Source organism: Elgaria multicarinata, chromosome 8, assembly GCF_023053635.1.
Source record: "Elgaria multicarinata webbii isolate HBS135686 ecotype San Diego chromosome 8, rElgMul1.1.pri, whole genome shotgun sequence".
Taxonomy (NCBI): Eukaryota; Metazoa; Chordata; class Lepidosauria; order Squamata; family Anguidae; genus Elgaria; species Elgaria multicarinata.
This window is the reverse complement of record NC_086178.1, coordinates 112,985,168-113,109,575: the sequence shown is the minus strand read 5'-3', so window position 1 is coordinate 113,109,575 and position 124,408 is coordinate 112,985,168. Positions and strand designations below refer to the sequence as shown.

The following is a 124,408-nucleotide window of genomic DNA, read 5'->3' as shown; positions in this document are numbered from 1 at the left end:
GACAAGAACCTGCCATATTTCTAACAATTTCTGGTGCCATGGACTCGGATCCGTCCCTGAGTGGGCTGCGGTAGTCCAAAGCTGCGAAGGCACGGTGGAAGAGAAGTCGCGACCGGCTGAGTTCAGCTGTCTCTCCAACGTGGGACCGCGCTTTGGAGCTCCGTAGAACCCACTGGTCGGAAACGGGCTAGGCTCGAGCCACTGCAGACGCGCCTAAAGGGTCGGCCGAGGGAACGGAAGGAGTGCACCGAGACCCGGTGAGTGTGATCTGTGAAACGCCAGACACATAGAGGGAGGGCAGGGTCTGCTTGTGTGGAGTTGATTGAAGGACACTAAGGAGACCTTCCGAGCAGGGTCCGATGGTCCGAGCGAGTGTGGAGCTCTTAGCCGCGGTTCTCTGATTGCAAGCTGAAAGGCGGATCAGGGCCGGCGAGGAGCAAAGCGATTGGCAAGAGTGTTTGGGAGCAGACCCTAGGACCCCATCACGATGGGTGGTGCACAGTCCCGTTCAGGAGGGGAAACGCCTCTAGGATGTTGTTTGAAGAATTTTAAGGCATTTTGTGGTGATTATGGTGTTAAGATGAAGAGGGATAGGTTGCAGCACTTATGTGAAAAAGAATGGCCTGTTCTCTGTCCTTCTTGGCCAAAAGAGGGTTCTTTCTCCCCAGCACTTGTTAGCGCTGTTCATGTTATAGTGACAGACGCAAGGAGACTAGATCAATTTCCCTATATCGATTCTTTGGCAGACTGTGGTCACCTCTAAGCCACCACCCAAATGGGTGTTTGCCTGCAACCCTGTCATGGTGATCCGTAGAATAAAACCTCAAGAAGAATCATTGAAACATTCTGTAAAAAAAAAAAAAAAAAAAGGAAGTGTTTCAGCAAGAAGATGATGATCTTGTGCCTCCTCCATATACCATGCCCACGGCCCCCATGGCATCCGCGTCAGGAGAGTGAACCTCTCGCTAGTACTCACTGCCCCACATGGCATGACTCCCAAATGCTCCTTAATTCTTGCCTGCCGGAGATTAAGTCCACGATATTGGCAAGAGCAAGAGTGCAGTTTCTGTCCGGGAAGCCTGGGGCCACTAAAAATGAAATTATAGCTGCCCTTCCTACACAAGACCCTGGTTGGAACGTGAATAGTGATGCAAGAAGAGAAAGGCACCAGAGATATTTTTCTCTGCTACTAGAAGGAATGCGAAAGTCAGCCAGGAAAGCCCCGAATCTCAGTAAGGCCCTTGATATCAGGCAGGAGAAGAATGAGACTCCAGCTGCCTTTTTGGAAAGGCTGAAGACAGGGTTTGAAGAAGAATATGGACCTTGATATGAGCCTACCAGAGAATTTGCATTTAATGACTATGCAATTTATCGGGCAGGCTGCCCCAGATATTCAGAAAAGCTCCAAAAGACTCGAGAGCTCCGAGATTGCCCCTGCTGGCCTTACTAGAGATAGCAAGGGGGGTGTTTGAGAAAAGAGAACTGTGAAGATGATAGCAGCATTTTAGAAAGAAGGAGAGGGGCAGAAGAAGGGACCAGGTGAATTGTGAAGCCAGACCTTGAGATGTTTGTGGATGGATCCAGCTTTGTTAAAGATGGACAGAGATATACCAGATGTGCTGTAATCATGATTAAACTGCTCGAAAGTACCTGGAGAAATTGCCCAGTAAATATTCAGCTCAAGCAGATGAGTTAGTGGCATTAATGAGAGCCCTTGAACTTGGAAAGGGGCAAGAAGTGAACATTTATACAGACAGTTTGTATGCATTTGGGGTTTGCCACGCCCATGCTAGACTTTGGTCCACTCGGGGGTCTGTGTCTTCACATGGACAGCCTGTACAACACCAGAGTTTGCTAGAACAACTGCTTTTGGCTGTCAAGCTTCCAGAAAAAGTCTCCATAGTGCATGTGCGGGCACACGAGAAGAGCACTGATCCATACCTTCGAAAAGGAAACCAGCTAGCAGATGAGGCAGCGCAAGAGGCTGCTAGAAAAAGAGCTGACCGTGACGGACCTCCCAGAAAGATGGAAGGGGCTCCCAGATAGAAGAATTTATATCCCAGAGGCCTTAGTACACCCCCTTGCTGTAATGATTCATGCCCAGTTGGGGCACCCAGGAATGACAGCCCTGATTGAATATGTTAAAGAGCAAATGTTTTGCCCAGGGATCACCATGGCAGCGAAGCGGGTCACCCAGAGTTGTCAAGTATGTCAGAAGGCTGGACCTTCTGCAAAATAAGTGCCACCAAGTGGTCGGCCGCTTGCATATTACCCTTTCCAACGAGTGCAAATTGATTTTGCTGAGCTCCCGCCCTCCAAGGGATATAAATATCTTTTGGTTATTGTTTGCCAGCTTACGGGGTGGGTAGAAGCGTTTCCTTGTAGAAACTGTACAGCTTGCATTGTAGTTGTTAAACTGTTACAAGAGATTGTCCCCAGGTATAGAGTATCTGAATGTTTAGAGAGTGACTTAAGGTCTCATTTTACTTCAAAAGTAACACAGGCTTTTGCACAAGCTTTGCAAATTGAGTGGAAGCTGCATGCACCCTGGAGGCCTCAGGCCTCAGGGCAGGTTGAGAGAATGAATAGGACTCTGAAGAGCACGTTGCAAAAATTACAAATAGAACTTCAGATGTCTTGGGTAGAGGCGTTACCAATAGCCCTGACAAAAGCTTGAATCATGCCCAGAAAGGGGTTGGGGGTGTCTCCCTTTGAGATGCTTTTTGGATTTCCACCCCCCCATTCCCTGGCCACATTCATTTGGAGTTACATGGGAGATAGGAGACAGCCGATTACGAGAACATTTAACTGGCCTTCAGTTATGTCTCTTACAGCTTCGAGAATATGCAGTGACGACCCAGACACTTCCCTTGGACGCCCCCTTGCATCAATACAAGCCAGGAGACCGAGTGTGGCTGAACAAGTGGAATAAAGTGACTTTGGGGGAGTCTTGGGAAGGGCCATATGTGGTTGGACTGGTGACGCATGCCTGTATAAAATTGCTAGGATCAACTAAGTGGACACATTGTAATAGGTTAAAGCCATACATCCCTGAGGACACCAACGTAGGTCCCTCTGCCACAGTACCGGAAGCTGACAGAGGTCCCACACAAGAAGCCAGCAAGGAAAAGACATACACGTCAAAGCACCTTGGGAAAGCTAAGCTTAAAATCTGTACCTATGAACAGTAGCACACAAGAAAATCTATTGGGGTTTGCAATTGCGAAATCATGAGAATGTGGGCAATTATTGTGTTGTTCTTTGCCACTCCTTCCCAGGTATATGCTCTTGAGTATAAAGAAAAACATCTATGGGAGAAAAATGCATATTTTCAGGATATTAAGCAATTGTCAAAAACCCTAAATGTATCTGATTGTTAGATGTGTCTGCATGTTCCACCGGGAAGGGGGGGAGTAAAAGATTGGTAGTGCATGCTATCCCCTTTAATTATTCATCATAGGTCACAATCAAAAGAAGGCTTCGTAATCGAAGGGAAGTTAACTCTCCCTTAAGATTTAATTGAGGGACGGAGGTTGCTAGAAGAATAATTCCAAGAGTGGGAGTTGCCTTTAACTATAGAGACTTACACCTATTATCCAATTAGACGGAGAGTTTGTTCAATGATACAATTTCTAGTGTTAAAATGTTGGCCAAAGAACAAAGTGAAATTAAGAATGTGGCCTTACAAAATCGCCAAGCCCTCGATTTTATTTTAGCCGCGAAAAGAGGTGTGTGTGTTTTGATCAAGTCCCATTGTTGTATGTATATTTCTGATTATGCACCAAGTATTGACCGCACTATCCATCATATGGAAACGCTGATTCAAGAAGGCCCTTAGAAGAATGAGGGAAGTGATTCTATCTTTCTTGGTTATGGTCATGGTTGCCTGATATTAGATGGCTTCGCAGTCTAGTTCCCATAGTGCTTATAGTGTCATTACTGTTTCTTTTATTGCCATGCTGTATTCCCTGCCTTACTGTTTTGATTCATAATGTGTCTGAGTCAGTCACTCAAAAGCAAATAAGAGTTACCTACATAGCCCTAAGCCAGCAAGATCGAGACTCGAGAAGAAAATACATCGTGATACCTCGTGAAAGTAAAACAGATAAGTGAGACTTCACATCATTTTAAAGAGGAAGTGAGTCTCAAAGGGGGGATTGTAAGAAATGAAGGGGTTAATTGAACTCTAAGCTGCCCTTTGTGTTTTCTGTAGACCCTGCAGGAGGAAGTGGCTGACTCACACATTCCAGAGAGATGTGGAATGGCAGGGAAGGGAGATGGGATTAGGTAAAGGTATCCTGTTTAGCCCACTCCTCTCACACAGGTTTTATAATTGTATCCCACTTCTCTCACACAGGTTGTGTAAATGTATTCCACTCCCCTTTTTCTTTGTGCATCCCACCCCCTTCATTCCACTCCCCTTTTTCCATTGTCAGCTGACCCTATGTGAATAAAAGTGGTGTGCAAGCTCCGATCAGGGTCCGACCCGGTTCGAGTCGCACCTCAGTATACTGATACGTGGTGTCCTCTGCAGTGCTTTTTCTACGCTCGTCTTTCGTACCTAAGGTCAGGGACAAGAACCTGCCATATTTCTAACATGCTGAAATCAGCTTTGCTCCATCACTGTTACATGGAGGACCCAGCCTTCTCTAGACCCTGGCGTTTAAGTGCTGGAAAAGACATACTTCCAGGTTGGAGAGTGGGGCGGAGTAGAGCCAAGGTCATCCGGAGAGAAGTTTGTTACCTGCCCCTCTCCGGGTTCCCCCTGCCACTACAGTTTAATGAATGGGAATGGGGAGTAACTAACCCACAATTCTGGCTCCCCATGAGAACACCCCACTGGCACAAATAACCCCCACTCCAAAAAGTATCACACCATCCCTAACACATTAGAGAACCCAATCAATGCAACTCCCAACTCTGGAGCTGCGCAGCTCCAGAGCTCACACCACATCACAAAAGTGAATTAACACAGTCCCTTTGCAACTCTGGAGCTGCACAGATCCAGAGCTCACACCACATCACAGAAGAGAATTAACACAGGCCCTTTGTGTAGTAGTAGTAGTAGTAGTAGTAGTAGTAGTAGTAATTTATTAATGCTTAGGCCATAGGCCATTCGCATGCCAAATAAATACAGTATGAAGGGACAGCAATATTAAAATACTGCATATAATCACATATAGGTCTTACATAATAAAAGGATAAAATTCAATCCAATTAAAAACATAGATTACAATTAAAAAAAACTGTAGTTAAATAAGAACATCTCCAGAACAGTCAACTGCGATCTCAGAAATAAGTCTTGGCCGAATTTTCATTGCTGACAGGGCAAAAGGAGATACCTTGTGGGTTACCCTAGAGTCAGTGTCAGACAGGAGATAGAATTTTTTTTATGAAATGGTATTGGGATGTAATTGATATAAGATAGATTCCAAGGATTTGGTTCTTGGTTCAGAATATAAAGAACAAGAAAAACAAATAATGAGGCAAATCTTCCATTTCTGGGCCCCCACAAATACACAAGCGGAGGGCCAACGGGATATGATGATATCTGCCATCAGTCACAGCTGTAGGCATAGTTTGAAATTGGAGGGCAGGCCCTTTGTGAAACAAATTAACAAAGTTCCAAAGTTAATTAATGCAGGAGCTCATTGGGAACACTCAAGGAGTGAATGGGGGAAGGACCAGCCCACGTCACAGCCAGGTCACAGGCACATCCAGGATTTAATGTGAAGGCACCGCGGGGGGGGGGGGGGGCACACTGAGAACAAGCGCCTAGGAGCCACTTTAACTAAAAAGAATGGAGTAAAAGGATTCTTCAATACTGTAGCTTTTCCAGGTGGAAATGGCTGGTTGGGAGCACGCTGGCCACCATGTCATGGACTGCAAAGGTCCTCACAATGCAGCCAAGCCACAGGAAAACACACACCTTGAAAACAGTCCTTAGGAAAGTAGACTGACATCCTCTTCTAATTAAGTCTTTCACATAACCTTAACCAAAGGGCAGGCTAAAACAACTCAGTCTAACAAAACAATTCAGTCGTGCCCCCACCCCCATATAGAATATAGGGCAAATCAAGTCCTTAATTGTTTTAGCATGTAAAGACATATTTGAGATGCTTTTCAGGTACCTGGGAATGTTAGCAAACATGCAACAGTAGCTTTTGGTAGTGGTGAATCATTAACAAGCATCCACAAACTTAATACAGGATATATTTAATTTGGACAACTTAATACAGTATATTTATATGACACCCTCATATTTCATACTGCATATTCCTAACACATATGTGACACAATTCTAAAGCCAATGCTCAGAAATACAGGTATCCTTTGCAGAGATGTGGTGTGCTCACAGAAGATCATGCTCTATACTTTAATAAAATGGGGGAAATGCTCACTGACAAGATTGCAAAAACAAAAAAAAAACAGCTTTATTTTACTCATACATGTCACCAAAAAGAGGGAGGTTTAATTAGTATGCCAACTACCTAGCCCTAGAGCAGCAGGCTATTCTTAATAGCAATAATAAAGGCAGAGAAAGACAGAAGTGGGGAATTAAGAGTTTACCAAGAAAGGGAAATGGTAAATGGTGAGGTAGGGCTTGGGAGTCTATGAGCCCCATCACACCTACACGTTTGCCCTGGTTTGCCCTTGAATTATCCACCTTCGTTTCCATAGCGTATGAAAGCCTGAGCACTTACACCTTTGCACTTTTACGTTTCAATCATCTTTACACCTCTCCTCTCCTGCGCACCAGCGTATCACTGTTGTTCTGTTGAGATGCACTCTCAGAACTCCTTTGTACCTCCCCCTAAAGTTCATTGGTTGGTGGTAGTTGGACACCTCACCCTCCCTAGTAATCGACATGGGGCACTCCTGGTCTTGCACTGCTTTTTCCTAGGAAGTAGCTTCTCTTGTTACTGAACTCACTTCGGGGAAAAGTCTCTCTCTCTCCTTCGTACTTTCGTGGTTATTCCCTGTTGCCTAGGCTAGGCCGGTTTCCCTCACCCTGCCTGGAGGCTTTGGAGCGTGAACTGGAGATGGTTGCAGGGTTGAGTAGATCCCATTGATTTCAACTGCATTTACATCCAAGTCATACTAAAATCACATGCATGCTTACCTTTGAGTAAACCCCATTGAACAGAGACAGACTTACTAAAATGGGGTTTCGAGGCCTTGCTGTCATGAAGATTATTTGTGGCTTGTTTTAGAAAGAGGTGGGACAGGGTGGGAAGGTTCGGAAGGAGTGAGTGAGGAAGAGGAGAGCGAGCACGTGCCAAGCAGGCCAGGCTGAGGCTTCCGAAACAAAGAGCAGCCTCAGTGAGTGGACGCTGCCCATGCCTTTCTTGCTCTCTCCTTTCAACATCCCTGCTGGAGCGAGATCCAACTAAAGAGGAAAAAGCAAGCCAGAGGAGGAAAGGAGGGACAAGGAGGTACCAGGTCGCTGCCTCTGCTTTCTCCGTGGCCACCAACTGCGCCCTCTTTAAATTAAGTATGTTTTAAAAGATTCTCCCATCAACCCACTTTTGCCTTTTTGTGAATTGAATCTGGTTGGTAGAATATTTCTGTGCCGGTTGCTAAAAGCTTTTTGAGGTTTTTAATGTTTAGCACATATATATGTGCATGTCGCTTTTTGGTATCAGCCTCTTTTGCCCAGTGTATAATAGTTCTGCTAAAGTTGTACTGTTTGCTGATTAACTGTAGCCTATCTGGCTAGCTCAGTATGAGCAGGGGCCGGGGGTGGGGTGGGCAGGCAGTTTCAAGAATATCACTATCATCAACATCATCATCCTCGTATGATCTTATTGCTGTTGTTTTTAATGTCTCTTGCTTTTTTTTAATGTTTCTTCCTGCTGGTGGTTGCTGATCTCCTTTGTTCATTTCTGGGCGGGTACAGGATCATTTCCCTCAGCACAAATACTTTTCTTTTAACAAAACCCATTCCCATCAGAGCCCAATAGATTCATGTAAAAATCTTTTCATGGGGTTGTGACTGAATAGGGAATACATTTAAGCCTGTGCTGCCATGTTGTGTAAAAAATTATTTGGGCGTGTGTGTGTGATTTATAGATTGAGAAATTCGTGTGTGTGTGTGTGTGTGTGTGTGTGTGTGTGTGATAGAATCACCTTCCAAAAAAGACGCCAATTATGAACACATGTACAAACCATTCAGTTGCACGGTGCCTAAAAGTCCATCTGCCTTCTTTAAAAGAAAGTAGCTACATCTGTGAGCATACATGCTACTGATAACTACAAACCTGAAATCATTGTTATAATGAGAATATTCTATGAAAGGCCGTACGAATGGCACATCCAGAACCTTATGTCTTAACTTGGAACCATATTGTATTATTCGTCTTCTAATACTACAAGATATTTTTCTAAGGTCTTTAGTGCATCATTCTGCAAGCTGTGGTGTAATGGCTCACCATATGCCCATGTTTGTGTATAATGGTCATGACGGCATAGGACAAATGGGACTATGTTAAAGAACTTATTGTTACACTCCTGCACTCCAGTTTTGAGAGGGGTGAACTTGTAGGGATTTCAGTGCTTACACAAACTCCAGTATCCTAGAAAGGAGGGCAATAGGTACTAGTGATGTTTCTTTGATGAAGGTTTATTTACTCTGGGTTTAGGTTCACGGCCTACAACAACAACCCAACTCAAAGTCAACCCTGCTTCCTCTCTGCTGCCCAGAAGATCTTCTCCTGCAAGACAAAAGTCGCTCTCCTCTTGTCCCAGGTTCAGCCTTCGCTCATATTCATTTCCTCCTAACCCCTCAGGCCTTGTAGAACAAAAGGGTTACCCATTTAGAAATTAATTACAGTGTGTGTGCGCGCGGGGTTGTATGTGAAGGAATCCCCAATATCTTTTACTCAGACACACTGAGTTGTAAGGGTTCCCTGGAGGTCATATTCCCTGGAGCTGAGCAGAAGCAGGGAAGAGCAGCTGGCCCAGCTCAAGTAGGAGCTATAAAAGTAAGCCAGATTCCCAGGGAGTGAGCGAACAGGAGTTTGACAGGGGGAGTGTAGGGGAAGAGGAAAGGGGAAGAAGAGAAGCCTCAAGGAAACCCAGGAGGCTGCCAATTCAAAGAGGCCGTGTGCTTGCCATGTGCTCCTGAGTGCTGAGTGAAGAAGGTGAGTGTGGATAGTTGCTGCAGGAGCTGAAGGGGGAGTGGCCTGATTGTCAGTTGGACTCAGCAATCAGTGCCTAATTGCTGATGATTGTTGTTGGCCTTTCAGTGACCTCATTCTGGTTCCTGACTTGGAGCTGAGCAGAAGCAGGGAAGAGCAGCTGGCCCAGCTCAAGTAGGAGCTATAAAAGTAAGCCAGATTCCCAGGGAGCGAGCAAACAGGAAGAGCAAACAGGAGTTTGACAGGGGGAGTTCAGCAGGGGAGGTCAAGGGGGAGGCCTCTAAAAAAATAAAAAAAGAGGTGGGAAAAACAAAGAAAAACATAAAGAGAAAAAAACCCACAAAACCACCACCACCAAAAAAAAAACCCCAACAACCAAAAGATCTTACTTTCCCTTAAGACATACTCATATAGTTGTGTACCTTCAGAGAGGACACAACAAAGCAAAGGCAATTCCACTATAATCAAAAAGGAAAAAAACCAAAGCAAAAATCGACAATATGGATGGGAAGGAGTCCCTAGAGGTGGTGACCTGCAAAGGGTGTGCAATGTTCGTGTTTCTGCCTGAGCTCAACATGGCGTATACCTGCAACAAGTGCAAGCTGGTAGCACTTTTGGAAGAAAATGTGAGAGGACTTGAGCAGCGAGTGTCCACCCTCCAAGGAATAAGAGAAGTCGAGGAGTTCTTAGACCGAACGGTGGAACTGCAACAGCAACAAGAAGCACATGAGATTGAAGAACAACAGCCAGCTGAAGCCGAAGTGGAGTATGCTGAGGGGAGGAAAGCCAATGAAGAGGGAATTCCCTGGAAAAGAGTGACAGTTAGGAGCAGAAGAACTAGAAGGCATTCTGCACCGGTGGAACCGCTTTCAGCTTCTGGAGAATGAGACTGAAGGACAGTTTGCAGAGGAAGAAGTGCAGGAGGCACCATGCAACAGTGACCAAGAGGCAGAAGGTAGGTGAACCAAGAAGAAGAGAAGAGTAGTCGTTGTGGGAGACTCCCTGCTGCGTGGGATTGAAACCCAAGTATGTCGTGAAGACCCATGGACTTGCCAGGTGTGCTGTCTCCCTGGAGCATTATTATTATTATTATTATTTATTTATATAGCACCATCAATGTACATGGTGCTGTACAGAGTAAAACAGTAAATAGCAAGACTCTGCCGCATAGGCTTACAATCTAATAAAATCATAGTAAAACAATAAGGAGGGGAAGAGAATGCAAACAGGCACAGGGTAGGATAAGCAGGCACAGGGTAGGGTAAAACTAACAGTATAAAGTCTGCACAACATCAAGTTTTAAAAGCTTTAGGAAAAAGAAAAGTTTTTAGTTGAGCTTTAAAAGCTGCGATTGAACTTGTAGTTCTCAAATGTTCTGGTAGAGCGTTCCAGGCGTAAGGGGCAGCGGAAGAGAATGGACGAAGCCGAGCAAGGGAAGTAGAGACCCTTGGGCAGGCGAGAAACATGGCATCAGAGGAGCGAAGAGCACGAGCGGGGCAATAGTGTGAGATGAGAGAGGAGAGATAGGAAGGAGCTAGACCGTGAAAAGCTTTGAAGGTTAACAGGAGAAGTTTATATTGGATTCTGAAGTGAATTGGAAGCCAATGAAGAGATTTCAGAAGTGGAGTAACATGGTCAGAGCGGCGAGCCAAGAAGATGATCTTTGCGGCAGAGTGGTGAACAGAAACCAACGGACTGATGTGAGAAGAAGGAAGGCCAGAGAGAAGAAGGTTGCAGTAGTCCAACCGTGAAATAACCAGTGCATGAACAAGCGTCTTGGCGGAAGAGACAGACAAAAATGATCGAATCCTGGCAATATTATACAGGAAAAATCGACAAGATTTAGCTACTGCCTCAATATGAGGAATAAAGGAGAGCGAGGAGTCAAATATAAAGCCAAGGCTACGAGCTTCCTTGACCGGAGTAAGCGTAACATCATTGACAGTAAGAGAGAATGAGAGATGAGGAGAAGGTTTAGGAGGAAAAACGAGCAATTCAGTCTTTGCCATACTGAGTTTCAAACGACGATGAAGCAGCCAAGCTGAGATATTTGAAAGACATGCCGAGATACGATCGTGAACATCAGGAGAAAGTTCCGGAGATGACAGATATAGTTGTATCATCGGTGTACAGATGGTATTGGAGGCCATGAGGAGCACAGATTAGAGATGTGACTGAAGGGTTACCGAAGCTCATAAAGCCCACGGACACATACCCCTTTCTTATCATCCATGTGGGAACAAATGATGTCACCAAGCAGAGCTACGAAGAAATCATTTCAGACTTTGAAGCTCTGGGAAGGAAACTGAAGAACTTTGGAGCCCAGGTAGTTTTCTCATCCATCCTCCCGGTTCTTGGAAGAGGATTAGAAAGGGAAAGAAAAATACTCCGGATGAACGACTGGCTTCGAAGGTGGTGCCGTCGTGAGAGTTTTGGATTCTGGGACCACGGGCTACGCTACTTGGAACATGGACTGCTGGCAAGGGATGGGTTGCACCTCACAAGGGCTGGAAAGAATGAGTTCGGCCACAGCATGAAGAATTTGATCAGGATGGGCTTTAAACTGAATCTTACGGGGGTGGGAAACGTAAATTTTGAGGCAACAATGGATGAGGGCCAATGCACCACAGTACAGAGAACAGCTCCAACAGTGTCCCAAAATAGTGTCTGCAACAATGTAGGAACAAAGCCAGACTATAAAACACACAGTCTTAGATGTCTATATACTAATGCCCAGAGCATGGGAAACAAACAGAATGAACTTGAACTCTTATTACATGAAGGCAAATACGACTTGATAGGTATAACTGAAACTTGGTGGGATGACTCCCATGACTGGAATATAGCAATTGAAGGATATAACTTGTTCAAAAAGAACAGAAGAAATAGAAAGGGAGGTGGAGTTGCACTATATGTTAAAAATACCTATCCCTGCACAGAAATACAGGCGGATGAGACTGGGAGCCCCATTGAGAGCGTCTGGATTAAAATAAATGGGGCTAGGAATAAAAAGAATATGATAATCGGAGTCTACTACCGACCACCCAATCAAGGAGAAGAAGAGGACGAAACTTTTGAGAAACAAATTGCCAGTGTTTCAAGGAAGTGTGATGTAGTAGTGATGGGGGACTTCAATTACCCTGATATCTGTTGGGAGACCATTACTGCCAAAAGCGGCCCTTCCAAGAAATTCCTGACTTGTATGGGTGATAACTTTCTCCTACAGAAAGTGGTGGAAGGAACTAGAGGATCGGCAATCCTTGACTTGTTATTGACCAATAGGGATGACTTAGTGGATAAAGTGGCAGTTACGGGAACTTTGGGGGAAAGTGACCACGTCATACTTGAATTCTTGATTATGAAGGAGACAAAAGTCGAGCGTAGCCATACACGTACTCTGGATTTTAGGAAAGCTGATTTTAATAAACTCAGAACTATAATAAGTAAGGTCCCGTGGCAAGGGAGCCTAATGAGAAAAGGAGTGCAAGATGGGTGGGAGTATTTAAAAAATGAAATTTTAAAGGCACAGTTACAAACAATTCCAACCAGGAGAAAAGATAGAAGACAACAGAGGAAACCAATGTGGCTCCACAAAAAGCTTAGAGATGACCTGAAAATAAAAAGGGATACATATAGGAAGTGGAAGGAAGGCAAAAGAAGAGTACAGACAAGTGGCGCAGAAGTACTGAAATGGCGTCAGGAAGGCTAAAGCTGTGAATGAGCTGAGATTAGCGAGGGATGCTAAAAGCAATAAAAAGGCTTTCTTCAGATACGTGAGTAGTAAAAGACAGAGGAAAGAAATGGTGGTTCAACTGCTTAATGAGGATGGCAAATTGATAACAGACGACAAAGAAAAGGCTGAAGTGCTCAATTCCTACTTTGCCTCGGTCTTCTCCCAAAAGCGGGTCTATGACCCCCCTGGAAAAAGTGAAGCAGAAGTTGAGGGGGCAGGATTGCAGTTTGAGATTGATAAACAAATGGTCAAAGAACACCTAATTTCCTTGAATGAGTTTAAATCTCCAGGGCCCGATGAACTGCATCCTAGAGTAATGAAGGAGCTAGCAGAAGAACTCTCAGAACCTTTGTCTATTATCTTTGCAAAATCATGGAAGACGGGAGAGGTGCCGGACGACTGGAGGAGGGCTAACGTTGTCCCTATCTTCAAAAAGGGCAAAAAGGAGGAACCTGGGAACTACAGACCAGTCAGTCTGACATCCATCCCTGGGAAAATTCTGGAGCAGATTATAAAGAAGTCAATCTGTAAACACCTTGAAATCAATGCAGTGATTACTAGAAGCCAACATGGATTTGTCAGGAACAAATCCTGTCAGACTAATTTGATCTCATTTTTTGATAGGATAACCTCCCTTGTGGACTGTGGGAATGCTGTGGACGTCATATATCTTGACTTCAGCAAAGCTTTTGACAAAGTACCACATGACATTCTGATTAACAAACTAGCTAAAAGTGGGCTAGATGGAACAACTATTCAGTGGATTCACAGTTGGCTACAGAATCGGACTCAAAGAATACTTATCAATGGAACCTTCTCAAACTGGGGAGAGGCAACGAGTGGGGTGCCGCAGGGCTCAGTCCTGGGCCCAGTGCTCTTCAACATTTTTATTAATGATTTGGACGAGGAGGTGCAGGGAACGCTGATCAAATTTGCAGATGACACAAAATTGGGTGGGATAGCTAATACCCTGGAAGACAGAAACAAACTTCAAAGTGATCTTGATAGGCTGGAGTGCTGGGCTGAAAACAACAGAATGAAATTTAATAGGGATAAATGCCAAGTTCTACATTTAGGGAATAGTAACCAAATGCACGGTTACAAGATGGGGGACACTTGGCTCAGCAATACTACAAAGATCTTAGAATTGTTGTAGATCGCAAGCTGAATATGAGCCAACAGTGCAATATGGCTGCAAGAAAGGCAAATGCTATTTTGGGCTGCATTAATAGAAGTATAGCTTCCAAATCACGTGAGGTACTGGTTCCTCTCTATTTGGCCCTGGTTAGGCCTCATCTAGAGTATTGTGTCCAGTTCTGGGCTCTACAATTCAAGAAGGATGCAGACAAGCTGGAGTGTGTTCAGAAGAGAGAAACCAGGATGATCAGGGGTCTAGAAACAAAGCCCTATGAAGAGAGACTGAAAGAACTGGGCATGTTTAGCCTGGAGAAGAGAAGATTGAGGGGAGACACGATAACACTCTTCAAATACTTAAAAGGTTGTCACACAGAGGAGGGCCAGGATCTCTTCTCGATCCTCCCAGAGTGCAGGACATGGAATAATGGGCTCAAGTTAAAGGAAGCCAGATTCTGGCTGGACATCAGGAAAAACTTCCTGACCATTAGAGCAGTGCGACGGTGGAATCAGTTACCTAGGGAGGTTGTGGGCTCTCCCACACTGGAGGCCTTCAAGAGGCAGCTGGACAACCATCTGCCAGGGATGCTTTAGGGTGGATTCCTGCATTGAGCAGGGGTTTGGACTAGATGGCCTTGTAGGCCCCTTCCAACTCTGCTATTCTATGATTCTATGATATAGACTGACCCCCAAAACATAACAATATGAGTGTCTTCTCAGGCCTCCTAACAGGATCCCCAGGAGTGGTAGCTCGAGGTCTGATGAGGGGGTCAGTGTGATGGTAGGGAGCCTCTTTCAGCCCAAGGCCAAATTCCATTTTGGTAAACTCTTGGGGGGAGAGACACAATCCAGGGGAGGGGGCAAAGCAAAAAGGCTGAGGCCAAAGGGGCAGGGACAAAAATACAAAGAATACCAGCATATTTTAGTTAAGACTCTTACTGCCAGTATCTAACCCTTCGCAGGGTCATTTCAACCTTTTACAATGGTGGTAAAATTGCACAAAAGGCAGGAAAACACCAAAGGATTGGGGTGGAGTGGGGGCTAGGTGAAGGGGGCTTGGCCGTGTGGCAAGAGCCAGAGATTGGCACTCTTGTAAGGCCAGATTTGGCCCTAAGGTCCTGAAATTCCCCAGCCCTAAGCTAATGGGCCCCTTCCTGTTTTGGTGAATTCTCTGTGATGTACCTGTGATATAGTCTCACTCCAGGGCATTTTGGGTATTTTTAAATAGTGGCTCAATGTGACTTGATGTGTGTATGTGTGGTGGGGGTAGATATCAGCACAGCAGTGAGCCCTGGCAACTGGCCAAGGATGCTGTAGGCTTCTGGCCTATTGTGACATCAGTCAATGGGTAAAGAGGCCTTGCTAACTTGTCAACTGCAAGCTTCAGAGGAGGGCAACCCCAGGGCTTCTGAAGTGATGGCATTGAGAGCCAGTGTGTCCTAGTGGTTAGAATGTTGGTCTGGGACCAGGAGACCAGGGTTCAAGACTCCACTCAGTCTTGAAGCTGACTGGATGACTTTGGGGCAGTCGGTGATACTCAGCCTAATCTACCTCACAGGGTTGTTGTGAGGATAAAAATGGAACCACCTTGGGAGCTTGGCAGGGAAAAAGGTGGGATAGAAATATAAAAAATAAAGCTTAATCTTTGATTGAGGTGGGCTCATTGCAGTCAACTTTTGCAGCCCTGGCATGTGAGCCTGTTTGTGACATCACAGTAGTGGCTCAGCCCATGGCTGGGGAGGGTGTGGTCACTTGGTGGCAGCTTCAGAAGAGGGTAGCCTCAGGGTGTCACAGGTCTCATGCAAGCAGCAATAGCCACAAGTTACCTGGGTGCACCTGCCTCTGTCATCGCCATGAGAGAGACATAAGAAGAGTTGAAGAAATGTGTGTGTGCAAGAAGAGAGAGAAGGGGGAGACTTGGACGAACATATCACCCAAGATGAGGTATGAAAGATGGGGTGTATTGCATTTACTCCCAGAAAAAGTGGGTTTATTTTTAATTATTTATGGGGAAAGTTGGTTTATTTGTTTATGGAAAGCTTTTTATTTCAATGGCTCAGGATCAGTCTAACTTAAGGAGCATCTTCTCCCATATGTTCCCGCCTGATTCTTAGGATCATCTTTGGGGGCTCTTTTCTGGATGACGCCACAGTCAAGGGTGGGATGGATAACTCTGCCCCTTAGGCCAGTGGAGGCTGATGGCTCCGATTTCGGTGGGGCTGTGAATCCATTCTGGGAGTCAGTCAGAACTTTGAAGGATCTATCCAAGGTGCTGGTCTAAATTGGGGCTAGTATTCAGCACCTTGGAGAGCTCATTAAGGATTCTGGATGATTCTGACTGAAAACCCAAAATGGATTCACAGCCCCATCAAAATCATAGAGCCACCAGCTTCCACTGCTTTTCTCTTCTGGCTTCAAACTGGTTGGACTGCAAAGCTATGGACTGGTTAGGAAAATCTGCCATCTAGTAGCTGAAGATACCCAACTGGTAGGACGCAATGAAATTAATGAAAATGAACTGATGCATTTTCATACCGTTTCATTATTACAAGTAGGACTGGCATCCCTTTATCTCACTGAAGAGAGAATGCTTTCCTTTTTCTACCTACAGAGGGAATGTCTTTAAAATATTGCCATATATGGTCATGATCAGCACGTTCAAACAAAAGAATTATTATTATTATTATTATTATTATTATTATTATTATTATTATTATTATTATATTTATTTGTATCCCGCCTTTTGCCCAATGCTGGGCCTCAAGGTGGCCTTACAAAGTTTAAAATATACATGGGGGGGGGAGGGAAACAAAACCATAAACAATTAAAAAATACACAACAAAATTATAAAACATTAACATAGATGGAGGGCTGGATTATTCTCCAAAGGCCTGCTTGAACAAAAAAGTTTTAGCCTGCTTCCGAAAGCCCATCAAGGAGGGGGCCAGCCTAGCTTCCCCAGGAAGAGAGTTCCAGAGCACCGGAGCAGCCAACGAGAAGGCCCTCTGCCATGTTCCCACCAAGCGTGCCTGTGAAGAAGGTGGGACTAAAAGAAGGGCCTCTCCAGAAGATCTCAAAGCACGGGCAGGCTCATAAGGGAGAATACGTTCTTTCAAATAACCTGGACCCGAACCATATAGAGCTTTATAGGTCATAACCAGCACTTTGAATTGTGCCCGGAAACAGACTGGAAGCCAGTGGAGCTGTTTTAACAGGGGAGTTGTCTGCTCCCTGTAACCAGCCCCGGTCAACAATCTGGCTGCAGCTCTTTGAACCAGCTGGAGTTTCCGAACACTCTTCAAAGGCAGCCCCACGTAGAGCGCGTTACAGTAATCCAATCGGGATGTAACTAAGGCATGTGTCACCGTGGCCAGGTCCGACATCTCTAGGAACGGGCGCAGCTGGCGCACTAGCTTTAACTGTGCAAATGAACTCCTGGCCACCGCCGAAACCTGGGTATCCAGGCTCAGGGCTGAATCCAGAAGCACACCCAAGCTGCGGACCTGCGTCTTCAGGGGGAGTGTAACCCCATCCAACACAAGCTGAATCCCTATTCCCTGATCTGCCTTTCGACTGACCAGGAGCACCTCTGTCTTATCTGGATTGAGCTTCAATTTGTTCGCCCTCATCCAATCCATTACTGCCAACAAACAGCGGTTTAGCACAGAAACTGCTTCCTTGGAATTGGGTGGAAAGGAGTAGTAGAGTTGGGTGTCATCAGCGTACTGGTGGCACTGCACCCCACAACTCCGGATAACCCCTCCCAACGGTTTCATGTATATGTTAAATAGCATGGGGGACAAAACAGAGCCCTGAGGGACTCCACAGGCCAATGGCCAAGGAGTCAAACAGGAGTCCCCCAGTACCACCTTCTGGGTCCGTCCATCCAGGAAGGAATGGAGCCACTGTAAAACAGTGCCTCCAAGACCCATCCCAGCAAGGCGGCCCAGAAGGATACCATGGTCGATGGTATCGAACGCCGCTGAGAGGTCCAGCAGAACCAGCAGGGACATACTCCCCCTGTCCAGTTCCCGGCGAAGATCATCCACCAAGGCGACCAAAGCTGTTTCTGTCCCATAACCAGGCCTGAAGCCAGATTGAAATGGATCTAGATAATCCGTCTCATCCAGGAATCCCTGGAGTTGGGAGGCCACCACACGCTCTAATACCTTGCCCAAAAATGGGATGTTGGAGACTGGCCGGTAGTTATCCAATACAGTGGGGGCCAAGGAGGGCTTTTTCAGTGTGGGTCTTACCACTGCCTCCTTCAAACAGGCTGGGACCCTACCTTGGCGAAGGGAGGCATTGACCACTCCGCTTACCCACTCAGCCAGTCCCCCTCTGGCAGCTTTTATAAGCCAGGAAGGGCAAGGATCTAGTATACACGTGGTGGCTCTCACCAATCCAAGGACCCTGTCCACATCATCGGACTGTGCAAATTGAAAGGTATCCAATAATACTGGACAAGCAGGTGCCAAAGTTACATCCACTGGGTCTGCATCAACATTAGCATCCAAGTCAGAGCGGATCCGAGCGATTTTGTCTGCAAAGTGCTGGGCAAATTGGTCACAACAGGCTGTTGAAAGGTCTGAAATCACTTTTGGGGGGCCAGAGTGTAGAAGGCCCCTGACCACCCGAAACAGCTTTGCTGGACGGCTCTTTGCAGACGCAATAGTGGCAGAGAAAAAAAGTTTTTTCGCTGCCCGAATTGCCGCAGAGTAGGCCTTCAGATAGGCTCTAGCCTGTGTTCGATCAGATTCACTCCGAGTTTTCCGCCAACGTCGCTCTAGCCTCCGTCTCACTCGTTTCATTGCTGCCAGCTCACTGGAAAACCAGGGGGCTGGTGTGGCTCCACAACGTGAGAGAGGGCGCTCAGGAGCAATCGTGTCCACCGCCCTGGCCATCTCTGCATTCCAAGAAGGCAGTAATGTGAATGATCTAATGTATATAGAGTGCTCAAAGCACACAACTACACAACATACATGCAGTTGTATGGGCAAGTATGGTTTCTCTATGGACAATTCTGTCCTATAGGTCCCTAGGGGCAAGTGCTTTCCAATGGATCCCTATGGGCAAGTATGGTTTCCCTATGGGCAAGTCCAGTCCTTTAAAACTGCCATACTTATGCACAAATGTTGGGGTGTTTAGTAACTGGTGGCCCCCCAAACTGCTTTTCAGAGCCAAAAATTACTTCATAAGGTACACGGATGAAACCACCATCTGTTGGGGAATAGTGTACTGTATTTCTCCGATTCTAAGATATACTTTTTCCCCATATAAACATCACTAAAAATGGGGTGCGTCTTAGAATCGCAGGTGTGTTTATTATTTCTTAGAATCAAAGCTTTTTTTTCTGTTGGTGGTACTGAAATTAATGTGCGTCTTACAATCGATGGCATCTTAGAATCGAAGAAATGCGGTAATTCCAGACTGTGCAACCTGCCCAATATATCTTACAACCTAAATTATATGTCCCCTTTTCTGGTGGGCTCAGAAAGCCTGTATACCCCCAACAGTCAGTCAGACTGGACAGTCTGGAATTATGCACACTATTCTGCAAACAGAGGCTGCTTGTTTCATCCATGTATCTTAAGTCATAATTATTGGCCCCAAAAAGAGGATGCGGGGGGGCTATCACCCCCTAAACACCCCAACATTTGTGCATAAGTGTGGCAGTTTTAGAGACACCGCGATTTTTGTGAGATCGCCATAGTCAAACCTTTTGACCTCGGTGCTTTGGGGACTCTTCTGCCAGCATATCTAACAGCATCTTTCATGGCAGGAGTTTGTCTCACAGTCTATGGTTCATCCACACCTCAACCAGCATATTCTGAGCATAGGACTTAAGTAAGCACAACGGTTGCCTGCATTCAATTAAGTGGCTACTTAGGAGGCGGTTTATTATTTGACAAGACTTACCTTTGTTCCATCTTGAAATACTGTATTTCTTCAATTCTAAGACGCACTTTTTCCCCATATAAACATCGCTAAAAATGGGGTGCGTCTTAGAATCGTAGATGTGTTTATTATTTCTTAGAATCAAAGCATTTTTTCTGTTGGTGGTACTGAAATTCGTGTGCGTCTTACAATTGATGGCGCCTTAGAATCTAAGAAATACGGCATGTTTTGTATGTATTTTTTTTTTTTGCTATATAGCGCATTTTTGACATGACTGTGTGATTTCAAAACATGGACACTATTAACTAAATTGGTTTCTCCCCCTTGAAAATTGGCGGGTGTTGTTTTGTTTTTAAACAAAATTAAAAAGCTAAATAATAACATTTTTCACACAGTACAAGCCCAGTTTGAAAATCATTTGCTTCTACTTTGGGGTTAGTGGGGACACAATATTGCCCTATGAAGTCTTCTATTTCACACACACACAAACACACACACACCGTCTCCTAGAAGTAGCTGACACTTTTAATTCGCTGATAAGGGGCTGGGGGTGGGAAGAGCTCTCCAGCTTCCTTTTCTTTTTTATCTTATCTGTGTTTGTTTTGCTGTAAACTTGTATTTAGTGTATTTTTGAATATTATTGTGATGTTCTTGATTAGTATATTCTGGCAGGCCTATCCAGATCAATGTAAAATTAAGAACTTTTAAGATGTATTGATTCTGTACTAATGTACAGAATGCCTCAACCCAAAGGGAGAGGCGGGTAAGAAATAAATTATTATTATTATTATTATTATTATTATTATTATTATTATTATTATTATTATCAGGTCCTCTGGGGTGAACTTACTTCAGTCAGCCAAAACTAGGCTGACATCAGTTTCTCAGAGGGCCTTTTCTTCTGTCGCCCTGGATTATGTAACGGCCTGCAGGAGGAGAGTCATAATATTAACTCCCTCTGTGATTTTAAATCAGCTTTGAAGACTAGCCTTTCTGGCAGGCCTACCCAGATTAATGTAAAATCAAGATTTTTTTAAAAAATGTGTTGATTCCTGCACTAATGTTGTTCCCCGCCTCGATCCAAAGGGAGAGGCGGGTAATAAATAAATAAATAAATTTATTATTATTATTATTATTATTATTATTATTATTATTATTATTATTATTAAATATTGTTGTAGTTTTCATTTTTGTAAACCGCCCAGAGAGCTTCGGCTATTGGGCGGTATAAAAATGCAATGAATGAATACATGAATCCGAAGGCGAAGAAACCGCCCACCTGAGAGCGCCGCCCGCAAGGGAAGCCGCCCGGGACAAGGAGGCGGCCTAGTTATCAGCCCGCCCACTTCCGACATGCGCAGTAGGCGCCGGAGGCGTCCCGGAAGTGGCCGGTGTCTTCCTGCTCGAAGGGCGCGAGGGGGGGCCGGTTGCCATGGCCACCCCCGCCCCGGAGGAGCCCCTGGAGGCTCAGCTGCCACCCGCCAAGCGTAAGATGAAGGGGGGGCTGAGGGTTCTTCTCCTCTTGGGGGGTGGGGGGGCTGCTGCTGCTCTCCTTGGTCCGGCTCGAGCAGGCGGAGGGTGGGGGGTCCCGTGGGGCTTCCTCAGAAAGCCCCCCCCCCCCGCCACTCCCGGGACCGCGGCTGCCGCTTCCTCCCGAGGCAGGGAACTGGGGAGGCAGGATTTGGGGACCCTCCACGCAAGAGGCGTTTCCTACACAGCCTGACCTTTGCAACGTGACCAAAAAGCAAGTAGGCACGCTGCCTTATGAATTTAGTTGTGTCTGGGTTTTTAAAAAAGTTTTTTGACAGTATTGATTTGTCATTTTTGGAAGAAAAGAAAAAAAACACGATTAATGAACGTTTCTCCGAGAGGCAGTAACAACCACACGCAATAACAGCGAACTCGTGGGCTGAGCCGCCTCCTCTTTTCCCTTCTCAGGGCAAACGTTTCTTTAATCAGCCTCTTGAAAGGCGGAAGGAAGGATTGCCCCGGGTGGAAGCTCCCCGCTTGTGGGTCGTTTCAGGAGCTGACAGCATAAAGCCTATATGTGTTTGGAGCAGGAAGGGCTTGATGTACTGTAACTTTCATCAACGCTAAAACATGCGTTTTTTTCTATTTCATGATGGTGCTAAATGGTGTTCTTATAGTAGAACACCATTTTAAACACTCTTTTAATCCATAGGTAGATATCCTGACCTTTGGGTGAAGCATGTAAGATTAGTTTTTAAAAGTAAATGGCTACCTGTTTTTAAAAAATCAAGTTATTCTTAAAATGAGGTGCTTAGTGTTCGTTCAGACTTATTGGACTCCCAGTGTCTGATACATTCTCTGAATCCTGTGATGGAAACAGTTGTTGGAGATCCACAGGTGGTTCAGCAACAGTACTCAAGGAGTGCTTAGCCATGGCTCTGCATCAAACTGGAGGGAGGTCTTGAGTTCAGTGTCACAAAGCTCTACACTAGGCCCTGTGCTGTTCAACACTGTTGTGCATACTTGGATGACGGCACAGAGAGGTGGCTTACCAAATCTACAGATGACACAAAGCTGGAAGAGACAGGTAACACCATAGAAGACAATCAAGAGTCAAAATAATCTTGAGAAGTTGTAATGAATCCAGTAATCCAGTTCTGGGCTCCACAATTCAAGAAGGATGCAGACAAGCTGGAGCGTGTTCAGAAGAGGGCAGCCAGGATGGTCAGGGGTCTGGAAACAAAGCCCTATGAAGAGAGACTGAAAGAACTAGGCATGTTTAGCCTTGAGAAGAGAAGATTGAGGGGAGACATGATAGCACTCTTCAAATACTTCAAAGGTTGTCACACAGAGGAGGGCCAGGATCTCTTCTCGATCCTCCCAGAGTGCAGGACACGGAATAACGGGCTCAAGTTAAAGGAAGCCAGATTCCGGCTGGACATCAGGAAAAACTTCCTGACCGTTAGAGCAGTACGACAATGGAATCAGTTACCTAGGGAGATTGTGGGCTCTCCCACACTGGAGGCCTTCAAGAGGCAACTGGACAACCATCTGTCAGGGATGCTTTAGGGTGGATTCCTGCATTGAGCAGGGAGTTGGACTCGATGGCCTTGTAGGTCCCTTCCAATTCTGCTATTCTATGATTCTATGCTGAACCCAACAAGATGAAATTCAGAGGTCAATGTAAAGTCCTGCATCTAGGTCAAAAAGAATTAAAGGCACAAGTACTGAATGAGAGGAGATTTGGCTTGGCAGCAGTACATGTGCACTCCGAGAAACAGTACATGTTTCTCGGAGTGCAATCCTATCGGATTTGCACTGGGCACTCCTAGGCTTACAAGTATCCAAAGCAATGAGGGAGCTGCACTCTGTCTCTAGATCTGCAGTTTAGCTAGACTGGCCCATCTAGCTTAGGCATGAAAGAGGGAAGGAGACTGGGAAAGGCTGGAGATAGGGCATAAGCCATACTCTCCCTGCCCACTGGCACACACACACCCTCTCCCTTCCCTTTGAGTTCACCGGTATGGTTCAGTCTGCCAGCAGGGAGGGGAGTTCAGATTCCTGGGTTTGAGTGCTATCTCCAGCCTCAGATCCAGGAATCTGAAAGAATCCTATAGCCACCCCCACCAGCCTGATAAGCCAGCAATGAACTATCAAAAAAGCTAATTCAATCTTAGAAGTGTAGTGTCCAGTTCATGGAGAGTAATAGTTGTGTTCCATACTGTGTTGGACATGCCCCAACTGAACTATGTCCAGAGAAGGATAACCAAGGGTGTTGAGTGGTCTGGAACCAAGGCCAATGAGGAATGCTTGAAAGAGCTAGGTATGTTTCACCTGGAGAAGAGAAGATTAAGGATGCCATCTGGAAAATGGCAAAGACATTATCTGTTGCTTCAGAGAGCACAGGTAGAACCAATGGATGGATATTGCAGGGAAGCAGATTTCAGCTAGATATTAGGACTAGCTTCTTAATGGAAGAGAATGAAATATTAAGCAGAGGTTGGATGGCCATCTGTCAGGGATGCCATAGTTGTATCCTGCATTGCAGACACTGCATGAGCAGATCAATTTTCAGTGATCTGGTTCGGAAAACATGCAAGGCCATCGTGGGTTAATTAACCTTTTTGGAGCTGTGGCACATGCCAGCCACCATTATGATTATGCATCCCCCAACTGGGGGTTGTTGTGTCATGTGAACCTGGCCAGCAGGAGTTATTTGTGGGCTAAACAATTCTTGCATAGCCCTACTGTGGATTATCCAAGCATTGTTGAGCACTCAACCCCAACTGGCTGGGTTTTCCTGACATGACCACCAGTTGGTGGCTGTATATTCATACTCCTTCACAAGCAAGGCTGGGTTTGCTCCTCTGCTTTTCTTCTGCTGGCAAACAAGGACCGTTTCATTCAAGAAGGCCTGTAAGTTGGTCTGTTGGTTTAGATGTAGTTTATATTCTGTAATTGTAGTTTTTGTTGTATTTTAATGTATTTTATTGATTTCAAATTATTTTTGCAAGCCTCTTTGAGTGCCATTTTTTGGTAGAAATGCAGTGTATAAATCAGATAAAAGAGGCCAGCCATATATGTCTCAGCTCTTCAGGGGTTAGGGTTAACTTTCGTAAACGGCCCAGAGAGCTTCGGCTATGGGGCGATATATAAATGTAATCAATCAATCCATCAAAAATTAACCAACCATGGGCTGTTGTGTCGTGCAAACTGGCCGATTGTCTTTCATTCTATATCTTGGCTGTGATGTTTTTCCCAAGGGAGTTGATTTTCCCTAATTGTTTAGAAATGAAATTGTGGTGAGTGGTGTTAATGTGAGCCAAAAGTCTGAAAAAAATATGTGTACTGGTATATGATTTTGCATGATACATTTCTGTAGTCTTTGGCGTTGAGCAAGCGTTGAGATTATCTTTGTAGGCGCTTCTCCAAGTGTCCCCACTAAATGAGATAGAAATGGCATTTTTGGCGCTGGCACCCCATCTATGCAGTGCCCTTCCCAAAGAAAGTCATCCACATCTAGATTTGACAATGACTTTAATCAGTAGAAGCAGTATGTAATATGTTCTTTTATTAATTGCATATTCACATTGTTTTCCTTATACAAATGTATTACTACTGTTCTCACAACACTTAAAAAAGTAAAAGATCTCCTAATCCTCAATACACCACTTTATCCCATTCCTGTATAAGTACTGAATTTTTAAAGATAAATATTGGATAGCTTCATTCATTTCCGTGAATGTGGATGCAACTAAAACTGCTACTGTTTTCCTTTTCCATTTTCTGTTGTTCTTCTAAATCTGAATAGACGATCCTGCTGTTGAAACAGCAGAAGAAGCTACAGAACCAGCAGAGGAAGATATCAATGAACTTTGTAAGGATATGTTCCAAAAAATGGCCATTTACCTAACAGGCGAATTGACAGGTAAGCTTGCATTAAACAAAATCCAATGCATATTTTCTCAGAAGTAAATACTATTGAGTTCAGTGGTACTTAATTCCAAGTAAATGTGTATAAGAGTGCTGCCAAAATCTTTTATCTTCTACCTTCCCTGAGTGGCATCAGGCAGGGAGTTCTCAAACCAAACCACGCCAGAGGGCCCGGAGACGACACCGCACAGCTTTGGATGCCAGGCGAAGGGCAGGAGAGGACATGGTTCGATGTCCGACCGAAGATCGCATTCCAGGCAGGGATGATGGACGGAGGTGGCCCAGGCATGCAGGTCCCGCAACCCCAAGAGATTCCTCTCCCTCAGGAGAGGGCGGACGGAAATGGCCCAGGCGTGAGGACAGAAGGAGAAAGTGATATGGGGAAGATGCAGCGCATGTATACTGAATGCTTGGAGCTGATGACCCGCCACTTGAGGGTGGTTGAGATGGAGAGAGAGGGAGCCGGCAGGAACGTCGAGACAACGGTTCGACCGACGGGCGTTCCCGGTGTACCAGGAGGGAGACGATGTGGGGGCTTTCCTGGCGCTCTTTGAGGACACCTGTGAGGAGTTGGGAGTCCCGGCTTCCCAGAAGATGAGCCTGTTGCGGCCGCAGGTCTCCGGGACATTGAGGGAGATGATAGCCACCATTCCCCGGGAGTTGCGCCATGACTATGGGCACTTCAAGACCGTGGCGAAGGAGCAGTATGCCCTCACGGCAGAACATTGCCGTCAAAAGTTCCGGCAGCTGACTAAGAGCCCAAAGGAAACTTTTGCAGCGTTCACTACATGAATGATGACGGCTATGGAGGCTTGGCTGGATGCGGAGGGAGTCCGTGATCTGAAGGGGGCCAAAGATCTGATGGCCAAGGAGCAGCTTTACAGGCAGTTCCCTGAAAAATATGATGCCTGGGTGGGAGAGATCCCAGTCCTGGGGATCCGTGCTAGATCCAGTCGAGAAGCCAGCTATTGTTGGGGCGTGCTTCCTTTACACACTGTAGCCCCACCTCACCGCTATCTGGTTGCTTCATGTGTACTGCCCAGCTAGAAAACAGTCAGTGACACTCTTATTTTCTCCTTGCTGTTTATGAGAAGTAAGTATTTAAGGAGTGGTTACAGTGAAATGGAAGATGATTGCTTCCAGTGATAATTTTCATGACCAGAGATTGAAATTCCATGTTTAAAATATCCAGCTTGAGCGAGCTATCCGAATATTCTGCTACCTCATTGAAACTTAATTGTCATTCAAATTATGTCCTATAATAATAGAAGATAAAGCAGGCCTTTTCCCTTTCTTCCTTCTCCTATTTTTAGCCACTAGTGAAGACTATAAACTCTTGGAAAATATGAACAAGCTGACGAGTTTGAAGTACCTGGAAATGAAAGATATTGCTATAAATATAAGTCGAAACCTGAAAGACTTGAATCAAAAATGTAAGTAGAAAGAGAGAAGGGCTTTCAATCACAGGATATGTTATGGGCCAAAATCCAAAGAAGCTGCAAGTTCAGTTGTGAGAAATGTGTGTACAAGAGGAATTTTTGAAGGTTTTCTTTAGCACTGTTTTCCCCAACTCAGTGCCTCCAGATGTGCTGGACTACAACTCCCATCATGCCAGATAATATGGCCAAAGATGGGGGTTGTAGTTCAATACATTTGGAGAGCACCAGGATGGAGTAGGCTGCTTTAGCTTCTCCAACAGGTAAAAAGGCCAAAAGTATTTTAGAGTAAAAAGGGGAAATTTTAATGGGGAAATTTTTAATTTTAATTTTTAATTTGTTAATGGGAAAGGTGGTGGGCTTCTAGACGAAATCTCTTGCTATGTGTATACAGTTCTTCTTTGTGTGTGAATATAATTTATTTGAATTGTAGCCACTGCCTTTGACAATTGACTACTCCCAAATATGTATCTAAGATATTTTCCAATTCAGTCTGAACTGAAAAAGCAAACCCTTTCTATGTCTTCACCATCTCCCCTCTTATCTCTTAAAAATCCAACAGTGAGTGTATTAATGATGTAGTGTATTAACGATGTAGAATCAAATCCATGTATTATGAAAATTATTCATGGATTCTCATGTGAAAAGATTCCTGTAAACCTGAACATAGATTGATTGTGAATGGAACGTAGTAGTTTCATTTATTTTTGTAATGTGATTATGGTTTTAAGAAAAGCATTATAGGGTAGTAATATCCATGAACCATCCACATGGGTTCCTGATGGAATTATGGAGGATATGTAGGAGCAGAATGTAATTCATTATTTTTTATTAATTACATTTTCATATTGTTTTCTACATGTGGTCCCTTCAAATGAGGGAGAAATATGCTGGCAGAGCAGTCTTAGTGAAGATCTCTGTGCTAGCATTTGAATGGAGTCGTTGATCAGTTGGAACCTGATATCAGTGTGAAGGATGAGATGAAGGGACCACATTATGCTTATTAACTTGGCTTTATTAGTTGTTTAATTCAGGGTTAATGGCTAATCTTTGTCTCTGAGTTATGGCTTGTTCCTAATTGATTCTGGCTTAGTTTATAAGTGGTATTGCAGCATACTCTTCTTTATGACTGAAGCTAGTATTTTAATGCCAAAAAAATTCACATTTTAAAATCTGTTTGTTTATCTTTTTCTTTTTATAAACAAATATTGGATGCGCAATTGCTGGTTGTTGTTCCATATGCATTGCCTTTATATCTGTTTATTCAGTGATTTTGATATACAAATGTTTACAGTTCTTATGATGCTTATAAAACTAAAATAATAATCCTTAACACCACTTTATCCCATTGCTGAATAGATAATGATAACTTTAAGATATAAAAAGATATAACAGGAATAGTTTCATTCTCTATGCGGAAATGAACGTCTGTATTCTGGCCACTTTGTTTTGAATCTATTATTATTATTATTATTATTATTTATTTATATAGCACCATCAATGTACATGGTGCTGTACAGAGTAAAACAGTAAATAGCAAGACCGTGCCACATAGGCTTACAATCTAATAAAATCATAGTAAAACAATAAGGAGGGGAAGAGAATGCAAACAGGTACAGGGTAGGGTAAGCAGGCACAGGGTAGGGAAAAACTAACAGTAGAAAGTAACAGTAGAAGTCTGCACAACATCAAGTTTTAAAAGCTTTAGGAAAAAGAAAAGTTTTTAGTTGAGCTTTAAAAGCTGTGGTTGAACTTGTAGTTCTCAAATGTTCTGGAAGAGTGTTCCAGGCGTAAGGGGCAGCAGAAGAGAATGGACGAAGCCGAGCAAGGGAAGTAGAGGCCCTTGGGCAGGCGAGAAACATGGCATCAGAGGAGCGAAGAGCACGAGCGGGGCAATAGTGTGAGATGAGAGAGGAGAGATAGGAAGGAGCTAGACCGTGAAAAGTCTAAAGAGCCAAGAGGTGATGAAAGTTGTTCACCCTTAATGAGTCAATAACTGATCGTTATTTATTTTCTCCACACGGCTCCACTTTTTCCAAGATGCTGGACTTCAGCCATATCTGGAACAAATCAGTCTAATTGAAGAGCAGGTGGCATCTTTGGAACAGGCGGCCTACAAACTGGATGCTTATTCAAAGAAACTTGGTAGCTACTTATGATATCACTTGTCACATTGGATCCAAAGAACTATGTAACTCTGTATGCTCAAGGGAACTTCAAATGAAGGTTGCTTAAACAGCAACATTCCATGTTGTTTGTAACGGAGGGGATGTTTCAAAGCAAAGTTGGTAATCTGGCATAAGGGCCTGCCATTTAAAAGACCATTCCACTGAGTAAAGTAGTTCTTTGGATCCTGGTGTTAGTGTTTTCTTTTTCCTGCAGAAAGTCTATTTTTGTTACTGTATGTATGTTGGGTTAGACAGAAAGTAGAATGACTTAAACGTCTGACCACAATGTATAATGACGATGGGAATTCTGTAATTTCCACAGAATATTGAATTCCTCCCAAGGGTGGTGGAGAACTGTGGCTAGACATACATCCTGGATTCATCCTTAAATCTGTTGGAGCCCTTCTCCGCATCCCACCAATGCAACATATATGCTATGTTGGGACAAGGGAGAGGGCCTTCTCTGTTGTGGCACCCCGACTGTGGAATGCCCTCCCCTTGGAGGCCCGATTGGCGCCAACATTGATTGCATTTCGACGCCAAGTAAAAACATGGCTTTTTAACAAAGCCTTTGATGGTTAAACTCACTGGCACATTGTTTTAACTGCTTTTACTGCTTTTAAATTATATATTGTTTTAACTCGGATCATGGTTTAATTTGTTTTTAATTGTGCATATTTATTGTTTTATACTGTGTTTTTATCTGTACGCCACTCTGAGATCGTAATACTATAGGGCGGGATATAAATGTTTTAAATAAATAAATTCATAATTGAAAGGGAACTTGTTACTTGTTTTGCTTGCACTGATTGTATGTTTTGTCTTCTGCAGAAGCGAAGTACAAAAAACTGGAGAAACGATGAAAGGAGGATATTGTGTAATAAAACTTTTCTTCTAGATCACGTGATATTTCTCGTAAGAAATTCGATCACATCACTGACTTGATGAATTTTACAAAATTTGTGCTTCAAAAATACTTTTGACTAGAGTTGTGTGGGACTTCTTAAAAGTAGCTGTGGCTGCCCTTGACTAAGGCTAAAATCTTTATCTTTTAGAATCTGTTCCTTTTCATTCTTTTTGTTACTCCTTTTACAGAAAACGTAACCAGAAGCCACTGTTAACTGTTTCAGCAGTCTGCCACAATAACTTTTTCCATAATAGATCTGCACCTGCTTTCCTATTGGGCAAGAGCATGGTCATTTTTGTGCTCAGTAAAGCCTTGATTTGTAAATATGGAAGCTCCCAGTGTAGCATGATTGTCTCTAAAATGGTATGGAAATTGCTCTAAAGCATCTTCGCCATCATGCTTTTCTGAGAAATAAAAACCTTGAAATTAAGTTGGCCTCATCTTGTTCTTTCTTTGTGGGAAAAAAGATGTCCAGCTTCAGAGTGATATTTATTTTTTTATTTATCTTTATTACCTTTATATACTGCCCCACAGCCAAAGATCTCTGTGCTTTTTACACCCCTGACTCTCACCGGCACTCATGAGGCTTGTTTTATCAGTCCAGGCTACTTTCACTTTTGGGACCTGGTTAGCTTGAGTGTGTAATTAAATGCAGCTGTTTGTCATGGGGTGGCAAGTGGTTGCAATCCTACATAGAATCCTAGAATAGCAGAGTTGGAAGGGGGCCTACAAGGCCATCGAGTCCAACCCCCTGCTCAATGCAGGAATCCACCCTAAAGCTTCCCTGACAGAGGGTTGTCCAGCTGCCTCTTGAAGGCCTCTAGTATGGGAGAGCCCACAACCTCCCTAGGTAACTGATTCCATTGTCGTACTGCTCTAACAGCCAGGAAGTTTTTCCTGATGTCCAGCTGGAATCCAGCTTCCTTTAACTTGAGCCCGTTATTCCGTGTCCTGCACTCTGGGAGAATGGAGAAGAGATCCTGGCCCTTCTCTGTGTGACAACCTTTTAATTATTTGAAGAGTGCTATCATGTCTTATAAGCTCTATTAATTCCAGTGAGACTTAGGTGGACCCAACCAAGTAAGGACATCTGTAAAGACTCAAAAAATGAAGAGAAGAAACTCCGAAGACTTGACAGAAACAAAAGTGGGAAATAGCACCAAGGGCCAAATTCCAGCCAAAGCTACAAAAAATACCAGCTCAAAGCACTTCCTGCAGTGACTAAGCCATAGGAGATGCAGTTCAACCTTTTATAATGGGGGAAAACAGGGAAAATGCTAAATGATTGGAGGTTGGGGGAAAGAAGTGGGGTCAGGGAAGGGGCCTGACCATCTGGGGAACCCCAGGAGGGGCAGATTTGGCCCTTGAGTTGGAGGGATACTCTTGGCACTGTTCCCATCAAAACTTCCACTTTAAATTAAAGTGCTGCACTAGCAGCCAATTTTTTTTCCAGATTCTTGCTGGCTGGACTAGGGACTGGAATTCTTAATTTTTCCCTGTGCACCTGAAAGAAATGGAAGATGTTTTTGTGGTTTCCAGCAATCTCGCACATGATTTCTTACTATTTATTTTTCCAGCAAACTGCTTCCTGTGTTCATTAAGCATGAACCTGGTTGGAACACTTTAGTTTAAAGTGGCAGCAGGGGTGAGCAGCCTGCCGAAAGCACTTCCAGACACTGTGCAGCCAGCTAGTTGTAGATGTTTATGGCTGATTCCTATTCAAAGACCATGCTGCAATCTGAAGTTGGCTTCAACATCTAGTTCATAGGATTGTCTGAGAAACAACTGTATTGTTAGCCTCTTTTAACAAAAATGTGTTGTTGTCTTATGTAAATATATCAAGGGGACAATTGCCAAAGTCATCCTGGTGCTGTAGAACATGAAATTGGAATTGCTTCCAAGGGGCTCCTGCAATATTCCCTGCTTTGTGGAGAGAGTAGTGAGTACGTAATTGAGGAATGAAATTTGCTTCTCATTATGGTTGTCCAAACACCTAAGATAGTTTGTGTAGGAGGGACTCTGTCTGAGATGCTTTTGTAAATATATAGTTACACAATTTCTCCCAAAACACAGTTCTATATCTCTGTTCTATGCTGACTGGCAGTAGCTCCCCAGTGTTTCAGGAAGGCATTTTCCCAGCCTGGGACTGACCCTAGGACCTTTTGCATGCAAAGCATGGCATCTATTACAGAGCTTTTTGCCCCCTCCTGAATTTGCAGACCTGAGGTCATTTCTCTACTAATCTGCCTTATTCTGCCATGGGAGATTATACTTTTGCATTAATTTTGCTCAATTTAATATAAGACAGAGGCCTTAGCTAGACCTAAGGTTTATCCTGGGATTGTCCCGGGGTCATCCTTGTTCATGGAAATGACACACAGGATATCCCGGGAGCAGGCAGGGACGACCCCGGGATAAACCTTAGGTCTAGCTAAGGCCTAACAGCTTGCTATTATGTGTAATTTACCATATTTAAATGAAATAATACAGAAGAATCTTTAACAAAAACTTTTATTTACATTACAAGCCAAAAATTTCCATGTTTAGTATCTGTCACTGTTGCACAAGGGTAGAATTACAAAATGTTAGATGAGGAAAAATCTAAAACAGTTTTTAAAATTCATTTTTACATTGCAGTGTCCCTCTCCAACACCAGTCAAAATCTCTGGCTGCTTTTGAACAGAGAAAAAGATGCCAGGTGCCACCATCATAGATCTTACGTAGTTACAAGATTTAGATATCATTATATATCCACTAAAATTCCTGAGTAGTGAACAATAAAAAAAGAAGAATCAAACTACAGAATTAAAATTCTTAAAATCAAATGTATACCAATAAAACCGTGGCTGGTCAGTCAAGGAAAGCTTGTTTAAATAAAAATGCCTTCAGCAGGGACAGAAAATGCAACAAGGTTTGTGCCTGCCTAACACGAACAGGTAGGGAGTTCCATAGAGAGGGAGCATGATACACTGAAAGCTCTACTCTGAGTGGACTTCAAATATATATATATATATATATATATATATATATATATATATATATATATATATATATATAATTTAAAAAATGAATTTACATTGGATTTTTAATTTTTTAAAAAACAACGTACTAAATTTCTCTCATTTAAATTTTTTTACATGAAATCTCAAATATGCTAACCCTACACTGGTAGTCTCATAAAAATGATGTTGTTTATTCGTTCAGTCGCTTCCGACTGTTTATTCGTTCAGTTACCTACCCTGTGCCTCCTTACCCTACCCTGTACCTGTTTGCATTCTCTTCCCCTCCTTATTGTTTTACTATGATTTTATTAGATTGTAAGCCTATGTGGCACGGTCTTGCTATTTACTGTTTTACTCTGTACAGCACCATGTACATTGATGGTGCTATATAAATAAATAAATAATAATAATAATAACTAGAGGCCTTCAAGAGGCAGCTGGACAACCCTCTGTCAGGGATGCTTTAGCGTGGATTCCTGCATTGAACAGGGGGTTGGACTCGATGGCCTTGTAGGCCCCTTCCAACTCTGCTATTCTATGATTCTATGACTCTTCATGACTTCATGGACCAGCCCAAGCCAGAGCTCTCTGTTGGCTATCGCCACCCCTAGCTCCCCCAAGGTCAAGTCTGTCACCTCCAGAATATCATCCCTCCATCGTGCCCTTGGTCGGCCCCTCTTCCTTTTGCCTTCCACTTTCCCTAGCATCAGCATCTTCTCCAGGGTATCCTGTCTTCTCATTATGTGGCTAAAGCACTTCAGTTTTGCCTTTAATATCATTCCCTCAAGTGAGCAGTCTGGCTTTATTTACCTACCAATCAAACATGGGGCATGAATTTCAATTTTTTTGCATCTCATGAAAATGGCTTTGTCCAGCCTAACTACACCAGTACTTGCTTCTTGAAAGTTCTGGACTTTCAGTTTCTTTAACTAAAGTTATGTGTCCAAAGACACAAGCTAGACACTATTGTTGTATTTCTATTTATTGATTTATTACATTTTTATACCGCCCAATAGCCAAAGCTCTCTGGGCGGTTCACAAAAACTGTACTGTGCTTATGTGGTTCTGGAGTTGGTCCAAGCTTTCTTTCTGGACAGGACGACGCCTTTCTGAAGATGCAGCAGGCACTTTGCGTGGGAACAAAAAATCCAGGGAGCCCATACTCCAGAAAGCTTTGGCTGCCAGGAGCCAAGATGGCAGCCACAGAGCATGGGAGGGGAGGGGACGAGGTGTTGGCATCGCCGTACGTCCCAGAAAACCGGGAATGTCACGGTTTCCAAGCATTTCCAAAATGTCCCGGCCAGTCAGTCAAGAATCCCGGATTCCTGTTCCAGCCAGCCAGAGAAATTCCAACCTCCGAAATGGTGCCTTGAGCCTGCTCAGTGGAGTGTAAGTCTCCATAGTGAAGTCTCCTCTAGCTTTTGAGAACTAGTAGAAAAATGTAATTTAGTGACTTTTTTGTGTTTGTTTGCTTACACTGTTCTTTGCCTTTTATTTATTTGCAGGTGCTTAAGTGCTTTAGGCTGCAATCCTATGCATACTTACCTGGGAATAAGCCCTATTTAACTTAATAGGATTTGTTTTTGAGTAGACACACATAGGATTGCAGTATTAGATAACTAAAGCTTAGATAGCTTTCTTTCCCTAGACCTTTACATATTGCTCAGTTGTTCAGCCAAATCCTATATATTTACTGTTCTCCTCAGATGGCCTTGCGGCCTATCTGAGCTCCCTTACATATTATAAATACAGGTGGGCGTTTACTAGGGCTCGCTGTAATGCTCTCCCTTCCAAGTTCACAGAAGGCAGATATCAAGGAATTCCAGTCCCCCAAAGGTTATGCCCATGTGATTCAGGTGAGATAGAGACATCCTCTCATGTGCTTTTACACTGCTCGTTATACTCAGAGGCCCGGTCAGGCTTAATCCATCCTCTACTACAGGACTTTCAGGTAACACCGAAGAATTTTATACCAAGTTTATCCTTGCCGATAGAAACCCCTCATTTACTATAAGGTTGCTAAATTCTGCCACTTGGCTATGAGGACACATCATAACCTATTAACCTCAGAGGACTGTTAAATCCCTGGGAGAAGGGAACTAAGGATCTGCACTACTTCGTATGGTTGCTGTTTCTAGATTAATGTTGTGCTGGTCTCAGACCATAATAAAGTGATTGATTGCTCAGTTGTTTTTTAAAAAATCCTAGACCCCACCCCAAAAAATTGTCCCAGTTTTGTGGATTCAGAATATGGCAATCCTACATTGCTTATTTATTTATTTATTTATTTATTTATTACATTTTTATACCGCCCAATAGCCGAAGCTCTCTGGGCGGTTCACAAAAATTAAAACCACAGTAAAACACCCAACAGTTTAAAACACAATTACGAAATACAGTATAAAAAGCGCAACCAGGATAAAACCACACAGCAAAGTTGATATAGGATTAAAATACAGAGTTAAAACAGTAAAATTTAAATTTAAGTTAAAATTAAGTGTTAAAATACTGAGTGAATAAAAAGGTCTTCAGCTGGCGACGAAAGCAGTACAGTGTAGGCGCCAAGCGGACCTCTCTGGGGAGCTCGTTCCACAACCGGGGTGCCACAGCGGAGAAAGCCCTCCTCCTAGTAGCCACCTGCCTCACTTCCTTTGGCAGGGGCTCACGGAGAAGGCCCCCTGTAGATGATCTTTTTTTTTTTTTTTTTTTAATTTTTATTCATTTTCAACACTATATAAACATAGATAAACATTTCCAAAATATAACTGAAACTAACACAATAAGAAAAAAAAATACATCAAATATCTGCTGCATACATATTGAATAATTGTTGAGTACAAATATCAAAAACTATTACATATGCCTTATCACACTACAACATCTTCATTCTTAACATAAATGTGCACCCCCCACCTCGGGATCATTCTTGAGTCCAAAATCTAATCATTTCTTCTGCTGGTGGTTTCCCACTTCCCTTAGTAAACACGAACACTTGGAACTGTTTCCAGATTCCTTCGAACTCATTTATTTTAGTTACGCCTTTTCTCCACTTAATATTACATGTCAGTTTATCATTAATGGCTATGTCCCATACTACTTTATACCATTCCTCAATAGAATATTCCCCTTGGATCTTCCAGTTCCTAGCTATCATCAATCGTGCTGCAACCAACAAACTCGATATCAGCTCTATAGTTCCTTTTCCACACTTTATATCTTCAAATAGTGACAGCAATGCTATTTTTGGTGTTTGTTCTATTTTCATTCCCACTATTTCTTCAATTTCTGAAAACACCATCTTCCATAATCTTTGTACATATTTGCATTGCCACCACATATGTAAATACGTTCCTTTTTCCCCACATCCTCTCCAACAATTTGCTGAATGTTGATCACTTATCTTATTCAATCTAACCGGGGTTAGGTACCACCTCCATAAAATTTTAAAATAATTCTCCTTTATTCTTACTGATAAACTTCTCAACACTCTTTGTTTCCATAGTCCCTCCCAGCTCTGTCGCCCTATTTGTATCTTCAAATCTGATTCCCAAACCATTTTCTCTGTATTCTCTCTAAACTCCTTCTCTAACAATATTTTATATATTTCACTCATTAATCCTTTTGAAACTATACTCCCTCCTTTCCCTTCCTCCTTACTTACTACTAATTCTTCAAACCTCGTCATCTTTCTGCACATTCTATTATCTTTAATCCACTTTTTATTCCATTGCTCTAATTGACCATATTCTAACCAAGATAGCTTCTTCTCCTTTAACAAATTTTCCATATCCTCTCTTGTTTTAATATCTCTTACCCAATCCTTTAATCTTATTTTATTTTTCTCTTTTAATATTTTACATAATCTACCCTTTAGATCCTCTGGGAAATTCTTTAACATTATTATCGGTGCTAAGGGAGAGTTGCTCGGAAGCAGCTTCCCTTTAAATTTACTCCAAATTTCCCATTGAGTCCTCAGGAGTGGATTATCTATACTTCCAACCCACTTTCTTCCTCCGTCTTTAAAAAAAACATTCTCCAAATTCATCTCTACCTTATTTATGGTTTTTTCTTCCATCCAATATAAATCTCCTACTCCCATAATTGCTTCTACAACATGTCTTAATCTATTTGCTACGTAGTATAATTTTATGTTTGGGAGACCCATTCCCCCCTTTTTTTGGCTTAGGTACCAATTATTTTTATTCACTCTTGCTCTCTTTTCTCCATTACAATATTTATTAATAATATTTTGCCAACTTTTTATCTCGGTTTCTGATATTTTTATAGGTAACATTCTAAATACAAAATTAATTTTAGCTAATATCTTCATTTTTATTAAAGCTATTCTTCCGAACCAAGATAAATTTAATCTTTTATATTTCTCCAATTTCTCTAATACCTCTTTCTTTAACCTCGTTAAATTTTCCTTTTCAAGATTCTCTAAATTTTTTGTAATTTTAATTCCCAAATATTTAATCTCATTCTTAACTTTCAATTCCATTCCCTTAAATTCCCAATCCTTTTCTTCCTTCTTGGTATAGTTAAACAACATCATCTCTGATTTAGACCAATTTATTTTTAACCCTGTAATTTCCTCAAATTCCCTCAACTGATATTTAATTCTTTCTAACTTTCTTAATGGATTCTTAATGGTCAATAAAGTGTCATCCGCAAACATGTTTAACTTTATTTCCCTTACCTCTCCAATTCCTTCTAACTCTTCATCCTCCCTTAGTGCCTTCGCCAAAACTTCCATAACCATTACAAACAGGACCGGCGAGAGCGGACATCCTTGTCTTGTTCCTCTGGCTAGTCGTATCTTTTCAGTAAGTCCGTCATTTACCACCACTACCGCCGTATTTTGGGAATATAGCTGTTCTATTACATTTTTAAATTTATTTCCAAATCCCAATTTATCTATAATACTCTTTAGTGCCTGCCAGCTCACACAATCAAAAGCTTTAAAAATATCTAATGCCATAATACCTGCCTTAATATTTGCTTTTTTTATTACATTTATTACATTTAAAACTCTACCCACTAAATTATGCATATGTCTTCCTACCACAAACCCACATTGATCTGCTCCTATATATTCTGCCAAGAATTTATTTAATCGTTTGGCCATAATAGATGTAAAAATTTTAGCATCCTGATTTATTAAAGAAATAGGTCTATAAGAATCGGGATTAGTCAAATCTTTATCTGGTTTTGGGATCAGAATTATCACTGAATGTTCCCATGATTCAGGTATCTTCTCTCCTGATAATCCCTGTAGATGATCTTAAGGTCCGGGTAGGTACATATGGGAGGAGGCGTTCCTTCAGATAACCTGGCCCCAAACCGTTTAGGGCTTTAAATGTCAATACCAGCACTTTGAATTGGGCCCGGACCTGGACTGGCAGCCAATGAAGTTGTAAAAGGACTGGCGTAATGTGATCTCGCCGGCCAGTCCCTGTTAATAACCTTGCTGCCCTGTTTTGCACCAGTTGAAGTTTCCGGACCGTTTTCAAAGGCAGCCCCACGTATAACGCATTGCAGTAATCCAAACGAGAGGTTATCAGAGCATGGATAACTGTAGCTAAGCTTTAGGTAGGGCTGCCTTAGGTAGGGGTGGGGGATACTGCTCAACATCAGCCGCATTATCATAGAATCATAGAATAGCAGAGTTGGAAGGGGCCTACAAGGCCATCGAGTCCAACCCCCTGCTCAATGCAGGAATCCACCCTAAAGCATCCCTGACAGATGGTTGTCCAGCTGCCTCTTGAAGGTCTCTAGTGTGGGAGAGCTCACAACCTCCCTAGGTAACTGGTTCCATTGTTGTACTGCTCTAACAGTCAGGAAGTTTTTCCTGATGTCCAGCTGGAATCTGGCTTCCTTTAATTTGAGCCCATTATTCCATGTCCTGCACTCTGGGAGGATCGAGAAGAGATCCTGGCCCTCCTCTGTGTGACAACCTTTTAAGTATTTGAAGAGTGCTCTCATATCTCCCCTCAATCTTCTCTTCTCCAGGCTAAACATGACCAGTTCCTTCAGTCTCTCTTCATAGGGCTTTGTTTCTAGACCCCTGATCATCCTGGTTGCCCTCCTCTGAACACGCTCCAGCTTGTCTGCGTCCTTCTTGAATTGTGGAGCCCAGAACTGGACGCAATACTCTAGATGAGGCCTAACCAGGGCCGAATAGAGAGGAACCAGTACCTCACGTGATTTGGAAGCTATACTTCTATTAATGCAGCCCAAAATAGCATTTGCCTTTCTTGCAGCCACATCTCACTATTGGCTCATATTCAGCTTGTGATCTACAACAATTCCAAGTTCCTTCTCTTTTGTAGTATTGCTGATCCAAGTATCCCCCATCTTGTAACTGTGCATTTGGTTTCTATTTCCTAAATGTAGAGCTTGGCATTAAAATAGTGGGTTTCTCTGTTGTTGTTTTACGGGGTGGGTCTCGCTTCCGTCGCGGGGGGGAGAGGGGACAGGAACTCGGAAGTTTCGCCTCCCGCAAACTGGCATGTCGCTTCTTTCGCTTTTCCATCTATGTTCCCAATGCAATGCTTCTACCTTCCCAATAGCGGGCGGGTTAGTGACGCGGCTTGCCTGAGCCAGGTTTACCCTGAAGTCTAGAGCGTGTCATTCTGCTTTTCTATCTCTATGACTGGTAGGCAGGCGAGCCGTTTTCGCGCGAAGGTGGGAGGAGGAGGAGGAGGAGGAGCTTGTCTCATCTCATCTCATCTCGCGAGACTTGGAAAGTGCGCGGTTTTCGCTCCTGCTGAAGGCAGAGGCTGCTCCCGTCGCTGCCGCTGGAACAAGACGCGGGGAAGAAGGCGAAGGAGAAGGCGCCCATCGGCGGAGGAAGCGGCGGCCATCGGCGGAGCAATGCCAGTGGAAAACAAGAGCAGCTCCTCGGCTGGGAAAGGCGCAGGTGAGGGCAGAAATAACCAAACGTGAGGCAAGGTAACTCCTGAGCACGTGTGGAGTACTTCCTCGGAAACGTTGTCCTCAGAAGGAGCTTCGCTCTGTTTTTTAGTCCAAGACGTGCAGCATACAAACGAGTGGAAGCCCCACCCCCACCCCAAATCCAGAGACCCATGTTGCTCCCCTGGGGTGGGAGAGGGGAACCCCCAAACTGCAGTATCGTCTGAATGTCGCTAGCATTGTTTTTTGGGGGGGCGGGGTTAGGGTTATAAAGTATGAGCCCTGCGGGAACAAGGAGAGGGAAATGGAGGCAGAAGGAAACGAGGGGAATTATTTATTTATTACATTTCTATGCCGCCCAATAGCCGGAGCTCTCTGGGCGGTTCACAAAAATTAAAACCAAAGTGTAAAACAACAGTATAAAACCATAATATAAAATACAATATAAAAGGCCTTTGTTATAAGGCCTTTGTTTAGAACAACCTGAAAATCACAAAGTAGGGGAGCAAGTTCCTAAAGTGGAATGCGCTGCCCTTCACAGAAGAGGGGGGTTGTGAGGGGGTGTGCAGGTGGGAAAGGACACGGTGCAGGTATTTTAAGGTGTTTCAGGAAGTTCTTTGCAGAACTCACAAGTATCACTTTGTATAGTATAAGACATTTACATTTCTCTACCCCAGCCTTTTTTCATTTTGCCCAGGCCAAGATGTGCCCCAGGTCAAGGTGTGATTTCCTAAACATGTTTATCTGTGTTTTATTTTAGGGCTTTTGCAGGCAGAGATGGGTGAGGAGATCGGAGCCACTGTGATCACTCCAGCTATGCTGCAGGAGGAGGAGGCGCTTGAGGCAGAAGGAAGAGAGAAGGAGAGGCAGATAATGGAGAAGGTGATGGGTTTGTGTGAATAGCACTTACTTTTAATCTTGTGTAATCCTGCAATTCCATTGCTATATAAACCAGTGGTTTTTAATATATCCGTTTCAGGTTGCAGCTTGGAAGATTTGCTACAGGCACTGAAGTGAGACTCTCACAACTTATTGTCACTTAAAAACTCATATAATTTGTCAGGTTGTTTAAGAATGTAAAAAGAGCCCTGCCGGATCAATTCAAAAGCCTATTTAGCCCATGGCATCTGCAGTTACTAATGTATTTCAGCAAAACATAGATCTGGTTTGCATATAACATCAACCAAGATGTTGATGTTGATCAAGATGTTGATCTAGACAGTATCTGGTGGGGGACATAGTTTTGTTCAGCTTCCTGGCTCCGAGCTTGTAGACAGGGCTCCATACTAGGAATCCAGGAAACTGCAGTCCCTTCCCTCTCGTAGCTGACATTCAGCTGCACTGGCTACCTCTCCACACTCTCTCAAAACAGCGTGGAGGTATTCCTGGAGGAGGGGAGGAGGCAAGACTGGGGCGCTGTGTTTCTATGTGTTTCTGTTTCCTAGGGCCGCCGCAGCCTCCCTCCCTCCGGCACAGCTGCTAGACAGGCGAAATCACCTCTAGCAAAAATGCAGGGCAGGGGTGGGGTTCTGAGGCTAATGGCAATAGCGATAGAACTGTGCCCTTAAATTTTATGGTGGGCTGCAATACTATACTCAGTTTCTGCTGGAACCAATAAGTGGTTGCTTCTTTTTTGTCTCATAGGCCCGAATGTCCGGTGATAGAGACTCAAATGAAATTCGCTACAAGAGACTTCAACACTTGCTTGAAAAAAGCAATATCTACTCAAAGTTCCTGCTAACTAAAATGGAACAGCAGCAACTAGAGGTAACTGAACACTAAAGTTAAAACATAGAAATTGCACTTTACATAGAAACCCTCCACAAAGTCGTTATATTATTTTTTTAAAAATGAAGTTTGATGTTCTTTTTATCTGATGTGAGCTATAATGTCCCACTTTTATTCTTTGAATTAATAAATAGCTTTAGCCTAAACACAAAACTTGTTCCTCTTGTATAGAGCCCATGGCAGCTTACACAGTCCTCTTCTCCATTTTATCCTCGCAACAACCCTGTGAGATAGGTTAGGTTGAGAGTCAGTGATTTGCCCAAAGTCACACAGTGACTCCTGAATCATAATCCAACACTCTAACTACTATACCACACTGCCATTATTAGGTCCTGTAATAGTGTTGCCAGAGTACACGGGACAGAATTAGTAATTTTCACAGAGTCTGGTTCCTGTGTCTGTATCTCTGTTACGGGGTCCGCTGTTATCAGTGAACCAGGTTCCATCCTGGACAATGACATTTGCCTTTTCACAGGCCTTTGGTGGTAGACCTGTTCTCACTTACCGACAGCGGCACAACAAAACAGTTACTCATCAGCAATATATAAACCTGCCATTTTTAGGTTAATACTGTATCTTATGAAGATTGCAAAATTGATGTTCCACATCCATTGGCTGGCCAGTGAAATATATAAACTTTGCTGACAGGTTTCAGTTCTGGACACAAATAAACATGTCTGCAAAAAACGTTCAGGATTTTTTTTTTTACTTACTACTAAAAAAAAATCAAATTATTGCGTGTTTTCAGTCTGGTTAATAGGTTGTATTATACATTTGGACAGCTGTATGCAGTACTCTTTCTTCAAACCTTACGTGATTAACAACTATTGTTGGATGCAAGCAATTTTTTTCCTTTTTTTTAAAGGAGCAACGAAAGAAAGAAAAGGTAGAAAAAAAGAAAGAACCATTAAACACTGCAAAGGTAAAATAAATGTTGAAAATGAGATAAATGTAGAGAGTGGCAAAAATATTCATCTTCAGGGGCACAGTTTTGTATGCTCTTTGGTTGGGAGCCAAATGCCCCTGTAAGAACAGCAGCACTTTTGCACATTCACATTTGTGTGTGCTATTTTCCTCCTAGTGGCAGCACCATGTGCTTATGAGATGCTAGTCCAGAGGGTGCCCCCTCTGACCTTGGCTTTTTGGTTTGCTGCTGGAAAACGTCTATGTAAGAGTGGATCCAGATTCTTCCACACAGTTTGGACTTTTTTGTGGGGGAGTTTCAAAAGCTGCTGCTTCTTTGGCGGAAAATGTGTTGGTTTCAGGCCCAGATTTGGACAGCATGGTTTGGTCACATTGGTGAGGAAACTTTGCCAGAAAAGAGATGGGTGGTGGTGGTGGGTAAGAAACCCTATTGATTCTCTTCAATCTCTCAGCAGCTTTAAATACTATTGACCATAGTAGCCTTCTGGAATGACTTAATGGGGATTATGGATACTCCTGGGCCTAGCTTTGCTTCTGGATTCTCAGATTGTTGCTGTGGCTTTGATTGCTTTTTCTCAGCTTTAGACAATATGCTAAGTACACCTGCTACCCCAAGACAGAGACATTGCTTTTGTCATTCACGCTTTGGTGATTTCTAGACCAAATTATCATCACTTGCTCTATGTGAGGCTGCCTTTTGAAGGCAATCTGGAAACTCCAACCAGTGTAATTATAGTTATGGCCTGATACTCCCATGTGTCACCAGTTCTGATACATCTAGTTGCCAAGTTGTTTCTGGTACTTTGTGTTCTGATTCAGATCTGAGTTCTGGTTCTGCCAGGTCCAAGTCATCAGTCAGTTTCTTTACCAAGATGAAACAAGCCACTTGTGCAAAAAGTCAACAGCTTATTGATAAAAAATGGACGCTGAATGTATACATGCAGAGGAAGTTAACATCTCCTTCCAGCTAATCAAGGTCTAATAGCTGGTTGTCTACTGAGGCCCCCATGATAGATGGCAGCCATCCCTTTGAGCCACAGCAGGTTCTCCAGGCCGGTTGAGCAATACCTGCTGAAGCGAGACCGAAGCACAAAGCCTATGGATTGGATCTTATAGTCTCCTCTGTTAGATGCCTGCCTACCCCCCTCTCAGGAGCTGACAGGCTACATCCTTCCCCCCTCTCAGAAGAAGCAGGTTCCCAAAGCATCTCAGCTTGGGAAACTAATTGACTTTCTAGTGACTTTCTAGTTGGGAATGAAAACCTCTCAGCTCATCTTAAGATAAGACTCTATGAGAAAAGGGTGACAGAACTATGAGAGGCCCATCCAGAGAATGAGGCCTACTCCTGTCAGCTAAAGCCTGCTAACATTTATTCACTGTTTTAGTCTACAGAGGTCTCTTAGCAGCATTTTGGAACTGTGTGAGGTCCATATTTCTGCTCACTAACAAACTCACTACGCACTTGTCTTCTAAAACCCTAAATGGCTTGGGGTCTGATTATCTCAAAGAAGGTTTAATCCCGTATAAGTCACTACCCCAACCTCAGCACTTTTCTAACGACACCCTGCTCTGAATTCTGTCTTATGTGGAAGTCAAATTGAATCCCACTAGGAGTAGGCCATTCTTGGTAGCAGCCAAGAACTCTTTTCCATGAAATAGGCACATTACTTCCTTTCTGCTATATTTCCGAAGATTTAAAAAAAAGTTTTTTTATTTTAGAAAGTCTTCATAAATTTTTTTATTGAAATGTGTAGACTAGTTTTGGAAAAGCAAAGCAGTAATGTTGTTTTGGAGATTTTGCTGCTGCTTCAGTTGTTTGTTTATCATTTTCTTTGTGTATTGTAGATATTTTTTGTTTGTTGGATTTAAGTGCTATGAACTGTGGGTAAATAGCTGTATTTATTTTAAAGTGTTTATATGAAAAAGAAATCCCTGCGGGCATATACAGTTTTGATATTAGTTTATTATCTAGTTTCTAACTTGTACAGTAAGGTGTCTTGAAAAAATATTTGGAAATAGTTTAATTGTTTATGGCAGCAATTTTAATCCTCATTATATGCAAAAATAAAAGTAAGTGGTTTTGTTCTAAATGCTTTGCTTTTTAGAATGAAAACCTAACTTCTGAGAGAGAAGGCAAATTCGGTAAGTCCTATAAACTCTAAAAGCTAAGTTACTTTACTGTTTATCTGAATAGTTCACCTGCTGAAAACTATTATATTTTGTTGCAGCTGGAAAAAAGAAGAGAGTCAGAGAAGACACAACATACAATATTTCTGATGTCATGTCAAAAGAGGTAATTTGGAAGTGTGTGAATCTACCAAGCATTTCTCCTGAGTAGTAACTGGCCCAAGGATATCTAGTGAGCTTCATGACAAGGTAGAGATTTAATCCCAGATGTACTGGGTGCAAGTTTGACTCTCCATTGGTCGATGTTCAGGTTAGGTGATATATTTACAATATTTGTTTTAAAGACTGTATGAGTCAAAAGGGGGAGTGCATATTATCAAAGACAACAGAAGATGTTAAGTAAGTGGGTATTAAACTTATTTTAATAGAAAGTAACACACTTGGGTGCATTCCAAGCTGTGATGCTCCTCATTAGTGGATATCTTTTACCCTTAAAATACAGTAATCACTAAGGATGTGATCCACTTATATGATGAGGTTGTATATATTCCTGGAAGGTTGTATAAAAGCCCTGTTTCCTTTCCTCTCACACACAGACACTTGCAAGTATGTGCACAGGTAGTGCAACTGCATATTGGAGGAATGGGAGATCTGGGCGTATCTCTGTATCTTCTCCATGCAGACCTCTCTCTTTGTCTTGTGACTTGCTGAGAGCTTGGGCAACTTGAATTAAGCAGAGAGGGAATGCTGAATGGGGGTCTGGGAGGTATTTACAGACTTCTTTTGTAAAGGAGGGCCTCCTTAAGGTAACTTCTCTCAGTGGGTTTTGGGTGGCAGGGCTTGTTTCTAAGCTTCCTGTCTGCCCTGGTGGCGGGGTGGGGGAGAGGTTGTTTTTTCCCCTTAAAATCTGGAGATGTATCTGGGAGAACGGATATGGGTGTCATGTATGCCCCTACTGCTCCTGTGTTGGGAGCAGGTGACGCAGGTAATCAATCAGAAACAGGTTCTGATTCAGAAGATGCCAAGCCAGTGGGGGAGGAAGTTCACACGGGAGAGCCTCTACCTGCGAATGCCCCCCTCCCAGAGTCTGTCTCCTCAAGGCCAGATCCTATGCTCTCAGGAGACAGGGAGTCAACAGGGTGAACATTCCAAAACATTACTAGATGCTAGGAATTGCAGGAATTAGCAAAGAGACAGTTGGAGAGATTACGAGAGAAGGCCTCTACACATCCTCCCCCTTGAAGCTTGGGACATTTGAAAAGCCTTTTCTTTCCTTTGAATGGTCAATTGTTTTGCTTAGTTTGTATAGCATTGCCTAGGGGGGATTTTCCCATAAAGGTGCCTAGTTTGTGTCACAAAAGCATTGTTTGCAATAAAGCTTTGAGGATTGGCCCAGGAACTTTTGACCACTTGAGCAGCTACAGCACACCACAATGGGGACAAATGGGGGGACCTGACATGGGCCTAGTTAAAGTGATTACAGGTTAAAGGAGATATATCAGCCTGCCCTTGGGTTTTTAAATGCCAGGAAGAGAAACGATTACGTCACCCTGGCCCCTTACTGGAAAAAAAATATTCCAGCAGAGCCATTTGTGGAAATGCAGTGGCAGTATACAAGACAAAAAGAGTAGTTTGTGGGGGGACATTCTGAGTGTGTGCAGCTTATCACCTGGCTAGTATTCCCCTTAGCCAGCAACAGAAAGGAAACAGAGGAGGAAAGAGCAAGAGTGGAAAGTGGGCCTCTGCGTTCTGCCCCACCAGCAGACCTCCCCCTTCTTATCCCTGATGGTGGGTCATCCATGTTTAGACTGTCTATGGAGTTCATAGCAGTTCTCCTCCTAGTTGCAGTGATGTTAGCTTGGAGGTGGGTTGTCTCCCAGGTAGGAACTTCTTTCTTGGTCTGGGTCTCTGTGCATTCCATATGGATGTTTAGTCCCTCAGTCAATACTGTTTTTCATGTCATTTCACAGGAGGCAAAGGCTTTTCCTACATACTTTTTCCCCCAGAGGAAAAAGGGCTGAGCCTTAATGAAATCTTGCTTTTGTGATATGGGGTAGGGACACATTCCTTTAGGAAGACAACCAACGTGACAAAAGAATTTTGTCCTGCATCCTTTCTGCTTCTGCTATAAGAGTGCTCCCATGCCTAAAATGTTCTAGACTTACATGCTCAACACTGTTCAATATATATGGTTTTAATATCTGAATTGTATTCTTCATGTTGTGTAGACATGTCCATAAATATAAACACTTGTCTGTCCCTTACAGGTCAGCCTTTAATATATATTTTTTGTTGACAGTACTGTGGAATTTAATGTTGCTAAGTTCATTTTAAGTTGTTGAGAAAACATATTTTTGCACGTTCTTTTTGGTAGGAAATCTTGTCAGCAAGCAAAAAAAGCAAACTGGAAAAGAATCAGGTATATCAGCTTTTGTTTAAGTTCTGTTTGTAACTTTTGATTTCCTTGGAAATACTTATTTCAGATCAGGGCCTGCTATTCTTGTGCTTACATTTCTGCGGGACAAACATTTATTTCTATTGCTAAAATTTTCTTCAACAATTGTGAAAATTGATTTTAAATAACTTTTGATGCCAAATCCTTTAGAGATAGAGCATTTGGAATTAAATAAGGCTACTGAATGTAGTGGTAAGGAGCTTGGAGCTTCACCTCTAATCAAATCAAATAACTTATTGGTTATGGAATATGATTCTACTTATCCACTCAGTAAAAGCCTAGGAATGAGAGGAGAGAATTTGCTTTAATAAGGAATGTCTTACTAGTCCAGGACCTGCCATAGACCCCTGTTTTGCTTTGTTTTGTTTTTAAAAAAGCACTTTGGTGAGTCACCATCTCTTAACATACCCTAACTGAATTGTTGTGAAGATAAGACAAGTGCGGGGGCGGGGGACTTGTATACCACTATAGGTTCCTTATAGGAAGGGTGAAATATATCTGAAGTCAGTAAACATTTTTTTTTCTAATAACATTGAATCAGAAACTACATTCAAACGACATACTTTTTTTTACTGGTAAGTGCAAGTAAATTTTTGAACTTGGGTTTGATATATAGGATTATTGTTAGAGATTTTCACGCTTGCATTCACACATTCTTGTGTGGCATATTTTGCACCTGCACATGGTCACCGATTCTTCTCATAAAGGCACTTGGGTGGTTGCAAAACACCAAAATAAAACAAGGAGAAAAATAAATTAGTGCAAAAATCTAAAAGCATCGACAGTCTTTAAAATGACTGGGAGAATAAAAGATGTCTTCACCTAGTGCTGTAAAAAACATAACCTAGGCACCAGACGATTCTCTGGGCATTTCACATGCAGGATACCACCACTGTAAAGGCTTGCTCTCTTACAGTTACCTGCCTTGTCTCATTTGGCAGGGGCCCCTTGGAGGAAGCCATTGGATCATGACTTTTTTTTTTAAATGAAGTCTCTGATTCAATGTTATTAAATAAATATTTACTTACTTCATTTTTATTCCACCCTTCAAAGAAATCAAATGGCTGCACATACTTCCTCCGCTCCTCATCCTCAAAACAAACCTGTTGAGGTAGGTCAGGCAAAGAGATTATGATTATTTGAAAGGCACCCAGCAAGCTTCATAGCTGAACAGAGATTTAAACCTAGGTCTTCCTTGCTAATATTGCATTATTTCAAATTTTCCAAAAAAATAATAATCTGTTTTTTTCCGAAACCCCCGGAAAAAAATGGGTTTCTTCCATGGCATCAAAATTTCCAGAAACTTTACATCTCTATGCACAGGTGATAATAGTGACTAGCAGTAGTCCTTCTCATGTTGAGTAAAAACCCTAAATTTTGCAACTAAAAATGAGATTTCTACATGCGAGATTTCTACAGACTCTGAGATTCTTTGCACATCTATTTTTATGGGGGCTTATGGCTTTCATATGTTGTATTTCTTAACAACTTATTACAGTGAATGCTGCTGCCTTGAAATGGTACAAAGTTTCATTACTTGAGTAGTAGTATAAAACGGTTGACTATGTATAGTATAATTGTAGGAAGTGCCTTTAATAGTAGTTTTTTAAAAAAAAGTTTCTTGAGCTCAGAATAGTTTTCATTAGAGGCTGCTTTTTGTTTACAAACAACATTGGGTTTGTCAGACTTAACCATCATCACTAAAGTAGCTTACCTAAATGAGATCTATTTTGAGCCTTGCCAAGTGTGTTTATCAAATAATCAGTTGTCTGTGAACTTCGTCCTATAGATTGAAAGCTCTCCTCCAAAACTCTGTGCAGAAGAAATCCAGAATAATGGGGACTCAAATATAATTATTAAGGACAGGTTGGCCGAGGCAATGCGCCACAATGCCAAGCATTTCATTGACCCAATACGAAAATTTAACGGACAGCCAATACCTTTTCAGCAACCAAAGCTTTTCATTGGAGGAATAATGAGGTGGTACCAAGTTGAAGGCATGGAATGGCTTAGGGTATGAATTTACACTTTACCTTATCATCTTATTAGTCATGTTAAAGAAGAGTAAAAGACAATCGTGTACATGTTTCCAATTGGTTTGCCATTAATGCCATCTCCTGTTGTTGACACTGATCTCAAACTTGAACATATGGTGCAATATGATATAGCTGTTTCTGCACCATAAAACTCTTAATTTGCCTGCCTGCTTGCCTCTGGCATAACGTTGTAGCAGAGTTCAGAATTAGTACCAAACCATAGCAAAGGAAGCTTAACTAAGTTTTGGTGTGATGCCTGAATTGACAAACTATGATTACAGTGCTTCCATTTCCAGTGACCACTGCATCTAGAGATTTGAATATTGGAGATTAACGAGCAGGTATTCCTTTCCTCTGTAATCATCCCACTGCTATACTTAGGGGTAATTAAGGGGGTGATAACTAGATTTCGAAAAACTCTTTGGTGTTATTTGGAAATTGGACAAAAAATGCTTCATTTTCATCAACATGAGAGGAATTGTTTACCATAACTCTCTTGTATGCTGGTACACTAGGAAGCTATTCTACAGCTGTCATATCAATACTATGGATTTGAATATTGAGTAAATGGAAAATGAAAGCCAATAAACATCCCTAATCCATGGTTTGCCTGTACACTTCGAAGCTAAAACTATTAATATTAATTAAACACTAGTCGTAATATTAATCAAGTAATAGTCTTGAAAATAACATAACTCGGTATTCACATAAACATTGTGGAAGTACTAAATGATGACTTGTATTATACGTATAAGGGGTTTCAACTTTCAGTGGGTACCCATTATGCACACACAAAGCATATTTTCCCTCCGTGTGCAGATGCTGTGGGAGAATGGCATCAATGGTATTCTGGCTGATGAAATGGGCTTAGGAAAGACAATCCAATGTATTGCAACAATAGCCTTAATGGTGGAGAGAGGCGTTGCTGGGCCGTTCCTTGTCTGCGGGCCCCTGTCTACGCTTCCTAACTGGGTGGCAGAATTCAGAAGATTTACTCCTGAGGTAAGATACCTTTTAAAAAATAAAATAAACAGACTCTTTTCAATGGAAGGATGGCATATCGTGATGATTGGTATCCTGCTTTAAGAGGTACAGAACTTACAGAGGCTTCTGGAACCATCTCCTGGGAGAAGAATCCTTCTCAGTTTCTATTCTACCAGAGAGGTTCCTGGGCTCCCACTACAGTCATGAGACACAAGTATTCTCAGACACACACACCCACACACCCGTAGTAACATAAATAAGGGAAGGTGTTTTGCTTTAAAAACAAAATAAAGCTCATAATGCCAAGCTTTTAAGTGAGGCAGGAAAGAAAAGGTGTTTCTTTTAAGCAGCAACCATATTTAAATGGCAGTGCCTCACAGCCATTCCTTTTAAGGTTCTGGTGCCTGCAGATGTAGAGTACTCCTAAGCAGAAGCAACATTTGGCTGATTCAGGAGGGAAAACCAGCAACACACAGGGCGATGGAGTTCAGGTCACCTCAAGGCATGCATCCTCTTGCTAGTTTTATATGGAGCTACGGAGGGAGCAGAGATCACACCTTCCTCCACTATCCAACATACGGGTTGAAGACTCCCTATGGCAGCTTCCCCAGGCTGGTGCCCTCAAGATGTGATGAACTACAAATTCCATTATCAGCCAACATGGCCAACGGCTGTGCTGGCTATTGCACTATTTTGTCCACGTTGTGTCAAGCAAGGTACTGTGATCAGACTAAATTTATTGGTTTACATAAAACTCACAAGCTCTAATGCTATTCTAGCTAATACTCCTTTCCTGGTATTTTTTGGGGACAACCAGGAAACATAGTCTTCCCCTTCTGTTACTGGATAAGAGAAACAGCCTTTGAAACCATCTGAATAATTCCTTATGACTATTTTTAAACGGCAATTTAAGCCTAAGGATTAGAGAGTTCCAACATGATGGTTTCCCCAAGTTGGGGAAACTTCTTCTTAAGAGAGTTGGGAGATTCAAACTATTCAAGAAGGTTATTGTGTAAACCTCATTTCTGTTTCTTCAGATGTTTGTTCTTCCTCCAAAGTGCAAGTTCAAGACAATATATTTTGAGTTCTCTGAGCAACCTAGCACTTCCTTGCTAGAAAAATCGCCAAAGAAAATTTCTCAGGTGTTTACTCCACTGTGTGTGTGATAAAGCAAGTTCTGATGGAATCTTTCTAGCCTCTGTTGATCTCATGGAAACAAATCTACATATTCATATACGCTAAAAACTCCACAAGTTCTTTAATGTGCTTATAGGAATAATCAATATTGATACAAAGCCCTTTTATTCCAATTCTTTTTCCTACACTGAAAACATTTTCAAAACTGATTATTTCTCTAGTGGCTCACCTGAGTCTACATGGGAGTCTTATTTAATTGACCTTTTCATCCAAAGGTAATGGTTAATCACAATTAGCACTAATAGTTATTTGTCACTTTAACCCTGGTTAGGAACCCAAACATATAGTGAAAGCACGATTTAGGCTGCCTAGCTAAACTCTGCTCCTGAAGTAAATATACAGGGAGCATTATGAGTCTTTCTTGTCCTATTGCAGGTATGGGTGGGAAGAACTGGTTTCAGTATTATTTGTGTGGTACAGATGCAAACCACGGCTAATGCAAATCCACCTTAAACCATAATATACCATCTTGATTTGGCCAGTTCTTAACCATGGCGAAACATGAATGGTTGGTTAATGATTCAGAATTAGTGATTAATGGGATAATTACCTTAATGCTAGATCATAGTTTTGTGTTATGTATGCATGTGATTTGTATGACATTTTAAAATTGTTTTTACAAATTATTTTAGATACCTATAATGCTGTATCATGGGACCCAGCAAGAACGGCGTGCATTGATTCATAAAATTCGAAAGAGAGGAGGTTCTCTGAATGTCCATCCTGTAGTCATTACATCTTTTGAAATAGCCATGAGAGACAGAAATTACCTTCAGGTGTGTAAGGAAATGCTGTTCTATCAATATGGCCGCTCATGGTCCCTGATAAAATACTTTGTGCAAACTCATAGTGTTGATTCAGGGATGAAAAGTGCTGACGTCAAATGTATCAGTTTACAGGGTAAAGGAACAGAAGGTATTGCCCCTGGTCAAAGAGACGTTTAGTTTCCAGATTTGATCTCTGGTTTAATCAGGCTACATTAGTCCTTGCCACTGAGGAAGAAACTGTACAGGGCTGATTCTGCATCCTGATTTCCTGGTGGCTGAGCAGGAACGGCTGAACACATCTGGATAGATCCTTACCACCTTTCTGGCTTCTAGGTGCTGTTTCACCAATATGGTGGATGGTAATACTTGGAAGTTCTTATTTGGCTTGGAACAGGTGATTGAGGCAGAAAGCCATTTTGGAAATTCTGCAAGAGAGGCTTGTCAGGGGTCTTCGCTTTGATGCACAGGCCTTAATTATATTTTGGAATGTTCAGCGAAGGTTTACACATCTTCTCACTCCCCAGGCCATGCTATTATTTGATAGATATCTCCATAGTGATCATTTGAAATGCAAGTAACTGCTTGAAAGGTGATTTGGCCTATACCAGTCCCAGTCTAGTCCTCTAGAGGGGTTTTGAACCACATCTCCCATCACCACCAGTCAACATGACCAATGACAAGGGATGATGGGGGTTGTTGTCTAAAACATTTAGACAGTACTGAGATGGGTACGGCTGGACAACTTGCCAGTGTAAAAACAATCAGTGGCATTGTTTACGCTGCATGCAAGGAAGCATTTCTTGCTACAAGTTCCATTACAATGTGTTCAGTTTTTCATTCAGCTGAATAGAGACACTTGGTAGAACTGAAGCCCATATGGGTTTCTGTTTTTGATTTTTTAAATAACAGATGATTTCTTTTCTCTAGAACTTCTGCTGGAAATACTTGATCGTGGATGAAGGACACAGGATTAAGAATATGAATTGTCGTCTTGTTCAGGAGTTAAAACGGTTTAGCACTGACAATAAACTTCTATTAACTGGAACTCCATTGCAAAACAACTTATCTGAGCTTTGGTCTCTGCTTAATTTCCTGCTTCCTGATGTGTTTGATGATTTGAAAAGGTAAGCAGTGATCAACTGTTGTTTTGTACCAGGTTCTGTCTGAAAATATATGTTATAGTCCAACATTCCCACATAAGTGTCAATCTCAAACTTTAAACATGTGAAAATAAAACATACAGTCTCCTTTAGAGGAGTGGAGTATTCTTACATGGGTTGCTCCTCCCTTTCATTCCAACAGGGAGGGCTATTGCTAATAAGCTTTTGCCTCTTTTCGTGTGTGGGAAGCCCCCTCCCCAATTCTGCTCCTGCCTAACTCCAAAGCTTGGGGGCTTGATGGAGCTTTGTCACACAGGGCAAAGTAGCCTGACGGTTGTTTCCCACCCTTATTTCTTAATGATTTCCTTACAATATTTATATGCTGCTGTATATCTAAAATAGATTTTGGAGCGGTGTACATAGGTATAAAACAGTAAAAAGATTAAAGGGGGGAAAAAGATTAAAACAGCAAATTAAAAGGAAGAACCAATAAACAACGGTGGCTGGTCAGTTGAGGAATGCTTCCGTGAGATGTCCTCCCTCAGATGGGCAGTGACCAGACCCTTCTCTGGAAAGAGGTGCCTCATGGCGCAAAGTCCTTGCCACAGAGGGAGGCCATCCTGGGGCAGTGCTTTACCAGCACCAAGTCGTGGCATGGACCCAGTCACACTCTTTCTGCCCTATCGTAAAAGGAGACTGCCTCCAACTGGAATTCTAATAACCAATCTGCCAGTGTACTAGGTGCAGGATCTCAGTGAGAATTTCATCAGAAATAGGGATGATGATGATGATGATGATGATGATGATGATGATGAACATTTCTATACCGCCCCATAGCTGAAGCTCTCTTGGTGGTTTACAAAGATTAAAGACCGTGAACATTAAAAACAAATATACAAAATTTAAAATAAAAAACAAAAACAGACAATATCCATTTAAAAACAACTATTCTGGGGTCAGTTCAAAAAAATTTTTTACTGTGAAATGCCTGGGAGAAGAGAAAAGTCTTGACCTGGCACTGAAAATATAACACCAGGTGACACCAGATGGCACCAGGTGAGCCTTGTCGGGGAGATCGGTCCATAATGGGGGGAGGGGCCACCACTGAGAAGGCCCCCTCCCTTGTTGCCATCCTCCGAGCTTCTCTCGGAGTAGGCACCCGGAGGAGAACCTTAGATGTTGAGCGTAGTGTACGGGTAGGTTCATCTTGGGAGAGGCGTTCTGTCAGCTATTGCGGTCCCAACTCATGTAAGGCTTTATAGGTTAAAACCAGGATAGACCAACCCAGATGGAATAATCAAACTTCTCTAACACTCAAGTTCTTTTGGCCATACCTAGATACGAGAGAGAGTGCTTCTAGAGGCGGAGACAAATTCCTTCCTACCTATTAAGAAAAACAGCCTAATATTCATTCCTTTCACAGTTTCAGCTGTGAGTCTTCAGATGCTTTAGTTCAGGGGTGGGGAATATGTGGCTCTTCCAGATACTGTTGGACTACAGCTTTCATTATTCCTTGACCATTGGCCATGCTGGCTGGGGCTAATGGAAGGTGGAGACAAAAAACACCTGGAGGACCACACCTGCTTTAGGTATAAAGCCTCTGGCGATCAGTCTGATTCTCACAGGTGTTCTTCTCCCTCCCAAGGGATCCTTAGGGGTACATACACTTAACCCAGAGCTTTCACTGCTCACCTGAGGCTACAGGGGATGCATATTTATTCCTATATAGATATTCTTGCATCCAGCTCCCAGGGGTCCACCTGTCTCAATTCCAGTCCTCAGAAAAGGAGGGAGAATATAACCAAAGCCATCAGACCAATGATTTCTAGACCTGTAACAGGCATAATGCACTTAAATCACCTAGAACTGCTAGCAGTGGAGAATGCAATAAAAACTTTTTCACAAATGATCGAGGGCCGAAACGTCCTGATCGCGACGGACAACACCACGGTAGTGGCGTACATCAATAGACAAGGTGGGACAAGGTCTCATCCTCTGAATCGATCGGCACTCAGGATTTGGAACTGGTGCATAAAGAGAAATACTCACCTGACGGCGATCCATGTAGCGGGCAAGGAAAACATCATCGCGGACGCCCTCAGCAGGTCTTTCCACGTCGACCACGAATGGGAGCTCGATACCGAAGTAAGAGACGTTCTCTTTCGGTACTGGAGCCTCCCTGCTGTCGATGTCTTCGCTACCGAAGAAAACGCAGCTTGTTCCAGGTTCTGCAGCAGAGCAGGAAGAGGAAAGCACTCGCTAGGAGATACTTTCACCAGAACCTGGAAAGGAAATCTTCTTTACATCTTTCCTCTGTTTCCACTGTTGACGAAGGTGCTGGCCAAAATCCAGTCGGACAGGTCGGACTGCATCCTTATCACACCGTGGTGGCCTCGACAGACGTGGTTCTCCCACGCCCTTCGACTGTCGGACGGGAATTACATCAGACTCCCGCCGATACCGACACTGTTGTCTCGACACCAGGGCAGGGTTCGACACGCAAACCTGTCGACCCTCAAGATGACGGCATGGAGGATATCATCCACTCCTCCCCTCGTATCAAAGATTTAACTGTAGACCATATATTGTTGGCATCACTAAAGCCTTCAACGAGAAAATCTTACGCGGCAAAGTAGCAGAGATTTCAAACTTTTGCCTTGGAAAACGATCAAGCTCCTGAATCTTGCCCTTTGTCATTGATTCTCAAATACCTATGGCACTTTATCAACAGGGACTCAAACTCACTTCCATCAGAGTTCACTTAGCGGCTATTACATCTTTTCATCGAGGCATGGATGGTTTTACAGCTTTTGTACATCCAACATCAAGGAAATTTTTAAAGGCGCTTAAAAATATGATACCGACAGTAAAGAGTATCGTTCCACCATGGAGCCTATCAGTGGTGTTACAGGCATTGACAAAGAAGCCCTTCGAGCCCATGGCCTTATCTGACCTTAGGCTTCTAACATTCAAGACTGTCTTTTTAGTAGCCATCACTTCTGCTAGACGTGCAAGTGAGCTTAGAGCTCTCAGGATAGATGCTCCTTACACTATCTTTCACAAAGATAAGGTTGTGTTACGCACAGACCCTGCCTTCTTGCCTAAGGTAGTGTCAACCTTTCATCTGTCCCAATATATCACTCTACCAGCTTTCTTTCCGAATCCAACAACACCTGTTGAGTTTTCTTTACATACACTTGATGTAAGGAGAGCTCTTGCCTCTTACAAGGCTAGGACAGAGAGTTTTAGGAAAACAAAGCAATTGTTTATTTGTTATGGTGAGCCTTATAAGGGACTCCCTGTTTCATGCCAGCAACTGTCACGCTGGATTGTAGAGACAATTGAACTTGCTTACTCTATCTCTAAACGAGAGCTTGTGAAACCTGTGACAGCTCATTCTACCAGAGCTGTCGCAACATCTGTTGCCTTCAGCAGAGGTGTTCCCTTGACAGAAGTCTGTAGAGCTGCAACGTGGTCCACTCCGTCCACATTTGTTAGGCACTACAGTTTGGACACCCGTGCTAGGCACGACTACTCGTTTGGAAGGACAGTGCTCTCGGAGATCTTCAGATGATGCACCAACCCACCTCCAAAGATATGTCAGCTTGCTACTCGCCCATATGTGTGATGCATAGAGACCACGAAGAAGAAATGCAGGTTGCTTACCTGTAACTGTAGTTCTTCGAGTGGTCATCTATGCATTCACACAACCCACCCACCATCCCCACTTGGTGGTGTGAGACTTACAAATGACACAGTTATATGTGGAATGTACTTTATTGAAATTACACTCATGTTTATGGGGGCACAATGTCGGACTCCTGTAAACTGAGGTAAGGGCGGGAACCCCATGGACGTGCGCGGTAGCGTGGGGGAGGGGTTCCTGCCAAAAACGTTCCACTCAGCTATAGAAGGTTCCGGTCTGGTCTCTGCACAGGCGCAAAGCCCATATGTGTGAATGCATAGATGACCACTCGAAGAACTACAGTTACAGGTAAGCAACCTGTATTTACATGAAGCGCATGACTCCCTCTTAGAACAGCTTCACTGGGTGTCAGTCTATTTCCGGGCACTTCAAAGTGCTGGTTATGTATAGGGCTTGGGACCAGGCTACCTGAAAGACCACCTTCTCCCATACAAACCAGCCCAGGTCTTAAAATCTTTAGCGGTTAGCCTTCTTCCAGTACCGCCACCTTCAGAGGCATGTTTCGTGGTGATACTAGAGAGGGCCTTCTCAATGGCTGCTGTTTTCAGGGGGCTGTGGAATTCTGTGCTGAGGGAGGCTAGGTTGGCTCCCTTTTTGGTCTCCTTATGCCGGCAGGCAGACATTTTTTTATTTAAGTAGACCTTTGTGGCATGTAAACAGGGTTATTGGGCTGCACACTTTTTATTGTGTGTTTAATTGTTTCATTGTATTTGTTTCATTGTTGTTTTAATCAAATTTTATTTATCTATGATTATAAGCTGCCTTGAGTGCCAATTTCTTGGTAGAAAGGCGAGGGTCCAAATCAAATAAATAAACTCTGCTTTCTTAGGAGAGAACTGAATTTAATCTCATGAATTCTTACGTTTGTTATCCTATTCTGATTTTTTCCCTCCAGCTTTGAGTCCTGGTTTGACATTACTAGTATTTCTGAAATTGCCGAAGATATTGTTGCTAACGAAAGAGAACAGAACATCTTGCACATGCTGCACCAGGTCTTGGTTTTCATTCCTTAAAATGTAGTAGTAATCGAAGTCCTTTACAAATTCTTTTCCTTAAAAGTATTTTAGTACATTGTTTTATTATAATCCCATGTATATGCACTTGGACAGAAATTCACATGTACCCTGTATATTTCTTGTCCCTGATGAGTAGCATATTTACTCAAAATGTTGGGTGGTTCTACTTCGTTATTACATCTCTTTTGCACTCAGTACCTGAACGTTCATTTGTTGCTTAAGTTAGCAATCAATCCTATCTGTCTGCAGTATAGGCAGTGTTGTTTGCATCCAAAGACAGAATAATTCTCAGAGGGGTAGCCATAAAAGTCTCTTGCAGCAAAAACAACAGAGACTTGCGCTATCTCAAAGACTAGCAAATTTATTATGGCATCAGCTTTCATGGACACCCTCTCCTGAGTGAATTGAGAAGGTCTTGTTTTGTAAGGTACTATTAGTTTTTAGCTTCCTCTGCTGTGGGTAGTTACAATAGAAGAGGGCTATTGTGTCATGATAGTGAATGCACAGAAGCTTTTGGCTTTAGTATGACTTGGAAAATGCTTTTTTAATTTATTTATTGCATTTTTATCCCGCCTTTTTTCTTCCAAAAAACCCAAGGCAGTGTATGTAATCCTCCTCTTCATTTTATCCTCACAACAACAACCCTGTGAGGTAGGTTAGGCTGAGAGTCTGTGGCCTTAGCTAGACTTAAGGTTTATCCCGGGATTGTCCCGGGGGCATCCCTGTTCATCTAAGTGACACACACAGGATCCCGGGAGCAGGCAGGGACGAAACTGGGATAAACCTTATGTCTAGTTAAGGCCTGTGACTGGACCAAAGTCACCCAGGGAGCTTCTATGGCTGGGTGGGAAGTAGAACCTGAATCTCCCGACTCCCTGCCCAACACTCTACACTACACTGAATATGCTTCAACTAATATTCTGAACCATTGTTGCAAAACCTTTTCAAAACTGGAAATACTTTTCTTTTGAGGAAGTTTTTTGAGTAGAGTGGGCTGTATTCAATGTTAGTTCCTTCTTAGAGTAGACATGAGTCCCATGTCTCATGTGGGTCTACTCTAAGTAGGACTAACATGGGCTATAAGGGATCTACCAAAATATATTCTTGCTATCAAAATGTCTAATAAAAATAACTGGACACCTAGGGGGGGAAATATATGCCCATGTCCTTGGTTTACTAATGTAGTTCCTTTGAGCTGAGCGGTATTTCTGTCATTTGAGCTTGAGCTGTTAGGAATGTATGATTTTTAAAAATATATATTTAAACTCTAGATTTTGACTCCCTTCTTACTGCGAAGACTGAAATCAGATGTTGCTCTAGAGGTTCCTCCCAAGCGTGAAGTTGTGGTCTATGCGCCTCTTGTAAAGAAACAAGAAACCTTCTACAGTGCCATTGTAAACAAGACAATTCAAAAGATGCTGGGAAATGAACAGGTATTTGCTTTGGAAGCCTGACACAGGATCTGTTAATCCTAAACTGCCATTTTTGTGGCTTTGAATTCGTGTGTTGTTATCTATTCAGCTACAAATGGGGTACCCTTTTGTTTCTGGCTGTATCTATAAAAATGTATCTATAAAAATAGCGTGTGTGTGTATGCACTCTTCAAGTACGTGAAGGGTTGTCACACAGAGGAGGGCCAGGATCTCTCCTTAACCATCCCAGAGTGCAGGACACATCATAATGGGCTCAAGTTACAGGAAGCCAGATTCCAGCTGGACATCAGGAAGAACTTCCTGACTGTTAGAGCAGCACAACAATTACCTAGGTTGGCCATGGACTCTCCCATACTACTTTGGCAGGACTTGTTCTTGGGCTGGATGGAACAACTATTATGTGGATCCACAGTTGGCTACAGAATCGGACTCAGAGTGCTTATCAATGGTACCTACTCAAACAGAGGGGAGGTAATGAGCGGGGGCTGTATCATATTGTACCTGTGTGCCTGCAGTAACGACCATTTGCAGTCCTACAAGCAAACCCTCATTGCTCCCTGACCAACGAGGGTTTGCTGTAGACCTTCCCCGAACGCTCAGAACCATTCTCTTCTGCAAGAGCCTCAAAGAGCTTTCTTAGCTCCCGTGGTGCATCATGCCTTCTGAGTTTCTTCTTCCTGTATGCCAGTGTCATCCATGCAGGTTGCTCCTCCTTTTGTCCACCCTGCGGCTCTTTCTGAGTGGTCCACCGCAGTGCCTCCTGTGTTCTGCCCCAAGAACTCTTCATCCTCCCTTAAACATTCTAGTGGCCACTCACTGTTCCTTTTCTTCTAGTAACGCAACTAGTTTGCACTTGCTGCAAATGTACACCATGTTGTCTCCAGTCAGGAGAGCAAATGTACTTCATACCTTGCAGGTCACCGTCACTGAATCACATCTGTCTGTATTATAATGTGGTGCTTCAATGAGCAAAACACTATAGCTGTGTTTCTCAAAAGTATAAGATAATCTTCCTTGTGGTGCTATCATTTTGATATGGGAGCCCCATTTTGTGCACATTGTTATTCAAGAAAGGTCAGAGTGATGTATGTTCCATTTATTGTGTGGAGTATACGAAAGTCCTAGCATGCTTTTTGGTAATTGAACAGAGCTAGAAACAAGTCTGCTGGTTTCACTAGACTACCTGTAGAGAGCTTACACTTTTTTCATGGCTGTTTTGTTTTGGATGGGTCATGAGAAAGGGTAGCAGTCAGAGTCACTGTTCTATTTTATAGGAGGAACCTATTGAGCTGAGCTCTTCAGGCCGACCAAAGCGACGCAGTCGGAAAGTGGTTAGTTATCGTGAACTCAATGAAAGTGACTTCCCTGATAAACTCGAAGAACTGGTCAATAAAATGCAAGGCGAAGTTGAAAAAGAAAGGTACTTATGTAAAGATGGAAATAGCTTCATAGCAGAAGCTTTCAAGATATTTTTCCCCCCTGTAAAGTCTGATCTTGTACAAATAAGACACTCTACAGTATATCAGCAATGCTAGTGCTAAAACAGTAATTTTGGAGAGTGTGTCTTGAGATGCAACATTTAATTACATTAGCTGGATTCTGTCTATACTAGAATTCGTAGTTTTATTCTGTCATGCTTACAAACTTACCTATCGTTTGCAAGGTCAGTGATAGAAATGAATGCACCTTTGGATTCAGAAGTCAACCTGAAGTTGCAAAACATTATGATGTTGCTAAGGAAGTGTTGCAATCACCCATACCTTATTGAATATCCACTGGACTCAACCACACAACAGTTTAAGGTAATTGCTTTAAATTGCAACCCTATACCCACTTATGTTGGATTAAGCCCCACTGAATTCAGTGAAACATCTGCCTAGACATAGGATTCTACTTTTAATCACTTAGAAGGGTTTTGTTAATTTCAGTGTTGTTTGAAGAGCTGCTTGTGTTTGATTGCTTTGGGTGATCAAATAAAATCAGCTCTTCACAAGAGTGTGTACGTGTGTGTGAATGGAACTTTTTCAGTACAGTTGAATTTATTTATTTATTTATTGCATTTTTATACCGCCCAATAGCCGAAGCTCTCTGGGCGGTTCACAAAAATTTAAACCATAATAAAACAACCAACAGGTTAAAACACAAATACAAAATACAGTATAAAAAGCACAACCAGGATAAAACCACGCAGCAAAATTGATATAAGATACAAAGATAGATAGATAGTTAGTTAGATAGGAATGATACAATGTTAGAACAGTAAAATGTAAATTTAAGTTAAAATTAAGTGTTAAAATACTGAGAGAATAAAAAGGTCTTCAGCTGGCGACGAAAAGAGTACAGTGTAAGTGCCAGGCGGACCTCTCTGGGGAGCTCATTCCACAGCCGGGGTGCCACAGCGGAGAAAGCCCTCCTCCTAGTAGCCACCTGCCTCACTTCCTTTGGCAGGGGCTGAATTGCTCAATTGAAGAGCAATTGAAGACATTAGAACAGAATTTTATGTGTATTGATCTGTAGGCCTCATTTGGTTAGGTCCCAGTCAGAGTAGATTCTTTAAATTACCAAGATGAAACAAAACCACTTGTTCAAAAAGATGACAGTTTATTGATAGAAAATGGATACAGAAAATACATGCGAAGAAAGCTCACACCTCTCTTCAAGCAGGTCTCTGTCAAACTCTAGCACCCCCCAACAGAGTACAAAAGATAGTTGCTCAGGCCCACAAAAATTTTCCCAAGTCAACAGCAGGTGACTTGGGAGAATACACCTTGCTGTATTGCCCATTGGAATGAAACCAATTTGGCATGTTTTAAACGATGCTTATATACCTTTTCATATATGCTCTAGTGGCTGCATAAAACACCACAGTCAGAGCAATAAATTACCTTCCTCAAGAGAAAGAAGCCCCATCTGGGCTGAAAATCATCGTGGCTCTTTATGATTACTAGAAGGGCAGAAAAAGGTAGTGTGTAAAACCAGTCATTTCTAATGCAAATTTGATATAAATTGTGTGTTTTCTCACATCAAGGTTGATGAGGAACTAGTGAAGAGTTCAGGCAAATTTCTACTCTTGGATCGCATGCTTCCAGAACTAAAAAAGCGAGGACACAAGGTATTTGTTTGTGGTGTAAAAAACAGTTACTTGAACACTTGGCTTAAGGTTACTGAGAAGTCTTTACTCTATATAGGTGCTGCTCTTCTCACAAATGACACAAATGTTGGATATTTTGATGGACTACTGCTATCTGAGGAATTACCAATTCAGTCGCCTGGATGGAACCATGTCCTATGCAGAGAGAGAGAGAAATGTAGGTGACTCTTTCCTGGGAGGCGTATGCGCTTAGCTTACTTGGTTCTTTGTGTCACATATGAAAGCTATATATAAACAAAAAAAAATAGTAATATGGGAAAAGGAAGAGAAGCTTAGCTGGAGATACATGAGTGCTGCTGTAGGATAGGGCCCTGGATCGAGCTCTTAATCAGAGAGTCCCTGTCTTCAGTATTTCTTTTGCCATGGACTCACCAAGAGGCAGCCTCAGCGTCTTCCCCCTCCCTCTTCAGCATAGAGATCATATTGCTCTACTTTAAAGATCTGCTGTAAGGATTTCAATACAATGTATGTGAAGCGCTATTTAAATGCTGCATGATATTATGTCTTAATATGTGTTGATGACAAATTTAGGCAGAGGCTCTCGTGACAAATTGAGGATGTGAGGAGAGCTGTGGTTGCAACAGCTCTCCTCACATCTTGAACTCTTTCCCTTTTTAGCTTCATCTGATGGATTTTCGTTTGGGCAGGGTTCTAAATGTACCATATAGGTGTGGGGGGTGTGTGTGTGTGTTTCAGCTTGCTATTTGCTAGGAAGAGAAGGCACTGTCAAAATTTCCACTGTTTCCAAGATTCCAGTTTTCTGAATCTTCTCAGCCCTACATTTTGGCTAAAGGTGCTTGTTCAATGAGGGTGTTCTCACAACACCTACTTTCAGTGGTTGCGTGAGGGTTGTTTGTTGAACTGTGGGTTTTCATGTTGTCTAAACACAGCCCCAGTATGCCCCTCCAACAAACACATAAGGGGGTGATCTATGGAGAAAATGTACTAAGGAACAGTAGCAGAATTCTTGTGGAAATGTTCAAATAACAAATTGCCAGTGCTGGAAGAGCGTTCTCCAATTACAGTTAAAAAGAGAGTTTAGACTCTGTAATGACTCTGCACAGTAGCATACCAGAGTATGAATGATACATCACACACACACACACACACACACACACACACGCCTATAGCTTTCCCTGGAAGGTTGTATGTTGAAAGACAAACCAGCTATTTTGTGTTTGTTACTGTTTGCTTGGGGAAATCATCTCCTTATTCTACATATTGTTTCTGTCTTTTACAGATGAATAACTTTAACACAGATGCTGAGGTTTTTATGTTTCTGCTGAGCACGCGGGCTGGAGGTCTTGGCATTAATTTGACTGCAGCAGATACTGTAATAATTTATGATAGTGACTGGGTATGTTTTGCAAACTGATACATTTACATTGAGATATAGGCCCTGATCTCAAACGGCTTTGTGTTGAACTCCACACTCAGAGAAGGACTGTAGTCCTCTTGTGATGGAAGACACCAGCGGTGCCCCATCAAATTATTCCTGAAATCTGGTGCAAGTTTAGAAACAGTTCTTCAATGCTGCTTGATGAGCACTTGCCTGATGGGGAAAATAATAGCCATAATCCTCTTCCCTACCCCTTAAATTCAGGTTGTGGTTTACCATAAAAAGCTTGCCTGGTTTTGCTTAGCTGTGCCAGCTTCTCATGCCACATAGGGCAGTCAAGATCTAAAAATTGTTTTTAAAACATGAACAAATTAAGTGATTTGTGCTTTAGAACAACCTGTTGGTGCTGATGATGAGTTCTTGTTGTTTTCTATCCTGCATGCCAAATAAATATGACTTGCCGAGTATGGCTGAACGGCAGTCCTTGCAATTGCAGCATTTGTTAGTGTTTACATTTGGCCCAGCCATTTTTACAGCATCAGAGTCTCAGTCGTTATTGGAAGCGCTGACTGAGGCTGGTCAACCAAAGCGACCCAAGGTCCAGGTCCATCAATAATTGCTAATGGAGAATGAATAAGATATACACGGTTTCAAGCAGGAATGGGTTAGGTAATTGGATGGTCTCATTCTGCTTAGATGGTGGATTGCCACATTGGCACCTGTACCTGTTGCATCTATGAATCTTAGGCTCCATGTTGTTCAGCAAAAAATTTGGATTCATGTCTGTTTGACACCACAACGTCTCTTTAATAAGGGACTGTCTAATTCAGCTAATTGCTGACCGTACAATACAGCTAATGCTTCTTTTAAACATATGTTTTGTCAGTGACCAGTAGTTGTGCCCTTTTCGAAAGAGGTTATTACACTGTAACAGTCTTTAAAATATAAAATAATTTTAAATTATTTACCGGCTTCATAGAAATGAATGAATGTCAGTGTTAAATCGGTTCTCTTCGTCCTCTTGACAGCTAAAAGAATAATATTGCAACATTTGAAAGATAAAAGCTCACCACTTATAATGCAGTGGATTGAGGACCTGTTGAATGGGTGGCATGGAGAATCCACCTTCAGATGGATTTTATTTGGATAACTGGTCCGCTAAAATGTTGCTAGAATGTTGTATTTTTCTATATATGCATTTTATATTCAGGAATTGGTATGGATAGATACAAATCCATGTATGTATATTTTAAAAAACTCAAGAAGGGGTGGTGGTAGTGGAAAGCATGCCAGTTTCTACGGCTCTTAAAAACAGTGTGACGCTCACAAGATTTTATTTCAGAAATTCATATTTCATTTAAAGAATTTTATTTTTCTTATCCCTATCCAAACTAAAAGCCTCAAATCAAGTTACATTTTAAAAATTACATGGAAATAACTTGGGAAAAGAAAATTTAATAAAAGCCCAGCTCATTAGTACACGTGCAAAACTCTTCTGTTGGCCAGATAGGATGGGAGAGCCCGTTGCTCAGTAGCAAAGTACATATACTTTGCATGTAGTGCATTCCCTGCATTACCACAACAGGTAATAGCTACAAAGTATTATGGAGAAGATAATACTTCAGTGATGGGGTATGTCTGGGCCCGTAGCTCAGTGCTGGAATGCAGACTGTCCCAGGTCCCCTCCCCTGGACCAAGAAGGCAGCTTCTAGTGCTCATCGGGTGCTTTTCCTAAACACCAGGCACCAAATAATTAATGCAGGGGAGAGAAAACTTGAGTCTTCTGCATAATAATAGCGATAAAAGGTCACCAACTTCATTATTTTTTCTGTATAGCTGGGTTTCTTTGTAATCCCCCCACCCCCAAGCATTACTTCGGAAACAGTTCTTCGACAAGAGGCCAGAACTCTTAACTTGGGGGAAACTTGTACTGCCTGGAAAAAAATAAAAACATTAATCTGATACATTAGTTATTGAATAGTACAACTTTAGTTACTGAATTCCTTTTCACATATTTTCTTTCCTTAGAACCCTCAGTCTGACCTTCAGGCCCAAGACCGATGTCATAGAATTGGCCAAACAAAGCCAGTGGTTGTATATCGCTTTGTAACTGCAAATACCATCGACCAAAAGATTGTAGAGAGAGCTGCAGCCAAAAGGAAATTGGAGAAGCTGGTTATCCACAAAAGTTAGTAATAATTTCATTTCCCTTATAAATCCATATTGAGTTTTTCCTTGTTGCACCAGTAACTGTGATTGTCACTTTTCTAAAATCTGTATATGTTGCTGGTATAAATTGGTGATACTGTCTCTGTTATAGATTTCCATAGGACTATCGCATTATTGATGCGAATTTCCACCTGGGTGACATAGAAGACATGTTTTAGATTGGGAGGGGGGGAGGAAATTAGGTACACATCATGAACAGCTTGGCATCAGTCTGTGGAAATCATTTTCAAAAAATGGCTGCCAGCCCCTATATCATTAATATCCATAAAATGTATGTCAAATTATAAGGGGTTTTGGTTTAACAAAGATTGTAGTTACAACCTCAATGCTATATCAGTTAACCTGTTGAATTTATACAGAAAGAGAAAGCATGTAATATATTGCCTTTTCTCTTCCTGGGTTGAAGGTAGGGCTGTACACGGACCCCCCAATCCGATTCGCCCCACATCGATTCGCCTATGATTCGCTGCGGAGCTCCGGTTCCAAATCGGATCTCCGCAGCGGCGGGGGCGACGCCAAGTAAGGCCCTCCCCCCCCTTGCCTGCGTCCGTTGCATTCTGGCGGCGGTTTCAACTCAGCCCAAGGACTCAAACAGGAAGACCAGACGGCCTGGTCTTCCAGTTTGAATCCTTGGGCTCAGTTGAAGCCGCCGCCGGAACGCAACAGACACAGGTAAGACCCTTCCCCCCCCCGTCCCCTTACCTGGCTCCGTCGCTGCACAGACTGCAGCAGCGGCACAAGGTAAGCCCCCCCCTCCCCCTTATCTGCATCCGTTGCGGCCTGTCAACCACTTCACTTCAGCCCGCGGCTCAACCCGTGGCTTGGGGCTTTCACTTCCGGGTTGAGCCATGAGCTCAAGTGAAGCCGGCAACGGGCCGTGACGGACCAGGTAAGACTGCTCTGCCGCTGTTGCTGCACGGGCGGCGGCAGCGCCAGGTAAAGCACCCTTACCTTTTTTTTGGAGCTCCAGATCGAGGCGAAGGATCCGCCTTCATCTTGATCCGCTCCATGACGCTCTGCTGCCCCCCCCCCCCCGATCCTCTTCGCCTCCGCCTTAAGGGGAAGCGAAGCACCCCGATCTGCTTCTCCAACCCGAAGAGAAGCAGAGCACAGCCCTAGTTGAAGGGACTGCTGCTGAATGCCAGGTCAGTGAATAGGAAGCTGACCTGGCCTCTATCATGGAGTCTTGGTTGGATGAGACTGAGGGATTAAATCTCTTGCAGATTTGCCCATGTGGTGTCTTCCATAACGCAGCAGGCAAGGATTTGGAGATGGGAGGGCGGGGACGACATAATGATCTATTGTGATTCTCTTCTGTACAGGGGGCCCATCTCACAAGCCTCCAATTTTAAGTCTGTATCAGAAGGCGGATCTACTCTCTGCCCTGCTGTCCAACTGTCTCCCTTCCTTAGCTAGTCAGGATGGTCTCAGGGGTAGTGCTCGAGTCTCCCTGACTTAATGTACTAGGAAATTTCAACACACATGCTGAGGCCGCCTCGTGGCTCAGGACTTCATGGCCTGAATGGCAACAATGGGGGCTGTGTCAACTGGTATCAGGCCCCACTCATTCGGCAAGGCACAGTCTTGATCTGGTTATCTGCATTGGGTGAGATGATGGTGATCTGAGGTGGAATTTTTTCCAAAGTTCCATTGTCATGAACAGAACACTACTGGGTGGGGTGTAGACTTACTAGGACTTTGAGCCTCTGCAAGTATGGGATGCCAATTAAGAGTCCTGCCCAGGAGACTGACGGATCCGGATTATTATTATTATTATTATTATTATTATTATTATTATTATTTATTTATTTATTTATTTATTTATTTATATAGCACCATCAATGTGCATGGTGCTGTACAGAGTAAAACAGTAAATAGCAAGACCCTGCCGCATAGGCTTACATTCTAATAAAGTCATAGTAAAGCAATAAGGAGGGGGAGAGAATGCAAACAGGCACTGGGTAGGGTAAACAGGCACAGGGTAGGGAAAAACTAACAGTATAACTAACAGTCTAAAGTCCGAGTAACATCAAGTTTTAAAAGCTTTAGGGAAAAGAAAAGTTTTTAGCTGAGCTTTAAAAGCTGAGATTGATTCTGTTGAACCTTGGAATGGGGAAGTGTTGACGTGATAGTTCTTGAGCATCTTCTCCCACAGAGTGGAACTAAACTAGGTCCCTGGTTTTCCAGGGAGCCGGGGGCATTGAAATAAGTGGGACAGCACCTAGAGTGATGTTGGCAGAAAACCTGGGATGAATCTGACTGAACATGGGATGCAGTTTGAAAACCTATTTATTTGAAAGCCAACTCATTGTCACTGAGGGTAGCGAAGAAATCGTACTTTGCCACCATTGCGTCTGCGCAGTGTCGATCAACAGAGCTTTTATGGGTGGTCAAAGGCCTATTATGCTCTGGCCCATGTGACCAATTTGCACAACACTTTGCAAATAAAGTAGATCACATCTCTGTTGACTTGGATACTGGGTGTAACTTTGGCCTTGTGCTTGTCCAGCTATAATGGATATATTCAATTTGTACAGCCTGAGCATGTGGACAGGGTCCTTGGAGAGTTGAGGCCTGCCCCTTGTGTGCTGGACCCCTTGCCCTTCCTGGCTTAGAAAAGCAGCAAGGCAGGGTCAAGCCAAGTGTGCAAAGATAGTGGTGAATGTTTCTTTATTGCAAGGTGTGTTTCTGTATTGCCTAAAGGAGGGAGTGATAAGTCCTCTGTTTAAAAATAATAATTAATAATAATAATAATAATAATAATAATAATAATAATGGGTGACTTCAATTATCCTCACATTGACTGGATAAATTCATATTCCAGTCATAACAAAGAGGTTAAATTTCTCGATGTCCTGAATGACTGTGGCCTGGAACAGTTGGTCATGGAACTGACCAGAGGGGAGGCAACCCTGGACTTAATCCTAAGTGGTGCTGCCCAGGACCTAATACGAGATCTACTAGAATTCTTTTGAGAGTGTCAACAAACATGTAGACGGGTGATCTGGTGAAAGTTGTTTACTTGGACTTCAAAAGGCTTTTGATAAAGTCCCCCACCAAAGATTTCTGAACAAACTTCGCAGTCATGGAATAAGAGGAGAGGTCCTCTTTTGGATGAACTGCATACAGAGTTTTTGATATTAAACAATTTTCATCTATATTTTTTTTACAACTTAGAATTATTAAAAATATTTTGATACCTTTCTGTATAATTTCAAAAGGTTCACTGTCACAGCTTTAGGGGTGTTGCCATTGCGTTCTTACACCAAAAAATCTATAGTTTGACATAAATGTTATAGATGTTTGTGCCATGGTTCATAAGAGATGGCTGACAGCCATTTTGGAAAATGAAACATATGCCAAACTGTATATGATGTCTACCTATTTTTTTTAAATTAATCAATACACATCTTATATGTTACCTAAGTGGAAATTGCCATCTGTAATGGACAGGACTGCATAATATAATTCACAAACCTGAATTGTCTGAGATAGAGCTAGACATATGAATCCTTTTCTGCACGCTTAAATGTTTTTGCTAGCTAGTTTGCTGGAACGTGTGGTATTTACATTCCCTTGAAAGTGTGGTATTTACAGCTTCTGGAAAATAGAAGAAAAAGAAAGTTTAATTTTGGGATGAGGAGATAAAAAGGTAGTGACTAAACTGACTAGACCTTTGTTCACAAAAATATGTAAATAGATGGAAATATCTGGATTAAAATGCATGCTCTTTGTTGTTTGTTAATTTGATTTTGTTTCAGAACATATCCTAATCGGTTTTGAGACACCCTGCTGCGTAACCAAGCAAAGTGCAAACAGGCAAACAACAGTAGAGACACAAAAATCATTTAAAAAATAACATTACAAAAATATAACTATCTAATGAAAATTAAGTAGTTACTTTAAAAAAGGAAATTCGTTATAATAAATTCACATGTCCAGGGTCTTCTTGCAGATGCATCTAAGGTCAGGAACGTAAGTTTGGGGGCTTCTTAAATAGAAGTTTTCCCTGATGTCCAGCTGGAATCTGGCTTCCTGTCACTTGAGCCCATTATTCTGTGGTCCTGCACTCTGGGAGGATCGAGAAGAGATCCTGGCCCTCCTCTGGGTGACAGCCTTTCAAGTCTTTGAAGAGTGCTGTCTGATCCTTAATTGTGTGTGTGTGTGTCTGCATTGAGGTGTCGGTACGGCAGTGTGTTGATGAGCTAACACTGTGGAACTGTGATGCGGTTATTCATGTTTTAAGAGAATGACTGACAAAATGGTGATGCTATAACTAAGGTGTCTTTTTCTTGTTTGTCTTCAAGATCAGTTCAAAGGTGGCAAATTTGGAGTAAACCAGTCAAAGAGCTGCTTGGATCCCAAGGAGTTAATGGAGTTGCTACAATCCAGGGACTATGACAGGTATGTTCTGCTCATAAGGACAGGCAAGTAGTTAATATAAGAAGAACATAAGGCACAGAAAAATAAACCCTTGGATAGCAGAAATGTTTTCATGATGTTTTTATGGCAATTCACAACACATTTACAGTGGAATAAGGCCCATTGACGGACTCGACCTTGGGGGAGGCTAGGGGTGGCGACAGCCGACAGAAAGCTCTGGCGTGGGCTGGTCCATGAAGTCACGAAGAGTCGGAAGCGACTGAACGAATAAACAACAAAGACTTTCTGAGGAACCATGCATAGTATTGAGCTGTAATTTGCTTGTCTTTTTGAAAATAATTTTTCTTTCCTCTTACAGAGAGATTAAAGGATCAAAAGAGAAAGTAATAACTGACAAGGATTTAGAGTTACTACTGGACAGAGGTGACCTTATCAGTAAGTACAGATGCTATTGATGTGTCTTATTTACTTGGTTGAATCACATTCACCAGCAGCTAATTTGAGGTAACAACTCTGAGACATTGTAACCCACAATACAGTTTCTAGAGGAAGAGTGGGCTCCCCTCTCGTTTGGTTTTTATGTGTCTTGATTGGACAAGGAGGTGCAAACCAAGGCCCAATTAAAGACCAATGTGGTAAGAATGGACAATACTTCAGCTTACAGCTATTGAATTGGGATGCAAGTAAAAGATGTAAGCTTAAGATGTTTAAAACAATATTTTACACACAATATAGAACAATAATAATTGCACTAGAAACATAGAATAGTTGAGCTGGAAGGAGCCTACAAGGCCAAAAAAAACCCACCCGTTCAGTGCAGGAATCCACCTTAAAGCATGCGTAATAGATGACTGTCCAACTGCCGCTTGAATTCCTCTAGTGTGACAGAGCCCACAACCTCCCTGGGTAATTGGTTCCATTGTCGTACTGCTCTAACAGTCAGGAAGTTTTTATAATCTGCTCCAAAAATTTCCCAGGGATGGATGTCAGACTGATTGGTCTGCAGTTCCCAGACACCTCCTTTTGCCCTTTTTGAAGATACCCTTCTCCAGTTGTCCGGCACTTCACCCGTCTTCCTTGATTTTGCAAAGATAATAGACAGTGGTTCTGAGAGTTCTTCTGCTAGTTCCTTCATTACTCTAGGATGCAGTTCATCGGGCCCTGGAGATTGGAACTTGTTCAAAGAAATTAGGTGTTCCTTGACCATTTGTTTATCAATCTCAAACTGCAATCCTGCTCCCTCAACTTCTGCTTCACTTTTTCCAGGGGGGTCATAGACCTGCTTTTGGGAGAAGATTGAGCCAAAGTAGGAATTGAGCACTTTGGCCTTTTCTTTGTCATCTGTGATCACTTTGCCACCCTCATTAAGCAGTTGAACCACCATTTTTGCACTTCTGTGCTCCCTGTCTGTGCTCTTCTTTTGTAGCCTGGCCTTCCTTTTTCTTTGTTTTCAGGTCATCTCTAAGTTTTTTGTGGAGCCATATTGATTTCTTCTGCTGTCTTCTATCTTTATTCCTTCTTGGAATTGTTTGTAATTGTGCCTTTAAAATTTCCTTTTTTAAAAAAAACTCCCACCTATCTTGGACTCCTTTTCTCATTAGGCTCCCTTGCCACGGGACCTTACTTATCATAGTTCTGAGTTTATTAAAATCAGCTTTCCTAAAATCCAGAGTATGTGTATGGCTACACTCAGCTTTTGCTTCCTTTAAAATCAAGAATTCAAGTATGACGTGGTCACTTCTCCCCAGAGTTCCCCTAACTGCCACTTTATCCACTAAGTCATCCCTATAAGTCAGTATCAAGTCAAGGATAGCTTGTATTTGCCTTCATGTATTAAGAGTTCAAGTTTATTCTGTTTGTTTCCAATACTCTGGGCATTATAAGTAGACATTGAAGACCATGTGCTTTGTAGTCTGGCTTTATTCTACATTGTTGTGAACACCATTTTGGGGTGCTATTGGAGCTGTTCTCTGTGTTATGATGCATGAACCTTCATCCATTGTTGCCTCAAAGTTTACGTCCCTCCCAATAGGATTCAGTTTAAAGCCCTCCTGATGAGGTTCTTCATGTTGTGACCAAACACATTCTTTCCAGCCCTTGTGAGGTGCAATCTATCCCTTGCCAACAGTCCATCTTCCAAGTAGCGTAGCCCGTGGTCCCAGAATCCAAAACTCTTGCGTCAGCACCACCTCCGTAGCCAGTCGTTCACTCGGATTCTTCTTCTTTCCCTTTCTAATCCTCTTCCAAGAACTGGGAGGATGAATGAGAAAACTGGGCCCCAAAGTACTTGAGTTTCCTTCCTTCAAAGTCTTCTTTGAGGCTCTGCTCGGTGACATCATTTGTTCCCACATGGATGAGAAGAAAAGGATATGTGTCTCTGGGCTTTATGAGCTTTGGCAACCCTACAGTTACATCTCTAATCTGTGCTCCAGGGAGACAGCATACCTGCCGAGTCCATGGGTCTTCACGACATACTTGGGTTTTAATCTCACGTAGCAGGGAATCTTCCACAACGACTACTCTTCTCATTTTCTTGGTATCCTAGAAGGTAGCAGGAAAAAATTAAAATGCTTAATCTAAATCAGGAAGTTATTCCGGTCAAATGAGGAAAGGAGAAGGTTGCCCCAAAATCCTGATCTGACAGCTTAAGGAAAGGAGCAGATGGGCAACTTCATTATTATTAATAATAATAATAATAATAATAATAATAATAATAATAATAATAATAAATTATTCTTACCCACCTCTTCGTTTGGATCGAGGCGGAGAGCAACAATAAGTATAAATTACATAAAAATGAATTTAAAAACATAGTATACATTATTAAAACATCCTAAAAATATCCTAAAATTCCACTAGATAGCCCTGCCGGAATAGACCAGTCTTTATAGATGCTTAAATGCTAAATCAAGGTGTGGACTAAAGCAGTGCTGGCTGGCAGTTCTGGGAATTGCAGGATTTTGTTCTGTCTAAATGTGCACAGGATTGCACCCTTAATTGTTCTTAGTGCCCCTTTAATTGTATCAGATCTTGCTCCAAATCTTACCAAGATTATGATAACTACATGAAGGGGGCAGAATCCTTAATGGCATGGAGGTGGGAGGCGTACTGATAATAATGTCAGGGAATCCTCACTGTGCCAAACACTTCTGTGCCACATAGAGAAGTGGTCACAAACATAAGAAGAGCCCTGATGCTGGATCAGACCAAGGGTCCATCTATTTATTTATTTATTTATTTATGTGAACCGCCCAGAGAGCTCCGGCTATTGGGCGGTATAGAAATGTAATAAATGAAATAAATAAATAAAATAAAATTTATTACATTTCTATACCGCCCAATAGCCGGAGCAATCTGGGCGGTTCACAAAAATTAAAAACATTCAAAGTATAAAACAACAGTATAAAGCCATAATATAAAATACAATATAAAAGCTCAACCAGATAAAAACAGCAATGCAAAATTACAAATTTAAAACACCAAGTTAAAATTTATTTATGGACTGTTAAAATGCTGGGAGAATAAAAAAGTCTTCACCTGGCGTCTAAAAGCATATAATGTAGGTGCCAAGCGAACCTCCTTAGGGAGCTCATTCCTCAGCCGGGGTGCCACAGCAGAGAAGGCCCTGCTCCTCCTGGTAGCCACCTGCCTCACTTCCTTTGGCAGGGGCTCGCGGAGAAGGACCCCTGAGGATGACCTTAGGGTCCGGGCAGGTACATATGGGAGGAGGCGTTCCTTCAGATAGCCTGGCCCCAAGCTGTTTAGGGTTTTAAATGTTAATACCAGCACTTTGAATCGGTCTCGGACCTGGACTGGCAGCCAGTGAAGCTGGAAAGGACTGGCGTAATATGATCTCGCCAGCCAGTCCCTGTTAGTAAACGTGCTGCCCTGTTTTGTACCAGCTGAAGCTTCCGGACCATTTTCAAAGGCAGCCCCACGTATAACGCATTGCAGTAATCCAAACGAGAGGTTATCAGAGCATGGATAACTGTAGCTAAGCTATCTCTGTCCAGATAAGGGCGCAGTTGGTATATCAGCCTAAGCTGATAAAAGGTGCTCTTTGCCACTGAGTTCACCTGTGCCTGAAGTGACAGTACTCTAGTACTCTAGTCCAGCACTCTATTCACACAATGGCCAACCAGCTGTCGATCAGCAACCTACCAGCAGGATAGGAGTGCAACAGCACCCTCCTGCCCATGTTCCCCAACAACTTGCATATATAAGCTTATTGCTGGTGATACTGGAGGTAGCACATGGCCATCAGAACCAGTAGCCATTGATAGCCTTCTCCAACACCAATCAGGTTTAGGACTAGTTGAACAGCTACTTGCTGACATAACCCTCCTGCCTCAGTGGACAGTGCTAAAGAGCAATTATGATGACAGTATTGGGCTGCCAAAGCTTAGAGGGATGCTTTAGGGTGGAGTCCTGCATTGAGCAGGGGGTCGAACTCGGTGGTCTTTCAGGCTCCTTCCATCTCTACTATTCTATGATTCTATGAGCTATGACAGGTGAACAGGAAGCTGTTCACCTGTCCCTGGAGTTCAGCAGTCTCACACTATTGGATGGGGATTTCCAAGTTGTTCATCTTTCCCTCGTTTTGTTGTTCATCTTTCCCCCAATTTTTGTGAGGCCTACGTGCCCTTGCTGCTGTCCTCTGGCACTATGATGTCTGCTGTGAGGTCAATTAGTGAGTGTAGCTTCCACAACTCCATGCCTATTGCTGCACTCTTTTGGGAGTCCCCACTCTTGCCTTATCTGACTCACACCCCTTGGCCTTTCCCAGGACTTCCAAGTGGGCCATGGAAGTGGACATTACTGCTTCCTCCTCCTCCAAAAATGAGGATCTCGTGGTGGGGAGGTATCATAGGCTGGGTACTTTTCCTATTATTTTTCCTGCCTCTGCCTTGACTCTGTGTGTGTGTGTGTGTGTGTGTGTGTGTGTGTGAGTGAGTGAGTGAGAGAGAGAGAGAGAGAGCGCAGCTGGTTTGCCTTCTCCAGAACAACTACTTCCCACCTCTTGTCGACATTCTTGCTCCACAGTCATCTCCACCACCAAAACTTGGCCAGAGGTGCACATAAGCCACAGCTACCAAACCACAGATGAACATAGACAGTTTTAACAGCTTCTATGTCAATTTCAGTTTTGACTAGCTGTGCAAATGCAAGGGGCATATTGAGGTCATCCCTCCCTTGGCCAGGTGGCCCCTATGTGGCTGCGTGCCGCTGAGCTGTTGGCCCCCAACATCCCACTTCCCCCTCCAGTTGGTGACAGTAGACGGGGGCGAGGGGGGAGCAGCAGTATTTCTGTTTAAAGTATGGTTTATGTACATTTAAATTCCTGTTTGATGTACAAAACAAAAAAGTGGAGGGAGATGAGCATCTAAAGTAGTAGGTACACCAAGAGGAGAAATAAGTTCTTAGGATGCAAGAATAAATTTATTAGCAAAACGCCTGTTTCATTTCAGCCTGTCCCTTATTTTGAGGCCTTATTCAGCAGACTGTAACAATAAAGTTCACAAGGAAGCATAAAAAGTTATTCACACATAATACAACACATCCCAGGTTGCCAAGAAAAACCATTGGTCTTTTTTAAAAGGATGAGAAATATTAGAAAATTTCTGATAATTTCAGGAACACAACTGAAGTTTGCCTAATGTTTGACCAGGAGCATCCATGTCTATGGGCCATCACCCACATGGACACTGCAGTTACTGCAGATTCACTTCCAAAGTCACAAAATTTGAGAATCCTTCCAACCATCAGACATGTATTTTGAAATATTTTACTCCTTGCAATAGTGTCTCTGCAGTATATGCTATCCAGTGCGGATGGCCTCTACTTTGTGGGGGGGGGGACTAAGACCTCTAAAACATGGACTGTATTCCTCTTATAGAATCATAGAATAGCAGAGTTGGAAGGGGCCTACAAGGCCATCGAGTCCAACCCCCTGCTCAATGCAGGAATCCACCCTAAAGCATCCCTGACAGATGCTTGTCCAGCTGCCTCTAGTGTGGGAGAGCCCACAACCTCCCTAAGTAACTGGTTCCATTGTTGTACTGCTCTAACAGTCAGGAAGTTTTTCCTGATGCCCAGCTGGAATCTGGCTTCCTTTAACTTGAGCCCGTTATTCCATGTCCTGCACTCTGGGAGGACCGAGAAGAGATCCTGGCCATTTCTTCATCAGATGAAATGTTATCCAGAGTTTCATGCTGTTTATTAAGGCTGCTTAGTCTTCCGATTTGTGTGTTTTCCTTTTTTCTTCTAGACCAAATGAAAATCTCTGAGGGACTTAAAGAAAAAAAGGGAATGTTCAAGATCGTAGAGAACACTGAAGATGCCAGCACAGAAGTTATCCTTTGAAATGCAACCAGCTTGCCCTTGTAACGTGAATACAAATATGCTTACAGTAGTTACCATATTGTTGATCTCTATTCTCAGAGTTCAAAAGTTTGTTTCAAATCATAATATTTTCAAGAAAGGCTCTAAATGTAGCATTACTAAGTGTGCCGATGTGAAAAGAAAGCTTTTGGAACTTTTTGATACCATATGGATGTTAGATAATTTTTCAGACTTACTATATCAGCTAGCTATCTGATTTGTACAGTGTTCTGTAGACATTATGCTAAATAACTTCTTGAAATAATATTTTGACTTCTTGCCTCCATTGTGATTTTATTTGGACAGAGAGGAAAGGTTCGGTGTACTTGTTTACAAAACTAAATTGTATTACTTTAATGCCAACTTTACTAAATAAACTCAGATTGAAAATATGAGTGTTTTGTATAGCAGCTACATCTGACAGGTATTGCTTGTGATCAGTAGAGTTGTTGCAATCCCAGATTCCGCTGCTTCCCAAAACCACTAGAGGATTGTATTCCCCCACCTTGAAAGCTGTGAACCAGTAGGTGTCATGTTTTGATTACCTCCTTGCCATGAGCCTTGTTACCATCACCATTATAGAATCATAGAAGAGTAGAGTTGGAAGGGGCCTGTTCAGCCATTGAATCCAACCTCCTGCTCAATGCAGGAATTCACCTTAAAGCATCCCTGGCAGATGATTCTCCAGCTGCATCTTGAAGGCCTCTAGTGTGGGAGAGCCCACAACCTCCCTAGGTAACTGGTTCCATTATCATACTGCTTTAACAGTCAGGAAGTTTTTCTTGATATCCAGCCGGAATCTGGCTTCCTGTAACTTAAGTCCATTAGTCTGTGTTCTGTACTCCGAGATGATCGAGAAGAGATCCTGGCCCTCCTCTGTGTGACAACCTTTCAGGTATTTGAAGAGTGCTATCATGTCTCTTCTCTTTTCCAGGCTAATAAACATGCCCAGTTCTTTCAGTCTCTCCTCATACAACTTTGTTTCCTGACCCCTGACCCTTGTTGCCCTTCTCTGAACCCCCTCCAGCTTGTCTGCATCTTTGAAGTGTGGTGCTCAGAAATGGATGCAATACTCAAGATGAGGCCTAACCAGTGCCAAATATAGGGGAACCCGTACCTTGCGTGATTTGGAAGCTATACTTCTATTAATGCAACCCAAAATAGCATTTGCTTTTTTTGCAGCCACATCACACTGTTGGCTCATATTCAGGTTGTGATTTACAACAATTCCAAGATCATTCTTGATTGTAGTATTGCTGAGCCAAGTATCCCCCATCTTGTAATTGTGCATTTGGTTTCCTTTTCCTAGATGTAGAACTTGGCATTTATCCCTATTAAATGTCATTCTGTTTTCAGCCCAGAGCTCCAGCCTAGCACGATCACGTTGAAGTGTGTTTCTGTCTTCCAAGGTATTAGCTATCCTGGAAGACAGAAGTGACCATAAGAGCAGCTGGGGGATCCCTGCTTAAGACTACATACAGCACAGAATCTTGTGTAGCACACAATTAATGGTATCAAAGGGGAAACCAGCAGTGCAAACATTGATACTGCATGTGGAGGTGTCTTACATTAGCTCTCTGTGTGATTTTAAGGCAGCTTTAAAGACTAGCCTTTTCTGGCAGGCCTATCCAGATCAATGTAAAATCAAGCATTTTAAGATGTATTGATTCTGTACTAATGTTCCCTGCCTCAATCCAAAGGGCGAGGCGGGTATGAAATATTATTATTATTATTATTATTATTATTATTAAAGATGCAGTATTTTTGCTGGACAATATGGCCATGCTCACCAGCTCTTCCTTTGTAATTAAATCCAGCCTTGAGTCAGGAATACCTCAACACACCTAATGAGATAATTCAAACACAAATAGAAAATGTTCAGAACATGTTTTCAGTCAACCACTTTATTAACTAGGAACAGAAGAAAGGTATTGTGATTTGGCTTTAGTATCTGATTTTGGTTGGCAGTTCATTTTGAAGAGAGAGGCAGAAAGAAGAGTTGTATCAGCAAGCGGAGGAGCATTCCCTCACATCTATATATAAAAAAGCAAGTGTTTCACTATTAGCGATGTTTAGTAGCAGTTAACAAAAAGGTCCACTGCAAAAGCCTTCTGAACCTTCATGACTGCAATAAGAATTCAGAAGCGGAAGACAATGGCTCTCTGCAGAACTTCCACACTGAAACATTCGTTCACTTTGGAAACACAGTGACCACTTCATAGCCCTCAGGTGGGGTGACGCGTTCCCGGGCGTGCGTCTCGCAGTAGATACAATCCTCCACAAAGAAATGCCCTTTTTGTTTGAGGTTCGCTCCACAGTCACTGCACACGTAGCACTCTGGGTGGAGATGCTTGTCCCGGAGCCTCACAAATACACCTCTGGGGAGAAAACAGCATGAGGGTCAGAGTTCAGGAAAGCTTGGCTACATACGCTACAGACTGCTACATGCACACCTACGTAAATAGTAAAGGTGTTCACCATTCCTGGCTAGTCACAATGTGGAGGCTGCAGCTCAGTCTTAAATATTTAAACAAGCAGCACTATAAAGGCTAAAGGCTTCTAACAATTTAGCAGATGCAGCCCTCCTAATCACTTAAGCACATGAAGGGAAAATGAAACTGCTGAATGTTTTGCTTCCATGCAGATATCTTAAGGACCCTGGAAAAGAAGCTGGCCACTCTAGTTCAGAAGTGTTCATTAAAGCTGAAGATTACGAAAAAGCTACATTATTTCATTTCACACAACAATTCAACGCCCCCCCCCCCAAAAAAGCAAGAAACATAACGACTGCCACAAATTAAATGGGTATCGATACTTTAGGACTCCGTACAGTTCTGGTCATTGCACCTAAAAAGTGATGTAGAATTGGAAAAAGTGCACAAAAGGGCAACAAAAATGATCAGTGGGCTGGAACAACTCTCATGAGGAAAAGTTACAACATCTGGGACTGTAGCTCAGGGAAAAAAGGCAATTAAGGAGAGACATGGCAAGAGATGTACAAAATTATGCATGGTCCATTTTAGTGGGAGATTCTAGACAGATAAAAGGAAGTAATTCTTAACACAGTACATAATTAAACTATGGAATTCGCTACCACACAATGTAGTGATGGCCACCAATTTGAACGGCTTTAAAGGGGGATTAGATAAATTCATGGAGGATAAGGCTATTAATGGCTACTAGCCATAGTGGCTCTATGCTACCTCCAGTATCAGAGGCAGTATACTGGGAAAAACAACCGAGAGGGTGCTATTACAGTCATGGCCTACTTAGTTGGCTACTGTGTGAACAGAATCCTAGACTAGATAGACCTTGATCTGATCCAGCGCAGCACTTCTAACGTACAGTAAAATCAGCTTGTTTACATCTTAATATAGAATACATGGCTTTCCTGGTGTAATTTCAAACAAGTATCCCTATCATAACCATACTTCAATGGCATCACAGGGAACCTTGAGGACAGAATGACTGCCAACCGGCTCAGATCGATTGTTTGTTTTGGAACCTGCTGCATCTTAATGTCTTTGGGTGCTCTTTAGTTCAAATAGTATGTGAATGTGTAATCATAGATGATATTATACTTCAATCACATCCTCTTCTTTACCATGTCTTTTCTAAGCTCAGGTTTCAGAGAGCTTTGGCTATTGGGCAGTATAAAAATGTAATAAATAAATAAACACACATAGCTTGTCCCCAAAATAAGTGATGTTCAGTACCACTAACAAAGTTATAATTAATGGACATACTAGTACTTACACAATGCCAGACCCACACTTATCACACATGGGCAGCTTCTGGGAATTTCCAATTGAAGCTACAACTTTGGTCATTGGAGCTTTTACACTTCTAAATCCAGAAGGCTTATTGGGGTCTCCTGTAAATATTTAAAAACCAATTCTATGGATTAGAAGAGATGCCTGAAGTATACAATCAAGACAATAACTCAAGTCACAGCTTTGCTGCCTGAAAAATATTGCAGTTATCACCTGAGGTCATTGGTATTTTATCAGTGCTGCTGTCCAAAATGCATACCAAATATTCAGTTTGAAAGATATGAATGTTCAATATCCCCTTTAAAATGTTCTGAAGGAAAAGAAAGGAAAGGAACCTCTGGTGCAGGCACTGAGTCATTACTGACTCTTGGAGGGATGCCAGCTTTCGCTGACGTTTTCTTGGCAGGCCTTATAGCGGGGTGGTTTGCTGTTGCCTTCCCCAGCCGTGATTACCTTTCCCCCAGCTAGCTGGGTACTCATTTTACCGACCTAGGGAGGATGGAAGGTTGAGTCGACCCGAGCCGGCTGCCTGAAACCAGCTTCTGCTGGGATCGAACTCAGGCCGTGGGGAATTTCAGCTGCAGAAACTGCTGCTTTACCGCTCTGCGCCACATGAGGAAGGAAAGGTCCCATTATTTTTTAAATATTTCAAAACAGACCCACATTGAATTTTTCAGTTCATATGCATACCTTCCAATATGACAAGAGGCCAGTGTGTTTTATAATTGGGTATCCACGCCCCTGTACAAAATTTATAGTGAGAACCAGCCCTAAAATTTGTTTTAGTCTGGAATGGTACAGCAACTACTTCTGTGGTGTTAATGTGAGATAGAAAGTGGATATTCTAGTCAAAGAGCTTTCTCAGTTGATGTACAGACAAGTGCAATACGAGAACAAGTTTAAGCATTGTGTGTGGTAATGGCATACCATTCACCCTTGAAAGCATTCTGAGGGCTTTTTAATTTCATTGCTTTTAAAAACAACAACACCTATTCCTCAGGGTGAAGAAGTGTTTGGTTGATCTGACTCCATGATTCAAAATAATCATAACCTTTGCCTTAGACAGGGCTTCCAGTGATCAAGGGTTTGGCTGATTGTGACCAGTCAACGTTTCTCCATATTGTTCCTCCCCATATGACCTACTTCTTCACCTGCTGCCTTCACCTTCTCCTCTTCCCAACCTTTATATAAAACTCCTTAAAAAGCAGTTAAAAAGTTTATGCAAATATGAAACCTATGTAAGCAATGAGCCTGCCTGCAATTCAATGTACCTGAGCTCGCCTTCCCAAGGAAGAAGGAGAGAGTTCTGAGTCAGTTGAAGGGGCAAGTGGAAAAAAAATTGTGAACCGCCCAGAGAGCTTCGGCTATTGGGCGGTATAAAAATGTAATAAATAAATAAATAAACTAAAAAGGACTGTTAAGCTAATCAGGGATTAACATCGCATGTGCTTGTCAATTATTCTTTTTCTCTCTACAATAATTATTTATACATATTTGGTGTGTTTTTTTTTATTAACACCTGACTGCTTCTTCTATGCCTTGAATATAATTAATAACTGTTTGGCTCTTGAAACGAAGAAAAAGAACCCAGGCAACTGATCTCTATTGATAAGGAAGAATTGGTTAGGGTGCCTTAGGCAATATCAACCCTTGCATTATGGAGGCAGTGCTAGGATACCAAGTTGCCTCGCCTCATTTTTAGACACCATGGAGGCAGAGCAAATGCTAGAATGGAATGAGGGGGAGGCAGTGGATCGAGGCCAACCTGATTGTGGGAGGCTTTGATAAAAGCACTTCCTGGACCCAAATTATCCAGGCTCTAAACAATAGATATTTTAGGCCGTTTTATTTACAACATCTCAATCCTCCCAGAGTGCAGGACATAGAATAACGGGCTCAAGTTAAAGGAAGCCAGATTCCAGCTGGGCATCAGGAAAAACTTCCTGACTGTTAGAGCAGTACGACAATGGAACCAGTTACCTAGGGACGTTGTGGGCTCTCCCACACTAGAGGCATTCAAGAGGCAGCTGGACAGCCATCTGTCAGGGATGCTTTAGGGTGGATTCCTGCATTAAGCAGGGGGTTGGACTCGATGGCCTTGTAGGCCCCTTCCAACTCTGCTATTCTATGATTCTAAGCACAGGTGGTGGCGGTGGCTAAAAGTGCCCTTTCTCAAGTGTAGGTTGATACTGTGAGACAGCAGTTTAGAGGACTTGGACACATTTAGCATCATATACAGTTTGGCCCACAGAGAAGTTCCTTTCATGTTATGCTTCTAGTTAGAGCAACACACACACTTCTTACCTTTTTCTTCAGATTCTAAAATTTCTTGTAGCACCAAGAATGAGGTGGATTGACGAGGTGGTTCATTTGAATCTTGGTTCTCCAGCAGCATCTTGTAAACCTCGGAGCTCTTGTCAATTGCTAGGTTACTGGAAGGCTGGTTAAGATGGTCCAAGCTGAAGGAATTTAAATCAAACACAGTTGTACTACATTTTTAAATAAGAAAAAGTACACACAGCTAAAACAACTGGAGATGCAAAGTGTATTAGCAAAAAATCAAGCTGCAGTGAGATTAAATCTACCCTCAAATGCAGCAAAAATAAACAACTGTCTCCTAACAGGATTTTCTTGGTATTTTCTGTTTCCACTTACTTTAAAGAAATAAATTAATAATAATAATAATTTCTTACCCGCCTCTCCATTTTGATCGAGGCGGGGAACAACAGTAAATATAAAATACATAAAACTGAATTAAGAACATAATATACATTGTTAAGACAACCTAAAAACATTCTAAAATTCCACTGGATAGGCCTGCCAGAAGAGATCAGTCTTAGATTGTAAGCCTATGCGGCAGGGTCTTGCTATTTACTGTTTTACTCTGTACAGCACCATGTACACTGATGGTGCTATATAAATAAATAAATAATAATAATAATAATAATAATAATAATAATAATAATAATAATAATAATTGATAGCTTTCTTGAATGCTAATGGACTGTCAAGCTGACTAGCTTTTTAGTTGATTGATTGATTTGATTTATTACATTTATATACTGCCCCATAGCTGAAGCTCTCTGGGCGGTTTACAAAAATGCTGAGAGCATTAATGTATTAATCAGTGCTTCCAAAATGTAGCCCGAAAAGACACACACCCTGCCTACCACTCAGTGTGCAATATAAGCTTGGGTCCAGAATTGATTGGTCCGTTTGGGATCGGGTGGTCATTGGTAAAGGTTTTAATATACCTCCTAAACGTTTAATACTTTTTCATCCTTTTAGGTTAATTCACAAAAGGCGAATTCACTGATAGGCTTAGATTCTCTCTCTTGGCTACACCCTGCATGAGACTGGTGAAGCTTGCTAAGTAGATGTTCTGTGACAGCAAATGTTATTCACCCCAAGAGAGCAGGCAAATAACATTTATACCTTCACCAATCAAAATATTTTGGAGCTCCTTCCAAACCTAACACAGTTCCCAAGATTAGGGACTTTTGCTCAGTCATGGAATGAGGAGCAAAATGGCAGGTGCGGTGTGTGTGTGGCTTGGCTGGAAGAAGAAGGGGAATCCCAGCTCCTTCCCCCATCAACCTAGTTAACACAATCAATGTATCTTTCATTTCCTTTACCTCCTCTACCCCTCCAGTAACCTTGGCAGCCACCTGGAGGAACCTTGGCAGGAGGAGCATCCAGATATGTTCACTATGCAAAACACTTTGTACCCTTTTTTTTTGCATAAAACAAAAACCATGCCAGCCAATGCTAGTTTGGAGAAGACCAACAGGGTCTGACAGAAACAGCCATGGCGCTGCTTGGACACCTGAGGAAACGATGTAGCTGGTGTGCTTTTGCAGGAAAGGGCAGGAAAAGAAGGATAGGGGAGGGGCAGTAGATGGTGCCACTTAGGCCAATGAGGAGCAGTGTATGGCCGAAGGAAAAAGCTAGGAGGCATGTTTAGCCTGGAGAAGAGAAGATTGAGGGGACATGATAGCACTCTTCAAATACTTAAAAGGTTGTCACGAAGAGGAGGGCCAGGATCTCTTCTTGATCATCACAGAATGCAGGACATGGAATAACAGGCTCAAGTTACAGGAAGCCAGGTTCCGGCTGGACATCAAGAAAAACTTCCTGACTGTTAGAGCAGTATGATAAGGAACCACTTACCTGGGGAGGTTGAATCCCACACTAGAGGCCTGCAAGAGGCAGCTGGACAACCATCTGTCAGGGATACTTTAGGGTGGATTCCTGCATTGAGCAGGGGGTTGGACTCGATGGCCTTATAGGCCCCTTCCAACTCTACTATTCTATGATTCTATGATTTTTTTATAGCTGAAACACCCTGGGCATTTCACAGAATGAAAATTGCAATAGTAAATCAATTAAAACATTAAACCAATTCTATTTTTCCACATGTATGCAGAAATTCTGCTCAATATCCACATTATGGAACACAGAATAAGTAAGATTACTACATTGTGCCTATGGTATTACAGACAATCACTGTGGACTCCACTCAACCCGTCACTCAGTACAGGGATAGTCTGTGCTACCTCCATCAATCCCCTACCTCACCTGGAAGAGGCTCAGTGTTCTCTGCAAAACAGAACCATTTTCACTGGAAGGAGAACAAAAGTCATAAAGGCACAACAGTCTCATAATAAAGGAAGGAAGTGAGGCATGTGGCTACCAGGAGGCGGGCCTTCTCTGCTGTGGCACCCTGGCTGTGGAATGAGCTCCCTAAGGAGGTTCGCTTGGCACTTACAAAATCAGCTGGGACCTGCATGAGTGGGAAGACAATTTTAAAGGCTGAACAAAGGCAGAGGCAGTTGGTGAACAAAGAAACAACCATTAGTTTTACTTTGTCATCTTGAGGAACACCTGATTTGCAGGAACATACTGGCCGAGTAACCACTCGGAAAGAAAGAGTTTGAGATACATTATAACACACTCACTTCATGCATAGTGCTGGATGGATTCCTGCATTGAGCAGGGGGTTGGATCCGATGGCCTTGTAGGCCCCTTCCAACTCTGCTATTCTATGATTCTATGATAGTTAGACCAAGGCCACAGGTAGACCTAAGGTTTATCCTGGGATCATCCAGGGTTCGCCCCTGCCTGAGCACTGGATCCCCTGTGTGTCACCTAGATGAACAGGTTTGACCTCTGGACGATCCAGGGATAAACCTTAGGTCTACCTATGGCCCAAGACTCTCTTAGTGCTTGTCCTGCAGTGCTGTTAAGCAAAACCACTTACTTCTTACTGGGCTCCTGGTCACACACAGATGACTTGGACTCCACTGCGTTGTTGAAGGTCTGTATGTTTTCTGGGGAGTACAAGCTTGCTGGATTGTTGTACTGAGCAGTGATGAGTTTAGGTGAAGTGTTGGCAGTGAATGGCATAGCACTCCGGTTGTGTGCACTTCCTATATGCCTTATATCCTGCATGGAAGGGAGCAGAGACAAAAATCAGAAGCATCTGGAATGCAGGTAGAATCATAGAACAGCAGAGTTGGAAGGGGCCTACAAGGCCGAGTCCAACCCCCTGCTCAATGCAGGAATCCACCCTAAAGCATCCCTGACTGATGGTTGTCCAGCTGCATCTTGAAGGCCTCTAGTTGGGAGAGCCCACAACCTCCCTAGGTAACTGATTCCATTGTCATACTGCTCTAACAGTCAGGAAGTTTTGCCTGATGTCCAGCTGGAATCTGGCTTCCTTTAACTATTTAGTTAAAGGTAACTGGCAGGCAACTGTTTAAAGAATATGTAAAGAACAAGGACGGCATCTACACGGCTCCACTTTTACTGCTGATCCCTCCCAAAATCCGCAGCATCACAGTTACAAAACGGCAACCACAGTGATACATGGGCAAGACTGAAGATGGAATTTCCTACCCTGAAACTTCGCAGGATTGGCTACAAGGTCGTAATGTGCAGCAAATAGCGACTAACGATGGGGCTTTCTTCTGTTCAACTCTATAGCAGTGAAAGGATGCCCTCGTGTATCTACAAAGCTATGCAGCTTAACAGGTGCCCACACCCTCTCAGCTGTGCTCCGTCGTAGCTGCGAAGCTCTGAATCAACCGGCTTCCCCACCCTCACTCGCTCGCATGCTCGTAAAGTGAAATGGAGGAGTTACTTCTGAACAGACATGCAAGAATCCACCCTCGGGCACTCCCCCTCCCTGCAGTGGGAGGGGCGCCTCTTAAGCCCAATATTGTGAATGAAGGAACAGCAGCAGCAATAATAATAATGATAATGATGATGATGTCAGACCCAAAGCTGCTCTTACATCCCCTTGTCTCCTGTAGCTGTCTGAGGAAGAGGGAGCAGGAAAGGAAGAGCAGAGAGAGAGAGAGATGTTTACAAAGCACAGATCCTTCCTAATAATAATAATAATAATAATTATTATTAATAATAATAATAATAATAATAATAGCAGCAGATGCTGCCATGGCCCTGAATTATTAGCAGCATAAATAATAACAATAATAAAAGAAGCCGGTGCCATTCTTGCCAAATCAAGCTGGTGCTAAATCTAGATCGTCAGAGATCCTGAAGCAGTTAGATTTTTGTTCTGAGCCCCACCAGCACCATAACACACATGTATCTTCTGAACTGAAGTGAAATCCAATTGCTAACCTAAATTTAAAATGTGACTCTTAAGCCACTCCCTTATTTTCGTTTACTTCTGCGCATATGTGAAGCAACACTGGATTTTTATGACTGTGATTTGCAAATGTTCTATTTTGCAAGTAACCTGAGTGAGGTTCATGAAGTAGGCCCGAAGCCTGGCTTTATTACTGTGTGTTGGGCATAAGATAGTTCTTGCAGTCATGGTTGCTATGGGAGGGAAGCTTCAAGCTGACAGTTTGAAAATGACTAAGGGGAGAAGCTGATTTTTGTTATATTGGTACTAAGCAGATACTAAAATACAATTTTGACTGCTGGTTAGAAAGAACCACTGAAATTCCATAAATAACCTGATTGATCACTAAATAGGTTATGGCCCTGACAGAGGATAACAACATGCTTGCTCAGAAGTTCAGGCTAAGAATTTATTTTTTTAAAGGTCAGTTAGAGGGCAATCCTATGACCCATAAACAGTATCTGGGGGACATAGGATATTTCAGATTCCTGGATCTGAGGTCAGAGACAGCCCTCCGATCTTGGAGCCAGGAAACCGAGCCCCCTGCCCCTGCCCCTGCCCCCACCCCCACCCCCTGCAGCCGGCCTGGAAAGAACCACACTGGCTGCTTCTACAAGCTCACAAACAAGGTTGTAGAGGGGTGAAAGTTACCCTCAGACCCAAGCTCTCCCCAGCCATCTCAGCCTTCTCTCGCCCTCCCCAAAACCTCTGCTAGTTGGGCGAAAACTCCCATCTAGCTAAAATGCAGTATCCAGGACTGAACCATTAGGGTTGCGCTCTTAGTTAGAAGTTAGTGGTTGACAGCCACCACACCAGAGCTGGTGCCTGAAGAGAGCAGAGCTCAGAAAGGAGCAGGCCTTCTAATCTGCAAGAATCTGAATGGAAACCTAAAGACTGGAGGTGGTGGCTGAGAAGAGCAAGAACTTGTGCTTGGGAGGTTGTATGAAGCTTCAAGCAGGCAGCCGAGCCTAGTAGCAGAAGGCTTTAAGCAGAGCTCTGACCTGAACTAGTGTTTGAAATACCTAAATTATTCTCGAAGCCAGAAGTAGCAGGAAGAGCTGGAGACAGAGGAAGACTGCTGTGAAGCTTCTGTTCCTCACTGTGAGTGATTCGCTGGGTAGAAGGTTAGGAAAATATAGACTGAGAGGGAAGCTATTGAGAGTTTGTTTAGCAGGGAAGAATCTTATGTATTAGAAATTGTAACTAAGCATATTTAGCTGAAAGAACTATACATTTAAGCAATCTCATTACACCATTTGAAAAGCAATATTTTGTTCCCTTAATAAATACCTTAATATTGTTCATCTTCTAAATGGAATCTATTCTGTGCATAGGACATAGGCACCAAGCCACTGAGTTACAATGTGGTATTTATTTATTTATTTATTACATTTCTATACCACCCAATAGCCGTTCACAAAGTGTACAGAGTGTATATTTTGGTGGCAGTGGTTACAGGTTTTATAGTTAATGCCGCATTCCCCAACTGAGGTCTATCTACCCCAATCTGGATTCAAGCATGGCTTTGGGACAGAAACAGATGACTTATGCCAGGGAATAGACAAGGGGAGTATAACCCTGTTGGGTTCTCCTAGTTCTCTCAGTAACTTTCAATACCTCGAACCATGGTATTTTTCTGGATCGTTTATGTGAGTTGGGCATAGAAGACAGAGTGTTATGCTGCTTCCAGTTCTTTTTGAATGATCTCAGAGGGTGGTGCTAGGGGATTGCTGCTCCAACCCATGACCACTGGCTATGAGGTGCTGTAAGGTTTAATCTTGTCCCCTATGCTTTTCAACATGAGATTGTCGGGTGAAGTCATTCTGAAGTTTGGGTTGAAGTGCCATTAATACATGGATGACACTCATTTCTACCTTGTTTCCATCGAATGATCCTAGGGAGGCTGTTGAATGCCTGAACCATGTCTTGAACCAGCTTTGGGATGGTTGAGGACAAACAAGCTGAGACTTAATCCAGACAAGTTAGAGATAATATTGATGACGGAATCTAAATTCACAGAAACCTGTTCCCAAGAGAAAATGCATAAACAGGACAATCACAATACTCTGACATTCTTGACCTATGCACACAGGCAGGAAAAGCATCATTTTCCTGCTTGTCTGAAAACATTCGGTTCCCTGCACAGGGCATGTTGCAGTTTTGAACTAGCTTTGTGAAGCTCAGCACCTTGATAGCTCTTATCAAGGGACGCAGAGATCTCGGCACCAGTTTTTGCTGAAGTTTCTAAGAGTGAATTGTTCCTGGAAGATAGTCTAGCTTGTAACTGTATGGGAATGAAATCTGCCAAAGGGGGAAGGATGGGACAATGGGATGTTTTTGAGAGGATTTCTGAAATGTATAAAACATTGCCAAATATTCAAAGATGGCAGAGAGAGCCTGGTTTTCGGTTTGCTGGAATCTTTCTCTCTCTCCTACACCTGTAGTCTGAATAAAAGCTTTTGTATCGGGACCTGCCTGCCTGGCTCCCTTTCAGCGCTGGTCATTTCCGTGACACTATGGGTTGGGAAACCAACCAATCCGAATAGAGCATCTGGACTTAGATGGGGTTGCACTCCCCACGAAAGCCCAGGTGTGCAGTTTGGGAGAGTTTCTAGACTTGATACTAACTGGGGAAACTCAGCTGGTGATGGTAGCCAGGAGTACCTTTTACCAGCTTAGAATGGTACATCAACTGTGACTCTATCTGAAGAGGGAGGATCTTGCCTCAGTTAATCATGCTCTAGTAACATCCAGGTTGGATTACTGTAATGTGCAGTATATGGGGTTGCCTTGGAAGACAATTCAAAAACTTCAACTGGTGTAGAATATGGCTGTCCAGATATTGATGGGACCTGAGCAGTTTGCTTATGTGTTACTGATAGAGTGGCAGTGCATTTCTGAAACCAATTTGAAGTGCTGATTTGAACCTTTAAAGCTTTAAATAGTTTGGGCCTATGGATGGATCCCCTTCTCCCATACCAGCCTGCCCACACTCTGAGGTCAACAGTAAAGGCCCATCTCACCTACCTACCACCAAGGGTGAATAGTACAAGGGGGAGGGCCTTGGCAATGGTGGTCCTGCAAGTTTGGAATCAACTTTCATCAGGGATTCACTAGGCCTCTTCTTTTCAGGTCTTTAGAAAGGCTCTGAAGACTCACCTGGCCTCCATAGTCTGTGAGCTTCAGGTTTATTGGTGTTATCTGTTTTTATAGCATTTTTATTGAATATTTTTTGACTGATTTTCTATTGTATTTGTTTTGCATAGTTTTGTAAATATCTGAAAACTTTGTTAAGTGCTGTGGTAGGGAGTTCCATAGACCCAAGCCTCAAAGCTTTAGAAAGGTGGATTAGCTACATTGTTTCATCACAGCATCCATGCAGCTTCCAAAAACTTGCTGCTACAAAGACACTCCCCTGCTGCTCAAGCCAATACAAACCCTGTGTAAACAAGCCAAAGAAGCAGAAACTAAGTATCAGCAGGTAGCCAACCTCAGATGGTAGGGAAGTTAAGAGGGTCAGAATGGATAACATCCCATTTACAAAATGCTGCATCTCATGAAATATATAAGGTGTATGTAGCCACTATTTTCATATTTGGCCTCATTCTCATATTTGAACATTTTGATGTAGCTACTAACTCAGCATTGTGTATGCAGGGGCGTGATACCTCCAGCCTGTGAGCCAAATGTGGACCTCCAGGCCTCTGGACTCTCCCAGGCCATACCCATTTCTCCAAACCATGTCCCCTTACCTCTAAGCCACTTTGGGTTATTGATATTATTTACTCCAGCCTGCTCTACCCCTCGACTACAGGGCAGATAGAGACCATTGTACAAGTTGGGGAAGACGAATGCCAGGATGCAAATGCCTTTTTCCCTGCAGCCCCCAATGCCACTTACGCCTCTGCAATATTGGTGGGGGGGGGGTATGCAGTGTTGTAAGGATTACAAGACAAAGTAAGCAAAGTGCTATGAACCAGTACAAGTACTATACAAATGCTGAGTATCATTTATCAGCATATCATCAGTATAATTTACATTAACATGCTAAGTGCCTGATCAGTAGTGACTGCTGTTCCAATGGACGTACCAGGCTTTCCTGACACTTGTGGTGACCAGCCAGGCCTCCTAAAAGTCCCAAATGTTCAGAATCATGAATAGCTCCTTAAAACTAACAAAGAAATTGTAAAAATCATGATATCATTACATAATAATTCTTCCAATTCCATTTGGCCAACAAACATTTTAAAGTAACTGGGAAGGTTACCCTTTCCTGGGCGGGGTATAAAACCAGTCCAAATAGCTTCCCACATCTTCCCTCTCTCTGTTTATTAAGCATTTCATATCCATGCAAAAAAGGTAGGAACAATGTGAAGTTCACCAGGCGTCTCAGAACGGAGGCTATTATCCTATTTACTTCTTGCCTCAGAGGTCTTGCCAACTTCTCACTGCCTTATCAAATGTCAAACCACACACCCAGTTTCTATAACTTTCTACTCTCATGTTTCCATGGGAATAAATACACAGAACAGCAACAATGACCTCATCCCTAGAGGATGTGACACAGCAAGCTTTAAAGAAAAGCCTCAGGAAAGACAATTCATGCAGTGGCCTGTTTCAAAGAAACCATGACATCAGTTTGGCTGGGAGGAAGGGATTTGGGTACATTCCCTGGGTGAGCATAAAAGAGGCTAGCTGCATTCCTGCATTATAATTCCAGGGCAGACACACACAGAGACACACACACACGCACACCCCGCCCCAAACCCCAAGCAAACCAAGTTAGGCCACGTCAGCACCTGCGGCAGTAAGTACTGATGAGGGATGGAATCAGGGGCAGCCCGAGGATAAATAGCATGCTGAGTGAGGGGTGCCTTTGGTGCCCCCGCTGCCCATGGTTCAGCTTTGCAGGCCGACCCAAAGGGTTTATGGGGCCCAGTGGAGGTGTGATGTTGGGGCCCTGCTGCTGCCCCCTGCAAGGACCCCATGCATAGTGTACAAAGCTGGGGGGCACATGCGGGAATTATTGCATGCATGGACTACATCTGAGAATCCTTGCCTACACCTCCTTCTTGCCCCGGGATCAAGAAGATTGATAGATGTGCTTCATTTTTTTTCTTACATGGGGATAAGGAAATAGGGATCGGATTGTGCTTCTCTTGAGTAACTCCTCCAAATTTTAAACCCCTCCTGGCAGAATTTCTTTCTGCTTCCTGTGGCTCAGTCTCACAATTCTTCCAAAAGCAGCCTGCAGCTGACCCGTCTCCAGTACTCACTCATTATTCCTTCCTCAAGGCCTGGCCTCACACCACTCCTATACCTTTTGTCTGTGGTAACTGCCACAGAAAATCACTCTCCAATGGCATCATGCCTGGCAACCGTGGCATTCACTCACTGATAAACTACTTGAAACCCTGTCCCTGGGCTAATCTACACCTACAGCCCTTTTGTTACAGCCAAAAATAATGAACAGGGCCTGATGTACCCTAAATAGTAGAGTGGTTTAATGACAATTTCTGGCCAAATCATGCACAAAGTGTGAAATTTGGTATGGTGGCATTTATGACCACGTAGATTAAAATGAGATTTAGGGGCATCTCAGGAAATCATTGTAATGGCTGCCATCTTGGAAAATGGCAGCCAAAACCTAGTTTTCACACAATAACTCTATTATTTGTAATCTCACAGAAAAGATGTCTCAGTACAAAATTAAAGAGCATAACATTTGCTACAAAAAAGTCATTAACAATATTTTCATAGGAGCAACCCTCGTCGAGATATAAAGGTCTTATTTCAATCAGATACAGATTCAGACTCAGAAGACGCCAAGCCAGACACCAAGCAGTTAGAGCCAGTGGGGGAGGAGGTTCACACGGGAGAGGCTTCAGCTGGAAATCTGCCCCCTCCAGAGTCTATCTCTTCAAGGCCAAATTCTATGCTTTCAGTGGACAGGGAGTCAACTTCCAGGGGTGAGCATTCAGAAAACTTACTTGATGCTAGGAATTACCGGAAACTAAAAAGTTCAGCGAGGTTATCAGCAAAGAGACAGTCAGACAGATTGCATGAGAAATCGTCCACGCATCAACCACCTTGAAGTTATGGACATTTGAAAAGCCTTTTCTTTTCTTTGAATGGACAATTGTCTTGCTTAGTTTGCATAGTTTTTGCTGAAGGGAGAGTTTCACAGAAGGTGCCTAGTTTGTGTTACAGAAGTGTTTATTGCTTGCAATAAAGCTTTATAAATTGCCTAGCACTTTGCTTCATTAGTCTCCCAGAGAAAGCTGGAGCAGCTACAGTACACAACAGGTATGATGGTGTTGGCTGTAAAGAGGTTCCCCACACATGACCTGCGTGAAAGACAGCACATTTTACATGCTGTAACAGAGCACTTGAAGTTGGTGGGATCTGTTCCATGTGTCTCCCTTTTTTTTGCAAATAGTTCTTTCCTGGCACTGTTTACATCTTCTTTGCTGCTAGTGCAATCATACATTACTATAACAAACTTTTCTATTGTTTTCAATTGCTGCTGTGTCACATCAGAGGCTGGCTGGGATAACTCTGCAAATATGGCAGTTGCTTCAGGGAAAGACTTCCATGTCTCCCAAGCGATAGCTTTACCATGCCACCCTAGAAGCCTTCAAGAGGCAGCTGGACAACCATCTGTCAGGGATGCTTTAGGGTGGATTCCTGCATTGAGCAGGGGGTTGGACTCGATGGCCTTGTAGGCCCCTTCCAACTCTGCTATTCTATGATTCTATGAAGAAAGACACATTGTCACAACCTGTGAAGCTGTGGAAGAATGGGAGAGCTTGAGTCTTACTACCTAGTGATGTTGCTATCACATGTATTGGGATGTATATGAACTTCCTTCCTGTGCTGAAACCTACCCACAGTTCTTCCGCTTTCATTTCCTTGAAAAAATTGCTAATACAACTACATTTGAGTATGTTTAATGTCCTTTTTGAACAGCTTCAGCAACATGGAGAATCAACCTTGTATCAGCCTCCTCATAGGAGCACTGAATTAGTAGCGAATGATCGCTTTTGTTCTCTATGACAATATGGGAACTATTGGTTGCGATAACTTCTTTTTCCTGCAGTGGCACCTAGCAGGCGCACTGATCTGTGAACCAGCATACTGAATAGCTGCTGCTTGTCATTGTCATTTTTCAGAAAAGTGTTCCAGTTGGGGTTGAAGGAAGAACTGGATGATGAAAAATTCCTGAACCTCTGCAATCTCCAGTAGCTTTTCAAACTATTAAGTAGATTGTAAGCCTATGCGGCAGGGTCTTGCTATTTACTGTTTTACTCTGTACAGCACCATGTACATTGATGGTGCTATATAAATAAATAATAATAATAATAATAATAATATGTGTCAAATACTAAGGGCTCCATCACACTAGCAATTTAATGCACTCTTGCCATGCCTGGTGTGTGGTTTTGCAGCATGATACTCACATGTCACCGTGCCTGTCCTGCAGACACCCTGCCTCTTTCCCAGCCTTTTCTGTCTTTTCCTAGAATGGGGAAAGTCTGGATTATTTTCCCCAAGTGAATTTAATGCACCCTAAAGCCTCCATGTAGAGCTGCCTCTTACTTTTTCCTTTGTTGGGACATGTGCTGTGAAGGTAAAGCTTGCTAATGAAAGGGGAGGGTGGGGCAGTTCTCCTCCACACCTTTCAAACCAAGGGGCTGAGCCAGTCTGACATACTTTTGCTGCTCCAACCCCACCCCCTTCTTGCCCACAGCTCCCTTATTTTTAAAGATAAACAGATGAAACTTGGGACCCTGAGAACTTTTAAGTAGGGCTTTGGGTCTGCCAAGCTTCAAACAGATTGGTTCATCCCTTGATTTTTTAAGTTTTTTTTAAAAAAATCCCCCTTAAGCCATTGTCCTGATAGTCCACCAATGTGAAATTCTACCTGTTTGCATCTGTGGAGGATTGGTTTTCCTTTACTTTGATAATGTTGAAAAATGTGACCTCTGGAAGTTCCAGGCTTGCAACACAAAGTGCAAGATTGGAATGAGGGTGAGATAGTGCATCTTGTTGACTTCTCAGACAAATGGGTAGGAATAACCCTAACCCTATAATATTGCTCAATCAAGATCAGAAATTGTTCTCCTTTATATTAGTATCTAGACTACATTGTATTATAAGAGATTTAGTGCATCAGGATCAAGCAGGATTTATTCCAGGATGTCATATTGCAGATCTTATTCGAAGACGTCTGAATATAATTTGGGATGCCTCATTTAAAAAACAACCCTTAGCCTTATTATCTTTGGATGTCTTTAAGGCGTTTGATTGTTCTGAATGGCCATATTTGTTAAAAGTTCTTCAAGCAAATCAATTGGGAGATCAATTTAATGCAGCAATTTGAAGTCTATACACTGTAAACGGGGCCATAGTTGGAACAAATCTGATGGATTTGTTACCAATCCCGATTGAAAGAAGATCAAAACAAAGCAGTCCATTATCTCCTCTGCTCTTTCCCCCTCCCTGCAACCATCAGCTAATGTCCTGCATACTAATACTCTTATAACTGGCTACCATGGAGGGACAAAGAACACTTATTGAATAGGTATGCAGATGATATGATATCAGAATGATCAGCATTAATATTGAAACAAAAACTGATATCTTTTGCACAAGCAGTGGGCCTACGAGTAAACTTTGAGAAATCAGTTAGTATGTTTTTCAATATGCTTCCCCAGCAGCAATTAAACGTGTGTAGGATCCTTCAGGTCCCAATGTGTCGTACTTCATTAAAATATTTAGGGATACAAGTACCACGTAAAATAGCCAAGATATTTAACTTAAATTATAAACCATTAATTAAAGAGATGAAACTAAATTTAAAATCATGGTCAAAACTACTTATTTTGAACTTCCATAATTTTGCTCCGCTGGAGGGGCAGGCGTGGACAACAAAATGGTGTACCCCCACCCCGTGCACATTCTTAGGGAGGGACATAGAACTAGGCAATGAAAAGGAGAAGGGTCAATAAAGTTGCACCCAGCGACAACCAGCCTTCTTCCACCCACCTGTGCAAATAGAACATAGCAGCACGTAAAAAACAACAACCCAGCAATAGTGGGGACAGCCAAGAGCAATTCCACATGAAGCTTCCACCGCAAAAGTTATGAATGGTGAGTGCTGGAGGCCACTGTCTGGAAGTACCTTTGATCTAAATTGCAGACGTCACAGCCACAACATCAGGCCTAATTTTTGGACTTCTTTTTTCTTTTAAGCACCTAGCCTGATGAAGAGTTTTCTAGAACTCTTGAAAGCATGTACATTCATAGAATCATAGAATAGCAGAGTTGGAAGAGGCCTACAAGGCCATCGAGTCCAACCCCCTGCTCAATGCAGGAATCCACCCTAAAGCATCCCTGACAGATGCTTGTCCAGCTGCCTCTTGAAGGCCTCTAGTGTGGGAGAGCCCACAACCTCCCTAGGTAACTGATTCCTTTGTTGTACTGCTCTAACAGTCAGGAAGTTTTTCCTGATGTCCAGCTGGAATCCAGCTTCCTTTAACTTGAGCCCGTTATTCCATGTCCTGCCCTCTGGGAGGATCGAGAAGAGATCCTGGCCCTCCTCTGTGTGACCACCTTTCAAGTATTTGAAGAGTGCTATCATGTCTCCCCTCAATCTTCTCTTCTCCAGGCTAAATATGCCCAGTTCTTTCAGTCTCTCTTCATAGGACTTTGTTTCCAGACCCCTGATCATCCTGGTTGCCCTCCTCTGAACACGCTCTAGCTTGTCTGCATCCTTCTTGAGGCATTTTGGTTGATCCTAATAAGTATTGCCCAACTTTGGATTTTGCATCCCCCCCCCGACCATCATGGGCCACTATGGCTATCTTTGTTTAGTTACGCGAGAGTGATATATGGTGCTTCAGGACAGTAAATCCAATCCTGCACAGGCTGGTGAAAAGGAACAGGGCGTTCGCAGCACTAACCTGCGGTTCGGAAGCCAGATTCATCTTGTACGGGTTGGTTTTCCCTTCTTCAGTAATCAGTGGTGACCAGATTTTTGATTCAGTTCTGTGAAGTGGAAGATCTGGTGGTTAACTCTAGTATTCAAAAACACACACAAGGGCAGCAGTTGATAACGATCAAATAACAAGAATGCCAGAGGAGCAGTTGTGTGCCCTCTGGCACGCTTATTTGATTTTAACTCTAGTATTCGCCGCGCTTACTATAATATTTAGCATTATTAATAAATACAATACTTCCTTCTGACAATTCCATAAACTGTTATCTCCCAGAATCCAGGTTTTGCTTATGTAATTTGTTGAGTGTGCTCAAAGCATATTGCACTTGTGCCCTGTCATAGCAGGCCTTCTGCATTTTGGAAATGTTATGCTGAAATTAGGCCCCAGAAAGGTTTCCTGATTCAATATTTTGGCTCATTACTTTCAGGGCTAACTAATTTCAAAGGTGCGGGGGGAAATTACCTTAAGCGTAAACAAATATCTATAACTGCTAGAGTTGCTCTTGCTTTATATACCCACTAGCTGATATGCCCGGCGTCTCTTGGGTCTATGTTTATAACATTTTTTTGATATATAATAAATTTCTATGCAAGTTATTAATCTTTAGGTTGGCTGGGTTTTTTTAGTTTGGTTGAGTTAGTAAATTGTTTTGTAGGAATAAATGGAAAATTGCGTTAATAAGAACTGTGTTTTAAATCAGAGCTTCGTGATAAACCACATTTTTTGTTTCACCTGAAAAGCCTACACCTCCCATCATGGCTTGGCCAGCGCAACCGTGTAAACTTCAAAAACAATCAGGACACACAACACCCTTTCTACCAGCTAAAAAAGATGCAAACCTAAAAATATGTTTTCAAAATATACCCAGCATTGCCCAGATATCTCAATAACATATAGTAGGGAAATGGATCCACCATCTTAAAGGAGCTGGCCAGTGCTAGGCCTGTGAGTTAACCTTTAAACATATTAAATTCATCCCCCCCCCCTTACCCTCATCACAACCCTGCAAGGTAGGCCTGTCCTAGGACTGTGAGGTAACTTTAAAACAAATTAGTTTCTTTTCTCTCTCTCTCTCTCTCTCTCCCTCAAGACGGCCAGGGCCGTCTTGAAGTTGTCGTAATGATTTTCCTTGCCCCCACAGAAAACAAAAACTACAACTCCCAGCATGCCTTTTGCCCAGAGCTGCGACCTCCTTCCCTTCTGCTCCCGATGGGGCCTAGTAACTGAGGCAGCCAACCCAGGCGCTCTCCCTTCAGGCCCAGGATGGCGAGCCACTTTCGGATGAAGGCTGCCACAGCCTGATAAATCTCCCCTCCCACCCAAGGCTATTGAAACAGAAGAGTGAATGGAGGAATGACTGACAGCTGAGGCTAGAATGGAATAGTGGGCAGAGTTAGTGGCAGTTGGGGAAAGTCAGTTAATGGGGGCCAAGTAAGGACTGAGAAATAGTGATGCCAGTACTACACCTCCCAGTATGCCTTTGGTGGCCCTCAGGTGCCCATGTCCTCTGACAGGTGCTTTCCTCCTCTCCTGGCTGATACTGCTCCTTGACGGAGCATCGAGGAGTAGCATCGCCAAGGAGGGGAGGTAAGCGGCTTTCAGTGGACACGCACAACTCTGGCGAAGTCCTGCTGGGGCTGCCTCAGCCCACACTTCTCACCCACAAAGTGCTCCATCAGGACCCTGAACTGAAGGGCCAGGACTGGCCTGGGCACTTGCCCCCCTTCGTCAAGCCTGTTTCTGGGCAAGCACAGAGTGCTTCCCTTTTCTCCTTCTCTCTCTCCCTCTTAAAGGTGAAGACTGTGCATGTGCTTCCCTCAGTTTCTGAGAAACCAATATCAGGATGGGGTGCCTTTGAGCATGTCCAGAGTTTGGCTTCTCAAAGACAATTCAGGTAAAACTACTCCTTAGCAAACAGAATGCAGAAACAAGCAAGCAATGCATATACCCTTATCCATGAAAACATAGATAGTCCTGAAGAGCATCTACACAGCTGATTTAATGTGGAGTGGGAGCAGTTATGATTCATTTGCAACACAGGATGTTGCCGTCAATCCACAGCAGCCCCGCAGACACCCTCGGAGGGGTGAAAAGGTGAATTTTTTCAAAGTACTTTTAGTCCATTTTTTCACCTTAATGTAGCTCCCATGCAGTTCAGCTGTTGTGTGTCTCATTCCTCTGGATTAAATTAGGCATGATGGCCATGTCCGGAGGGGGAGGGTGTGTGTCTTTCACCTGGCTGTTCAAGGGCTTTTCCCCATTGTTCTCTCAACCCAGAGATACTGAAACCTTTCACAATGTTACGCCAGATTTAACACTGACAAAGGAAGGAAAAGAGGAAATTGTGCAGAAGTTAAGATATTGGAACGTTACTCAGTAATGTCTTTGGGGAGCTGGGTCAGTTGTCCCAACTGTTCACATGTTTATTTTTCGGGAATGCAAAGCTGAAATAACAAGAAAGGCGTTCCACTGAAGTAGGAATTAAGGGTCCCAAACTCTTGATAATGGCATGGAAATGAACAAGAGATTGTGAGCTCTTACCTTCCAATTAAACACCAGCATTCCAAGCGTGCAAGTTAAAGTTAGCTTCCTAAAATATAAAACAGCTGCCTTTCAGAAAGCGCAAAACAGCTGTAGCCTTCAGTTACTTCATTGGCATTAGTGAAAACTCAATTCTTGCAGAAGTCAAGTGCCTGACATGCTCCAAACCGAAGTGGAGAATGGATGATTTAGCAGGTGTTTTAGGGTAGTAACACCTAACTCATGTCTAAATACCCCTACTAAAATCATTCTTCTTGGTGGGAGTCAATGGTGTAACATTTTATTGGAATTTTTTTTTTTTTACTCAAAGCATGTTCAAGAATCCATTTTTTAAATTATTTCTTGTCCTCATAATGACTGTATGGCAGAAATGAGGAACCTGTGGGTGGTCCTCTTGTAACAGGGTCTTAAAAGGAATATTGCCTTGAGGGGTTCTGGTACTCCAAAGTCCAACAGGAGAGGGAGAAGAAAAACAGACCACCTTGCCATGGAGAACATGAGTGCACTTTACCATCTGCTTCCTGCCTGCTTACCTGTGACTTCTCTAAAAACAGCTGTTGGGGACTGAGGTTTTGCCTCTCAGACCTAACCCAGAATTTTCCAGCAGCCTCCTACCTGCTTCCATCAGCTGGCATCAGCTTCCTTTAAGGGTCTTAATAGGAATACTGCAAGCTATGACTGCCTGGGTATTTAGTGCAACATCTGCATAGGATGGGCAACTTGAGGCCTTCCAGATGTTTTGCCTACAACCCCTATCAGCGCTAACCTGCCTATCCAAAGGTGAGGGATGATGGGAATTGTAGGCCAAAACATCTGGAGAGTTAAGGGAAATGACATAAGTAGTTACAACTTGACTGCTATGTTGACAAATATGAGAACAAAAATATTTATTACATTAAAAGAAACAAAAACAAATCACAAGGAGGCCAAACATGTTTCGACAATTTTGTCTTCCTCAGCGGCCCTTTTTGTTCATAGAGAATGACGAAGAAAAAAAAACTACAATACAATACAAAAAAAAAATACAATAAATCAAGGCTTAAACAAAAAGGGCCACTGAGGAAGACAAAATTGTCAAAACATGTCTGGCCTCTTTGTTACTTGTTTTTAATTATTTTAATGTAATAAATATTTTTGTTCACATATTTGTCGACACAGCAATCAAGTTGTTATGGCTGGTGCTATTTATGTCATTTTCCTTAGCTCTGTTGCAGACATTCAGTGTTTTTTGTTAAGGACAAGTGTGGTTTTTCACTTGTGGTTCAAAACATCTGGAGAGCCACAAGTTATTCACCTCTGCGCTAGGAGGTTGGGGAGGGGGAATCACTGTCATCTACAGGAGTTCCATCTCCTTCTCCAGACTTCAGGCCAATCTGGAGTGATTGTAGCTTGTGTTGGGCATTCAGGACAGATTGGAGTTGCTGCTAGTGCATTGTCCACCTTGTAGCTCAGGAGTAGGGTGACCATATGAAAAGGAGGACAGGGCTCCTGTATCTTTAACAGTTGTATTGAAAAGGAAATTTCAGCAGGTGTCATTTGTATATCTGGGGAACCTGGTGAAATTTCCTCTTCATCAGAGCAGTTAAAGCTACAGGTGCCCTGCCCTCTTTTAAATCTGGTCACTCCAGTATAGCTCCTGCACCTTTAACAGTTGTGATGCAGAGGGAATTTCACCAGGTTCTCCATATATACAAATGACACCTGCTGAAATTCCCTTTTCTATGTAACTGTTAAAGATACAGGAGCTCTGTCCTCCTTTTCATATGGTCACCCTACTCAGGAGCCTTCCTGCATAAGGTGATAGAGGTAGTCTCCAGTCTGGTATTGAGGAACCCTAGAATGATTGGGGATAGGGCAGAGTGTCCTGACACTAACATTGCAACTCTGTCAATCCCCCCCACTCCCCCCCAGCACCCATGGCAACCCAGTGATGCACACCAATCATGGTGTGATGCACTGAAAATATCACCACATCAGCCATGTATAGAAGGAGATAATCCATGCATGGCAACACAGAAACACCTCCATAACATAACATAGAATCATAGAACAGCAGAGTTGGAAGGGGCCTACAAGGCCATTGAGTCCAACCCCCTGCTCAATGCAGGAATCCACCCTAAAGCATCCCTGACAGATGGTTTTCCAGCTGCCTCTTGAAGGCCTCTAGTGTGGGAGAGCCCACAACCTCCCTAGGTAACTGGTTCCATTGTCGTACTGCTCTAACAGTCAGGAAGTTTTTCCTGATGTCCAGCTGGAATCTGGCTTCCTTTAACTTGAGCCCCTTATACCGTGTCCTGCACTCTGGGAGGATCAAGAAGAGATCCTGGCCCTCCTCTGTGTGACAACCTTTTAAGTATTTGAAGAGTGCTCTCATGTCTCCCCTCATGTCTCCCCTCAAACATAACATAACATAACCCCAATCAACACACAAACCATGATACAACTCTACAAACACAAGGACATCATGACACCCTAACTTTAAAAAGCTGAGGCAAAAAGGCAACTTCAGGAAGTAGTTAGAAGGATGAAATGTAGAGGAAGTTTGGAAGGAAAGAAGAATCAGAAAGTGAAAAAAAATCAGAGACCAGAAAATCAGAGATCAGAAGCTAAATGCTTCTTCACATGATAAGAATAAACCATGGTGGCTTATTTAAGCCACTGTGGCTTATTTAAATTGCTGTGTGTGCAGGGTGTGATTTCCACAATCAACACCCAGATGCATAATCAACATTTGGGTTCAGACAACATGACAAGTTTACCTATGTTAACATACATATGCCACATTTTTGGAGTGGAGGCAGGGCGCTTACTTTATAGGACAAGGTGGTTGAGGGGTTTATTTTCTTTCTTTAACACAAAAAAATCCTCCTAGGCTGCTCCTTGAAGCCTGTTCCTAACACAGTTATGCCTGCACCCATGATTGTGTTACCTCTGGGTAAGCATCCATGGCCTCGATTCGGGACCATGCCAATTCAGGAGGGGGAATTTAAGCTTCCCTAACCAAGACAGGAGAGTCCTCCCAGCCCCTTAGCAATATAGCAACAAAACTCTTAGTTTGACTGTAGTGATGATAGTAAATATAACTATGTAGTTAAATCATATACATAAAAGAAATAAGCAAGAATACACTGTTATTGTCCTGTAAAAAAATATACATCAAACCAATGAGAGAGAATACAGTGTTATGTTAGGCTTTTCGTCACTCTTGCCAGGCAGCTCTGTAGCCCTTTCCAACAAAATATGCAGAAGCCACTCTGCCAGGTTCAGATGTCACAACAGGCCACCCTGAAAACCCAACAAGCCATGGATTTTCAGGGTAGCTTGTGTGTGGTTTATGTACCACACTGAGGACATCGCAACAAGCCACCCAGAAACAATGAAGGGTGTAAGTCTTTCAAACCCAATCAGTGGCTTATTCCACCACTAACCCCCATGCCTGAGTGCTGGTCACATGCCAGGGGGATTTCCATAATGACTTGGCAGCATGGCTTATTGAGTCATATGAAGCTGGCCAGGGCAGCTTGTTGCTGAGGACTGTTGTTGCCAAGGGTAACAAGCCACTCAGAATGCTACATGCCATTCTAGCCAGGTTTGCACACCCAACAAGCTTTGTGTCCAAGGTTAATTATGCAAATCCCGCACCCGGCAAATGACTAGCACATGCAGAGTGTATGTGTGGAAATAAGCCACCATGGCTTATTTCCCCTCCATGATCACTTGAACTGGGCCACTGTGAGCTGCTTTTCTCTGAATGGAGAAGCCTGTGGTATTTGAATGAAGTCAAATTTAATATTAGAACAACAACACAGCTCAGGCAGAGTTATATTTCAAAGGCCGACTTAACCATGCTGATTTATCTGTGAGTAAAAATGGAAAGGGCAAGGTCACTCTTGGCTCTACTTTCCATTCATGCTAGAAGCTATTTGAAGGAGGAGACAATATATCCAGCGTTTTTATTCCTGTGGCCTCCAAGGGTAAGATTTCCTTTTCTTTTGCAAACAGGTGCACCAAAATGCTTCACCTAATGAAACAAGAAGCCATTTATGGCAAGACCTTTAATATAATAAATGCCACTGCACCTTTAATATAATTGCCACTGCAGAAGCCTAGCAAACAAGAGGGCACTGATTTTGTATGCTGTCCAAAATACAAGCATGCTTAATATATCAATGCAATTAAAGGACTGTCTTCATGTCATGCAAGAGACTTGCGCTTGCCGTGTGCGCCTGTGTGCTTGCCGTGTGCACCTGAGACCTGAGTCAAGAGGTGTGTACTGAGAGCTGCTGCTGTGCCTGAGGGGCCTGAAGGGTGTGTGGCCTGATTGCTATCAGCCACTCAGTGGGCCCATTCTGCTTCTCATTCTGATTCCTGACTCCAAGCAAAGCAGAAGGAGAGAACAGGAGCGGGCCCAGCTGAACTAGGAGCTATAAAAGGAAGCCAGCTCCCAGGGAGCGAGGGATCAGAGCGAGCGAATAGAGCGGGCAAACAGCAGTTTGTCAGGGGGAGTTCGACAGGGGAGGTCAACAAACAAATAAACAAAAAACCATTTATGAAGGTAGAAGGCCAGCAGGGCTGTGGGGGCTTCCCAGTGTATTGCACTGAGTGCCACATGTATGATTATCTACCTGCTGGACAGAAGTCATGGGTGTGTGCTAAGTGTAATGAGCTCCTGGCTCTCAGGGAACAGGTTCGTTCCCTTGAGGCCAAGGTTGCTGACCTGGAGAAGAAGAGACAGGCAGAGAGGTTGACAGATGAGACCTTCAGGGACCTAACAGCGACGTCCCACTCCTTTGGAGACAGCTCCTCTGCAGCCACGGAGAATGAGGGTCTCGAGGAAGGAGAGCGTCGCTCTGAGGAAGAGGGAAATGATCCCTTAGAAGGGACCCATTCCTCAGGAGATGTGCAAATTGTTGAGTGGGAATGGAATGGGCTCTGTTTTTATCTTTTCCTTATTTCTGTAATATTCTGCAAATCCTGGAAGAAGTGAGGAGTCAGCAGAAGACAATCACTTAAAGGTCAACTTTGCAGGTGGGCTTTATTGAATAATTGGACTATTGCATAGTGGTATTTTTCTATGATTGCCAATTAGTGGTTGCATCATTTGTACAGAAAAATGTATATAAGGAGAGTGTTTTGAACCATTGTTAATCAGATCAGATTAAATCATCACTCTCATTGCTGTGAACCCTAATGTAAGCTGTATTTCTGTGACTATGTGTGAGTATTGAATTGTACATTGTTTTGCCATAACTAAATTATATCTGTCAGTAAAGTATTTATTTTTGTACACCACAAACAAATCTCTGCCTTATATTTATTGGTCTTTGCTGTGTCCATAGTTAAGAGCCGTTGTATACTCTGCTATCACTGTACGGTCTGTAATTTACAGCACGCATAAGCACAGTGATTACCCGACACAAATATCCTCTCGCATTGAGGATGTGTCTCCAGGGTGAGGGGGGCTTGTAGTAGTAGGAGATCATTAGACACATAGACAGCTGGGTTTGTGATGGGCGTATAGACCGCATGGTAAATTGCCTGCCTGGTGCGAAGGTTGCAGATATCACGCGCCATCTAGATAACATAGTAGACAGTGCTGGGGTGGAGTCAGTTGTCATGGTCCATGTTGGTACCAATGATGTGGGGAAATGTAATCGTGAGGTCCTGGAAGCCAAATTTAGATTGCTAGGCAGGAGGTTGAAATCCAGGACCAACAAGGTGGCTTTCTCCGATATGCTACCAGTTCCTCGTGCAGGGCCAGCTAGATAGGCGCAGCTGAGAAGTCTCAATGCGTGGATGAGACGATGGTGCACAGAGGAGGGGTTCAGATTTGTTAGTTACTGGGGAACATTTTGGGAACAAACCGAATCTTACAATTCCTTATTCTTGTAAAACCATATTATCTTAGAGTGCCCTGATGTAGGACTCTACACAGTCCAAAATGCGTAGGCTATAATAAATCTTTTTGAACTACTCCAGGTTCCATCCCTTGCCCCCTGTCAGGACAGCCTCAGCATGGATGTTGATGTCCCCCAAAACCACAGTCCTAGGGGTCTCCAACACTACCTCCGAGACAACCCCAGCTAGCTTAGGGAGGAGGTTGCTGGCCAGCAGGGTGGGCAGTACACCAGCAGCCTACCTGGTCTGTCTCTTTGGCCCAGCACAAGTTATAAGCCCTCAAAACCAGTACTAGGATGGATGGGTTTCGTTGTGAGGGAGATGGAATCCTTATGGATGATGGCAACTCCTTCCCCCTGGCCCTCAAATCAAGGCTGGAGCTGCACCAAGTACCAGGTGGACAGAGCTGAGACAGATCCACTCCGCCCAGCTCATCCACCCACATCTTAGTAATGCACACCAGGTCAACCCTTTCATCCACCGTCAAGTCATGGATGGTGATTGTCTTATTGCAGACTGACCTGGCATTCAGAAGGAGCAGCAAAATAGGAGGCAAACTACAGTGCTCAAAAGAAGAGAAAAGAATTTTATTGTGGTCTACACGTTTCAGAGATGTCTCCTTCTTCAGGAGCTATAAAATCAAACCAATAAATTGAAATAAGAATAGTATCTTATAGACAACACCCTCATCCTTTTTACAAAGTTCAATGGCCTTTTCTACATTAGAATTCACGTGTTTTTTTAAAAAAACACCACAACTTTCAAAGTAAATTCCCACTTTAATGTAGATCTACTTACAGGGGGAAAAACGAGGGGGAAATGGTTTCCCCCCCCCCCCCAAAGCCTCCCCTCCCCTCATCCTCGAAAAATTGGAAAAAAATGGAAAAAATGAGAAAAAATGGATTATGGAATGTTTTATTTTAGCATGCTGAATAAAATGTTTAAGACAAGGTATTCGTATATTTACTTCTCCAAATGATTTCTAAAAACTATCAGATTATTACAATTTCTGTGCACCAAGGATAAAGACAGGTTGCTTACCTGTAACTGTAGTTCTTCGAGTGGTCATCTGTGCAGTCACACATATGGGCTCTGCACCTGCGCAGGGCCAGCTTCGGAAACTTCTCTAGCTGAAAGTCTTTTAGGCGGGAACCCCTCCCCCACCATCCACTGAGCATGCTCAGGGGTTCCCGCCTAATCCCCTCAGTTCTTGAAACCGCCTAAACAGTCTCACTGAGGAGAACCACCAGGTGATCAAAAAATAATGACACCATAGTGGGGACGGTGGGAGGGTTGTGTGACTGCACAGATGAACACTCGAAGAACTACAGTTACAGGTAAGCAACCTGTCTTTCTTCTTCGTGGTCTCTGTGCATCACACATATGGGCGAATAACAAGCTGACTATCCGGAGGTGGGTGGTGTCACGTGATGGATGAAAATTCAACGGATTGCCGATAAGACGGCACTCCCAAAAGCACAGTCTCTACGCGCTCTGATGTCCAGACGGTAGTGACTGGCAAAAGTCAGAGGTGTCGACCAGGTATCCGCTTTGCAGAGGTCCGGTATGGCAATACCTCTTTCAAAAGCTGTAGCAGTGGCCCCTCCTCTGGTGGAGTGGGAGCGCACTTTCCCCTTCAGCGGGGGGCCAGCAAGTTCATAGGCTAATTTGATAGACTGAAAAAACCCCAGCAGATATTCTCTGCAGAGATGCTTGGAGTCCCTTTTGTTTGACCCATAACAAACAAAAAATCTTAGGGAATCTCCGGAGAGTCACTGTTCTGTCCAGTGTATGTAGTGTCGACTCAAGAAGAGTTGTCGGCGCAAGGAAAAAGCTTGGCAGAGTAAAATCCTGCCCAAGGTGAAAGGAGAAACAACCTTTGGAAGAAAGCTGGGTCCGGTCTAAGGACCACTTTGTCGGCATGAAAAACCGTATAAGGTGAGTCCATACGGAGTGCCGCTAACTCTGATGCACGTCTAGCAGACGTTATGGCAACAAGGAATACCACCTTAATGTTTGCCAGCGGTTCGAAAGGCTTGGCAGACAGTGCTTTGAGCACCACAGAAAGGATCCATTGCGGAACAAAGGAACGAAGGGGTGGAACTGTATCTTTCATCCCTTTCATAAAGCGCTTAACCAGTGGATGAGTGAAGACCGAACAGCCCTGAATCCATAAATGTGAGGCAGAAATCGCTGCCAGATAAATTCTAAGCGAGGAAATTTAAGGCCTCTTTTAACAAGGAAAAAGGAAAGTGAGGATGGTGGAAATAGGCTCTGAAAGGGGTTTCTCATTCCTGCTTAGTGCAAAGGAGGAGTGAGCTTCCCATTTGGTAGCATATGACTTTCTAGTCGCTTGTTTCTTAGCTGCTAGAATTATGTCCCATATATCAGGGGGTAAGGATTGACAGTCTAACATTGTGGTTTCTACTATGAGGTCCAGAGAGCTCAATAAATTGAGGATTACTCCTACTGCCTTCGATAGCATCCTCTTCTAAGATGCTACTAGAAGCCAGTTGTCTAAATATAGGTAGACTTTCACCCTGTGTAGGCAAATGAACTGCCATATATTTTGCAAACATTCGGTGGGCTGTGCTTAGGTCCATAGACGCACCCAAACAGGGACATATCGGTACCTATGATAAACCCAAGGTACCTCTGGCGAGTGTTCTGAATGGCTATATGGAAGTATGCATACTTTATGTGTATGGGGCAAAACCTACTCCCTTCTGAGAAGCAGCATTAAGAAGGACAGTGTGTCATCTGTAATTTGCTGGTTCTGATGCAGGAAACGAGATGAGCAATGAGATTGAACAATCCTTCACCATCGAATGGGAGGTCCTCAATCTAGTTCACAGAGCGAGACCTGCTAATCATAGGTATGCATGCGAAGCGCCAGAGCGCGCACCATCGCTCTCAACTCACAGTGAAGTGACGCGTCAAGTAAAGTTGCTGACAAGAGGAAAAGTTGTATCTGGACATCATAACTAGATAGTGTATGACTCTGGGGCCCAAAGCAGATGAATATGTTCTGAAAACTCCCTTTGGGGCTAACTGAACTAATATAGAATTGGAACACGGGTGCATAAAGAAAAAACCCCATGTCCATTACTGCACTTTAAAGATTCTGCACTTTCCAATGTCAGAGCCATCAAAGAAGGGCCCTTCCAGGAATTTTTAACTGTCAGAAACAGTGTAGGGAGGAAAAATATCGACACTGGAGTTGGCTTCTCAGTACATACAGCATGAGATACAAAATCCTGCACTTTATTTTCCTAGTTATGTGTCTCAATACCAAGCCTGGTCATCCTCAATGAAGTGGTATAAGTCCTCCAAAGGAGGTTCTACCCTGTGTAGGTGATGCAGAAGAGAGCAATGTTGAGACCGACTGATAGTCCTTAAAGGATTGAAGGGAATCAGGTCTATTCTTATGCTCTAACTCATCTTCCCCAAGTTGATCTCCTGATGTCCCATGGAATGGGGATGGAATGGGGAAGAGCTAAGTAATTGTGCTGACGCATTGTGGCTGTAACAGCTGAGCCCTGTGTATCGGTCGCATTGACAGTGATCTCGGTTGTACGTATCTCCATCACGGTACTGAAGCCAGTATCCATGCTTGTATGGTATTCTCAAGAGACGTGGCCCATTTAACATTGTGTTCCCTCCTCTTCCAAAGGGGGGGGGGAATGATGACATCAGACACCATGGTAATAAAACGCTCTCCATTGAAAGCAAAGCATCAGAGCGTAGAGACTCTGGAATGGGGACCTTGAAATTGGTGGTTAGCCTGCAAGGTATACACTGCCTGATGTGGTGGGCAGATGTCCATTGGCTTTGGAGCGGAGAGATATTACATCTCACCCTCTGACATTGAAGCTGCATGCGAGATGCCCTCTTGGTATCAAGAGTCTCAGCGTTTGTACCAAAGAAGCTATTAATGTTATTGCCAATCTCGGTATCAAGGGTTCCAGCCTTGGTACCGAAGAAACCAGTTATGTTATTGTCATTTTCAGTACCAAAAATTCCAGTCTTGGTACCGAAGAAGCCAGTTATGTTATTGTAAGTCTCAGTACCAAAAGTTCCAACCTTAGTACCAAAAAAGCCAGTTATGTTATTGCCAGTCTCAGCATTAAGAATTCCAGCGTCTGTATTTAAGATGCTAGTTATGTAATTGCCACTCTTGGTATCGAGGGTTCCAGTCTGTACCGAAGAAGCTAAATTGTTGCCAGTCTCGGCATTGAGAGATTCATTCTTGGTATCGAAGAAGCTAGTTATATTGTTGCCAGTCTCGGTATTGAGAGCAGTCTCGGTACCGAGAGGTTTCAGGCTCGGCACTGAAGAAGCTAGTTATATTGTTACCAGTCTCGGTATTGAGAGCAGTCTCGGTACCGAGAGGTTTCAGGCTCGGTACTGAAGAAGCTAGTTATGTTGTTGCAAGTCTCGGTATCGAGAGTTTCAGTGTACTGAAGAAGCTAGTTATTATTGCTACCGAGGAGGCCAGCCATGGGGACTCTTAACAGTAGTGGTTAGATCTGGCTTCCATCGAACGGCAGGTCCTCTATGCGAGTGCGTGCCTGCTGGGACAGCCCTGCGGACCTTAGCTACGCATGCCTTCATAGCGCAATGGAAACTACCATGGCTTTGAGGAGCAGTCCGTAGCGTGGTGTGCTGTATTAAGCTATTGTCGAGAAAGTCTCATAGCCTCAGTACAAAAACATCTGCCAGTTCCCTTTGGTCATCTGGCAAGAATCCGGAGAGAGATGTCATCTCCTCCCATAAAAAGAGCTTATGTTTTGCCATTGTGGCTTGGTAATTATGCACACGAAGGGATAAAGCTGTAGAAGAGTATACTCTTCTCCCCAGGCCGTGCAACCTACGGCCTTCTTTGTCCACTGGTGCATTATTTGAGTATTATTGAGTTAGGTTTTGGGTGTGTAAATAGGAAAGGAAAAATTTAGTCCTGCATCTTATAAATATATGTTGACTAGCCTCCTCGACGTTGTGGCATAGAGGAGGGCAGCTTCCATGATTGTTGCGCTGTGCGCAGCAGCACAGGCAAATATGGAATAGCCACTGGGGTTGATGACCCACAGTATACATCATCGTAAACTGGGTCATTAAATTTCTCTACAGGTTGGGATATTTGATTCCCTAGGGACGTTGCCATTCTTTGTACCTGATCAGTAAAGTTTGCTAAGTCCTCTGAAGGGGACACCACGTCTGCAGTGACCACGAGGTCATCTGGTGGTGATGTATCTTGTGAGGAGTCTGATTGGTAATCCTCCTCCGATGGAACATCCAGTCCCATGTCTGATGTAGGCAACGTCTGCAATGCTTGTGGCGGTACCAAGCGGTTGGTACTGCGGTTTGCGTCGGTTGCGGAGCGTGCCTCGGTACCGATGGTAGAGGCGGCGGTGGCATGGCCATGACGTCCTCTGGGAGAGGTGGACGGGAGATCGTCGGAGGGTGGTTGTGGGTACTGATAATAGTAATCTAGGTGCCTTCTGTGTCTCCAATCCTCGTAATAATATGGAGGATACTGGGGAGGTTGCCAACCAGCGTAATAGTCCCGCATTCTTGGAGGGGACATAGGTCGTTCGCCATGGGTGGTATACTGGCGACCTGAATGAGTTAAAGCCGGTGAATGGTCCCGGGCTTAACCATAAGGCGACGCGTGTCGGTATCGATAACCTTCAGTATCGACTGACGGTTGCTGTGGAATTTATCAGTACCGACATCCGTCGGTATCGATGGGTTGTGGCTCTTCTTGGTATCGAGGGGAAAAAGGGCCCCGATCAGCCGAGGTATTATCCATGGACGAACCTCTAATTTCGCCTTCCGAGACCGATGCCCTTATGGTAGTGTCGTCAGCCGGTACCGTGATGATCCGTAATGGAGACGGTGCCGGCGAGTCAGCAATACGCTCTGTTTGCTGCAGAGGGTTCAGTACCGGTGGCGAAGATGGAGTCGCCCGTCTCGGTATCGAGTATGGTCTCGGAAGCAATAGCCTCGGTATCAGCTTATTGGTAGTGAAAGCGATAGCCTTGGTATCGGGCTTATCGGTAGCGGCGGAGACCTTTGCAGTGAAAGGCTTGACATAGGGCTCCTATGCCCTGCCGCATGCCTCGGTACCGATGTGTTCGGTACTGGGGTCCTCGGTATCGACGAATCAGTATCGACGACTTTTTCCTCGCATTTATATTCTTGAGTTTTGCTCTTATTCCTCTGAGGGTCGTGTGTCTCAGAACACTCTCTCACTCTCTTAGAAATCTTCTGCCGCCCTTGCAGATGCGGACTGAGAGGAGGAGGAGGGGGGAACCGGTAAGGCTCACTACGTGCTGGAGGAAGTTGGGGCATAGACTCCATTACGATAGGAGATTTGGAGCATCGAGATGGTCTCGGTTTCTCCACTGCCTCCAGCGCCTTATCCCAGAGTATCGCCCGAAGGCGGTCTGAGCGGTTCTTTCTCGTTTGCCTCGAGAACTTAAACAAACACACAAGATTCCACAATATGTGTTTCCCCCAAGCAGAGCAAACAAAGTGAGTGTCCGTCGGTTTGTGTGATCTTCAGCCCACAAACGGGGCACTTCTTGAAGAGGCCTTGATGTGCCATAAGCCACAAGGCTAAGTAACAACAAACTTTTTTTTTAAAAAAATAACTAAATAGAAAAGGTTAAAAAACTGGAGAGAAAAGACAAGAAGGAAAATAGAATATTTTCAGCTGAGGTAAAGTATACCACACACGAGAAGTCTCCACAAGCTGTTGACCCACAGGCGGTTGAAGAGAACTGAGGGGATTAGGCGGGAACCTCTGAGCATGCTCAGTGGATGGTGGGGGAGGGGTTCACGCCTAAAAGACTTTCAGCTAGAGAAGTTTCTGAAGCTGGCCCTGCGCAGGCGCAGAGCCCATATGTGTGATGCACAGAGACCACGAAGAAGAAGTAAGTCCTAGGTTGCAAAGCTTGCTCCATTTCCCTCTCCTCTTTTCTCATTCCTGAACCACCCAGCATATTTTGTTAACGGGACAAATATGGACAATACAGGGCATGGGAAGATAGAGGACTTTATAGACTGAGGGATCTTGTTAACAAAGGACAACCCATTTCAACTGCAAAACTGAATGATCTATTAGTTGGGAAATGAGCTGGGTGGATGCAGAAACTCCAAATTAAAGTATTTGCTCAAAAGGTGGCCAAAAACATGGCATTAACCAGGTCATTAACAAACTTTGAATCTCTGTGTCTTCAAACCACAGAGAACATGAAAGGACTCTTACCTATCATTTATAACATACTTTTGGAAGCCACAACGGGTGACACACAAAGTTTAAAGACAGTTTGGGAAAGTGATCTGCAGTGCCGAATAGACAATGACAGTTGGAACAAACTTTGGAACAAACTACCTTTTAAGACTATCTCCGCTAATTTGGATGAGTTGACAATTAAAACAATTTACAGATGGTACTTCACTCCAGCCATACTTCACTGGGTGAACTCTTCCCTTTTGTCACTTTGCTGGAGAGGATGTGGGAATGTTGGGACACTGATCCATACGTGGTAGGACTGTCCCCAGATTCAACATTTCTGGCCTGGACTATTTGGGGTGATTTCAGATACTGTTAGTTGCATCATTGTGCCAGAACCCCTCTTAGCACTGTTATCTCTAATGAATGAATACCTTTATTGAATGAGTCTTCCGACCATTTAAAAAATCACATAATCATTAAGGATAATGTAAGAGGCAATTTGCCACACTGTGAGGTAATCCTGTTTTTGTTGCTAGCAGTATGCTAGAAATAGTACAACATTGGAAAACAGTATCTGGAAAATTGCACTTTCAGAGAGACCGACCCTCCATAGCAGAGTTCTGAGAGAGGTGGCAAAACACAACCACTTCATGGAAACCTGGTTTCCCTTCCTTGCGTTTATCAACAAAGGGATGGTGGCCTATAAGCCCAAACATCATTCTGGAATTAAATGAGTGGTGCTGTAAGGACATTCTACTGTTCATGTAATTAAAATAAGAATGGGAACAGTTTCTTTTTATAATTTTTGTTTGGATAGTTGAGTGTCATTGTATTTGTTGACTATAAGCTCATTGTACAATACACAATAATTGTACTATGCACAATAATTGAATAAAAAAAGTGAGAGCAAAATACTATAAGCCACTGGCTTTTATTAAATAGCACATTTCTTAGGCCCCAGTAGAAACACGTCTCTCACAAGAGTTGTCTGTATGCACTACTAAGTGGTTTTACGTTTTGGGGCAATCTTTTACTATCATTCTATTTTGTGTTTTACTGTCAGTTGAATAAACTGAATATACAGATTGCTCTGCTTCTTGGCAGTGTTTCTGTAACAAGATATATTTGAAGCACTTAAGGTGACATATAAGTGTATAGTCTTTGTTCCAGAGCTTTGAGAGGACAGTTAAGAAGAACAGAAGGCATATGAAGCTATTATCTATTTAAGAATTCATAAAGAACATATCTAAAGCTCCTCCTGCTCCCAGAGTTCTAACTGTTCAGTTTTATGATTACTGACGGTTATATATTAGCTCAATAGTTGCATAATCTTGCGAAAGAGTTGCTCATCTCTATAATAAAAAAGAGGATGTGGAAACAAGTTCTTGGGCTATAAATCTCTGCTCCCTTCACTATCCCAGACCCATCTTAACAAGGTAATCTGTACACCCAACCTGAACATCAAGAGAGAGATTCTGTCCACAGAATAGGAAACAGTTTCAGTGCAGACTCTAGACCAGGGGTGGGCAGACTTCAGGCTTCCATAATATTTTTTTATTTTTAAACCAGGATCTCTTCTTGTTCATCCCATTAGTGCAGGACACAGAATAATGGGCTGAAGTTACAGGAAGCCAGATTACGGCTGGACATCAGGAAAAACTTCCTGACTGTTAGAGCAGTACGACAATGTTACCAGTTACCTGGGGGGGGGGGTTGTGGGCTCTCCCATACTAGAGGCATTCAAGAGGCAGCTGGACAGCCATCTGTCAGGTATGCTTTAAGGTAGATTCCTGCATTCAGCAGGGGGTTGGACTCATTGGCCTTGTAGGCCTCTTCCAACTCTGCTATTCTATGATTCTATAACCCTGAAGTCTAAAAACCAGAGCCAGGCCCAAAATAGTGGCTCAGGCAGGTGGACATATAATAAGAATTAAGGAACAGGGTGACTTAATACAGCAGAAACATTTAGCCATTGAATAGCACCACACTGGGTGGAATTTGGTCTCAAATCAAGCTATGTTAAAGCTTTCGCTACTGGTAAAAAATCCAAAAAAAATATTTTAAAAAAGTATTAGTGAGTACTTAATAATAAGATAATAGATCTCCATTGTTTAGTTGCTTTCTTCATGTGAAAGGATTAGAGTACAATTCCAGCCTTTGAATACAATAGCAACCATATGAAATTTCACAATATTCCCAGTCAGCTAAATTTGTACTAATTGTATTTTAAAATGAAACACAAAGAAAATGTTCAATCTCCCCATTTATTTATTTTTTTCTACAGGACAGGGCTATTTCAAAGCACTGGTGGCCATTTTGTGCAGAATCCTCCATTCTGTGCACAGCCCTAGCATGAGGCGAAGACATGTCCTACAACTCCCATCATGCATTGCTAAGGATGGACGCATTCACTGGGGTCTGGGAGCAGCACATGCTCATGGCCTCACTGCTGCTGCTCATGACATGATCCAGGCTGTAAATAGCCATTTCCACAAACCATTGTGCGCAAGATGAGATCTGTGCACTTTCAGGGGCCCAGCATTTACAAGTAGTAGGGAGAAGTGGGCGGCTCGCAGGGAAAGTGGGAAGCTGCAGGGCGCTCATGGACCATGCAGAGAGTGATCCAAGGTCTTGCGGAGCCCGGATCACGCAGGCGAGTGGCAGCGGCAAGGCCACAAGTGCCCGCTGCTTCTGGACGCAAGTCAATGTGCCCATCCCTAGCAATGCATGATTGGAGTTGTGGGACCTTTTCTCACTTCACACTAGGGCTGTTCACAAAATGGCAGATTCCATACAAAATGGCCACTAATGCTTTGGAATTCCAAATCTGAAGCTTGCAGCCCTACAGATGAGAAGGCAACTAGGAGGTTGTATGAGGAAGAAAAGTCTGAGAAAGGAGTAAAGAATTCTTCCTCACTGCTGCCCTGATCAGATCTATAGTCCTCTGTGGCTGTACTTTTTAAGCTTTTGGGGGACTATGTCTCCTTGCATCTCATCTAGTTTGGCCTAATATAACATATTATCTAAAGCTTAAGGGTGCAGTGCTATGCATATTTGGATGGGAAAAGTCCTACAAAAAGTCCTACCTGGGGAATGCTGATAGTTGTAGGGCTGTTTTCTGTCTACAAAGGCATAGGATTGTAGCCTAATTGACTTTTCCAATATGCAGGCTATCCTTGGCATTTCAGAGGGTTGGAGGTAGGGTTACACTGGTGCTTTTGAAGCTCTGATTAGCCTGATGGATGGCCCAGATAAGACTTTAATGTAAAATCAGTTTAAAAGATTTATTTTCATAAAGACAGGGAATGTATTCAAGCTTATAAGATGAAGGCATAAAACACAAGAAATCAAGAGTAAAGTAAATGAATACATGAATTTCAGGGGAGGGAAAATAGAAGGTATAAGAAAATGTAATGATTTCATGGAAAAACCAAACATGAATATGCAATATTAAAAAACCACAAGAGCGCACAGCTGTTACATGCAATATGTGAAATTAACCACAAACTAACTCTTATGAAAACGTACTTGTAAAATAAAAGTTGACGTACACTTTAATAAGCTGTATTCAGGCATAAGGAAGAAGAACTCTTACATGCAATACTTACATGCCGGCAAAACTAGCTATATAGGAAGCAGCCTTATACTGAGGTGACTGGCACTGACGGGCACCAGTTCTCTATGGTTTAAGGCAGGAGTTTTCCCAACCCTATCTGGAGATGCCAAGATTTGAACAATTTTGCTTTTGCTCCTTCTAAACCCTAGTGGTCCAAATTAGTTAAAAGCTTACTTAAGCTGCAACCCTAAATGCTCTTCCTTGAGAGTAAGTCCCATTGAACTCAATGGCACTTACTTCTGAGGAGGAGTGAGATATATCTAAGTGTATATTGTGATTGCAGCCTAAATTCCCCACTGTATGGCACTTTAGCCTAAAAGTTAAGAAACGAAAAGGGGAATTTATAGCTACATATCCAAGCAGATATACAAGAGACAGGTTCCTGTGGATTCAGGTGAAAGCTGAAGAAGATTAATTCTAGATCCTGTTTATAGGATCCAGATGGAAAATTAATTCAGGTAAAAATAGAGAAACTATTTGAAGAAAGTGCAGTATGAACCTCACAATGGGGACGGGGGGATAACGGGAAAGGTACCAAAAAATCTGAATCTACTCAAAACTGTTCATGAGCTAAGCATCCAACCCCAGAAGGCAAGCTTAGGAAAAATGGTCAAAATTAACTTCGGTACTGAAGGAGTAACACTGGAGACCCACGAAGGTCGCTCAGAGCTGCTGGCCACAGGGAGTACCAAGATTTGGCTCTCTTTCACATTGGTGTATTTTCTCAACTCAGCTAAAGCTCTGCCAGCATTTCTGTTTTCTGTTTGTTCCCACATTCTAGAGTCCATACAGATAAAAATGTCTGCCATCAAGAAAGACAATCAGGCCGCCTGCTTTGTGAATTAAACCATGAACCCGGATTTCCTTCCATCCTATTCTACAGCTCCTGTAAACCTCTGTCCCCAGTACAACTGAGCCCCCAGGGAGGGACCATGAGACAAAAGGGAACAGTGCTCTTTTCTTATTAGAAGCACCTCCTCCTTTGCAAATCCCTGTAAATTTTGTCCCTATTTTAATGCATTTCCTGATTGCAATCTTGCTACATATCTGTAACCAGTTAACTACAACACTGAAAAGGACCTGGTCCTTCCCATAATCCTTTTGGCAACTGCAGGGCATCCTGCCTCCCCTTTCAACAGCCCTGGTTAAGGGTCAAACTTGACATGATAGTGACAGACCAAACTTGGGTTCTGCCAAATCTAGTTAGAACAAGGGAGGGAGAAGATAGTGACTGATGGTAAAACCAGACGACCATTCAGCAATTTGTAATTGCATGACTGGCATTTTAAAAGGCAGAGGAGGGTGATCCAGATTAGGATGATGGTGTTGGGAGCACTGGGACTTTAACCCTTTGTCTGTATCAATTTGTTATACTCCTCTGTTTTGTTTTGTTTTTAACTTGCTCTGTTCAACTTTGTTTTAATGGCTGCTTTGTATTCTTGGTGTTGTGCAGGGAAGGGGGGTGGAAGCCAGACTATACACCTTCCCTTATGTTTGTACTGACTTCAAATTGTAGATGCCTGATTAGGGCTCCTGACAGCACAGACCATTTATCCAAAAAGAAATGTCACTGCACAGAATCCAATGCAGTGTTCAGCATAGTTACATCCATTACTTTCAAAGGGTTTAAGCATGCTTATAGACTTAATTGGATTTTGGTCCAAGTGCTAAAGAATTCCATGCATGAAGCACTGGTACTTTCCTTCCAAACTTCCTATGGAGATGAAGAATTTGCCAGATACTTATGCTGGATTTCATGACATCAGGATAATTTTGCAATGTAGCAAACTACTACCCAAAATTTCCATCAAAGGAATCGGGGCTTTTCTTTGAAGAAAACGACAAACTAGGGGCAGGTTCACATGTCACGCTAAGCTACCCTGAAAATAAGCCAGCATGGGTTGGTTGTTCATTCATTCGCCTGAGAGACTATGGGGTGCTTTGTGGCTCGCCATGGGTTGTTTCACTCCTCAGGCTTCCGGCATGTATCGCAGGACCCTTTGTAGCAGAACGCCCTGTTTCCTCAGTACCTACGTTAGCACCCTTTCTGCAATTGGTCCACTGGGGTTGCTCACTCCAGAAGAAAATTTCCCCCATCCCCTGCCACATCAGATCGCCAAATGGAATTAATTTTCTGAGCCCTTATGAACACAGTAATGCATTTGCAACCTTTTTTTCCCCACGTTCTTGCACGCTTGTGCAAGAGCGCTTGTCCACTATTTAGCCAAGCATATTGATAACCCCCTCTAGTCAACTTACTTGTCAATTTCTTCCTTCATTTCGGCACCCTTGCTAGCAAACACATATTTTTTGAAAGGCTGCTTCACATTCTACTAAAGTAAGACCAGCTACCCCTAAAACTCCTTCTCTCCTGCAGGTGTCAGGTGCTTTTGGCATCCCCTGCCATTTCCCATTCATGCCTGTCGCTTCCCTCCACTGGTCTCCACTGCTAGCTGTCACATATACATAGGGGTTACAGAGCAGTAAGCGGGATTGCTAGATATACACAAATCTCATGGCAAAAAAGGAAACACGGAGAGAAAATTTCAAGGCAGAATAGTAAAAACGGAAATTGAGTAAATCTCATGGCAAAGCAGTAAAACTAAAGAAAAAATTGCGCAATTTTCAAAGCAGAAAAGTAAAACTGAGGAGGAAATTATGCAGATTTCCAAGCAACAGATATTCAGTCCTGAATGGACTGAAAATAAATAAATAAATATTGTGAATACATTTGGGACATTCTCCAGAGGCCTTTCTTCCCAATTTTTAAGAGCATGGGACAGAGGGCTCTGAGAAAGGATAAGGGAAGATGGTTGCAGTGCTAATGAAATTGCAAGGTGCGGCAGGGGGTTTAGATGTTCTTGCCAGGCAGCTCTCTAGCTGTTCCCAACAGCCCAAGGTGAAGTCACCCTGCCAGGTTCAGATGTCACAAGAACCCACCATGAGTATGAACAACCCAAAAACAAGCCATGAAAAAATAAGCCACCCTGTGAAAACAGTGCAGATTCACACAACACAACAACCCACTATGCTCGATAAACCATGGTGAGTTGTCATGTCGTGAAAACCAGGTTAATGCCTTCTTAAAAAGACGTTTAGGGCACAGTGTTATCCTGGGTGTTTGTCACTCTCGGAGGCTGATGGGCATCGGAGGCAGAATGGGAGAAGCATGGAGGCAGTTAGCGCCTCTGCGGTTCTCTCAGTCTGCATTTTTGCGAAGATGCCATTTTTGCCCATTTCGCTAGGGCTTGCAGAGTGGGAGGGAAGGAGGCTGGGGAAGACTGGAGATTGCTTGTATCCCCGCTTCCCTTGTCCCCCTTCCTTCTCCACCCACAGAACTGCCCCCTTTCCATCCTCTCTGAGGTAGCTTTTGTAATCTCGGAGACGCATCTGGCACAGTTCCCCGCATGCCGGCTGCAAGGGAGAGGGGGTGCAGAACTTGGACTCCTGGGTCCAGAGTCAGAGTGCTATCTCTGACCTCAGATCCAGAAATCTGAACTATCCCGTGCCCCCCCCCCAACGCTGTTTGAGGGCCACAGGATCATGGTGGAATCCTATATGATCCTGGGTACTAATCCTGGATGCCATATGCTCTTCGTAAGCCTCTGAAATTGGAGGCTTACAAGTATCCTACTGATTTCGCTTTAGGGATAGGGGACAGAAGAAAGGTGAGGTGGCCATAGGATTCTTTGTACGTCTGATGCCCCAGTCTCCTCTCCTCCTGACCCCAGGAACACCCCCTTTTCCCGTGCCTGCACTCCACTTCCGATTGCGGAGACATAGCCCACGTGGAAAGAACCGCACTGGCTACCAGGGGGAGGAGACAGGGAACACGATTTCTGGGGTCCGAGGTCAGAGCCTTATTTCTGACCTTGGAGCCCACGAACTGAACAATCATAGGACTGTTCTCTTAAAGTATTAACCTACAAAAAGCAATTTCTTCAAGAAGTAGGCCTAGTGAAATCAACCAAACACACATCAAATTCAATCTATAATGGAATGTACAAGAATCCTTTCTTCAACCTTAAATCAAAGAGACAACTTTACCTGCTTACTGTCAGAGTTATCTTATCTATGCAGCCCTTGATTTTGTTCTGTGCTTCTAGGTGACTCATGTTCTCTGTGTTCTCCCCTTCAATTGCCATGATAACATCTCCAATACATAAATCAGCAATTGCAGCTTTGCTGCCAGGGGTAACCTGAGAGAAGAGAGAAAGATAGCAGAAATTATCACAATGTGAAACTAAGCTCTTTACAGGATGGTTCTGACTTGTTTCACTGGGAAGAGGGAAGCCAAACATAAAAATTACCAGGATTTGACTACAAGGAGTCCAGCAAAAATTGCTTTGAATAATACTAATAGCTACAAACACAGGAAGTACAAGGGCAGTCCTTTATTTGTACTACAGGACTAATTATACCGGCCTTCCTTCCAAAATCATTGTAAGGAGTGACAAGATAATAGCCGTGCTTGCATGTAATATTAGGCCAAGGAAAAAGAAAAGAACCTCTCGTGCCAGCACTTGAGTCATCATTGCTGACTCCTAGAGGGACGCCTGCTTTCGCTGTCGTTTTCTTGGCAGACTTTGTAGCAGGGTGGTTTGCCGTTGCCTTCTCGGGAGGATGGACGGCTGAGTCGACCTGAGCCGGCTGCCTGAGGACCAGCTTCCACTGGGATCGAACTCAGGCCATGGGGAGAGTTTCGGCTGCAGTAACTGCTGCTTACCACTCTGCGCCACACAAGGCTCTGTAATATTGGGCTTTTGGAAGCAGGCTAAAACTTGTTTGTTCCAGCAGGCCTTTGGAGAGTAATTTTGTCCTCCATCTATGTTAATGACTTATAATTTTGTTGTGTATTTTAAACGTGTTTTTATTTATTTATTTATACATTTCTTTTTCTATTTATTTATTTATTTATTTATTTATTACATTTTTATACCGCCCAATAGCCGAAGCTAGGTTTTACAATGTATGTTTTAAACTTTGTAAGACCGCCTTGAGTCTCAGTATTTGGCAAAAGGTGGGATATAATAATAATAATAATAATAATAATAATGATATCAGCCTCTGTATACCATAATGGGATCTCCAAATTCAAAAGGAACAATGCCTCAATACCAGCTGCTGAGAAAGGAACGGTGGGCGGGGGTGGGGGGGAGAGAGAGAACTTCCAAAAGCACAACCACAGCTTTGTCGGCTTTGTCGCTTCATGCCCTGCGTGTTGATTCCCCAAAGGCATCTAATCTAGCTGGCAGCCACCGCTGGAAATTGAACTAGGCGAGCCTGATCCAGAATGGCGCTCTTCGTACATTTATTTATTCATTTAAAATATTTATATCCCGCCCTATATCACTAAGATCTCAGGGCGGCATACGGATATCTCAGGGCGGCGTACAGATGCATCAGAGGTCCCACTGCTTCATATCTGAAAAGAGCTGCGCTGGGGCTCAGGTCTCCCTGGGAACTGGACGTCCTGTGGCCCTCCGTTCCCCTTCTCCTCTCAATCCTTTATTCCTAAAAAGAGAGGCGCCAGGGGTCATTTTTGCCCCTTTAAGGATACGCTTCCTTATCCGAGATGAATGAGCAGGGCAGGGGAAGCGCGGAAGCGGAACGCCTTTTGTGCATGGCCAGAGGCGCTCTCCTCTCTCCCGGGGAGGTTTCTAGTATGGCAAAGAGGTTTCCGGGCTGAGCCCCGGGTTCCGTGGGCTGCCTTACCCTGGAGATGGTGAGCGGCTGGTCGAAGTCTTTGCCGCCGACCAGGCGGAAACCCCACGGCCCGGGTCCCTGAAGGGCGATGCGTTGGGTCCGGCTCATCCTGGGCGCGTCTGAGCCGGGCGCGTCTGCACGGAGCCCGCCGCTTGAACTCCAGCCCCGCCCCGCCCCGCCCCGGAGGCGGAGGCGCCCCGCGAGAGACGGCGACGTGGGCGGCAGCCCTGCGCGGCTTGGCGGAGCTCCTCCCGCGGGCTGCACGCGCGTCCCCGGCGCCCAATGGGATGCCTCGCCAGCGCCTTGCCTCCATGGGGCCCTGCAGCAGCGTCCGGCGCCGACGGGAAGGGGCGCGCGGAGGTGCAGCGCAGAAGCAGCTGGTTCCGTGCCACTGCAGGATTCCTGTGCTAACTTTTATAATAATATGCTTTTCACACGACAAATGAAAGCACGCAAACAGTGGCGGCACCAGAAAAAAAATTCGGGGTGGGAGGGGGGCAAGAAGGGGCAAAGCATATTTCTAGGTGGGGGTGTGTGTTTCTGACAGGTTAAGATTTCGGAAAGGATCATAGAATCGCAGAGTTGGAAGGGGCCTACAAGGCCATCGAGTCCAACCCCCTGCTCAATGCAGGAACAGTCAGGAAGTTTTTCCTGATGTCCAGCCGGAATCCGGCTTCCTGTAACTTGAGAAAAAAAGGGAGATGTGTACTTTGGTGCTAAGTAAGGTTTAAAATATTTAATAATGATTTCTTCAATAAAAAATGATATGTAAATTCAAATAAGACAGATTGACACATACACTAGCTCCACGTTTTGGGCCCTTAGGTCCTTCATCAGGAGCTGCAAATAAATCATATAATCTATCAGAAAACATCTCTTTAAAAATAGACATACTTTTTAAATATTATCTTCAATATACAATACAAACAAAGAACAACACTCATACAAGCAAACGCCTTTCAGCGATCAGTTTTTAATCGACCTATCTTTCTCAAAGGATTCCACTGCCATGAACCCTGTAACTTGAGCCCATTAGTTCGTGTCCTGCACTCTGGGATGATCGAGAAGAGATCCTGGCCCTCCTCTGTGAGATAACCTTTCAAAAATTTGAAGAGTGCTCTCATGTCTCCCCTCAATCTTCTCTTCTCCAGGCTAAACATGCCCGGTTGTTTCAGTCTCTCTTCCTAGGGCTTTGTTTCCAGACCCCTGGTAATCCTTGTTGCCCTCTAACCAATTACCTAGGGAGGTTGTGGGCTCTCCCACACTAGAGGCATTCAAGAGGCAGCTGGACAAGCATCTGTCAGGGATGCTTTAGGGTGGATTCCTGCACTGAGCAGGGGGTTGGACTCGATGGCCTTGTAGGCTCCTTCCAGCTCTACTATTCTATGATTCTAGGATTGATTCCAGCAAGTGTTAGAATTGCAAGTATTTCCATTCAGGCATAATAGGTATTTATTTATTTATTGCATTTCTGTACCACCCAATAGGCGAAGCTCTCTGGGTGGTTCACAAAAATTAAAACCATTCATAGTATAAAATAACAGTATAAAACCATAATATGAAATACAATATAAAAGCACAACCAGGATAAAATTGTATTTAACACGTAAACCAAACCCACCCTATTTAATTGGAAGTTGTATCCATTTCAAAGATATTCATGGTGGTGAAGAATGCCAGAAGAATTTAGGAAACAAGGTATTAAGTTGTTGACAGTATTTGCCAGGTACAAGTAAATGAATCCCACGCATGATCATACATAATTTGAGGTATAATATTCATCTTTAGTGTGTTGTCTTTACCTCATAGATTCGAATAATGCCTACGTCTTGCACAATCTGATTAATCAGCTTATTCAAATTTATTTTAATCAATTGATATATATCTCTGGGAATAAGTATTCCCAGATAAGTAATAAAATCAGGGCACCATCAAAATTGCCCATTAGCCTACACACTAGGAAATATGTTATCTCCAATCGGCATCAATTCAAATTTTGACCAATTTATGGAATAACCAGACAGCTCACCAAAAGTGTTAATCAATTTCATCAAAGCAGGAATAGATGCCTGGAGTCTAGAAATAAACAATAAAAGATCATCATCATAAAGAATTATTTTAAATTCTAAGTCAGCTTGGAGTTACAGTTCTCAAACTTGCCTATGCCTCCTGGTCTCTGGCGTTTCAATGTTTCTCACTTACGTGATGAAGTGTTTAAATCTCAGA

General features: G+C 43.1%; 3 protein-coding genes across 3 annotated transcripts; 2 read left to right on the top strand and 1 right to left on the bottom strand.

The window, feature by feature from the left end:
• Positions 1-21,284: 21,284 nt before the first annotated feature.
• On the top strand, positions 21,285-30,249 carry BLOC1S2 (biogenesis of lysosomal organelles complex 1 subunit 2). Its single transcript, XM_063133199.1, has 5 exons — positions 21,285-21,392; positions 25,187-25,303; positions 26,622-26,741; positions 28,785-28,889; positions 29,744-30,249. The coding sequence occupies exons 1-5, from the start codon at positions 21,338-21,340 to the stop codon at positions 29,773-29,775; spliced, it is 429 nt and encodes a 142-aa protein (XP_062989269.1). The 5' UTR covers positions 21,285-21,337; the 3' UTR covers positions 29,776-30,249.
• A 9,382-nt stretch (positions 30,250-39,631) lies between these two features.
• On the top strand, positions 39,632-77,142 carry HELLS (helicase, lymphoid specific). Its single transcript, XM_063133198.1, has 22 exons — positions 39,632-39,743; positions 40,497-40,618; positions 41,381-41,503; positions 42,390-42,446; positions 44,554-44,590; positions 44,677-44,741; positions 46,950-46,994; positions 48,820-49,044; positions 49,886-50,068; positions 51,880-52,023; positions 52,942-53,138; positions 57,716-57,812; positions 59,108-59,269; positions 60,544-60,689; positions 60,933-61,071; positions 62,298-62,381; positions 62,458-62,577; positions 63,661-63,777; positions 65,788-65,947; positions 70,296-70,392; positions 70,730-70,806; positions 76,640-77,142. Exons 1-22 carry the CDS (start codon positions 39,698-39,700, stop codon positions 76,732-76,734), a joined length of 2,538 nt encoding a protein of 845 aa, XP_062989268.1. The 5' UTR covers positions 39,632-39,697; the 3' UTR covers positions 76,735-77,142.
• A 1,498-nt stretch (positions 77,143-78,640) lies between these two features.
• On the bottom strand, positions 78,641-122,315 carry PDLIM1 (PDZ and LIM domain 1). The gene is made up of 7 exons (XM_063133196.1): positions 122,192-122,315; positions 120,524-120,675; positions 97,143-97,227; positions 85,786-85,970; positions 82,830-82,984; positions 80,509-80,626; positions 78,641-79,130 (listed from the first exon to the last, which is right to left on the bottom strand). Exons 1-7 carry the CDS (start codon positions 122,288-122,290, stop codon positions 78,944-78,946), a joined length of 981 nt encoding a protein of 326 aa, XP_062989266.1. The 5' UTR covers positions 122,291-122,315; the 3' UTR covers positions 78,641-78,943.
• Between the last annotated feature and the right edge of the window lie 2,093 nt (positions 122,316-124,408).

Bases quoted from the DNA above. Each gene is read 5' to 3' on its own strand.
- HELLS (XM_063133198.1), top strand. From the start codon at position 39,698: ATGCCAGTGGAAAACAAGAGCAGCTCCTCGGCTGGGAAAGGCGCAG. The intron at 39,744-40,496 runs GTGAGGGCAGAA...GTTTTATTTTAG, and splicing joins CTCGGCTGGGAAAGGCGCAG to GGCTTTTGCAGGCAGAGATG. The intron at 50,069-51,879 runs GTAAGATACCTT...AAATTATTTTAG, and splicing joins TCAGAAGATTTACTCCTGAG to ATACCTATAATGCTGTATCA.
- BLOC1S2 (XM_063133199.1), top strand. From the start codon at position 21,338: ATGGCCACCCCCGCCCCGGAGGAGCCCCTGGAGGCTCAGCTGCCACCC. The intron at 26,742-28,784 runs GTAAGTAGAAAG...ACTTTTTCCAAG, and splicing joins GAAAGACTTGAATCAAAAAT to ATGCTGGACTTCAGCCATAT. The intron at 28,890-29,743 runs GTAGCTACTTAT...TGTCTTCTGCAG, and splicing joins TGCTTATTCAAAGAAACTTG to AAGCGAAGTACAAAAAACTG.
- PDLIM1 (XM_063133196.1), bottom strand. From the start codon at position 122,290: ATGAGCCGGACCCAACGCATCGCCCTTCAGGGACCCGGGCCGTGGGGT. The intron at 120,676-122,191 runs GTAAGGCAGCCC...CTCTTCTCTCAG, and splicing joins AGCCGCTCACCATCTCCAGG to GTTACCCCTGGCAGCAAAGC. The intron at 97,228-120,523 runs GTAAAGTTGTCT...TCCACTTCACAG, and splicing joins ATAACTCTGACAGTAAGCAG to AACTGAATCAAAAATCTGGT.